The 144179-nt window shown below is 42.6% G+C and overlaps 1 protein-coding gene and 1 pseudogene across 3 annotated transcripts; both read right to left on the bottom strand.

The window, feature by feature from the left end:
• Positions 1-17012: 17012 nt before the first annotated feature.
• On the bottom strand, positions 17013-18666 carry LOC133376651 (keratinocyte-associated protein 3-like; annotated as a pseudogene).
• Positions 18667-22658: 3992 nt separating this feature from the next.
• Positions 22659-142647, bottom strand: LOC133385043 (transducin-like enhancer protein 1). 3 transcript variants are annotated; one of them, XM_061627252.1, is made up of 20 exons: positions 141177-142647; positions 139932-140032; positions 137693-137756; positions 137264-137308; positions 112540-112602; positions 108004-108108; positions 95789-95993; positions 95011-95027; positions 64287-64403; positions 60432-60485; positions 59406-59558; positions 54106-54250; positions 52089-52276; positions 49327-49403; positions 45414-45663; positions 42950-43197; positions 25229-25376; positions 24319-24469; positions 23573-23649; positions 22659-23296 (listed from the first exon to the last, which is right to left on the bottom strand). In XM_061627252.1, the coding sequence occupies exons 1-20, from the start codon at positions 141198-141200 to the stop codon at positions 23189-23191; spliced, it is 2340 nt and encodes a 779-aa protein (XP_061483236.1). In that variant the 5' UTR covers positions 141201-142647; the 3' UTR covers positions 22659-23188. The 3 variants fall into 3 exon arrangements, with proteins under 3 accessions (XP_061483236.1, XP_061483246.1, XP_061483255.1); XM_061627262.1 differs by having other exon boundaries at positions 108034-108108; XM_061627271.1 differs by lacking the exon at positions 141177-142647 and adding an exon at positions 140658-140962.
• Between the last annotated feature and the right edge of the window lie 1532 nt (positions 142648-144179).

The following is a 144179-nucleotide window of genomic DNA, read 5'->3' as shown; positions in this document are numbered from 1 at the left end:
AACATTCCAAAATGGAAATGAGAAATCTGACACATTTCTAGGAAAAAATATGATTAATCCTACTAGGGTGGCTAATTTCACATACTCGAATTTTGACTCATGGTTGTTCATTGGCCCACATGGGAACTATCACAGCAGTCTAGAAGTATTCCTGTAATATACAGCAGTGGTGCAGCCATTTCTAGAGTAAGAGGTTTTTATGCTGCATCAAAAGGTTGCTATTTACAGACTAAGGATTATATCAAACATTCAGCATAGTCAGAATAGATCCACTGAAATTAACAGGCATGACTAACATCAATTTCAGCAGGTCTACTCTAAGTAAAACTTAGTTGGCTACAACCTTAAGACTCAAATGTATGCTACTGTTTTCCCATTTAAAAAAAGAAATTACAAAGCAGCCTGGATGTGGTGGGAGTCTTGAGTCGAAGGACAGCACATAGCTCCCTGCCTCATTTTGCTGACAAACATGAAAAAGCAACTGGAGGTGGTGGTGTGATTTTGAGCTGAAAAAAGACCAAAGGAGAAGGATTAAGCATCTTCCTTCTATCTGCTCTTTGTCCACAGATTCTCAGCCCATCTGAGACAGCCAAGGCAGACATGAGAGGGATGAGTGGTGAGTAAACAAGCCAACAACAACCACCCCACCTTCTTTGGTCCTCACTACTACCATAAAGTGGATAACTGTGTTCCCTAATTGCCTCCACTAAAAACGACCTCTGGAACTTACAAGTCTTGGTATTGGGGTGTTGCAGTAAGGCAACTAGGTACAAGGGCCTCATGTAAAGTTAAAACAAGCACACATTTAGTTTTTACTAATGGTTTTTGAAAGGCATAAGTTTAAAGAAAAGTGCTAATTTTAAAACAGTTTGAACAATTAACTCTAAGTGCAGATGAAAATAACAAAGGAAAACATCTATCTAAAGCTAGTCTACTTTGTTTCCCCACGTAAGCAAATACTTAGCAATAAGCAGTTTCCAGACCTCTTGGCTCAGCATCTGGATTCTGGGTCCACTGCAACCCTCTCCATCCTAGATTCTTCTTTCAGGTATTTTGTCTTTGTCTAACAGCTCTGTAACTCCAAATCTAATTTCAAGCTTTATTGTATTCATGATTTCCATTTCTCTTCCCAAAATCGTGGCCAATCAGAAGGACAACAGAGGTTCTGTTTGAGTTTCTTTGCCACGGTTTCTTTGTTTCTCTCAGCTGCTTGCACCCCCGCTTTAATGTTTAAGGTTAATTTCCCCCTTAAATGTCCGTTTCATGGACTGAATGTTTTATCAGAACAGCCTCTAAAATAGAAAGCAACCATTTTACACCCCAAAACAAAATACAAAATGGCTGAAAAAGTTTCATCCTTTCATACTGTCCATGCTGTTTTGGGGTAAACAACAATGATTACTTATATTTTTGTGGACAAACATATTTTTACATTGCAATCCCATACCTACTTTCAGAAAATAAGACTAATTGAACTCAGCGGGACTTACTTCTGTGTAGACATGTAAGATTCCACTGTGTGCCTCCCCCTGTTCAATTGTTGGTACTCATGGATACTGACTGAGGGAAGGACTGAGCTTTTGAGAATGTGTCCAGCTAGCCCTGCCCCTAGACATTGACACAGATGCAGGTCACACATTCCCAGGCCATGCATGATCAGCATCAGTTTGAAGTGGGGCCTACAGGTGTACATACATAGGGATCCCTCCACAGAGACACAAATCCTGCCCCTTCAGACTTACACCAATCACATGTCAGCATCTCTGCTACACAGCACCACAAACATTCTTGAAAATATACCTGTTTCAGCTAGCCTCTTCCCTTCCTGCTATTACATGTCATTCATCTGCACATTAGTTAGTCCATTGTTAATGGGACAAATACATTAGTGACTAGTTATGTCCCATGTAAACTCTGATCAAAGAGTTCTATTTCCAGAAAATAATGTTTTTCATTAGAGTGAAGAGGACTCAGTTCCTTGACACACACCATTTTGAATTACTTTGGTAGCTCTCACATTTAGGCATTTAATAATGTGCCAAAGCCTTCTACCAATTAGAAAACCTTTGTATTTCTTTTATACTTGCAAAAAAACATGCTATTTTTGATTACTAGTTTATTTTTGCCCCTTTGTTAAGGTCTTGTTCTCACTACAAACCTGTTGTTGTTGTTGTTATGTGCCTTCAAGTCAATTTCAACTTATGGCGACCCTATGAATCAGCGGTCTCCAATAGCATCTGTTGTAAACCACTCTGTTCAGATCTTGTAAGTTCAGTTCTGTGGCTTCCTTTATGGAATCAACCCATCTCTTGTTTGGTCTTCCTCTTTTTCTACTTCCTTCTGTTATCCCCATCATCGTCTTCTCATTGTGTCCAAAGTATGATAACCAAACTTCTATCCACCTGAAAATGTTTTACACTTAGTATAATTCAGAGATGATAATGATGATGATCATTATTATTATTGTTTATTTCTATCCCACCTTTTGGGCAAAAGGCCCTTAAGGCGGCTTACAAAAAATAAACACAAATATGATAAATGATAGAGTATACTTGGTAACTCACTAGGCAGAGCAATCCAAATGGTGGGAAGCTGGCAGAGGGGGGGCCAGTGGAAGAAGAGCTGTTGGAAAGCTCCATGGTATGCACTTCCCACTTGGAAGCTGTGATGTTCCTATATTAATGTATATATGGTAAGTGTTGTTGTTTTAGAAGATACATGGTAAGTGGAGTGAAAGAGGGGGAGTGAATGGGCAGTAGAATGCGAGATGATTGGCTGAGTGTTTTAAAATGGCTGAATGTATAAAAGGAAGAGTGAGAGTGGAATCTGGGGGGGAGAAGAGAACTGAGTGGATTGCTTGGTGGGGTTTGAGAGAGTTGTTTGCCAGGAGAGAGTGAAGAAGGAGGGGGGTGGAGTTCGGATTAGTATTGAGTAAAACCATATGCTTATGTGCCTTAAGAAGAAATCTTGTTAATCTTGTTAGCTTTGTTATCTTTAATAAATACTTAATTTGGTTTACCAAAGGCCTGATCCTTGGCTGGAGTTTCACAGACCAGAAGGGAGGGTAAGGTAATGACCAAGGCTGAAGGGGAACTGTAACAAATGGTGGCAGCGGTGAAGAGAATAACAATACCAGTATTCAGAGTCTCTGGGAATACTAGTATTGGGACGTTACTGGTGGTTGCCTAGCAGGGGGATCTGTTGAGATCTGTGCTAGAGCGGATAGGTAAACCATAAGAGAGTGCGGTCCGGACTGGTGGAGTCCCTGGTGGTGCCTAGAGACAGGCAGTAACCACGCGCAGGTAGGAACCTGACAGGGAGAGCCAGGGAAGGATGCATCACAGAAGCCACTGGCCCAGCTGAGTGCCAGCTTTGTCAGGAGCTACGCACACAAGTGAGAAGGAAGAAGCCAGCTCCCATGAATTGGCCTTCCGGAGAGTAAGCATTCCCTGTAGATGCCCTTTACAATTTTTTTTTACTCCGCTGGCCTTTTGCCTGGTGGAGCTTTAAGCTAGATTGAGACCCAGGGGAGGGCTCTGAATGCGAGGAGGATCTTGCATAAGTCCACCCCCACAGCTCCTCCCCCACCATGCCCATGGAATGCCCTGCTTTTGAGGCTACAGCTGGCTTCTGCCAGGTCTTTATCCACCGGGCTGGCCATCCCTGGTGGACTCCTGGCAGCACCAGCAAGGTCTTGGCAGTGCCACATCTCAGCCATGGTGGGGGGAGGACTTCTGCTGGTGGAGTCAGATGGCACCAGGAGCTGGCCAGCTCAGCCGGGGGTCTGCTGCTTCCAACTCCTCCTAGCCCAGCAGAAATATGAGTTGGATTGCGCACTAAGATGGGAACAGACCATCTTCCAGAGACCAACAAGCATTTTATGTGTCCACTAATATAAACATAAAAGGGGCAGGGGAATTATTGAGATAAACATTCATTTACTCTTCCTTTAATTTAATGTAAAAAAAAAAAAAAGTTGGCTCACAGAATCCAACCCTAGTTCTTCTGTCAATCAGCCAACAACTTCGTAATCATTCTGAAATCAATGCTTTTATTTTATCATACAGTACAGATCATGACAGGGAGAAGAGAAGGCAGCCTCTCAGCTATGATAATGCCATGCTGTTTACAACCATGTATATTTGAAAAACATAACAAAAGGACAGGGATACTTGTGACTATCCTTTCAAGAAGTTTTATGCTCAAGTCCCCAAACTGTTCTCTGCCATTTCCAAGATACAAGACACACTCTCTGTCTCTAACACTTAAAAGCTTTCCAAAGCAGGATTGCTACCAGCCTAGCTAGGATAATAATTTGTACCTTCCTGCAACCACACATAATACATCCTTTATTCAGTAAATAGCAAAGCCATTTCACACCAAGCCAAAGGTCAGATTTTGCTGTATTAATAGCTGCTCTGGGAGGGTCAGTGTTGTGCTATCCTACATTTTTTCCAGGGCCTGGAGATGCAATTTCCTACAATCTGCAGGCAATTTCCCACCAATTTTCCTGGGGAGCTAATAGGCTGTGACAGGAGATGGAGCTAGCAAGCAGCAGGCGGCTTCAGAAAAGATAAATTGCATCTCTGCCACCTAACTGGGCAATCTAGATCGACAAGAGTTTATAGCTTTGTAGTGTTATTGGGCCCCATGCTAACACCAAATCATTCAAGCTGCTATCTGAATTTCATATTCTTCTTCCATCTGAATTTGCTATCACCACATATCACCCCCAGTTGCAAAATAGATTGTATACGATTAGTGGCTTAACTGCCTTACAAATAGCTTCCTAGGCATTGTTCAGATTCAAAACAGGAAAATGTGTATATTTGCATCTAGATATCACTGTCATGTTTTCCTTTGGTATAAATTTTCAGAAGAGGCAGCAAGTCATCCCAGAGGATTTACAACCATAGAAGTTAATTTTACTGAAGTTTTAGTGGTAAACGTCATAACTTTGAAAGACTCACTACACAAATCCATACCCATTTAGTAGGCTTGTGTATAGATGGTTGGACAGAAATGTGGGAGAGCACAGAATATGATTGCTTCCAGACAACCTGGTCTTTTGTTTTATTCAGAATTCAGATTGTCTGGGTGTAGATTTTCATTTATGAATACATAGGGGGTATTCACATGTTACTCTGTACCCAGGTAGAAGCCCCCTGTACCTGAGTTCAGCTGCTCTTGAGAAAGAGTCTACACGTTGTGATTTCAAAAATTCAGGTACCCTGAAAAAAGAGGTCTTTTGTTCACGTGTTGATTCTCCCTGCATGCTGTCCATGTGGAGCTGATTGTGAGCAATTAGTTTTCCTCCTCCGGGGACAGCCTGAAGCTTTGTTCTAGCAGCAGCAACAGCTACTGCTGCCAATCAGAAATGAGCTCAAGGAAACGTCAATTGCTGGAAGAAAGAGGAATAAAGCTAAAATGGAGGCAAGGGCAAGAAAGAGGGAAAGGAGACCAACCTGAAGCAGAGCATCTGTGTGCTGGCAACGAATGAGTTTGAAGGAAGGAAAGAAGCAAAAAACAGGGGCATGGGGGGGAAGCTTTGAAGGATTCACTGCAATTCTTAAAAAGTCTACTCAGACGTAAGTCCCATTGAGTTCAGTGCTTCTGTGTGCTGGTAATGATTGAGTGTGAGGGAAGGAAGGAGAAAAAAATGGGGAAGAGGAGAAAGCTTTGGAGAATTGACATTTGAATTTTAAAAATGTCTACTCAGAAGTATATCCCACAGAGTTCAATGCGGCTTACTACCAGGTAAGTAGAGCAGAGCTTCTGTGTGCTAGCAATGAGCTTGAAGGGAAGAAAGGAGGAAAATGTCTACTCAGAAGTAAATCTCACTGACGGAAATCACACTGACAAAACTCCCTGAAAATGTCGAGGAACACTGGATTGAACTGAAGACTTCCATTATTGCAGCATGTGAACAAACTATTGGATACCAAACTAAGAAACATCAGGACTGGTTTGATGAGAATGATAGTGAGATTGAACATATCATCGACAAGAAAAGGAAGGCCTTCCAGATATGGCAAAAAGACATTAACTGTGCTGCTAAGAAAAAAATCTATCCCAGTGCAAAGGCTGAGGTCCAAAGAAGAACTAGGGAACTTAAGAATGCCTGGTGGATAAAGAAAGCTCAAGAAATCCAGCACTTTGCAGATGCTCACGATGCACGGGGCTTTTTCTATGGACCAACAAATTAAGGTACAAATCCTTTCTGTTCAATCGATGGTACCAAACTTCTTAAAGATAGTCTATTGCGCTGCACTGGAAAGAGGATTATTATGACCTCCTTAATCATAACTCTGTTGTGGTTGATGAGGTCTTGGAAATTCTGCAACAACAAACTAGAGATGAGCTTGCAGCATCCCCTAATTTGAATGAAGTCAGTAAAGCCACTTTCAAATGAAGAACAACAAAGCTAGTGGACCTCATGGGATTCCTGCTGAAGTCTTTAAAGAAGGTGGGCCTGAATTTACACAACAACTTCATAAGCTAATCGAAAAAATCTGGATGAGGGAGGAGATCCAGGAAGACTTTAAAAAAAGTAAAGGTGTCCCCACACTTATAGTGTGAGTCGTTTGCGACTCTTAGGGTGATGTCTTGCGACGTTTACTAGGCAGACGGTATACAGTAATATCTTGCATTAACGTACTCAATGGGACCAGAGTGAGTGTGTAAACCAAAAATGTCCTTAAAGTGAAGCACTACCTTTTAAAACTTTTTTTCCCTCTCCTTCATGCGGAGCCTCAAAGCCCCGCGCTAAAGCCTCTGCTGCTGCGCTGCCACGCCTCTCAGCTGATCATGAGTGCGCCTCCCAGCTGATTTGCGGTGGCACGATTGCATCTATTTCCACCCACACATGCTAAAGCCTCTGCTGCTGTGCTGCCCACCTCTCCCTAACCCTAACCTTGTAAGTGGTTTGCTAGCTGTGTTTCTGGAAAAATACAGGCATATGGAGCATGTACATTATAGCGAGGCGACGTTAAGTGAAGCGACGTTAAGCGGGGTATGCCTGTATATGGGAATGGGATTGCCAGTTCCTTCCCTGGCCTTTCTTTACCCCCCAGCATATGCCGGGTACTCATTTTACCGACCACGGATGGATGGAAGGCTGAGTGGACCTCGACCACTTTTACCAGAGATTCGACTTCCTCCCTTTGGAATTGAACTCCGGCCGTGAGCAGAGCTTCGGCTGCGTTACTGCCGCTTACCACTCTGTGCCACGGAGGAAGACTTTAGGGATGCCATAATTATCACCCTTTTAAAGAAGGGTGATAGAACAGATTGTGGGAACTATCAAGTCATGGGAGGCAACAGGCTGAAACTGAACCCCGACAAGACTGAGGTACTGCTTGTGGGAGACAAGAGAAGATTAGGAGATATTGACCTGGTGCTGAATGGGGTTAGTTTGCCCCTGAAGGACCAGGTTCGCAGCCTCGGGGTCATTCTTGACTCCCAGCTGTCCATGGAAGCTCAGGTATCAGCAGTGAGCTGGGCAGCTTGGTATCAATTGCATCTGATACAGAGGTTGCGACCCTATCTTCCGGCTCATCTGCTCCCGCGGGTAGTGCATGCACTGGTCTCCTCTCGCTTAGACTACTGCAATGCGCTCTACGTGGGGCTACCCTTGAAGACGGTCCGGAAATTACAGCTGGTACAGAACGCGGCGGCACGGTTGATTACGAATAGCTGCCGGTGGGATCACATCACCCCGGTACTTGAAGATCTACACTGGTTACCAGTTGTTTACCGAACCCAATTCAAGGTGTTGGTACTAACCTTTAAAGCCCTACACGGTTTTGGTCCAGTGTATCTAAAGGAGCGCCTCCAGCATCACCAAGTATGTCGCCTGACGAGATCAGCCTCCCAAGACCTTCTCTCGGTCCCACCAGTTAAAACAGCTAGACTGGTGCGGACCAGAGAGAGGGCATTCTCGGTTGTGGCCCCCACCCTCTGGAACTCTCTGCCATACGATCTACGCCATGTCCCTTCCTTGGTAGGTTTCCGTAAAGGACTAAAAACATGGCTATTTCAGCGGGCATATAGAACCCCTAGTTAATTTTAGTTTAATAGTGTACAGATGGGGGTAACCTGAATATGTTATAATTGTATTTATATGTGTATTTTATAACTGTATTTTAAAATTAATTATGTATGCCGCCTAGAGTGGCTGTTCACTCAGCCAGATAGGCGGCCTAAAAATAAAATTTTATTATTATTATTATTATCATCATCTCTCTTCTTGCTACCACAGGTAAAGTCCTTGCAAGGATCCTCACAAATCTCCTCCTGCCGATCTCAAAAGATGTCCTCCCTGAATCTCAAAATGGATTCTGCCCTTCCAGGGGGACAGTGGACATGATCTTCACTGCATGACAGCTTCAAGAAAAATGCAGGGAGCAAAACCGACCTCTGTATATGGTGTTTATTGATCTAAGGCCTTTGATACTGTGAGTCAAACCGCTCTCTGGACCATCCTTCTGAAAACTAGATGCCCTGATAAATATGTGAATATTTTGTGACTCCTTCATGACAACATGACAGTAACAATTTTGGATAACAATGGCTTTCAGAGTGATCCATTCAGGGTCAGATCAGGCGTAAAACAGGGATGTGTCATTGCTCCTACCTTATTTGCTATCTTCATTGCTATGATTCTACACCTTATTGAGGGGAAACTGCCTACTGGCATGGAAATCATATATCAAACAGATGGAAAAATTTTTAATCTTAGTAAACTGAAAGCAAAAAGTAAGGTAATGTCAACCTCTGTCATAGAACTTCAATATGCCAATGATAATGTAGTCTCCGCACATTCAGAGAAAGATCTTCAAACTATCCTAAATGTCTTTGCAGAAGCCTATAGAAATCTTGGGCTCTCACTCAATATTAAAAAAACCAAAGTGCTTCATCAACAGGTGCAAACTAGTCCCTCTGTAGCACTATCAATTCAGCTTAATGGTGTGATGCTGGAGAACGTTGATCACTTCCCCTATCTTGGCAGTCATCTCTCTGTAAAAGCTGCATTCTCCCGAATGAAGTGTAGAGTGTTCGAGGATCGGGATATTCGCAGGGAGACCAAAATGCTTATTTACAAAGACATTGTACTACCGATCTTACTGTACACCTGCGAAACATGGACCATCTATAAACACCACTCCCAACTTCTTGAAAGATTCCACCAACGCTGCCTCCGGAAAATTCTGCAAATTACTTGGGAAGACAGACGGACTAATGTTAGCGTTTTGGAAGAAGCAAAGACTACCAGTGTGGAAACAATGATCCTTCAACATCAACTTTGCTGGACCAGCCATGTTGTTTGAATGCCTGATCACCATCTTCCAAAGCAGCTACTTTACTCCCAACTTAAGGACGGAAAACAGAACATCGGTGGACAGCAAAAGAGGTTTAAAGATGTTCTTAAAGCGAATCTAAAAAAATGTAACATGAGCATCAAGAACTGGGAGGTCTTGGCCCTTGAATGTCCCAAATGGAGATCAGGTGTTATCAAAGGTGCTGTGTGTCAGATTCAGGGCTGGGCAGTAATGAAGCAGCCGGCAGTTAGCTGAGCAGTAAATCAATCAAGGCCAGGCAGATAACGCAGGCCGGCCGGCAGAAGAAAAGCTTGACAAACTAACCAGTAGCAGTGTCCAAGAGCGTTGTCCAGGTAGGGAAGCAGAGTTCAGAAAGCCAGGGGTCCAGTCTGAAGGTCTAGAGGCTAGCAACTGCATTACACGCAAGGGGTCACAACCGACGTTGTAGTCAGCAGTATGCTGCAGCCATGAACTGCCTTTTATAACAGACTCCCTAAGGCAGGTGCCCATGATTAGTCTCCCAGCTGCTCAGAGCTGCTTGTTCTTAAACGACCCAAACTCTTTCTTTGTTGCTGTGCTACTCGCTGGTGTCTCCTTTCTGCAGGGGGGAGGGGAGCCTCTTGTTCATGCCCAGAATCTGATTGAGGGGCTTCAGCCAGGTCCTGGACATTCTCCAGCTGGGGAAGATCCAGAGTTGTGTCCTCAGGGGTTCCACTAGTTCCTTCTCCTGGGTCTGCCAACTCTGCCTCTTCCTCCGAGTCCTCTGAAGGGGCCATGACACCGTGGACTTCAAAGAAGCACAAATACAGGGCAAATGGGACAAATAAGCCAAGCGGAAGGCACATCAAACAAATCCTCATTGCGACCATCTTCCATCTGGAAACCTATGTCCTCACTGTGGGAGGCTGTGTGGATCCAGAATTGGCCTCCACAGTCACTGTTAAAGACCTTACTTTGGAAGACAATCTTACTCGGCCATGAGTAGTCGCCAATGAAATGACTCCCAGGTAAATGGAGTGCCTAAAAATGCGAGAGAGACTTGTCAGCAAACTAGAGCTACGAGTGAACTGTTTAAATTGTTGACTCTTTTTTAAGAAAGAGTTTTTTTACAAACTTAAATGGAGTTCAAGTCTCTTGTGGGCTCAGATAAGTGAAAACTGCTATTTTGAGAGAAGGGCAGAAGGAGGCAGTAACCAGAAAGCTAGTGAAGAGAGAGAAGGGGGGCAGAGATTCTGAGGGCTCGCACTGTAATTCTAAAAATGTCTACTCAGAAGTAAGTCTCACTTAGTTCAATGGGGCTTACTCACAGGTAAGTGGAGTTAGGATTGCCTAAAAAAGCACAAGTTCTGTCAGAGAAGCTAGACCTAGGCAAGGACTGTTTACATTGTTAATTTTTACAAAATTAAGTTTGATTACATTCATAGTACAATCCTAATCCCAAAACTAAAGTAAATCCCATTCAGTTTGGTGGGAATTAATCCCAGATAAGAAGGATTAGAATTCTAGCCCCTTACAAGAAACAGTTGGGGGGGGCAGAGAAGGGGGGGAGTTTGCCTATGTGCCTGCTCACAGTACAGTCCTAGCCATGTTTACTCAGAAGTGAGTTCCACTGAGTTCAGTGGAACTTACTCCCAGGTAAGTGGGGTTGGGATAGGATTGCAGCATCACTTTGAGGAAAATGTAGGAAGAGGTGAAAGAACAGAGAGGTAATGAAGAGAGAAAAGGCTGGAGGGGATACCTAAGACTCTGAAGCAGAACTTGTGTGGCCCCTGCATACATCTACTCTTCAGGATAGTGCCACAATAGATTCCAAAAAGTCTGCTATAAACTTTCTCCAAACCCCCTGTAGCATGTAATGAATAGTAGCTGCAGTCACAACTGCAATAATAAAATAACTTAATGGCTAGGTAACGCATTGCTCAGAAATGATAGTTATCAATAAATAATAGAAACTTTGGGTAATAGTTATCTCTTGTATCTTAACAACATAATCCCAAGCAAGTTTATCAAAAGTAACTTTCACAGTTCAATGGAGCTTACTCTCAAGTAATTGTGCATAGGATTGTAGCCTTAATCTTATTTAATGCCTTATTTCCTTTACATCTCAACTTTCCTGCAAAGAGCTCAGTGTGGCATATGTAGTCCTGCACCTCCCCAATATATCCTCAGAATAACCCTATGAGGTAGTTTAGGCAGAGAAGGTGGCTAGCCCAAAAGTCACCCAATGAGTTTCATGGCTGAATAGGATTTGAATCCAGGTCTCTCTGGCCTAGCCCAGTACTCTTATCACTACAGCACACTGGCTTTTGCAGAACCTGTACACTACAGCACCTCTATAAATCCAATATAAATTACCCACTATACTTTTCTTCCTTGGTCTTTTAAAACCTATTGAAATCAATGGTAATGTAAATTCTGTTGTGTGCTTTATATTTCCTCCTAAAGGTCAAGAGAGAGAAATATAGCCAGGACTCATCCAATAATTTGATGACATAGGTCAGCAATGATACATGGGGGGGGGGCAGAATGGCATTGGCACAGAGATAGCAAGGTTGGGTGGTGCTTTGGTGGAATGCAGCACAAGCCTGCAGGTGTGTGTCCACCTGCTGCAGGATGGTGGTGCCACCAGCCCTGAACTTGCAGGCACCTTGCCCCATCCCCACTCAGTGAGTGGCAATGCTGCCATTACTGGAATTGCACTGCTGTTGCAGAGTCTGGGATCTACCCTGTGTTTTACTAGAACCTCAAGAGCCACAAACTACAGCCCGCTGCAAAAGACATATGTCTAGTATGAAAGCACATGGCGTCTCTGAGAAGTTGCTGAGCACAGGGTTATCAGAACTGAGATGAGCTCACAGTCTTCCCACACATAGATCAATTCCTACTTTGTATGTTTTAATTATATGTGTTTTTATCTGGAAGCCGCTGCAAGTTCCAGTGTTGGAAGGATGGCGGGATATAAATAAAGAATAATAATAATAATACTTTCGACAAGTATTCTTAATTTCAGTTGTCAAATTTCCAAATGGGTGTGTATCCTTTTGTTGCTATTGTTAAACTACTGGAAGCCAGAAGCGCTTGCCAATTGACTATAAATCTCCCAGGGATCTACCAATAGATTACAGTCTATCTTCTGGCCATCCCTGCACTAAATCATTTGTATGGTCACAGGCCTACCTTGCAGGGTTGTTGTAGCATGGTTCAAAGGAGTGCTTGCAAGAATAAACCACAATAGCAGAGGTAAGACTCTTCAAAACATTGCCAAAGAAGGCATTCTCAAAAAAGCAATGTCACCTTTCTACTGTGTATCCAGAAATTGAGAAGAAAAAATTGTGGATTTGGTCATCTCTGTGCAGCTCTTACCTTCTGTGTCAAGTGTCAGGCAATGAAAAATGCAACATTTTAATAGCTATAATTATGATAATTACAGGTTGGTATTTTCTTTTAAAAAGTTGGTGTTTTGATTTTAAAAACTTAAGAAACTGCAGGAAAAATGAAACGAGTAAACTGCATTCCTGTTTCTGCCAAAACTCTTTCTATTGAATGTACCCCTTGACAGGAAACAGTTTCAGGAAGTATAACAGACCCAGCATGCCTTGCCTTGTTGCTAGTAAAAGGGAATTGCTTCAATGGCGCATGTAATAAGTGTTATTAAAGCCATTTTCTTTCCCTGGCAGCAAATGTGTATATAATGGAGACTGTACACTCATTAAATGTTACATATGAATAACTGTACGAGTGTACAGCCCAGCTACTTGTGTACCTAGGTACATAGACTGTACACTCATTGAATGTAACATGTGAACAGGGCCATAGAGTCCTGATATCTAAATGTTATATACCAGAGATCACCAACTTTATGGCACTTATGGACACATTTGGAAATTGAAAAACTTTTGTGGGAACCATCACAGTGTAGCTGCCATAGGGATGTGGCTAGTCACAAAATGGCTGTCATGGGGACCTTGATAGTTACAAAGGACAAGTACCTTGCCCAAGAAACCTCTAGTCAGAGGTGAGGTCTGAGCCCTTGAACATATACACAAAAGCACACCTTTGATCCTTCAGCTTTCTGCTGCAAAGTTCTGAATACCCATTTCAAATAAAGCAAAATTGTGGCCAAGAAAATGAATAAAAGACATAGCCAGGAACTGTGCTTCGGAACACAAGAATATTCACTTTTTTTTCCTGACCAACAGAACACCCCAAAGTCAAACTAATTAATTTCCCTAAATCAGCTCTAAATGAACTCACTGCCCCAATCTCTCTTTTCATGATGACTCCATCTCTCTCTCTCTCTCTCTCTCACACACACACACACAAATCACACCCTAGCTATCTATCCACAAGTATGTACCAAATTCATCCAACACACACACACATCACACCCTTCTCCTCTCTCTCATGGCCCCATCTGCCCCCCTGGTTCTGCTTTCCCCTTCTCTTGCTCCCCCTCCTCCCAGCCACCCTTTCTGCCTTTTCCCATCCCATATTCCCTACTTTTCTTCCTTCAGTCTGAGCATGCACAGGTACAGTTCAGCCACCACCTGTGCTTCTCTCTGCCACTTCCAACCAGCCCATAGGCCTGCTGCCATCCAGTCAGAAAGGAAGTGTTGGGGTGCAACAAAGACCTAGCAAGGAACTGTAGAACTGTACAGAAAGGCTATTTTAATCATGGTGCAAATGGGAGTAACTCACCTGGCAGGCATCATGGTGATCCAGCTATATACCATGGGGCCAAAGTATGACTCCAAAAGAGTTAAGAAGTCCCTAGTGTCCAAGTATGCTAAGGGGACAATGGGAAGTTGTCCTTGATGTCTTCCCGCCCCGCCCCCCCACCCAGGGTGGCCATTTACGTTTTTCCACAATAGAGAAAATTGTTCAGTAATTCTCTCCATAAGAACAATTCATAACAGGATTTTAATCTGCAACTCTACAACACTTAAAAGCGAGAAAATCCACAGTGGGACTTACTTTCAAGTAATCTTCCCCACCCCTAAAAAACAAGAAATCACTATCCTAAAAGTTAGTAGAACTATGAAGATCCTTCCCCATCATCTTCAAACAAGGGCAAATGAGGTAAAATAAGCATTTCCAATGAAGTAAAATGTTTCCCAGCGGGGGAGAAAATATGAAAAGTACCATAAATTCAATCTTAAAGAGCTTAATTACTACACTAATGAAAAATGTAAAGTTACCGTTTAAGTGTCAAAACAGCCTTTCATTCCAGTTCTTCAATTTTAAACCACGCGCCACTTAATATACAGTTTCATATTTAGTATTTTTAATGAAGTGCTGCTCTTTCAAAGAATGGAAAAAGTTAGTTACTTGTACTCAGACACCAATAAGAGGCAATATATAATTACTATTTAAAAATGTAAGTAAAAAAAAAAAAGCTGAGCAGCTGCAGCAGCAAAACAGCTTCTAAGAATCCTGACTTGGAAACTGAATTGAAGTAAAATAATCATGGGTAATGGAAATGCACACCTGGGCCCATTTTCAAGTAGATTCATCTGCAGTTTAGAGATCTTCAAATCAGCAAGTTTTGGAGCACGCAAACCAAAACCTAGAGAGCTTCGGCTATGGAGCGATATATAATCACAATAAATAAATATATGGTGGTTCTGCTCCTACTTGCATGGCCAATCTCAAAGAATAGCTCTGGGGGACTATGCATCTATGCCCTAGTGCTATTTTATCATCAATGCTGTGTAACATCTATATGAAGTTGTTGGGAGCAGTTGTCAGGAGGCTAGAGGCATAGCATCATCAGCACGCTGATTACACCTAGCTCTATTTCCCCATCAAATCTGAGTCAGGAGAGGGCATGCACAAGCTGAGCTAGTCCCTGGATGCAGTAGTCAGCTGGATGAGGGCCAATAGACAAACTGAATCTGCTAAGACAGACCCACTGTCTGTGGGTGAATCATTTCCAGGTTTGAGAACTGGGGACTTTGTCTGTTCTAGAGGAGGTTGCACTCCCTCTGAAGGGATGTGTACATCATTTAGGAGTGCTCTTGGAACCATCTTTGTCCATGGAGGCCCAGGTGGCCTCCATGGTGACGCATGCCTATCACCAGCTTTGGCTGGTGGATCAACTGCACCCTTTCATGGACAAGGATAGCATGGCAACTGTGACTGATGCACTGGTAACCTCATGTTTAGACTACTATAATGTGCACTATGTGTGACTTCCCCATTATGGCTGGTCCAGAGGCTGCAGCTGGTGCAGAGTGCATGGCCTGGGTGGAGAGTGGTGCCCCTTATATATCACACCAGTGCTAAGGATTCTGCACTGGCTACCTATTAGCAGGTTGAAGGTCTTGTTACTGACATATAAAGCCCTAAACAACCCTGCAGATTATCTGAAAGATCAACTTCCCCTCCATTGCCCAGTAAGAGATAAAGAAATGGAACCCACTTAGTTTTACCATGGCCTAGTTATTATAGATGGAGGTGGGCTTTTTTACTACTGGTGCTGGTGTTATAGAATTTACTATCTGCTGAAATATAAGCGTTCCCATCTGAATAACAATAATAATGTCATTCTGCCAGCTTTTGAAGATGCACCTGTTTACACAGATATTTCCTTGATGTCTTGACCTGTTTTAATGGGATTGTTTTATTGCCTATTTTAATCATGGACATTTGTATTTTAATGTTTTAATGAAATTGTTTTATTGTGGATTTTAATTAGGGGTGTTTTTTTAGTTATCCTGTACTTCCAAGATGGCATATAATTGATTTTTTGTTTTGTAAACCCCTTAGACGTTTTCTGGGTATTAAAAAGGTAAAGGTGTCCCCGCACTTGTAGTGTGAGTCGTTTCCGACTCTTAGGGTGATGTCTTGCGACGTTTACTAGGCAGACCGTATATATGGGGTGGGATTGCCAGTTCCTTTCCTGGCCTTCCTTCCCTGGATGGAAGGCTGAGTGGACCTCAATGCCTTTTACCGGAGATTCGACTTCCTCCTTCCATTGGAATCGAACTCCGGCCATGAGCAGAGCTTCGGCTGTGTTACCGCTGCTTATATAAATTAAGAAACCATAACACAGGTGCACATGTACAAAGACCCTCCATATGATCAAGCCAGGGGTACATTTAGTCCAGCATCTGGCTCTCACAGTGCCTGTGGGAAGCTCACAGGATCTGAGTGCAAGAGCACTCTCCTCACTTGTGCTCTCCAGAAGGTAATATTCAAAGGCATATGGCCTCTGATGCTGTCCTGGCCCAGCCCGTTGGAATCAGATTCAGACTCGCTGGTGTATCTTTCTCCAGTTTAATTAATTAAAAACTCCAGTCTAGAACTCTTCATGGATCAGCTTACAGGTCACACAAGATTCTGCAGCTCTACACAGCATAACTAGGTATAAGATGTTGTCACAGCAACGAGACACCCCTCCTTACAACCCTTACGTAGGTTTGGATGGGCTCTTTCTACTGGTGTGAGGAAAGCATCGCAAAACAGGAGTATGTGTGCATGTGAGCTTCAAGGTGGGAAAATGGGGGCCAGCTGCACCTGCTGTCTCAGTTGTCTGCATGTCTGGGGTGATGGGGCGGTGGCACTTCACCGAGATCCTCCTCCTTTGAAGGAGGTGTGTGTGCTGGCAGCGCCTTGGGAGGAGAGGGGTTGGATGGGAGGAGAAGGGACAGGCTCCTGGTCAGCCACCATTCCTTCTGTTATAACTGGAGCTCAGGGAGAGGAGCCGTCACTGTCAAAAGTACAGAAGCCTCCTGCCTCAGCACTTCTTGGTTGCAAGTTGCTAGGACCCTCCCCTGGGTCCCACTCTGTATCTTCATCCTTCTCTTCTTCAGCATTCCAGGGCCGCTCCATGGGGCCCACGACAGATTCTGGACATAGTACATAGTTATAAAAGTTAGTAGCCATTGAAAGGCATACATTTGTTTAGGCTTCTTTTAAAGCTACCTGAGTTTGCAGCCATTTCTACATCTTGTATAAGGAACTCCATAGTTGAACTGAGTGTTGTATAAAGTATTTCCTTTTGTGTGTCCTGAATCTTCCAACATTGAGCTTTGTTGGAGAACACTGGGTTCTAATACTAATAGAGGGGGAGAAAAACTTATCTCTGTCCACTTTCTCCAAACCATGAATAATTTTATACATCATTATTATGTCCCACCCCTTACTCACCTTTTTTTTTTCTAAACTAAAAAGCTCCAAATGTTGTAACCTTTCATCATAGGAGATCATGGGTCACAGCCCTTGAATGGATGAGTTCTACGTGCATATATCTGTAGGCACATAAGAGCCCTTTACATGGCCATGGAATGTGCTGCCTGACATGGGTGTGACCAGCACACAGATTGGTAGCAGTGGTCCAGGGCTATACAGTCGTCGTCGCCGCCGCCGCCGCCGCCGTCTTATTATTATTATTATTATTACAACAACACTTGTATACCGTCCCATAGCCAAAGCTCTCTGGGCAGTTTACAACAATTAAAAACATTAAAAACAAATATACAAATTTAAAAACACATTTTTAAAAAAAATTGGGGGGGGGAGATTCCTGCCTGGCCAGCTCTGCACCTTGAACACAAGCCCATCTGTCCGTTCAAGAACATGAAGGACAGTCTAGCAGCAAAAGTGAGTAGCTCTCTTCCCTCCACCCTCAAAGGCAGCACTCTTCCTCGTCCATTTCAACCAGAGGCTGGTGGCGAGGCTCCCCTTCAGAGCCTTCCTCTGCAGCCACCTCCTGTAGGGCAGCTGCCTGAAGCAGGGCCACTTTGTAGGAGGCTGAAGAGGGGCCAAGTCCAGAGAGAGAGGGAGGCTGTGCAACTCCAGGCAGACGAACCAGCTTCCACTGCTGCCATCAACAAGGAAGGAAGCCAGAGGACCAGTGCTGTGTCATAGATGTGGGTAGTGTCAAAAGGGCACTCGTTTGTATCACAGTGCGCGCATCAGCTGGAAGGGCAGAACTGTTGCAACCGGTAAAGAGATGACGGCCACCGTTGACAACAGTGAGGGAGATGTCAAGTGGCAGCCCCACGCAGCAGGCTCCTGAGATCAGGACATTTGCCAGGGAGATAACAACCAGGATCCAAGGCAGGTAATGGTGGGAGAAGCTCCGGGACACCAGGATTGCCAGGACGCCAGCAGCAATGCTCAAGGGCCAAGAAGCCACCACAACAACATTAGCCACATTGTACTCCGAGGTGATGGTGTGCGTGGGCCGGGCCACATGGAGCAGGAGGGAGCCGTGGATGATGGCCCCCAGCACTAAGGTCAAGTGGCCCAGGACCACCAGCGAGATGCCGCTGGAAGCTAGCCGCTGGGCTCCGCAGCCCGCCTCTGCAGGGAGGGAGGCTAGTGAGGACTGCCGCGCCATGGGAGGCAAGGAAAGCCCGAGGGCGGGACACCAAGCCCCCAAGAGGAGGAGGGGTTCCCCAAGGTGGCACTAGACCAAGGCGCGAAGGAAGGCCGGGACTGAAGAGGCTTGGGAATCCCCCCCCCGCGGTGGCTGCCCTTCCTCAACCCGCGACCTCTCAGAGCTTGGAGTTGCTCTTCAGGGGCCCATCGAGGTAAGGGTAATATATGGTCCTCCCGATGTCATTGGACTCCAAGTCCTATATCCCCATGGCTAATGGTTAGGGAGTTGCAGCTCAGTAATATTTGCAGGGCTCCAGGTTAGCCATCCCTGGTATATAGTAGAGTCTCAATTTATTTCAGTGGAAGAGACACTTTTCTTGTATATTCCTTGCTATACACGTATGAAGCTGTCTGTTCTATTAGAGCAAGTGGAAGTCCTTTCAGTCTAGGAGCCAGGGGAAATTTTGGAATGAGGGCAACTAATTAACATTTCTTCTGATTACACACCCAGACAGTGCACTGGCAGCACCTAACTTTTCTTGAATAGAAGCAAGTGACATTATAGAGAAATATGCATTTGAAATGGACAAGTAAAATCTTAATGTGCAATTTCTTCAGTAATACATTTGCAAATACCAATCTGACATTAAGGTTACTGTCATATTAAGCAGAAATACATGGCTTATTCATTAGGAGTAAGTAATTGAATGACAGCACTAATATAGAATTTATAAATGTTAAAATAGTGCATTAATTTTAAACCTAGTTTTGCAGTGAATACTTGGGCCAATAGATAAGCTGGATAATTCAGAAAAATTAAGGGGAAGCTTGGAAGTTATCCAAAATATCTTGATGCAGTTAACCACAAAATAAGAGTTATTAGCTTATCATAATTGCAGCCAATTTTTAAAGTAACAGAGTACTCCACTGTGGATTGCTGCAAGGAAGTGGAACAAAGCGTGTGAAATGAACAGATGGATTTGATTTTAAACAAATTAAGCCTACTCCCTGGGATGTAACAAGTGATTTTGTAGTTTTCCATGTTATGGGTTAACTTCCCACTGTGACCTTCTCAGGCTGCTTGCTAATTTTTTTCCCTTGTCATTAAGCACAATCCTTGAAGGAGTATGCGGGCTTATTATTTCCAGTCTCAAAGCTCCCATCTTCAGCCTCTATATCTAAAAGGGCTGCTTCATAAAAAGATCAAGCTAATGTGTAACCAAATAAACGTGCCTGTGTTCATCTTCATATAAGAAGTCACATAATTTCCTATGCAGGAGTTCTATGTAGGTAATCCATCTTGTGTGAACTGGCCCTGGGAGCACACTGAAACCTCAAACACACAGTTAATTCAGTAATTAAGTTGTGAAATGATCTATTAACTTCAGTCATAGTTTATTCTTGACAAAAACACTGAGACATAGATTATCATACCCCTGTTTAGGAAGGGCAACATGGATGTGCAAGCAGTTTACATATTTATATCTCCCAAATGAATTTGGAACTGGGATGCGATACTTGCCTTTCGTCATGTTGGAATACCAGCAGCATAAGTCAGAGCTGCATGCACAGCACCCATTTCCAGCTAGGGAATCATACATGTATGGTTATCCACACTGATCATAAGAAGGGAGAACGCACAGAGGTAGGAAACCTTTCTCAGTCTCAGGGCCACATTCACTCATGAACAACTTTTTTTTGGGGGGTGCATACCAATAGGGGGTGTGGCTAGACACATACTTCATCCTCCACCCAACCTAAAGAGGTATTATCACAGTTCGACACATTCCAGTTTTTTGAGACAACTCCTCAAGGCAACTAACAACAGTCAGTAAAGATATACAAGTAAAGTAATAAAAATCACAGCAATAAATGCTACCAGGAAGTCAGAAACAGCCACAGATTAAAAGCAGCATCTACAAAAAAAAACCCCTACAATAAAACAGTTTCCAGCCCTCTGAAAGATGAGCAGCGTTAAGAGCCAGGCAGACCTCAGAGGAGACTCTTCCAAATTCTGAACTCTTGCACCCACCTACCACTCAGCAAATAGTGGAGACCTATGTGAACTGGATCATAATGCCTGAGCAGATTTGTAGAGGGGAAGGCATTCCTTTATACACTCTGGCCCCAGACTCTTGAGGGCTTAACAGGTCAAGACCAGTACTTTAAATTACACCTGGAAACAGGTATCCAGCATACATCTACACATGATGAAAAACATAACACTACCAGCAGCCTTTACACTACAAGAAAAATGGGGAAAGTATGAGTCTTAAGCTGAAAATTATTGAGAAGCACCGGCTTCCTGGAGTCAACTATTACTGGTTGCTGTAAATCTGCTTCACGAGGGTCAGACAGCTTAAACACAAACTCATCTGAGAACCTGACAGACAGAAGAGCCCTAACAGATCCCTCCACAGTGTTGGTGACAAAATATCGATAGCCATATCATTGTATACTATGTTAAGCCTCATAACAGTATCTTTCCAAGGGTCCAATCCATCAAAATAAAGTGGTGCTGAAATTTAAGAGTAAGAATGTCTGGAATCCTGTGACAATTCGGAATGTCACAACCAAAAACTCCAATGCTGCAACTGAATTATGAATTATGCAAATTGAACACTCTATATATTTATTTAATATGCCTAAGCAGAAGTAGTAAGCATGGTCACTTACCAGCAGTTAGATCAGTTCCTGATTCCTGGAAAAAATGGGGTTGAGTATCAATGCCTGTTCCAACATTTATTTATCCTGAGAGTCACACTTACAAAACACTGATACTTTTCTGAGTATTCAAATACACTGGTTTGCAAGACCTTCCTGAAAAGCAAAAATGTTTAAAGTACCATCAAGTCCAAGAACAGTAGGGCGATGGAAGAGAATAATCCCAGTGTATTAAAACGTTAGAAATACTATAAGATATGATACGTGACAGACCATGTGAATGGTTCGAAAGCATAATACTGAAGCCTTATGCCCCAGAAGCTGCATGCTAAATGCACATGAATGTTATAACCACATCTGCTCAATCACCCATTTCCAAAAAATGCACGCCTGATATGTGTCAATAGGTACATAATAGTACTAATTTTAAAGGCGATTAAACTAGGCTACCAAGAATAGTTAACATTTTACATATCAAATGCAAAGTTAAATATATTAGGGCTATTACCATTCCATACTGCGATAAAATGGATTCAGTAGAATGAGCATATAAATTGAAAAGAAAACGAATGTCTCTTCAGGCACTAGATGCAACAAAGGAAATTTGTTCCCAAATGGGAAGCTTTGTCTGTAGTTAAGTCAATGGTGCACTCACAGGTGTGTTGCTTTGGGTACCAGGGGACACTCCTTTGCATCAATATAGATAAGTTGATCAATTTACCAACAAGCAAATCAGGAGGCAGCAAATGCCTAAGAAAACTAACCATAACAGTCTAAGGAATTTCTTCACATGCTAATAGTGCTGGCCTGTGCATTAGAAGTACTGCTTTCATAAAAGCATAAACTATACTGCACTTAAACTATACTGTAATTCTGCTTGAAACCATTGAATCTACTTCTCTCCTTGAAATCACTGTTTGCTTTGCAGCAATGGAATGACCCAGAAGGAGCAGCACAAAAGACTGCTCTTGTTTTTGCTGCAACGTAGAAAACAACTACCATAGGATATGAAACATAGACATGTTTACCATAGGATTTAAATCCTTAAAACATTCATTTATGAACATTGCTATATAAACTATTCTTCAAAATTTAAAATTGCATATTTTCTAAAATGTAAAATTTTGCATTTTTTCTAAAATTCTTGTGTTTCCATTTTCTGTAGTAAAAAGTAATTTTAAATGCAAATGTTTGAAGAAAACTACCTATGTATAGTAAGATAAGCCTCAGAAATAAACACAGAAAGACCTTATCAAATATTGCAAAATTGTACTATACCTTATTAAACGTTTTACAATACAAGACATTTTTTAAAAGATCACTTAAGAGGCATTGGGGAGGCAGAGAAAAAAAGAGACTGTTTATTGATACTAAAGCCTTTACTGTAATAAACCAAATATATTTACAATTTATACAAATGTTTGATCTTCAACAAAAAATACAAAAACCCATATCCCAAGAGGCAAAACCAGGAAACAAGTTTATCCAAGATACCACTGCTCTACACAAGACAGAATGCAGGTGGAATTGCAAGTGCTGAAACATAATCCCACATATTCAAGCAATGAGCATGATTTTTATGAGGTCATAAAGGAAGAAAAAACCCAAAGGCTGCAACAATCTTCAGCAGAGTCTGCTTTTAAAATCCATCAAAACTATGCTACATTAATCCATCTTGCCTTTTTGCTTCACATTCATCCAGTAGGTGGATGTCAAAAAGTTACCTTCTGTTTAATACATGTTGAATAGCATTGTGTGAAGATGTGAAAACCAAGTTCTTCTTTTTTTTGTTTTATTTTAAAAAGGTAGTCTTTCTATGTCTACACATTAAGAATGTTTTGGCCCAGTTCAACTCTTCACGTCTCCAATACAATTTCTCAGTAGATAACTTCATAGACAGTAGCTTTCTTGTCTCCAGATCCAGTAACTATGTATTTATCGTCCACGGAGATATCACAGCTAAGTACAGAAGATGACTCTTTGGACTAAAAGAGAAAGAACACAGCTATAGTGTAAGTGGGTGGGGATATCCCTCTTGTTTACTCTTTCCCACAGCATATCAAATTCTGGGTTAAAATGTCACTTGGGTTAAGATAGAGCAACGTTTTGTGAGAACCGAATAGGATAATCCTGTGTCCACTTCCCTGAGCTCCTTGGTGAAAGTGAGGTGTATGAACGTGACTAAGAGTAGTATTTCACCTCACCCTCCATCAGCAGTCCCAGTATCCAAATCCCTATCATGAATAAACTGTCCTTCTTACCTGGAATATGCTTGCACCATATGGTGTCCTCCAGGCATTTAGGAGATTGTCTTTTCCAGTACTTACAAACCATTTGCCTGAAATATGACCATCAATGAAAACATAGTAAAATAACCTGCACCAACAGACAGATTTATATATTCTTTCATATTCCTTTGTATCTATTAGAACTTTTATCATACACCTAAAATGCTCTCCAGGTTAACAGCTTTGGGGGAACAGAATGTGAAAGACTGCCCAAAATCACTCTACAGAAAACCACTATGGTTGCCTGTCTACACCATCTAACACCCTTTCATTTTGACAAGCGTTTGGTACATGGTTAGCTAACATAGAGTGCCACAGATCAGCCCCAAGACATCCCCAAGCTCTCCCTTAAACCAGGACAAATCCACTTTTATTGATTTATATAAATGATTTAACTACAAAGACATACCTAACTCCGTGAGCAATGGGCCCCATTCAAAACTCTTGATACTCCACATGCTATAGATTCCCAACATAAGCATACCATGTGCCACCAGCTGCATAGGAATGCTGCTTTGATGCTATTGCCAATTTATAGACTTTAGCTACCTCTCACTACTTTCCCAAGGAACAGGGTGTTGCCTTTATTTTCCAGTTGTTAAATCAAAATGAAATGAAAGAATTCAAGTGCCTTGCCTTTTTGCCCTAAGACATTGAGCTCAGGTGGGATTTGGCGTAAAAAATACGGGTGGTTTCTAGCAACTCATTTTCCAACTTACCACAGTAAGCAAACTTGAGTGATAGCACACAGCTCTCATGAAGATGAAGCTGATATTTGTCTGGTTTATTTACATGTAGCACTTCCACGTTACTGCTTTCCATTCCCACAGCCAGCCATTCACCAGTGGGACAATAGCCAAGGGAAAAGATCTGAGAGTGAGTGAGAGAGAGAGAAGCCAAGTAAGTTACCTTTCTTGCAGCAATTAGCAAGCAGGGAAGGAAACAGAGAAAATAAACTTAGGCTGCAATCCAATACATGTGTACTCAGAAGTAAGCTCCATTGAGTTAAATGGGGCTTACTCCCAGGCGAGCATGTATTGTATTGCAGCCTTAGGCTGCAACCGTAAGCCACTTACCTGAGAGTAAACCACATTAAATTCAATATGACCTCTAAGCAGACATAGTTGGGATTGTGCTATAAGGCATTTTGCATCTCTTTCAAAACAAGGAATGAGAATTTGAGGTCAAATGGCAGCATTAGAAAGTATTAAATAAGGATGATAATTTCAGAATGTGTGAAGCAGTGACACACTTACTTCTCACCTCCCAATGTTCTGGGACATTCCCATTTCCTTTGCTATCACTGCTCCATTCCAAGGAAAAATGCAAAATTACATTCCTAGATGGACTTAATGATTTTAGATGCTACTTTAGCAGAAGGTTTTAAGATTACCCTAATGGATGCTTCATTAACAGTTGTGGCTTTGCTCCTCCGTAAATGCTTTGCCTGAAAGCAGCCTGAGGCTATACCAATAGCCTACATGAATAATAAAAGTAGATGTAGTGCTAATAATTTTACTATTATTAATATTTTGACTATATCCCAAAGTTAATAGCCAGTATAAGATGGAAGTTGCTAAGTATTGTATTCATGAGTGCTGTAAAGATGCTGCAAGAAATACTAGACACCTGGGATGTGAAGTCATGCTGCTGTAGCTGCCTCCCTTCTCTCAAGTCCCAGGATCTTACAGTGTTGTCCAGACCTCCCGTCCAGAGCTTGGTACCATCATTAGAAATGTCAATACAGCTGGCTCCATCTGTGTGGCCCTGGAATTGCCTGATAAAACAAACCAGATTGAATAATGATTTCCTGCCAGAACTCAAGGTAAACACTGTTGTGTTGTTAGTTTTGGACTCTGTATGTGTGTCATCTCCTCCACATTGGCTGATGTGTGGTAAGCAGCAAAGCTGCCCTCTCCCCTGACATAAAATACACATACTGTACACAAAGCTGTTTTGCAGGTGCCAAAGCACATGGAATGTACTACAAATCAGCTAAATAAGAACTAACCACACATTAGCACAGATCTGTAAGAGGTAAGATGGCTATTTGAGAAGTTATAATGTAATTCACTATGATGACACCTGGAAATAAAAGAAAAGCTTAACAGATTACTACGCTTAACTCAAAGGACAAAGGACAAATTGCCTCAACAGAGGTAGCCAGTTATTTATAGGCTTTGTTTAAGCTGTGAATCAAGAACATAAAAAATACTTAAAAGATTCAGCTACATAAACACATGCAGGAAGGAATCCAAAAACCTAAGCTTTCTACTTGCATTGGCTGAGCCTGCAAAACAATGCCCTTGGTAGCGAACAGGTCATGAGCTGTCATCATTATTCAACAATGTTTTACATTTTAAATCTCAGCGTTTAGAAATCCCTGTTCTCAGTAACAAAGAGTCAGCTCCAGCCTTCCTTAATCCCTAAACCGGAGTGTTCCAAGGCGCCTGCCTTTTTCCATCAGCAATTAGCTTTTGCTTCTTGCCTTAATAGCAGAAGAGGAAGGGGAAGAATGACTACCAGGGGACATGCTATGAATCAACATGGCACGTCTGGAGTCATTGGTCTGAAAATTCAAGAAGTTATCAGTTCGTGCACTCTTTTTATTTTCTCCTACTTTTAGTAACACCAGCAAGGGCAAGACGTGAACCACAACAAATTGGCAACCAATACCTATTGCTCAGGAAACCTGGCAAGACCTCAGCTGTTCCAGTCATGAGCCATCTAACAAGAGGGTAGGCAGAAGCCCTTTATTGTAGAAACCTGCAATCAGAACTGGAATTATTTTGCCTCCTCTGCTCAGATAAGTGGCAGGTGAGCCAGTTTAAGGCAAGCTTTCTCTCTGTCTAATACAGACATGTGATTACTTATACAGCCCTATATACTTGAAGGAGCACCACCTTAAACCCCATTATCAACCTTAACATGTGTTAGGATCTTCAGAGGAGGCTCTTAAAATTCCTCATCAGATGAAATACAGTATGTTACATGTGACATGAAAGAGGGCCTTTTCTATGGTGGTGCCTTGTCTGTGGAACGTCCTCACCTCAGAGGTGCACTGACACTCTCTGAAGAGAGAAGCTGGTTCCCTTTCTTGGCAGTGGCACCTCTAGCTAAAGCTCATTATGTGGTAATGCAGCGAAGAGGCTTTTCTGTGGTGGTGCTCTAGCTTTAGAGCTCCCTCTCCTCTTGAGATATGACTGGCATTGTCTCTACTGAGATTTTAGCACCAAAAGAAGATTTAGCTATTCACCCAGGTTTGAGGTTTAGAGCCATGATGGATGTGGATTTTTACTGCATGGTTGCAACTTATTTGCTTTGTTGTTTACCTGATTGTATTGGAGGGATGGGAAACCTGTGGCTCTTCACAAATTGGTGCACTACAACTCCCATTCCTTCCAATCATTGGCCACACTGGCAAGGGCTGATGGGTATCAGAATCCAACAATATGTGGAGGGCAACAGGTGTCCCATCTCGGTTGTATTGCATACATGAAGTTGTATTTTAAATTGTAATTCTCTCTGGAATTGCATTTGCAATGAAGAATAGGTAAAAAATGTTAAAGAAATATTCCTTTTGATGTCATTGGCTTCCAGTTGTTTTCCAGGCCCAATTCAAGGTGTTGGTCTTAACCTTTAAATCCCTATACGGTCTCGGCCCAGTTTACCTGAAGGAGCACCTCCAGTACCACCAACTAAGTCGCCCGACCAGATCAGCCACACAGGGCCTTCTCTCCGTCCCACCAACGAAAACAGCTAGGTTGGTGGGGACTAGAGAGAGGGCATTCTCAGTGGCGGCCCCCACTCTCTGGAACTCCCTCCCGTTCGATCTTCGCCATGCCCCTTCCCTAGATACATTTCGCCGAGCCTTAAAAACATGGTTCTTTGGACAGGCCTTTGGGGTCCCCGGGGTGGGCTAATTTCTTTATATTGTTTTAAAATTGTCTATTGATGGCCCTGTACTGCCGCTTTTTAAAATGGTTATTGTTGACTGCATTGTATTTTATTATGTATTGTATTATTATGTATTGTTGAATTTAATGTACGTCGCCTAGAGTGGTTTCGGCCAGATAGGCGACACAAAAATTAAATTTATTATTATTATTATTATTATTATTATTATTAAATGAAAATGTATTTATGTGCTCACGCTTTTGCTGGTTGTTATATTGTAGCTTCAGGCTAGAAGTATGAGATCTCCTCTGCAGTTGTAAAGATTGTTGCTTTAACCACAGTGTTTTAGCTGCTCCCATGGATATATAGATTAGATCTGATTCTTTATGTTTAACTTTTATATATACCCCCACCTGGAGATTGGTAACAATGAAGGGCAGGCTAGATTTTTCAAAATACATACATAGATACATATATTTAAAAATCCAGCTGTTCCATATCCAGAGCCGACAATCCAGCCATTACTTTGGCTGATTGTGCAAGAAAGCTCCTCAACAGAATTCATACATCCATGCTTATTTGTCTCTTGCATGAAGTGAGCCATCATCTATGCCACTAACTTGGCACAGTACTTAGTTGCTTCCTCCTACACAGTGTGTGTATGTGTGTGTGTGTGTGTGTATGTGTGTGTGTGTATGTGTGTGTGTGTGTCATGCATGGCACTGTGCCAGGCCCAGGATGTGACTCAGGAACCAGACCAACGGTTGTAGTTAATTCGTGTTTTATTACGGTAATGTCCAAACAAAGACTGCGTTTTCTCATGAAGCAATACAGGGATACAGGTCCTGCGGCATTGGGAGAAAGTTGACAGAGCAAGGGACTTCTTCCCGCCTGTTCTTTAAGAAGGGGCCAAACGGGCGCGCAATCTTTCGCTCCTCCTTAACTGCCCCTCAGGTACTGCCCGCCTTCCCCCCCTTCTCTCCTGTCTTTTCAGCTGTCTGCGTGTGCGCGGTGAGGGGGGAAGCATCACCCCCTCCTCTTCTGAAGTTTCCGATTCCAGGATGGGGGATAGGGGAGGGGCTGATGGTAAACTGCCTCCCCGCTTTTTGGCTGTGAGCAGCCCTCCCTCTTTCCCCTCTTGCTCTGAGCCTGAAAGAGGGGGAGGCGTGAGAATGTCCAGGGAGGGCTCAGGCTCCCCGTTGCTAAGCGACCTTATCACTGGCAGTTCCTCTGTTTCGTCTTCGCTCCAAAGGGGGGAAGTTCCTCCCCCTTCCCTCTGCCATCCATCCGAATACTCTTCTCCCAACTCTCCGGGATCCAGCTCCCCGGGATTGGGACCCCAGCTCTGCCTTCCGACACCATCCCCCCTCCCAGGCTGTGCCCCCCTCCCCTTGTCTGGCTTGGGACGGTGGGGAAAACGTTGATGGAAAAGTTTTACCAATTCTGGAGCATGCACATCAGCTGCATCTTCCCATGATCTGTCAGCCACCCCATAGCCTTTCCAGTGAATCAAGTACTGCAGCTTGTGGCGTCTGATCCTGGAATCTAAGATCTCCTCAACTTCAAACTCAAGCTGCTCATTTACCAGGAGTGGAGCTCCGGGAGGTTCCTCTGGCCATAACTCACTGAGAGGGGCGGCTTTCGTTAAGAGGGATCGATGGAACACAGGATGTATTTTAAACGTGTCAGGCAGCTTCAGTCGGTACGCCACGGGATTGATTTGAGTTTCTATTTCGAAAGGACCCACCCTCTTGTCTTGTAATTTTCTACATTTGCCCGGGATCTGGAGGAAGCGGGTGGACAGCCATACCTGGTCTCCCGGTTGAAGGGGGGGGCCCTCCTTCCTGTGCAGGTCAGCAACTCGCTTGTACTCCGTTTTGGCTTCGTTTAACTGCTGTTTCAGTGTCTGTTGCGCCGCTTGCAATTCCTTAAGGAAGTTCTCAGCTGCCGGTACCAGCATTCCTTCTGAGCTGCTTGGAAAGACTTTAGGATGGAATCCATAATTAGCGAAGAACGGGGTTTGTTGAGTGCTGGAGTGCAGAGAATTGTTGTAGGCGAACTCTGCAAAATGCAAATATGATACCCAGTCAGTCTGTTGATAGGACACATAACTTCGTAAATATCTTTCCAAAACGGCGTTCAAGCATTCCGTCTGCCCATCTGTCTGGGGGTGATGGGCGGAGGAGAGTTTTAATTCCGTCTGCAACTGTTTCCACATTGCTCTCCAAAATTTGGCTGTGAACTGAGTTCCTCGGTCTGAGACTACGCTGTTTGGCAATCCATGCAGCCGGTAGACTTCTTTGATGAATAACTTGGCCGTTTCTTTAGCCTCTAAGGCCCCTGCACAAGGAAGAAAGTGTGCCATTTTGGTAAGTAGATCCACCACTACTAAGATGGCTGTCATTCCTTGGGACTTGGGTAGATCAGTTATAAAATCCATGGAGAGGTCCTTCCAGGGTTCGTGTGGGACAGGCAACGGTTGTAACAGTCCTGCTGGTGTCCCTGTTTGTGTTTTTGTCCGCAGACAGACAGAGCAGGACTTTACATAACTCTCAATATCCCGACGCATTTTAGGCCACCAGAAGTCCTTGGCCACGTTCTGAATGGTCTTGTAAATCCCAAAGTGTCCCGCTGTGATGGAATCATGACACTGGCATAGGATTCTGAGCCTTAATTCCCCTTCTGGTACATATCTGGCGGTTTTGAACCATAACAGTCCATTTCTCCAGTGAAAGGTTACTTCTGAGTCTTGACCTTGTCCCGTCTCCTGCTGATATTTTAGCATGTCTGCATCTTCTTGTTGTGCCTTTTTGAGTTCCTCTTCCCATGAAGGCTGGCATACTCCCAACGTTAATTTCTCTGGCGGGATTACGTACTGAGGCTGGTCCTCGGATTCACTTTCTTTGTATTGTGGCTGTCTGGATAAGGCATCCGCTCTCTGGTTTTTGGCTTGGACATGGTAAGTAATCTGGAAGTTAAACCTAGTGAAGAACTGGGACCATCTTATCTGTCTCTGGTTCAGCTTTCTGGCGGTTTGGAGGCTTTCAAGATTCTTGTGGTCGGAGCGTACTTCAATTCGATGAGAGGTCCCCTCTAGGTATTGTCTCCAGTTTTCAAAAGAGTCCTTGATGGCCAGCAGCTCCTTCTCACAAACTGTGTAGTTCTTCTCTGCAGGCTTTAACTTCCGAGAGAAGTACGCACAGGGGTGCAGCTCCTTCCCTTCTTGGTCTAATTGTAGCAGGACCCCCCCGATGGCAAAATCTGAAGCATCTGCTTCCACTACGAAAGGGCGGTTCGGATCAGCAAAGCGCAGAATGGGCTCAGTAGCAAACCTTCTCTTCAGCTCCTCAAAGGCCTCAGTGGCGTTCTCTGTCCGTTGAAACTTCTTCTTCCCCCTTAAACAGTCAGTCAGAGGAGCTGTTAATTTGGAAAACCCTGGAATGAACGTTCTGTAATAATTGGCAAACCCCAAAAACCGTTGTACATCCTTTTTGGTGACAGGTTGGCCCCAGCCCAATATGCAGCTTACTTTCCCTGGGTCCATCTCCACGCCTTCCACTGAGATTCGATATCCAAGGAAGTCTAGAGACTTGAGATCAAATCCACATTTCTCTAATTTAGCATACAGGTGATTTTCTCTCAGTCTCTTCAACACCGTCTTCACATGCTGGTCGTGGTCTTCCTGGTTCTTTGAGAACACCAGGATACCATCTAAGTAACAGATTACATACGTGTCCAACAAGTCTCTAAACACGTCATTCATGAATTTTTGAAAAATTCCTGGACTTCCACAAAGCCTGAACGGCATGACCAGGTATTCATACTGTCCGTAAGCGGTCAAGAATCCTGTTTTCCATTCATCTCCCTCCTTCATTCTGATCAGATTGTACGCTCCTCTCAAATCCAACTTCGTGAAGATTTTTGCAGAGCGCAGTCGGTCCAGCAACTGTGAGATCAGGGGCAGCAGGTAGCTGTTGGGGATGGTGATCTGGTTCAATGCGCGATAGTCGTTACAGGGTCTGAGTTCCCCCCCTTCTTTTTCACAAACAATAGTGGCGCTCCAGCAGGGGATTGTGAGGGGCGTATGAATCCTCGCCTCAGGTTTTTATCCAGGAATTCCTTCAGGGCCTCCTTCTCATTCTCTGTGAGAGAGTAGATTCTCCCTGATGGGATGCTGGCTCCTGGCACTAGGTCAATCGTACAGTCGTAAGGGCGGTGGGGGGGGTAAAGTCTCTGCCTCTTTTTCATCAAACACATCTTTAAATTCTTCATACTTTGGCGGCAGGGTCACTTGCTTGATCTCTTGCACTGCCCCCGCTAGGGTGTTCTTGATTCCTTCAGGTTGACAGTTCTCCTGGCAATACTGTGAGGTGAACCACACCACTGCCTCCTTCCAACTTATTTTGGGTTCATGCTTTGCTAGCCAGGGCATTCCCAGAATCATCTCAAAGTTCAAGAGATCTGACACATATAGCGAAATGAACTCTTCGTGCCCAGGGATTTGAAGTTTCACTTCCTCCGTGGCTTGTGTCACCCCTCCTGACTTCAGGGGTCTCCCATCGATAGTCTCCACAGCTAGGGGAGCGTCCAGTTTCCACCGGGAAATTCCATGACGCTTGACTAACTTTGCATCAATAAAATTTGTGGAGGCTCCACTGTCAATTAAGGCAGTGGAATTAAACACCACTCCTCTGGAAGTTGTAATCCGAATAGGCAAGACCAACACCCCCTTTGAGGGAGGTTGGGTCATTGGGGGGCCTTTATACAACGCTGCCCCCAGTCCACCGGCCTGCACGTGGACTGGGTGTTCTAGTTTCCCGACGGCTCGGCTTTCCCCCCTTTCAGTCCACAGTCTCTGGCCACATGGCCCGGCTTTGAACAATAAAAGCATAAACGTTCCCGGCATCGTCTTTCCTTTTCTTCTTCCGACAGTCTTGGCCTAGCCCCTCCCTGTCCCTCAGTTGCATTACCTGCCATCCCTGCAGTGGGAAGGGTCTTGTTGCGGGATGCCGAGGCTGAGTATCTCGGGATCTCCTGCTTCCTTTCCAGGCGCCTTCCTTCCATCCGGTGATCTATCTGTAGGCATAGCCGGATGAGCCCTGGTAGGTCAGCGGGTGGGGGAGGTCCTGGCCAACTCATCCAGGATTTCAGCATTTAATCCACTCCGGTACATAAACATCAGGGCGGCGTCATTGTAACCAGTTTCCTGGGACAGAATTTTAAAAGCGTTAGTGTACTCGGAAACAGTCCCTTTAGCTTGCTTCAGAGCGCCTAGTTGCCGCGCTACTGTTTCAGCCCTTTGCGGGTCTTGAAACATCTTGGTCATCTCCTGTATAAATCCTCTGTACCTTCCTAAGACAGTATCCTTTCTCACGAGATACGGAGTCACCCATTTTGCAGCTTCTCCCTCCAGGAGGCTAATCACGAAAGCTACTTTAGCCCCATTGTCTGGGAATTCCGTGTGCCTGACATCCAGATATAACTCACATTGAGCCACAAAGGTTGCCAACTGATCACTTTGTCCCGCGTATTTTGGGGGCAATCCAATGGGAACCTTTACTACGGCAGCTGGAGGGGCTGTTCGCATCTGGTCTATCGTGGCCTTCAAGGTTTGATTATCCGTCTTCAGCGCCTTGACTGCTGCTAGCAGGGCTTGAACATCCGTCTGCAAATCAGCTGCCTTAGTCCTCAAGAGTTCCACTTCTTCCGTCTCAGAAGTGGGGTTCGTCCCCCCCACTGCTCCCTTTGACATCTTGTCCCAGTCAAGTGAAGAGAGCGTTGAGGGTGATTTAGGTGGCTCTGTCAAGCTGTCAGGCCCAGGATGTGACTCAGGAACCAGACCAACGGCTGTAGTTAATTCGTGTTTTATTACGGTAATGTCCAAACAAAGACTGCATTTTCTCATGAAGCAATACAGGGATACAGGTCCTGCGGCATTGGGAGAAAGTTGACAGAGCAAGGGACTTCTTCCCGCCTGTTCTTTAAGAAAGGGCCAAACGGGCGCGCAATCTTTTGCTCCTCCTTAACTGCCCCTCAGGTACTGCCCGCCTTCCCCCCCTTCTCTCCTGTCTTTTCAGCTGTCTGTGTGTGCGCGGTGAGGGGGGAAGCATCACCCCCTCCTCTTCTGAAGTTTCCGATTCCAGGATGGGGGATAGGGGAGGGGCTGATGGTAAACTGCCTCCCCGCTTTTCGGCTGTGAGCAGCCCTCCCTCTTCCCCCTCTTGCTCTGAGCCTGAAAGAGGGGGAGGTGTGAGAATGTCCAGGGAGGGCTCAGGCTCCCCGTTGCTAAGCGACCTTATCACTGGCAGTTCCTCTGTTTCGTCTTCGCTCCAAAGGGGGGAAGTTCCTCCCCCTTCCCTCTGCCATCCATCCGAATACTCTTCTCCCAACTCTCCGGGATCCAGCTCCCCGGGATTGGGACCCCAGCTCTGCCTTCCAACACACTGGCACATCAAGATTGAGCTGGGCTAAGACAGGGGGTTCAAGCAGAAAGAACTACAAAGCCACCATTGGATGCCATTTCAGACATTGCTTTTATCGACTTATATCTTAAAATTCAAATCTGCAAGTGTCACATGTCTGACCATGCAAATGTGAGTCCTGAATAGGTTTCTTTTCCCAACTCTTTTCTCTATTCACAAAAGAAATATTTATAAAGTGTTTGCCCAATGTGATGATTTATCCTTCCAGTAAACAAGTCTCATTGTTTGACGACAATGTTGCCTTATTGAAAAGGTCTAGCCCACTATACAATTAGCACATGAAAGAAATAAGCCCCAAAACCATTTGGTGCAAAATTATGGACTGAGGTCAGCAATGCTAAAGAACGCAAATGTAGATATCAAGCCAAATGTGCTGCTCTTTAGCACAAAGTACAGGACAGAACACTTCTCATGTGGCACTCCCACCAGACTCCATGGATTACACACTATCTCAATAGGGTTATAAGTGTGCTCTGCAAAGCTGTGACTGCATTAAACACAAGCAGCAATTGGAGGCGGGCACAGAATCATTATCCATATAGTATAAACATTCTTTTTTTTTAGAAAAACAACAGTGAAATAACAGTATAAATGTGTGATGAAGAGAATGATTAATTACATTTTTAGATGCCAGATATTCAGTTCATCACAATTTCCTGGAAGTCAAGACTTACGGTTTTAGTGCCCTGAAAAGCCCTGTTTCCCTTCTGTAGAGAGATTTCTGACCCCACTTATCCCATTGTGGTTCTTGGACCACTGGGCCTCTAAAGAAGTGAATTGATTAGGCCTTTGGTTTGCTTCCATGAGTTATAATTTAATAAAGCCTCTCTTCTGTATGGAATCAAGCTCTGCCTAAAAGTGAAACTAAATACAAGGGATGAAATAGGGAAGTTGAGGTTAGCTCCAGCAGCAGAAGCATTTCACTTATGGATGTTGTAAAGAAAAAGATGAACTGATATGTGTTTTAGAAAGGTTAGAAATGCATTTTAGGACAGCAGGTGTTTTCCACTTTGACACATGGATTGGCGGAGTCAGAACGTGCCTAGTGACCACCCTAAGGGGTGGGAGGAATGCTAAATATGGGAATAAAGGTGTATCTTTGATGACGTGTAATCATTTTATAAAACTATGCATTGCTGATTTTCAGAGTTGGTTCTTGCGAGCCTCTCTCCCAATGAGCCATTGGTATATGTATTTTTCAATAAACTCTGTCCTTTGTTGCACAATAAATTGACGGGAAAGCTTTTCCTTCCACCCTTCTCTATTGCTAGCCAAAACAGAACAAAATTAAGTAAAGTGGAGCATGCAATTTTATTTATTTTTATTTATTTTATTACATTTTTAGACCGCCCTATAGCAATAAGCTCCCAGGGCGGTGTACAGCATAATAAAACAGGTTAAAATACAAGTGGATGTAAATACAATACACAATAAAACATAATTAAAATTTTTCAATTTTAAATTCAAATTTTAAATTTTTTTTAAAATGCCTGGGTGAAGAGGTAGGTCTTTACCTGGCGCCGAAAAGATAACAAAGAAGGCGCCAGGCGTATCTCATCAGGGAGGGCGTTCCATAGTTCGGGGGCCACCACTGAGAAGGCCCTAGCTCTAGTTATCATTCTCCGTGCCTCCCTATGTGTTGGGACACGGAGAAGGGCCTTCGATGTCGAGCGCAGCGACCGGGTAGGTACATAGCGGGAGAGGCGTTCCGCCAGGTATTGCGGTCCGATGCCGTTAAGGGCTTTATAGGTAAGAACCAACACTTTGAATCTGGCCCGGAAACATATTGGTAGCCAGTGCAGCTGGGCCAGGACAGGTGTTATATGATCAAATTTTTTTGTCCCAGTAAGAACTCTGGCCGCAGCATTCTGCACCAGCTGAAGTTTCCGAACCGTCTTCAGAGGTAACCCTACGTAGAGTGCATTACAGTAGTCCAATCTAGAGGTTACCAGAGCATGGATAACTGTGGCAAGGTTCTCCTTATCCAGATAGGGTCGTAGTTGGGCTACCAGCCGAAGCTGGTAGAACGCATTCCGTGCCACCGAGGCTACTTGAGCCTCCAGTGACAGGAGCGGATCTAATAAGACCCCCAAACTACGGACCTGCTCCTTTAGGGGGAGTGTAACCCCATCTAGGGCAGGTCGGACATCAACCATCTGGGCAGAGAGCCCCCCCACCAACAGCATCTCAGTCTTGTCAGGATTGAGTCTCAGTTTATTAGCTCTCATCCAGTCCATTATCGCGGCCAGGCAGTGGTTTAGTACATTAACAGCCTCACCTGAAGAAGATGAAAAGGAGAAGTAGAGCTGCGTATCATCAGCATATTGCTGGAAACGCACTCCAAATCTCCTAATGACCTCACCCAGCGGCTTCATATAGATATTAAAGAGCATGGGGGACAGAACTGAACCCTGTAGGACCCCATATTGGAGTACCCAGGGACTCGAGTAATGCTCCCCAAGCACCACCTTCTGGAGACGATTCTTGAGGTAGGAGCACAGCCACTGCCAAGCAGTGCCTCCAACTCCCAAGTCCGCAAGTCGCCCCAGAAGGATACCATGGTCGATGGTATCAAAAGCCGCTGAGAGATCAAGGAGAACCAACAGAGTTACACTCCCTCTGTCTTTCTCCTGACAGAGGTCATCATACAGGGCAACCAAGGCTGTTTCTGTACCAAACCCCGGCCGAAAGCCCGATTGACATGGATCCAGATAATCAGTTTCATCCAAGAGCGCCTGGACCTGGTGAGCGACCACACGGTCTAAAACCTTGCCCAGGAACGGAACATTTGCTACCGGTCTATAGTTGTCAAGATTTTCAGGGTCCAAGGAGGGTTTCTTTAGGAGCAGTCTCACCACCGCCTGTTTCAGGCATGCAAAACTGCTTGAGTTGTATAAAAAATGATACGGGTGGCAGAATTTGGATTTACTTGAATTGTGGACTACTTTGGAACAAAATTTTTATATTTCCTTTAAGTACAATGTTCACACAGCCCTGTTTGTAATTAAGATGAGTCATTCAGACTGTAAGTGTCCAGAAACGCTAAGTGGCCAAACTTTGATGCTTTAAATAGCTACTCATTAGTACCAAGACAGGTGCAAATGTCAGCTGTGCTTGCTGAGATTTATTGTGGGCTGCTGCCAATTGTGTTGCAATGTATGAAAAGTTGGTCTTGTGGTCCACCAAACAGTTATATTACAAAGCTATTTTGGGCTGTTAAAAGTGACTGCCTTGCCAAGACATTCACATCAAGGTGTACCAACACATTTATTCTTTAATCTTGAAGGCTTGAAAGGAAATTACTTATGTGGACATTATGTTAATCACACTTCCTACCTTCCAAACCTGTAAGTGTTATGAGTCTATCTGCAAAAAGAAAAGTCACTGAACCTGGGGAGGGGAGGGGAGGGGAGTATCTGGTCAGCTGCCAAAAATGCACCAGGAAAAGAAGAACACACAATATTAATGAGCTAATTTCTAATGTTTATTGATCCTTTGGTTAAGTGAAAGATTTAAGAGCTGTCTTGTGCATTTGTAACTTGGTTTCCAATAGCTTAGGGATAACCCAAAATTAGTATAACCAATTTAGTATTTTTTTAAAAAATGGCTACTATAACACAAGATATTTGATGCCAAGAGACTGAAGCTGCAAACCACCAAGTTTATGCTAGTTGGCTTCCACCTACAGCAAAAATGCTCAAGCCTTTTCAAAGACATCCAACTGGACAACGTAAGACTTATATCCTTGAACACACAACAGAGCAACTGGCATAGAGCTTCTGAAGGAATTCTGAAATGGAGTAGAAATGACAGCGCTGAAAGATGGCTTGGGCTCAGCTTTTAGCAGATGCCACCAGCATACAGCTAATTGGAGTTACATGCACTTCTTAAAGTAGATCAGAGCTGTATTAAAGTATAGCTCCCAACATGTATAATTTTATTAACTCAAGGAAGGATCCATTTCTTATGGCCAAAGAGAAATCTTTAAGACAATACTCTAATGTATGTTTCCTATCTTATTTAGATGAATTTAAAAAGAGGTCATTTTAAATTCTCAACATATCCTATGAAAAAAGGAGATTGGATAGCCAAACAGTACAATGGGAATGTTTCAGGAGTACAAAGCAGGAATGAAGCTAACTGGCAGTGCTGAAGCAGATAAGTGTTTTGTGTTGTCCTTAGGAATATAGAACAGGATACATATGCCATGGAGGAGAAAAAAAGAAAGGATAGGGGTAGTGAAGCAGTAGATGGAAATAGGTAGATAGGGTTAAGCATACCAGATTAAGAAAGTGGCAGAGGACTTAAAAGAGGTCAGATGGGTCATGGCAGAGGAACCCAACCTGAAGAAACTCACTAGAAGATGAAGAGGTGCTGAAGTATGGTAGAAGTATGGATGCAGAATGTAAATTGGTTTGTGACAACTACCACATGATCACAAATACCCCCCTTTTTAGGGAAGGTGATTGAGAGGGTTGGTGCATGTACTGTTGGATGAAACAGATTATCTTGATCAGAGCTTGGAAAAGTTACTTTTTTGAGCTACAACTCCATCAGCCTAATCCAGTGGCCATGCTGGCTGGGGCTGATGGGAGTTATAGTTCAAAAAAGTAACTTTTCAAAGCTCTGATCTTGACCCATTTGTCTGCGTTCAGGCCTGCCTATGGGACTGAATCGGCCTTGGTCACCCTGATGGATGACCTTTAATGGGAAAAGGTCAGGGGGAGTGTGACCCTGTTACTCTTACTTTGTCTCTTCGTGGCTTTTGATACCACTGACCATGGTATTCTTCTGGGCCGACTTGGTGAGATGGGTATTGGAGGCACTGTTTTACAGTGGTTACGATCCTATCTCCAAGGTCATTTTTATTGGGTGATTGTCTTTCGGCCCCGTGGCAATTTTGCTGTAGGGTGCCGCAGGGTACCATATTGTGTCCCATGCTGTTTAACATCTATGTGAAGCCCTTGGAGCGGTCATCAGGAGATTTGGGTGAGGTATCAGCAGTACTCTGACAATACCCAGCTCTATTTCTGTGTAACATCTGACGTGGGAGAGGCCGTGCAAGCCCTGGACCGCTGTCTGGATGAGGGCCAACAAACCGAGTCTGAATCCTAGCAAGATGGAGGTGCTGTGGGTTGGTGGTTCCTGAGTTCAGATAATTGGTCAGTTGCCTGCTTTGGATGGGGTCATACTCCCTCTGAAAGAGCAGGTCAGTAGTCTGGGGGTGCTCCTGGATCCATCTTTGTTGCTAGAGGCCCAGATGACCTCAGTGCCTCCTACCAGCTTTGGCTGGTAAGAAAGCTGCGGCCATTTATGGACCGGGATAGCCTGATCACTGTTGTCCACGCACTGGTAACCTCTAGGCTTGATTACTGTAATGAGCTCTATGTTGGGCTCTCCTTGAGGTTGGTCTGGAAGTTGAAGCTGGTGCAAAATGTGGCAGTGAGACTGCTCACTGGGGCAGGATATCACCAGGATATTACCCCACTGCTGAAAGAATTGTGCTGGCTACCTATTAGTTACCAGGCTAAGTTCAAGGTTCTAGTTTTGGTGCACAAAGTCCTATACAGCTTAGGATCAGGGCACCTGAAAGACTGTCTTACCCCTTATATACTCTGTTGATCACTATACTCTGTAGGTGAAGGCCTCCTGCAGATGCCATCTTATCAGGAGGTCCATTCCGCACAACATAGGAAACGCACATTTAATGTAGTGACAGCTACCCTTTGGAATTCCCTCCCCTTAAATATTAGACAGGCGCCATCTCTTTTTGGCGCACACTGAAGACCTTCCTCTTTCAACAAGCTTTTTAAGTAGAGACCTTATCCCAGTCTGCATCTGTGTTGGAATTGTTTTAAGATGTTTTTAAATCTTTTAAAAAAAATGTTTTTAAAGATATTTTGTTTTAATATGTTTTTAAGGATGCTTTGTGTTAATATGATTTTAAGGATGTTTTGTTGTGATATATTTTAACATCATAGAATCATAGAATAGTAGAGTTGGAAGGGGCCTATAAGGCCATCAAGTCCAACCCCCTGCTCAATGCAGGAATCCAAATCAAAGCATTCCTGACAGATGGCTGTCCAGCTGCCTCTTGAATGCCTCCAGTGTCGGAGAGCCCACTACCTCTCTAGATAATTGGTTCCATTGTCACATGGCTCTAACAGTTAGGAAGCTTTTCCTGATGTCCAGTCGAAACCTGGCTTTCTGCAACCTGAGCCCATTATTCTGTGACCTGCACTCTGGGACAATCAAGAAGAGATCCCGGCCCTCTATGTGACAACCTTTCATGTACTTGAAGAGTGCTATCATATCTCCCCTCAGTCTTCACTTCTCCAGGCTAAACATGGACAGTTCTTTCAGTCTCTCCTCATAGGGCTTTGTTTCCAGTCCCCTGATCATCTTTGTTGCCCTCCTCTGAACCTGTTCCAGTTTGTCTGCATCCTTCTTGAAATGCGGAGACCAGAACTGGCTTAACCAGATGATGAATAGTGGGGAACTAATACTTCACGCGATTTGGAAACTATACTTCTGTTAATGCAGCCTAATATAGCATTTGCCTTTTTTGCAGCCACATCACACTGTTGGTTCATATTCAGCTTGTGATCAACGACAATTCCAAGATCGTTCTCACATGTCGTACTGCTGAGCCAAGTATCCCCCATCTTATAACTGTGCATTTGGTTTCTTTTTCCTAGGTGTAGAACTTTGCATTTATCCCTGTTGAATTTCATTCTGTTGTTTTCAGCCCAATGCTCCAGCCCATCAAGGTCCCTTTGAATTTTCTTTCTGTCTTCAGTGGTATTAGCTATCCCCCCCCAACATTTGTATGTTTTTATGATCTTGTAGTGTATTCTTAGTGCTTTTGTTTGCCACCTTGGGCTCCTACTTGGAGGAAGGGTGGGATATAAATCTAATAAATAAATAAATGGATAAGCACTTCATGATTTACATATAAAAACAGGGATTAATTATGCAAAAAAAGCACCACAATTTCACTATAACATTGTCAGCTGTCCCTGATGGAAGCAAATCCAATGGGAAATTCTTCAGTCTCATTATTTGCAGACATACCAAAGGAATTTTGTTTTTCTTTATACTTTTCCCCTGATGCATGCTATGCCAAAAGCAATTGAGGGTAACCAGGTAACCTGAAAATGAGCTATTAATATTCTGGCCACTCAGCATTTTCAGAAGGGCTTGCGGAGCACACCTGCTGTGTTTTGAGGAAGCAAAGATGGCTAGCAGCCAGTGCATTTTTTTTGAAGGCAGGGATATGTTTACTTACATGTAGTCACAAATCAACATTGTCTGAACCGGGCCTAAATCAGTGACATTTGGCAACATGATAGCCATTTCAAAATCCTGCATGAAGTTGCACCCTGCATGTGGCCAGTCATGCAGCACCACATGCATGATTAAGCTTTTTGCATGCTACTGCAAACATTTGTGAGCATTATATGCTGCTGTCCAAAAAATGTTATTCCTTTGCATAATGAGAGGCTGGACATGGCCAGCTAGCCACAATCCTACCTAATTATTGTTTGCAAGTCAGCTACACCTGAAAGCTCCAAAAGACTGGAAGAACGTATTTTGGAAAGGGAGTGGATGGAAGGGGCAGGACATTGCACACTTAGCACTAAAACAAATTTGAAGTCAAGAGTAATCTAAATTCTGCACCAAGTAAATCTCAGTTCTGTATAAATTGGCCACCAGCTTGGACGGCTTTAAAAGAAGATTAGACAAATTCATGGAGGACAGGGCTATCAATGGCTACTAGCCGTGATGGCTGTGCTGTGCCACCCTAGTCAGAGGCAGCATGCTTCTGAAAACCAGTTGCCGGAAGCCTCAGGAGGGGAGAGTGTTCTTGCACTCGGGTCCTGCTTGCAGGCTTCCCCCAGGCACCTGGTTGGCCACTGTGAGAACAGGATGCTGGACTAGATGGGCCACTGGCCTGATCCAGCAGGCTCTTCTTATGTTCTTATGTTCTTAAATTATGGATATGAAAAAACATTGCATGATTTATTCTACCATTTTTGCTAGTTTGCATAATTATTTTGATAGGCATGGGAGAGTCAACCATACTCCTCAACCGCTGGGAATCTTGTTCAGTCATCTGTCTGGCTTCTGAGATTTCAGAGTGCATTATCCAAACTTTCAAGCATACCTTCACAACTATGAAACTTATTCTTTAAACAAATGAAAACTAAGATTCTCAGGAAGCTGAATTCTGTACCCACATCCAAATTGTACAGTTTTCTGGAGCTCTCATGGAATTGCAGCATCCACACAACCCTGCAAAGGGCAGCCTGAAGATTTGTGTATTCTTCAGATATGTTTCCAGACAAGATAGCAGCTGAGGGAGAAGGCGGTCAACTGAATCCACATGAAAAATAGCAAAGCACATGTACAAATTGCCAAACTAGGTTCAGAGAAAACAGGAAAGGTGAGATTTGCAATTGGAAATTTCCTGGCCTGCTAATTGCCATACACAGGGCTCCTCAAGCATGGCCCCCAGATTACTGGAGGTAATTATAATTTTAAGTCTGGTGACCTCTATGGACCCAGTGAGATGGTAGAACCACTTCATCCAGGTCTTCCCTCATTTATGAAGCATAAATGCAAGACACACCATGCTGGCTCGTCTCTTTGGCTATGCTATCCCGCTGCAGCCAAAATGGGCACAGGGTTGTGTTTGGAGAAGCTCTTGCACAGTTCCTGGGACAGGACAGAAGGCACCTGACTGCCTCAGGACAATTCCAATGCACCAATACCTCCTTGAATGGCTATGAAAATAGTTAGTATCCAAATCCAGACAAAGTTTATTGATTTCCTGGGCAAAATCAGACAGATTTGCCCCAGTGGCAACCCTACTCTGAACTATTAATTTAGGCAATCTAGAACTTTCATCATGAAGGTTTAATACTATTATATATACAAAAAAGAAATTGGCTGAAGAGCAGCAACTAACCTGACCAATGTTTGATTGTGCAGATCCCACACTGCGATGTTCCCGTCGCTACAGCAGGAGAAGCAGACCTTGGAATCTGGGCTGATTGCGAGAGCATAGCAGGCGGGAGCGGAGGAAGTCAGCTCTGCTTTTATACGCGGAGTTGGAGCTGCCAGGTCCCAAATGGATAATGTGCTGGCTTCCCCACCAACAATCAGGGTGCATCCGTCGGGGAGCAATTTACAAGATCGAATGTAGTTGTCTCTGTTCTGTAGAGGTACAAACATCAGTAACATTAACACATTCTCAGCAATAGCCAATGACATCTTTCATGCTGTATCCAGACTTTAAACTCTGTTGGCCTGATATGGACAATCATTCAAGGTTTCATTAACCATGGGTGATGATGATGATAATGATGATGAAGATACAACTTTAAAAACAGTTTAAAACAAATTACAATCACAAGCAGAGAGTCTTCCAGGGTAAAGGGGTACATCTCTGGCATATGACAAAAGCTATATAGTGAACATGTCAGATGCATCTGTGGCCAGGAGGTTAAATTCCACAACTGAGGGGCAACCACAGATAATGTTCTCTCCCAGCCAATCAGCCCCTGAGCTTCTGAGGGTGGAAGAACTATCAAGAGGGCCCCCTCTGATGATCACAACACCCGAGTGCAGCTGTAGGGAAGGAAGTGGTCTTTCAGATATTTGGGACCTAAGCTGTTCATGGCTTTAAACATTAGCATGAGCACAAAAATGAACTGGCAACCAACACAGCTGTTTTAAAACAGGGGCTATGTGAGTTCTAAATGGAACCCCAGGCAGTAATATGGCCACTGCATTTGGACCAGTTGAAGTTTCCTAGTCATCTCCAAGGGCAGCACCACGTACAGTATATTGCAATAATCTAATCTGGAAGTTACAGGAAGTGGAGTATGGAACTGTGAATGAGTATCAGGACTGAGCGCTCCTCCTTTTGCCCTTCCACCTTACAGTGGCTTTGGCATGAAGAAATTGTTCTGTATTAAGTCAAAGCTCCCTGTTATGTCCAAGTCAAGGAACTCGGACTTGTTATCAGTTAACCCAAACCAGGAAAATGAGCCAGGATCACATCATGGCTTATTTTCTTGGTTTGTGAGTTGACATTAAGCCACAGTTCAGTCTGGGAGCTGCAGTGTAATACAACCTGGATCTTTGTGCTGAAGTCGGTGCACAATAGGAGGAGGGAAGGGGTGAGAAAGGAGTACTTGGCACCAACTTATAAATGAGGGCTTATGAAGCTCTGAACTGAGCCTATAAATTCCAAAGAACACAAGTCACTGCCAGTCCTGACTTCTACTGTTCATATCTAAGCAGAGTCTGCAGTGAAGAAAATTCAGTGAAGTTCTCACTTGGAAGTATAGCTCTCTACATCATTTTCAATGTGATGGAGGACAATTCTTCTATCTTACTGCTGACTAAGTTTAGCAAAGAGAACCAGAGCCAAGATAAGTTTCTGATTTTTAAGAAGTTGCAATGCACTGCTAAAGAAATAATTTTGACAATATCAGTGTGCCTTCGCTGGCCAAGGAGGCTCTCTTTAATAACTAATATCCAAGGTTTTTGAGTCTGGGACATCAGCAAAAGTGGGCGCAGCAAGTTATATAACATTTATTTTATTTATTTATTTATTTAAAACATTTATAGCCCACTCTATTTTCCCAGAAACTCAGAGCGACGAACAGCCTAATGAAACATATAAATAAAATACACAACTACAACAATAAAAATTACAATCTCCATACTTAAAATTGCCAAATATAACAATCAAATATTAAGAAATTCTATTATTCATTCAAATTAAACGCAACCCGGAATAAAAACGTCTTGACCAGGCGGCGAAATGTCAGAAGCGAAGAGGCAGACCGAACCTCCAGAGGTAAAAAATTCCAGAGTCTAGGAGCGATAATGGAAAACGCCTTATCTCTAGTCCCTGATAAATGAACTAGTGAAACTGAAGGAATCGTAAGAAGGAAGTCATTAGAGGATCTCAAGGGACAGGGGGGTTCATAAGCAGACAACCGATCAGACAGATAGACAGGGCCTAAGCCGTGGAGGGCTTTAAAGGACAACACCAGCACTTTGAATTGGGTCCGGAAGCAAATCGGTAACCAATGGAGTTGCTGTAACAGGGGAGTCGTGTGGGCACGAAAACTAGCCCCGGTCAGCATCCTAGCTGTCGCACAGTAGGCTAGTTTCTGCACACACTCACACACCCCATCTATCCTCCACCCAGGGAAGCAAGAGACATTGTCAAGAGTTTTTTGCTGCTGTGTTGTTTAGTTTTGATTATTTATTATTTTAAACATTTATTTTTTCTTTCTTGGTGGTCTTTTTTGACCAAAAAGTGATTGATACATTAGCTAATTATTTAGCTAAATTCATCAGGTCCTAGATTTTAATACTGGATTCCACTTTACATAACAGTCATATTCACTTACCAGACAATCCAGCTGAGAAACAGGACTTTTGTTGCCAGGCTGGCTGATGTCCCAGACTTTGACACATCCCTTCCCACCAGTGTACACATGCCTTGTTGGGTTGCTGATGGTGACTGCACACACCACTTCCCCATGGTTCAAGGTATTGATCTGGCGAGCATGCCGAGGTATTCCTGGTCCAATGAGAGCATCTGGAGGGAAAGGAACTGGCTGCATCTGACCATCTGCAGTAACGTGAAATGAGTATGCTCTGTTTTGGATGAAAAGAAGAAGGCGGGGAGGGGGGAGCCACAGGTCACAAAGTTGGCCTATTTCAGTTACTAAATCATGACTATGGGCCAGGTCATATATTATAAGCAGCAATATGGTAAATGTTGTGGGGCACTCAGGACAGGATACTCTTGTTTCTTGTTTAAAGAAGGTTACGCACTAGTGCAGCGGGGGTGACATGGTTTCTTCCCATGCCCCTGCCATCAGGCCTGGGTGGGGGACACTGGCATGGAAAGTGACCATGCGGACATACTGTAGTTCTGACGCAATGTTGCATTTGCCCTGTGAATTCAGGTGAAATTTTAGTTTTAGTCTCTCCCCTCCGAGTTCACATCTACCAATTCCTGAATGTAAAACTGAGTGCAAAACTGGGGAAATGTCCTCATGTTCTTCATGTCCAGTGAAGGACATGGGTATTTCTTATAATTAGATTGCTAGAAGAGTGGCTTCACATGAAAGCAAGTTCTTAAATACTACATACCACGGACCTACACCCCCCTCCACACACACAGTACTTGGCTATTCAGGGATTCACAGCTAATGCCAAAGCTAGCTGGTTTATCTTGAGGCATGGATATTTGATGGAGAAATCAATGCATTTACTTCACCAGAAGCCCCAAGGCACACCGCATATGAACCAAGGGAAGTAAAGAAGGAAATAAAGTGCTCTCTTCATCCATCTTGCACTTTCACTTACTGCTAGTTTCCCATTTGCTAGATTCTCTGTAGGGTTTAAAATATTGATTATGTAATTTAGTCAGTCTGCTCTCCTTTTTTAAAAACAGAAGAAACTCAGCCAGGGACCTATCAGCCTCAACATATAAACAAAATTAGTTTCCCTCTCAACATTCATGCCTGAAGACTTTTTAACCAGCTGGTCAAGTAAGACACATTGGCCCCATTGAAGCCTAACAATCTCAGTCTTATTATTATCTTTAATTATTATCCGTGGTCTATTAGACAGAGAGTGTTGTACCACCCTCCTCCATTTCTCTTGGGTGCCTTAATTCTAAGCTGGATCTGATTCTGGTTAGTTATTGGAGATTAAACCATAGCTTCCATGGGAAATTGGCTAAATAAATCTCATTAGAAATACCGAAGCTGGGCATACAAAGGGGAGCGAGAGGAGGGGGCAAGAATGGAGTACATAAACACAACCTCATTCTCAGTCTATGGTGTGTGGGATCACACTTATAAACTATGGTTTATTGGACCAAGGTTGTTATCTGAAGATTAACACGACCACATGCCATTTTCACCATCCAGATACACACATCCTAGAATGCTGTGGGATCACACTTATTACTACTTTGTGTGAAATTCAAGAAGGCAACAGCTGAACAAGCCAGTAGATACACTTAGACAGAAGGACAGAAACAAGACTATAGCCCATATGTGCAAAGGCTAAGTTCATTAGTAACCATGAATGGATGCCAATTGCAAAAAAACATACTAAGCAAGGTTGGGCAGTTTCAAAGTTTTCAGATTTGCTTACTAAATACGAATAAAATAAATATGCTAAATTAGACAACTCTCTAGGGCATCAAAACATTTTCTAATGCAAACTGAACAGTTCTAAAGAAAATCACCCCAAAGGAAAACTAGACATATTCCAATTGCTTTTCCCCAAGAAAACCCACCTCATTGCAGAAGAGGACACCTAACTTTTTAGGTAAGTTTACAATTGCCCAAAGTCACTACCAGACTCATCCTCAGCATGCTTATTTGAAAGTTTGACCATGCACAAATATGCACAGGATTGCTATAGAAAATGACAAGGAGTAGCAAGGGGAGTATTATAGAAGTTTATTTTCCAAAAGCAACTTATAGTATGTTTGGATGTTAATAGCATGCATAAATTCCACAGCAGGATCCCCATTCTTCTAATATTTGCACACATCATTAACATCCACAGCACTCTTAGGATTTTAAAGACCCGGAGCCTTTAACAAGGGCTAGATTATTTTTTAAATAGTTGTGGGCCTTGGATTCTGTTAGCACGTTGTCAGGTGGTGAAGAAACAGGAAACAGGTTGTCCAGAGGGAATTCTTTCAATAGCAGCAGAATGGAAAACAAGAGTGTGTTCCTAAGAGGCTGATTAATTTTTTAAAAAACAGCAGCCAATTCTATCCTAATTGTTGTCTGCCTGTACAGAAATGCCATTTTGCTGAAAAGACAGAACTAGTACACAAGGTTTTGAAATAAACCCAAACAAAAAGCAATGCACAACTTGCTTCAGGTATGAAATAATAGAGCACTAGCCAGCTGAGACATGAAGGGAGTTGCAGTTATTTGTTTGGGAGAGGAATGGAAATCTCCCCCCTTCTAAGAAGAGGATACACAGTAAGGACACTGCATCCCATTTACAAAATAAATTCAATGTGACATCTCGATTTGTGTGCCTGAAAGAAACGAGCTTTTCAGACTGAAGCTGAAAACTCTCCTGCTGTCAATATGAGTCTGTGGCAGACGGTGCATTATCTGTACTCTTACACCAGAAATTTTCAATAGACTTATCTATCACAGATAAGGATATGCCATCAGAAAGTTGCTATGGGTAACAGAAGGCATCCCATTGCCTTGGGGTGATCAGGCGTAGTGTCAGTCTTGTTTCAAAGGCAAATAATGAAAGGAGATCAGCTCAGCACCTAGGATTTTCAAAGTTTATCTTGTCTATTTATATAGTTCACACAAGCTTTGTCCAGCAAAGAAAAAGTGTGTGTGTGCGCTTGTGTGCGTAAGAAGAGAACAACATGTTATGGAGGATTAAAAAAAAAAACAGTGCTAAGAAACATGGCCAAAGAACATGGCCACTGGGAAAAGACATGGAGCCGTTCAGGACATGGAAGCCCTTCGCTCCTGATTACTGTTGGTTCTGTTTTTTGACATCTGACATTTAGCAAGCATATAGTTTAAATAAACAAAATACATTCTCCAAACAACCACACAAGTCAGAAAACTGCTGTTTAAAATAATGGAGAGAGAGAGACAGAGAGAGACAGAGAGAACTCTCACGAGGACATCACAATCCATACATGTGCCAGATGTAACGCTGCACTGTAACGCACAATGGCATGGAATGCACAGTCCTGACATTGCCATGTGTTACGCAAGTAAGGAAAATAATTGCCCGTTTTATTTATTTATTTATTATTTAATTTATATCCCGCCCTTCCTCCCAGCAGGAGCCCAGGGGGGCAATTTCAATGCTTCCTAAAAATTAAATAAATCTTCAGATCATGCTAAAATTAGAAGTGGGAATTTCTCCCACTATCTCACAGGAGAGGTTTTTAGCTTAAATGCAAATCAAAACAAGAACATATTTTATTTATTCCCTCAGAGTACTAAATTCCACTCCTCCACAGCCTTCTGGTAAGGCAAAGTTCTACGAATGGAGGAGCACATCTTGCCAATAGCGTCTAACTGTTGCCAACTAAATGGCATGTATTAGTAATAAAAAGAGGATAAAATGCTATTGATGCTAGTGGTGAATGTATTTTGAACATCCTTATCAGTAGATTACTATAACTTTTCTGGAAAAGTCCATATATCTTCCCCTTTGGGACTGTAATCTGTCAACAAAAGGTAAACAATATGTGCTCTGGCTGATTTAAACTTAGCTATGCTGTCAGACCTTACTTACGGTTTTCCTCCAGGGATTCCAGCTAGATTTGGAGGGATTCCGGGTACTCTCATATGAGGAGGAGGATCAAATCCAACCTGAAAATGAACAAATAGATATTTCAAAACTTACTGATTGTTTAGAAAAAAATACTGTCCCCACCACAGCTGGCCCACTGGCCACAACAGAACAGAAATACGGACACTTGTACCAAGTAGCATTCAGAAAATATTTGCATTCCGTAGGCACTGAGCACACTCAGTCCTCATTGGGCTGTTCTGGGCATCTCCTGCCTCCCCCTTTTTATGTATTTTTGCATACCTGCTGATACTTCTCCCTTGTGCATGGCTGGTGCCATTTTGGCTACATAAGCAATGGCTCTTGCAGCATAAACATCAAAACAGAGGCAATGATTTTATATCTCATGTAAATTCAGCAATGAAATGGCTTGTTTCAGAGTTAACTGAACCTGTAGGCCAGTTTATCATTTGCCCAGGCACATAGGTGCTAAATTATATCTCTGTATGCCCCTTTTTGTGGTAGACAGATCATGCATATTAGATGTACATGCATACATCTGATGATGATGATAATCTACATGAATGTGGTGGGAGGACATACAGAAGCATGAAGACTCACTCTCCAACCCAAATGCGGGTACAGCCTGTATGTTGGGAGGAGGGGGCAATGATGCCACATGTGTGACTAAATAGTTTTCAGACATAATCATCCAGAAACCTCCTTTGCATAATCTCTATTGAGAAAAAAATAGGAATGAATTTGATCTATGCAATGAATAGTTTCATTGTGTAAAGGTTTCCAGTAGCTTGTGCCCAACTGTTTAATCTGAGATACATTTCCTCTCTACAGTAAAGATAATGTCTAACCCTTTAAGAGTAGGGAACATATACTCAGAAACTAATGGTATCTGTGGTGCAGTCAGGCAGTTAGAGCAGACATTAGACACATATTCTGAGCTTGTCATAAAAATAAAGAAATTTTGGAAACAGATAGTCAATCACATAGAACAGATGACAGGTTATCAACTCCCATTATAACCAGTGGTGGTCTCTGTTGGTCTTATAAAAAGAATCATGTTGAAGGAAGAGCAAGAAATAATGATCTTTTAACGGCCAGCAAAATCTGTATCAGTTAAAACTGGAAAAAGAGGAAGGCACCAAGGATCCTTCAATGGTTACTGAAAATCTGGGATATTCTTTGACATCTTCATGAGAAAGCTTACCTATTTTGTGAAAATAAGAGAAGGAAGACAAGAGGATGATAGATTTGTGGGGAAATGGAATATGCATATTATGTTTTGGGACTTGAAATACAGGCTCATATAGAACCATATAAGCTATTAGAAACAGTCTATTAGAAGACAGTAATTAATGAAGCCTTGATCAAATTTACTGTATTGATTTTGTTTCCAATAAATATCAACAATTTTGAATTCATAATTCCTTTGTATTGATATTGACAATATGGATAAAACACTTATTTTTGTTATAAATAGAATAATTTAATAACAGAAGATAACATGCACTGCAAAAAAAATGTCTTCCATATATAGCTATAGCTAGACATTCAAAGGTTAGAGACAAAAGTGGAAAGCCTGTTTTTTAAGCCCTTGGACAAACCACATATTACTCTCATTTGGACCTAATGAGAGTGATCTGTAGTGAGTCCCAGACTTTTGTGATTCCCCTTCCCAATCTGGTGTAGCATGGGGAATTTGGAAGATTTCGCTTTTTTAGACATGCACAGCTTCCATGTTGCCCAAACCTAGACACACAGTGGGTAATCTTAACTATGGTTAGTTGAAACATGCCAACTTCAAGCCATAGTTTATGGAAGTTGGTTTGTTTCACCTAACTACAATCAAGAATAACTACAACTTAAGGTTTGGATGGTGACTGTGGATGCAGACACTTTCAAGTTCTTTTTCATGGCTGTGCCAGAGGAGGACAGATGAGAGCACTTAAGCTCAAGATTTGCACAGGCTCACTAATAACACTAAATTGCAATTACATGTTACATCTGAATGTAGCCACAATTTTACATGCATTTCAGTCTACTAAACTGACCCACATATATAAAGGAACCTGGAAAATTATGTCTAAAAAAGTCAAAAGAAGTTGTGATGGATAAGATATTTTTCATTTATTTAGGATGCTAAGCACTTCTATGATATATCACTGACATCACAGAGTAGTGGACACATAGTGACCAATCTGTAAGGAAGGGAACCTTTTATTTCAAGGATGGGAAGCTGTGGTCCTCCAGATGTTGTTGGACAACAACCCTCATCATCCCTGACCATTGTCCATGCTGGCTGGAGCTGATGGGAGTTGAACAACATCTGGAGGGCGACAGGTTTCTCATCCCTGCTCTAACAATATAAACGCAGAAACTGAAAGATGAAGAAAAACCTGTATGCTACAAAATGAATGCCAGATGCTCACTAAGCATATATATCTGCTTCCTCAAGAGAAGAAACAAGCGCTCAGCAGGCCAATGAAACAATTTTATAATTTCAAGCTACCTTCTAATGAAGCAAAGCAACAAAGGCTGCTTTAAAAAAATACACAACATGCATAAATATGAGATTGACACCCTTTGTTTTCAAATAAGGGGAAAAGTAGTTTAGGCTTCTTCTGCCATGTAGTATCATGAGCTGCAGAGCACAGCAATAAAGTCTCTGGAGCTTGACAATGCTAAATGAAGCACACAGGTTTCTTTCTGTGACCCTTAACCCCACCGAGTTTAGACTGCAAGCCTACCATAGGGGATCGCCCATAGGCAACCACAGCAGCTGCAGCTGCAGCAGCACTCATTTGGGGGGACATGTTGTGTAGACTGGCATAGGCTGCCCCTGGGCTGGTCAGCTCTCCATTTATGGCGTGTGGTACCATTCCAAATGGACCAGGGTATGGTCCAGGTACAGCCAGAGGAGTTCTCAAGCCGGCAGCTGCAATACAATGGAATAACATATTTATGCTCAGTACAAGTTTCTTTGCTCCTCTTCACAAAAAACAAAGAGCACCCTGGAATTCCAGATGGATGTTTCTTCCACAAAACCAAACTATTCTGTCCACCCCACTAGATATTGTCCAAACTGAGCTTAACATTACCTTCCAACTGCAACTCTGTGTAGCCTTGCGTCTACATATACATGGACCCCAGAAGTATGGGGGCAGGGGGGGGGCTACAGCTCTCCCTCACAAAATTGGCCAGAAAAGTGCTGTCTAAGTGTCGTCCCCAGCAATGATCAGGGGAAGAGACTGCTGCTGTAGTAGAGGCTGATTGACAGATAAAGCCGTGTCCTCTGTAGCTGAATTATATTGCGTTCTGTAATTTTTATTTCAATCAATTACTAGTTCTCAGTTTTTTATTATTCAAATGTACATATGATTGTGATAAACTGATTTCAACAATATCAAATGTGATAGCTTTTATCATTTGCCCGTGAAAGAAGCAGATGGAAAGATGCAGGTAAAAAGTATACAATGTTCATCACATCCAGACCACCGTGAGCTCTCCCTCTCCCCTCAGTCCATTAAAAAAAATGTCTGGAGGTCTCTGTACATATTTTTCCTCTGCACTTTTTTCATGACTGGGCAAGATTTATACATTTGATGCTACACTGACTACAATTCGTGTTTTACTGGCAGGTCCACAGGGATCCATCAGCAGAGGGGCTTTGCAGCCACTTCAGTGGAAGTCCTAGTGTGGTTTCAAACCCCTAGCATGGTTACACACACAGCACTGCACTGGGGCAGGGGAGGGGCTATTTATGCCCTTCTCCGCCCCCTGGCCTCTTTCCAGCCTTGCACAGCAACTACCCTCCCTCAGGGCAGTACAAGTTTTACTGATTGCCATATAGAGCCAAGTAGGAATTTTTAGCTTGTTGGCCTTCATTTGCTGACAAGTATTTTGCCTACCCTGTACTGTTCTTACAGTTTGGCTGATTGGCTTGTTTTATTCAGCTAATTTGTTTAATTTGGATTTGGCTGATTGGTTATCCTTGCCAAATAGTTTAATATTGTAACTATGTTAATTTGGTCACTTTGTGTGGATTTGTATGGGAATTTCACAAGAGAAGGCTTAGAGAGCACCCTTGGGTGCTCTTTAAGGTGAAATGTGGGATCTGAGATTTGTCTTCTGGGTTGGTGAGGCCTGTTGGCAGGATAAGGTTCACCTTTAGGGCTAGCCTGTAACACCCACTCAAGAGTTGTGAGGCTCTGGGAGGGGATGGAGCAGGAAAGCGTCCCTAACCACCCTGTGGGCTTGGGGCTGGGGGAAGGGGAGTGGACTTGGACCACCCCCCTTTCCCATGGCAGGGTGATCTCTCCCAACTGGTTAAGAGTTCTGGCCCACACTTTATCTCTGCAGATTTTGCATAATCAATCACTTAATTTGCTTTATAAAGGTGGCCCTTGTTTTACTCACACTTCACCTTGTCTCACCTCTTCATTTCCCCACTGTGGCTGCAATTAATACGCAAACACCCAAGGTGTTATTCTGCATTTGTCATGATGTACATTTCAACAAATATTAGCTGTCTCAATCTCAAATATGGGATAGTAGAACCAGAAAGAACTAGCACTCAGAATAATGATCAGAAAGTATAGTGGTGTTATTATTTCAGAAGGTAACAGAATACGTGGAGAAGAAACACATCTAAAACGAACAGGTGCACACAGAAAGGGAGCCTTTAACACATCATTCATCTTGACAACTATGCTGAACAATATGAGTAATAATGAATCAAACAACAATTAAAGACCTTTATGTTACCTGCTTGGTTGACCAGAGGGTCCATTGTTGGAGGTTTGCCAAGGCCTGGACGAAGCCCTGGAGTAGCGCTTGTCCCTGGGGTTGGCACATCACTTCGTGGAGTTGGTGTGCTGGACTTTAGAACTGGTGTGCTGGCTTTTTCATGCTGGTATCAATAAACATACAGTAATTGAAAGAATATTGTTTTTAATCCAGGCCATATCACACAATTTATCACAATAGCAGCTGAGATACTGAGCATTTACTACGTACTCCTCCAGACCTATTTTCCTAAAATTCCAGGCGACTAATAGCAACATTGTATGTAAAAGTGAGAGCTCCCTATTTCTTCCAAAAAGGGAAGACATGTAAATACTTTAATTGTATTCTTTATTGGCAAGAGTTGTATTCATTACAGTAACATTTCTGTACAGTAACATTTTATCATCTATTTTAATTTAAATACGGTTATTGCAATTACTCCCATACAAAAAGTGGGGAACAATGAGCTCTGTGGGCCATGCTGACAAAACAGGATTGGGATAACTGAAAAATTAAAGTTATATGCATTATTCTGTACATATGTACACACACAGAGAGATGAGAACCATCTACTCTGATATATGTACACCATTTAAACACAACGATAAATAAACCACACATGGATGAATTCACATTCACATGAGTGCATGTACACACAAGTCTTCTTTATGTGTTCAATATGTGTGGGCTCAAACTGTATTAAGAGGTGTGTGCTAAAGGTCTGAAGGAGGATTCTTCTGTCAGGAACCTTGATTGCACAGGGTTCCCAATCGTGGGGAAGATTCTAAGTTGAAATCTCTCTTCGGACCTTCAGACTAAGTGCAACAGTCAGGAGAGGAGCCAGCAAATGTGGGGACACTAGGAGAAGAGCATGCACACATCCCTCCCTCCCTCCCCCCTTTAAACCACACACATTCTTTTGAATGCCTGAAGAGCTTTTCTGATCCAGTCTTATAATACCATACAGACACTTGTTCCTGCATACAAGTGTTCACTCAAGCATATACATACACAGAAACATATAAACACATAACACTATGTTTTTAACCTTTTTTCTTTTTAAAGCTTTTAAAAAGTGTTTTTAAAGATGTTTTATTTTAATGTATTTTAAAGTCTGTTTTTATGATTTTTTAAAGTTTTTTTTAGTGATTTTGTTTGCTGCCCTGGGCTCCTGCTGGGAGGAAGGGTGGGATGTAAATCAAATAATAAATAAATACACAGATGTATACATCCACTTGATCACACACACAAGCTTTCGTCCCATGTTGGCAAGTAACCATGAACAGGAGCAGAGTTGAAGCCGTTTACACATACCTTCATGGGAGGCTGCTGTGATCCTGATTTAGTACTTTACCGAAAAAAACAGACTCTAAATTTAAAGGACTATATAGTATCTGAGTGCATGTGGCAACACGGGTGGGGGTGCTTTGTAATGTTAGATGGACTTCACATCAAGTGTTAGCCTCTGGCTGACATGATCAGGAAAAACATCACCAGGAGAGGGAGATAGATTCAAATGATGGCGTCAAAGTGGTACATACCAAGTGTCAAATGGAAAAGGAGACTAGTTCTCAGCAGCATGGATTGATTTTAAAGCAAGACATTTTAAATAATGATTTAAACGTTGAGAAAAAAAGATCAGTTGAAATAATTGATACAAATCAAGATTTCCATTTTGAAATACACATTTCCTATAAGCTAGCTGGTTGCAAAAACAATAAAAACATATTGGTTTGCAACTATACAGAGGTTTGGGGCCAAGGACTGGTATATAAACAAACCATAAGAGGGATAAAAAACTATAGCATAACATTTATAAAACCTAGGAGTATAATCCCACATCTTTGATCATGGAACTCACATGTACTACAGAATCATATCTGGTTAGCTTCAAGGATATGAAAACAAGCTTAAAGCTGAAATCCTATGCATGCTTGTTGGAAAACAAGTCCTGCCTACTGTGTGGCAATGAGGGCCCACTTCTCTGCCTCCATCGCATCCTCAAGTAGGGGTCCAGTGGAGCTTTTCGATATTGTCAGGGGTCTGTTGACATCAATTCCAGGAAATTGAGTTTTCAACCCTTCAGAGGCCCACTGTGAATTGTTTGCAAGATACTTTGAGGGTAAAGTTGCTTGCCTTCATAGCACTCTTGATGCCCCATCCACAACTACTGTAGTCCCCAATGAGGTATCCAGTGCAACATCTACTGCACCTTCTTGGGAATGGTTTCAGTTGATACGGCCTGATGATGTAGACAAGGTGCTTGCGATGATGTGGCCAGCAATGTGTCCTCTCAACCCTTGCCCTTCTTGGCTTATTAAAGCCTGCCTAGGGGGTTTAACCAAGTGGATCTAGGATGTGGTCAACACATCATTGCGGAAGTGATTCCAGCCGCCATGAAACAAGCGGTGATCCGACGACTCCTGAAAAAGTCAACCCTGGACCCATTGGTCCAAGACAATTACCAACCAGTTGCAAATACCTCCTTCTTAGGGAAGGTGATTGAGAGGGTTGTGGCACAGCAATTGCAAGTACTCTTGGATGAAACAGATTATCTTGACCGATTCCAGTCTGGGTTCAGGCCTGCCTATGGGACTGAATCAGCCTTGGTTGCTCTGATGGCTGACCTTTATTGGGAGAAGGACAGGGGGAGTGCGACCCTGTTATTCTTACTTGATCTCTCAGTGGCATTTGATACCATTGACCATGGTATCCTTCTGGGCCGAGTTGGTGAGATGGGTATTGGAGGCACTGTTTTACAGTGGTTCCGATCCTATCTCCAAGGTTGTTTTTAGAGAATAGCATTGGGTGATTGTCTTTCGGCCCCCTGGCAGTTTTGTGGTGGGCTGCCGCAGGATACCATCTTATCCCCCATGCTGTTTAACATCTATATGAAGCCCTTGCGAGCAGTCATCAGGAGATTTGGGGTGAGGTGTCAGCAGTATGCTAACAATACTCAGCTCTATTTCTGTGTAACATCTGAATTCGGAGAGGCCGTGCAAGCCCTGGACCGCTGCCTGGACTCGGTGGTGGGCTGGATAAGGGCCAACAAACTGAATCTGAATCCTAGCAAGATGGAGGCGCTGTGGGTTGGTGGTTCCTGAGTTCAGATAATTGGCCAGTTGCCTGCTTTGGATGAGGTCGTACTCCCTCTCAAAGAGCAGGTCCGTAGTCTGGGGGTGCTCCTGGATCCGTCTTTATCACTAGAGGCCCAGGTGACCTCAGTGTCTATGAGTGCCTTTTACCAGCTTCGGCTGGTAAGACAGCTGCGGCCGTTTCTGGACCGGGATAGCCTGACCACTGTTGTCCATGCACTGGTAACCTCTAGGCTTGATTATTGTAATGTGCTCTATGTTGGGCTCCCCTTGCAGTTGGTCCAGAAGCTGCAGCTGGTGCAAAATGTGGCAGCGAGACTGCTCACTGGGGCAGGGTATCACCAACATGTCACCCCATTGCAAAAAGAATTAAACTGGCTACCCATTTGCTACGGGGCCAAGTTCAAAGTTCTAGTTTTGGTGTACAAAGCCCTATACAGCTTGGGACCAGGATACCTGAAAGACTGTCTTATCCCTTATATACCCAGTTGATCACTGTGGTCTGCAGGAGAATTGTTCCGCACAACATAGGAAATGGACTTTTAGTGTGGCTGCACCTACCCTGTGGAATTCCCTCCCCTTAAATATTAGACAGGCACTGTGTTATGTTTTCAGTGCCTGCTGAAGACCTCCTCTTTCAACAAGCCTTTCAAGTTGAGATCTTATCCCAGTCTGCGTCTGTGTTGGAATTGCTTTTTAATATGTTTATTAAACCTTTTTAAAAACAATATATTTTTAACCTTTTTTTAAAAAAAGATGTCTTGAAAGCTTTCTAAAAATGTTTTTAAAGATGTTTTGTTTGAATGTATTTTAAATTCTGTTTTTATGATGTTTGAAAGTGTTTTTAGTGCTTTTGTTTGCCGCCCCGGGCTCCTGCTGGAAAGAAGGGTGGGCTATAAATCAAATAATAAATAAATAAGTAGACATTCATATGACTGGGCTGTATGCATCCAGAACTTTCAAGGAGCAAGAAATAATAATGGAGAAAATACTATTTCTTCATGAAGTAAGAAATAGATGCAGCTTTGGCTGGTAGAGAGTCAAAATATTTATACATTTGAGGACTGAACACAGTTCTCAGTTCAAGTAACTGGAGAGCACAAAATAGGAGCAGAACACCACGCATATGTCTACGGATGATATTAATCAGGGCCGGTTCCAAAGGGTGGCCAGGTGGGGCACTGGCCCGAGCGCCCCGGAGGCTACAGGAGCCCCTGAGGGGCCCCTCTGCTCCCCTTCTGCGATTCGCAGCAGGCTCACTGCCACGGATAGAAGGGCGAGAGCTTCAGGGCTCCGCCACTCGCTTCCTTAACTTACCTTGTTCTGCAGTTGTGCACACAGCGGTGCCCTTAAGAAAGATGGCGGCTGAGGTTTTCCTAAGGTGCTGAAGCCTCTGCCGTCATCTTGGCTGATGGCATGCATGTGTGCTGTGAGCTCGCATCCCTGCCATGAACCAAGATGGTGGCAGAGGCTTCAGCTCCTTAGGGAAACCTCAGCCACCATCTTTCTTAAGGGCACCGCTGCATGTGCAACCGCAGAACAAGGTAAGTTAAGGAAGGGAATGGCGGGATCCTGAAGCTCTCGCCATGCATGAGTCACGGAAGGGGAGTGCTGGGGCCTGGGACAGGCTTTTGCCCAAGGGCTCCAGCGTGTCTGGGGCTGGTCCTGGGCACGTGCACATGTGTATTAATGATACAAAATCACATCCTTTGGTTCCTAGTGCCTGAAATGTGTGTCTAATGTAAAATATTGAATACTGTCTCAAATTAATCCAAAGTTTCCAGAGATGAATGGTGTTTGACAATTCATTGAGAGCTACAGCCTAGAAAATTATATTTTGGCTTTAAACAAATTAATTTGACAGCATTGCAATCCACATCTCTGTGACCTCAAAGGGCAAAATGCCTACTTGAGAGAGCTAGATTTAAACAAGTAATTGATTAGAAAGCATTTCTTTTATTACTTGCAAGGTCACATTATACATTTTCTTGGGCTCCTGCTGGGAGGAAGGGCGGGATATAAATCAAATAATAAATAAAAATAAATAAATAGGTAGTGGTAGTGATTCATTCCCCCAATCCCATAACTCTGCCTAAGTCTTAAGATGGTCTATTCACACATGAAGTCATAATACATAATCCCTATTCATCAAAATGTATGACAATGGACAGGGACAATACTCACCAAACCTATTTCTTTGGATTTCATGGAAGTTGAACTTCCGGATGAGGCGGTGGATGCTGGGCTACTAGAGGCATCTTTCTTCATGAGGCGATTTTTGTCTATGCCATTCTCACGTGGTGAATGAGCTGGACTTGCTCGTGGTGATGAAGGGTCCTGAATGGATTGGGAAAGGGGGGGGGACAGCAGCAAGCACTGACTTAGTATAGCAGATGAAGTAAAACAGGTTTGGAATCTCAAGTGCCTCAAGTTAAAGATTAAAATGGAGATCTTGGGACTGCTGGATTTAAATTCTCTCTGTTCCCCTGGGAGGGCCCAGGATTAGGCCTGTTGTCTATATTTGGCATAGACAAATTCCCCCAATTATTGTGTGTGGATGGATAGGTGGGGACGCCAGGAGGAGAAAAGGCAAACACATTGTTCCCCATCTCCTTTCTTGGCTAGTGCAATCTGGTAGACCTTTGGAAGTGGTGGATCATCTGCAGCTTCACTCCCCCTATACCCCACTTAGGACTGTGTTCTTAGTCTACCGCCATGGGCTTGTTAAGGAATTTCAGACAGGAAGACGTGCTTCTTCTATAGTTTACTGTAGGGGAAGGGAACCTGCAGTCTTACATATATTGTTGTACTATAGCTCCCGTCATCCTTACTCACTGGCCGTGTTATCTAGTGCTGATGAGAACTGGACTCCAGCAACATCTAGAGGGCTCCTGTTCCCCATCAATGGTTTATTTTAGTGTTAATTCTGTGCATTTCCCCATTCCTTTGCATTATCCAGCCCAGAAAACTATCACTAGTGTATGCCCTATCTGCATACACACAGATGGCTTCTGCATCCTACAGTACATGAAAAACTAGTACTACATATCCTCCCTTCCTCCTGTCAGAGTACCCCAGTCCAAAGGATAATTACCAGCAGGGTGGACAAACACAGATATTCAACAAGAGATATGCGACAATAATCTACAAGTTTCAGGAACCTAGACCCTCCCCCAAAATTTATATTAATCCCAATGCAAAGCAAGTTACCTCATTGGACACATCCACAACTAAGTTGTCATCACTTTTGTCCCCATCACTGTCCTGGATTTAAAAACAATGTTGATTTTGGTAAGTACTCTTTGGTAAGTACAATTTGTCTGTTTACTCGAGATGGTTTTTAAAAATACAGATGAGATACATTGCACGTGCAAGGACAATGATGATTTTTATCCAGCTCTTCCTCCTGAAAGGAGGATCCCAGGATGGCAAACACAATAAAAACAATACATTTGTCCTAGGCTATGGTCTGAAGGCACATGAGGCTAGCTCTCTGCTGAAGCTAAGCAGGGTCAGGTCTGGTCAGTGCCTGAATGAGAGGCTGTCTGAGAACCATATGTAAGCTGCCTTGGGTTTCTATGATGACAAGAAAGGGGGGTATAAATGGAATTATTAATAATAATTTTTTTAAACATTTAAAACTGTTAATTTCAGCTTTACCAAAAATAATGTCTTTCAGCCATCAGATTCCTGGTGAACAGGAATGTTTTACATTCCACCTAAACATTGATAATTGGGGGAAGGGGAGAGAGAGATGCGTCTCACCAGGGCAGGCATTCCGTAAGTAGCAAAACTGCTACCAAAAAGGCCAAGTCATGGGTGAGGGCCAGCAGGGCAGCATCCACTAGTGTGAAGCTACGTTACTGCAGAACAAATGAAACTCTTCACCTTGGCCTTGCAGCATCCACTAGTGCGAAGCTACGTTACTGCAGAACAAATGAAACTCTTTACCTTGGCCTTTGACCCCTGAGATGTATATTTTTAGGACCCACCCTATTTTTTGTGATGTTGTGGATTTTAATTTGTTTTTGGTGATACATTTTAAACTGTTGTAACCTGCTCTGGGACCTCAGGGTGAAGGTTATAAGATTAAAATAACAACAGCTATGATTGTCAGAGGAGGCTGTGTTGGTAGTTCCGCCACTCTCAGAAATGCACTTAACAGTGGCCCAGAAGAGGGCTTTTTCTGTGGTAGCCCCTAAATTGTGGGATTTCACACACACACACACACACACACACACACAGATGTAGCATCTTCATTGCATAGTTGCCGCTGTACGCTGAAGACTCACCTCATCACCCTGCCTTTTGACAGTTAAGATATTTTTGTGAGACCCACTTTTTTTAACTTAAACTTAAAGTTCTGTTTAACTTAAACTGTGTTGCTTTTGTTTGGAATTGTTTTACTTGTTTTTGTAATAAACTGTTTTACTTATTTTTAATTGCATGATGCTACTGTTGCAATCTGCCCTGGGATCTTACGGTGAAGGGCATGTAAGAAATCTTACTAATAAACAAAATAAATAAAATGGGAAGGACCCATTTTTTATTCTGAGGGGCACAGTCTGGGAAGAGAGTATGTGGGAGAGTCCCAAGGGGTGGACAAAGAATCCAAGAGGGCCACATTCAGACCACAGAATTCCTACCCCCTTAAGGGCCAATTTCTTCCCTATGGCCCTCCCTGGAGCATGTTCTCCCAACAACTGAATTGCTGTGGGTGTCTGCACAAGGCCGGGCTCTTCAACAGCACCTACCCCTGTGGAATGCCTTTCTAAAGGAAAGCCCTGCTGGCACCTGGTAAAAACTAGGCTTTTGGTACTGAATGATGGTTACTTTCTGGCATTTTGGTATTCTTTGTTGTTGCTGATCTTTTTAATGACACAGTATCTATTGCTTTTTTTCCTCCTGGTGTTTTTATGACTGCTGTTCTTTTGTTGGCTTTATTAGTTATCTTGTTTTATTATTTATTTACATAACTTCCATATACATTTTAGCCACTTTGTTTTTTTTATGAGAAAAGTAGGAACACAACACTTTAAAATAAATAAATAGATAACCTGGTAAAAATAGAACATCAGCTTCCATACAGAATGGGCTTGCTTTGTCCTATTTCACCCTAACAATAAAAACTGTTCTGACAAATGTATAAAATGATCCTAACACTCAATTGCCCGTTACAGAGTTCCTTCATTTTGCTTTTCACCCATAGATTATAACACTCTGCTGTTCCTAAATCAGTGCATCTTATAAATGGTCCCAGGTGGTCTGCAATCCATACAACATACACGGCCAGCCATGCTTAGGTTTGGCTGTAGAACCACAGTGTGTGCCTTATCTATGTTGGACTGCCTTCCAAGTAGATTCCGACTTATGGGCGACCCTGTGAATCGGGTTTTCATGGTAAGTGGTATTCATAGGGGTTTACCACTGCCTTCCTTTGAGGCTGAGAGGCAGCAACTGGCCCAAGGTCACCCAGTGAGCTTCATGGCTGGGTGGGGATTCAAACCCTGGTCTCCCAGGTCATTGTCCAGCACCTTAACCACTACACCACACTGATATCTTATTCTGTTGGTAGCATGATAATTCATTGTAATAGAAGCAAGAACAAGAAAAGAACATGAACAAGAAAAAGTCACTTTAAGCCCAGTTGGGACATAATGGCAGCCCCAGTGAAAGTACTGTAGGAATGATGAGAGCCACTATCATACTGACAACCTGGCAGAATCCAGATGATGGGATTTCTTATGAGGACTGGAAGATGTTGAGGGAATGAAGGGAGAAATCTAGAAATCATAAATAATAAGGTTAAGTTATTGACATTCCCTTATGTAAAGCCACTGGGAGAGATCATCAGGAGATTTGGGTTGCAGTGTCACCAATACGCGGATGACACTCAGCTCTATCTCTCATTTAAATCTTCACCGGAGAAGGCTGTGGAGACCATGTCCAAGTGCCTGGAATCCGTGAGTGGATGGATGGGCAGGAACAGGTTGAAGTTGAACCCTGATAAGACCGAGGTACTACTTGTGGGAGACAAGGGAGGGTTAGGAGATGTTGACCTGGTGTTTGGTGGGGTGAAGTTGCCCCTACAGGACCAGGTCCGCAGCCTCGGGGTTGTTCTTGATTCCAAGCTGTCCATGGAGGCTCAGATTTCGGCTATGAGCCGGGCAGCTTGGTATCAATTACACCTTATACGTAGGCTGCAACCCTACCTCCCTGTTCAACAGCTCCCGCTCGTGGTGCATGCCCTGGTCACCTCTCGATTGGACTACTGTAATGCGCTCTACGTGGGGTTACCCTTGAAAACGACCCGGAAATTACAACTTATACAGAATGCAGCGGCGCGCTTACTTACCAACAGCCGCCGACGGGACCACATCACGCCAGTATTATTTAACCTACACTGGCTGCCAGTTGTTTTCCGGGCCCGATTCAAGGTGTTGGTTTTAACCTTTAAAACCCTGTACGGTTTCGGCCCAGCTTACCTGAAAGAGCGCCTCCACCGCCACCAATTATGCCGCCCAACTAGATCAGCCACACAAGGCCTTCTCTCAATCCCGCCAACCAAAACAGCTAGGTTGGTGGGTACTAGGGGGAGGCCCTTTTCTGTGGTGGCCCCCACTCTCTGGAACTCCCTCCCATGTGATCTTCGACATGCCCCTTCCCTAGATGTATTCCGCAAGGCCCTGAAGACGTGGCTATTCCAGCAAGCCTTTGAGGTCATTGGGTAAATCACCATGACCCTGTCATTTATCGTATGTTGTTAATATAATTGCTTTTATATGTATTGATGACTGTCCAGTATTTTACCTATTGTTATTAATGTGATTACATCTGTTATTATTGTATTTTATCTCTTTTAATGTACGTCGCCTAGAGTGGCTAATTGCCAGATAGGCGACAAACAAATTAAATATTATTATTATTATTATTATACAAAGCATAAGCAAGGCTGTTAAGGGTTACTCTTTCATGTACATGAGCACATGGAGCCTAGCTGTGCAATTCCTCCACACATGCATAGTATCTGAAGATAAGTTAATCATCTTTGACAGATTTACTTACATAGTGGCTCGAGTCCTTGTCATCCACCTTTCTTTTTTTCATGTCGTTGGAATAGTCAGGTCCATTTCTTCGTTTATCTGTGCTCCGCAGGCTGTCTGGGACTAAGAGTGAATTACTCTGCAAACATAAGCACAAGGTCATCAACATTTGCCTTGAGGATCCCCTTGTACACATTTCCCAAGCTAGAAATAGACACAAGATACTCTTGCAGTCATTTCCAGATAGCATATTACCATTCAAAGTGCATTAATTGCCTTTTTCCACAGTACTTTCCAAACAGTTTTAATGCAAAACTTAAAAGCATTAAAATCAGTTTCTGATTCCCACAAGGCAGCTGTTTTAGAAAGTCCAATAGAGTTTTGTGCAAGTCACCTTAGTCAAAAAGCTTGTTGTTATATTGGTGCTTTTTCAACTGATTTTTATTGGAAGAAATTCATGGTGGGGACAGGTCTATTTACTCATGAAAAATATTTTAGTCAATCATTTGTGCTTCTGAAAAATAGTTAAGAGTCTGTATTAATCTTGTGTTAATTTACACTCTGCCTTAAAGTTTGCTTTACTGATTGTTAATATGTTACTGCTCCTTTAAGTAAAAGCCAAGTGGAACCCTGTGGAAAAATGCAGACACCAGTCATTGAATGTGAGTTCTGAGGACATGTAGTACTCTCTTTTTATATCTCAGTTGAACTGCTGGAGTGGCTCTAAACTGGGCATCACCAACCTTTTTGGTGCACATTTGCAAACTGAAAAAAGTCATAGGCACCACATACACACCACAGCCTATTCTACTGGCTGCAACATAATGTTTCTTTCAAGCCTAATTTGAGCAGAGGAGAGGAGACCCTGTAGGCACCAGGAAAGGCCTCTGTAGGCGTATGTTTCCCTGTGGGCACCATGTTGACAACCCCTGCTCTAGATCAAGAAATGTTTGATATTATTATTTCCATTTCTCTGTATTGGAGAGTGACATTTACGTAGCTACTTATAAGTGTCAGGAATTGCAGTGGAGGCTAGTCTATTAGGGCAAATGGGGCACTGCCTCACCATCTTCAGTCTGTCCTCAGCCAGCCCCCACTGCCTGGCTTCTTATTTATAACCAATCTAGAGGGTAGAAATGTCCGTCAGCTGCTTCCTCCTCCTAAGTCTCAGTATTGCCCATTGTACAACTCATTGCCTATCAGACCATAAGAGAATTTGTAACAGATTGTTGTGCTGTACATTGCTTGGAAAAGTTTTGTATTGGTAGCCTTTAAGTTATCATAGGTAAATAAATAATAATAAATAAATATAAGCATTAATGTGGGTGTGTCTGTCTATCTGTAGCCATACTCAGAGAAGACCCACTGAAATTCATGGACCTGTCCCATTATTTCAGGGGATCTGCTCTGAATATGACTAATGTTGGATATCACACATAAGAACTAAACTGAAGAAACACAAAACAACACAGAGCAAAATGACCTTGCTGCCTTAACTAATAAAACAAGCAAATGATTGGTCCCAGCCAATTTACTGCTTACCCCCTTTTTAAAATAACTTTCAACATAAAATTCCTAATGTGAAAGGAAGGCCAAAATACAAGCGCAAGAACTAATTGTGTCCACAATCTACAGGCTACTTTCTTTTTGATAATGCTAAGTACAAACTGTTGACCCAAAGGGGAAAAGAGGCATTTTAGATATTTCTGGGTCACATGATAATTTGACATGCCTCCAGTTCTCATCTTCCCTCCATCAAAAGCATTAAACATGTCACAATGGGCTCTTTTAAGTTCAGGATTAGCATATGCAAGAAGGGCAATTTGTTCAATGGTGTGTTAATGCCATGAACAATGCTGAATGAAAGGTTGGGGGGAGTGAAAGAAGGGGGCTCTTTTCACAGAGTCCTGATAAGGCTCATTTCTGAAAGTCATCTTTACAAGAAAGCATAATGCCAACACACTTTTTAAAAAATGTATACAAAATAATCTGCCAGCACCACCACGCTACTTCAAAGAAAACAGTTATGCATATTCACAGTCTCTTATACTTGGAAAACAAAACAAAAAGATAATACTATTATTCAACTAAAAACCTTCTCCCCCCTCAAAAAAACAGGACAACCACCCCTAGGAGCTTTGCAGTCCTCATATACAAATTCTTAACCACAAGGAAACAAGACAAACAAGGGCACCTAAAGCAATCTGAACTTTCTTTAGCATTCCAGGAATTACACTATAAAAGAAAGCTTCAACCCCTTTTATTTCTGACTATTCAAGCTCAATGCACACTGCAGATCTTATATAAAGCATATGGGAGGGCCTAATGAAATCAAGTAAAAAGCAGCTCATAGTTATGTCTTTATTGCAGTGTTCTCTGACTGAAAAGGTAGGTTTGTTGGATCACTGAACTCGTTAGCTTGAAATATAGGAGTTGGGTGTGTTTTTGTGTTTTTTAACTCCATAGCTGAATCAAGAATACTAGGCGGTATGAGAGTTTTGGGAACCAACATTAAATTCCTATTTTGATACTAAAAGTCAGACACCTACACATGTACTTTATAGAATGTTGGCAGCAGGTGTCTGTGTGTAAGAACCAGGTTTATAAAGATCCATGGCCCAAGAAGGAGAGGCTCTCATTCTAAATAAGTGCAGACAAGGCTTTAAACGTTAAAGAACCCTCCTACAGTGATTTGCAAAACCAAAGTACTGTGATAAAAAAAAGCAGAAACAAAGATTAGGGAACAGATTCCATCAATATTCACTTTCCAAGGCGAAGACAGTATCTTGATATATTCCTCTTTGTCTTCACTATTCCATCTTTACCACTGTCAGCACCCCTAAGGTTTCCTTCTCTGTTAGACTATTCTACCAGTTCCTCTTTGCAGCTCCTTACGCTTCAAACCTTTCTTCCAAAATTCCTGCATGCCACCACCTCTGGCTTCCTTAACCTCCAGATCTAGTCTGTGGCTGAAATGTCCTTATCCCAAACTGAAACAAAGCCCAAGTATGTTGAGGTGCATGTGCATCCCTTTCCCCTCACCACCCTCCCTCTGTTGTCATCCTCCTCCCTGGCTAAAATTAGACTGCAAGATCTTGAGGGAAGGACTTGCCTTATGCTTATGCGACTCCAAAATTTCATGCATCCCAAAGAGGATTGTTAATTACTATTACTACAATGACAAAGCAAACTGGATTTTAACAAACCACACCTTACATATAAATTTGGAAGAATCGCCCATGCAAGCAGCAACAATCATATGATGTGTTCTGGAAGAAAGTTAGTCCCCGAAAGTAATTCAGATGTAAATGTAGTCCTTTGCTACTGTGCTGGTTAATGTCAAGAAATAAAGCATGCAAGTTACACCGACTGTGCCACACCTACTGAAATTGTTTGGTCTGGCTTAACATCCCAGTTGGTAAGAACTTTGGTATCTGAATAATTCATCAGGACATTGGCAACATTCAGACATAATGCTCAACCATGGATAAATGTTATGGGAATGAGCCACAATCAGCCTTGGGCTTGCACTTGCTTTCCCTTCCTTCTCCTCCTAGGGTTTGTAGGTTATAAGAAACTCGGGGGGGGGGGTAACACATCCATGGTTTGAAGTTGGCTTGTTTGGAAATATATCCATAAACAGTTCTATAATTGTAATACTAAAGGGGTGATTTATGCCATTTTGTGCCCCATTTTGTGTCAGAATGACTACAAGATCTAGTAAGACCCACATCTGTGAACACAGCTGTTGTATAAGGTACCAAAGGATGCAATCCCCCATCATTTAGCATTTTCTACAATGTAGACATGATCAGGAAGATTTAAAATGTTGCTCTCTGGAGAAGATAAACACCAAAGGACAACAGCTGCATCGGAAATTCGTACAAAAAGAACTGCATTGGACATATACAGTGAACAAAGATAACCAAAAGGTCTAAATGAAGAATTACATTGAACAATTATGCAATGAACTGAACAAAATCTCGTCTGCATGAGAACTATATATCTGTGTGAGTGGCCATTGTATTTCGGAGACAAGTGTATTCTTTGTACTGAATATATGCTGAAACAAGAATAGAGGGTTAGTAGTTGTAGAATCAAGTGTGGTGGGTGCTCATGTGATGGTTCAGTGTATATATATATATATATAACATTATATTTTCGGTAGTGGTTGGTATTAGGTTACATATGGTAAGTATTAGTAAAGGGAGGGGGACTGAGTGAAATCGAATGTGGCTGAATGCTGTGTGTTGATTGGCTGAGAGAATGGTGATGGTTGTTTCATAGCTGAGAAAATGATAGTTGACAGATAGGGCACAGACATGAGACTTGAAACTGGGAAGAGGCAAGGTGGAACAGAGATTAGTGTGGGTAGTGAGGCAGGATTGTACTTACAGTATTTGAGGAACTTAATGAGTGTATCTTATATGAAGTGAAGAGCAATAACCTGTAACCACATACCTGAAAACTGAGTTAAAAGTATTCTTGTTAATTCATGTCTTCTGTTAAAATAGATCTGTTTGTTTTCACACACACATGCCTGGTCCCTCCCTACACTAAAAGGGAATTAAATACATTTATATATGGTGGCAGCAAGTACCTGAAGGAGTAAAACAGTTAACAGGTTACAGGGGATCAACCCAGGGCTATGGACTTTGAAAGACACAAAGTTGTACAGGACAGTTGAAGCTCGCCTGGATACCTGGACCTATATATAGCAAACAGGGGAAAATGGGGAAAACAGGAGAAATTCCCTAACACAGCATTGTTATGGTTGGTGTGAAGGTTAAAGAGTGCCCATGTCTGCAAATGGCAAAGTGATAGCCGGTGAGAGCGGGACAGCCCACTCTCAGGCACTGCCCTTTAAGGATGACACTGCACATTTGGTAATCGCAACTCAGTGTTAACGCCTGAACTATTTAAGGCCTGTGTTAATCAGATCTGAAGTCACCTAACATTATGGTGGATGGTTGCAGACATGTATAATCAGAGAGCTGGAGGATGTCCTAATATATATATATGGGGAATGCCCTAAGGTGTTGTGTTAGTTACTGAAGATAGCTACATTTTATACTGCTGCATCAAAATTGAAATATTGGAATCTGTTATTATTTGCAGATTGGGCACTAGTAGAAAAATACCACCCTTTTAAATCACCATATACACACATGTACATATATGTTTACCATGTGTGCACAGTAAACTTTTGGATATGATTGGTGAGTTTCCGAACATTTTGATCAGATAAGGTTTTTGGTTTTATTATAAATTATTAGATATATTATATTAACTATGCACTCCTCTGTACTGGATCCACCCTAAGCTCCTTCTGGGACGAAGCACAGCATGGAAGTTTAATAAATAAAATAAAATCTATTGCAAGTCAGCTCACTATATCATCTATATAGATCAGTCAAGTAGCTAACTTTGGTGACAAACTGTTGTTACATATTCCCTGACTGATGAAGAAGACCACTTAGGGCTCAAAATGAATTTGGACTCTAGTATAAATCCATTCAATGCTTGTCAAATCATCTTGATGTTTAGGTATAATTTTGGACAGTTGAGATAATATATCATTGTGTTTTAGAAATTTCATTTATATATATGTGTATATATATATATATATATATATAAAATGCAGCCCATTCATGTAATGCTAAGCCATTATTTAGCACTTTGCCCAAATATGACAATGGATTGAATTTAAAACACTGCATCACCTACAAAAAACAGCTCTCTTAATTGCAAGTTCTGAGTCAAGGCAAGCTTCTTTCTACTTAATCTGGAATGAATCCAGGTTTCTCAGTTTAACTCTGAATCAGGCTTTGGAGCCCACCTAGGGTGGCCATGTGTCCTACTTTACAGAGGACAGTCTTTCTATCCAAAGGGCTATCTGGCTCAAGTCCAGTTTAAAGATAAAGAACCATAGGATGGGAAAGTGCAGTGTCACCTGATCACAATCTTCTCATCGTGAGGTGTACTGTAGTTCTATTTATTTTTTAACACTTATTTCTAAATTTGCATCTATACATATATGTTAGCATATGAGAACATGTGGTCCCTTTTGTCTGTCTGTCTGTCTGTCTCTCTTGCAATGTGTAAACTACTACCCAAAGCCCCACAAATGACACTAGGTTCACATTGAGCCTAGAATGCCAGCCAAGATCCTGCTGTCACTGGAGCAGTTTCTGCTGACTTTGGAGTCATTCAAAGTGTGGCAACAGCCCAGGCTACAATACGAGGGGCCCATCAGGACACACAGGGAGCCAAAATGCATCCTTTCTGACATTTTCAGACATCTGGTGGATACAAAGAAAAGAATGTGGAAAGCCCTCAACACACCTCCTAATCAAGCATAAAGCCATCTCACAAGCAACTCTAAAGTTCAGCATACCTTCCATTTGGTGAAGTAACTGGCCCTTCTTAAAAATTACAACATTCGTGCTGGAATTTGGCCTTGGAGAGAATATGGAACTTGATCAGACCAGGACTCTGCAAACTACCTTTCAGAGGAAAAGCTGTAGTTCAGTGGCAGAGCACATGCTTTATATGCACAGAGTCCCAGGTTCAATCTCTAGTAACTCCATGTAGGGCTAAGAAAGACTTCTGCCTGAACAGGGACCAGATGGTCTGAACATATAAAACCGATTCTGGCCCGCTTGCACTGGCTGCCTTCATGTTTCCGAGCTCGATTCAAGGTGCTGGTTTTGACCTATAAAGCCTTACACGGCATGGGACCACAATACCTGATGGAACGCCTCTCCCGATACGAACCCACCCGTACACTACGTTCAAGATCAAAGGCCCTCCTCTGGGTGCCTACTCCAAGGAAAGCTTGGAGGGTGGCAACAAGGGAGAGCGCCTTCTCAGTGGTGGCCCCCAAATTATGGAATGACGAGGTGCGCCTGGCACCAACACTGTTATCTTTTCGGCGCCAGGTCAAGACTTTCCTCTTCTCCCAGGCATTTTAGCATGTGTTTTAAATTGTTTTAGATTTTTAAATTGTTTTTAAAATATGTGTTTTAAATTGTGTATTTGTTTTAATGTTTTTGGTTGCTGTAAACCACCCAGAGAGCTTCAGCTACGGGGTGGTATACAAGTGTAATAAATAAATAAATAAATAAATAAAATAAACCTCTGGAGAGTCGCTGCAAGTCAAAGCTGGCAATTCAGAGTTAGATGGGCCAATTGTCTGACTCGGTATAAGGCCGCTTCCTATGTGCCATCTCACACCATCTCACAATGACTTGTCAACTGATACAGTTCTGATTTTTTTCATTGACTCATAAAACAAACTCTCAAAATGGCTGGCTCTTCCTATTGATCAAGGCTCTTAGGAAACTTTTGAAAGCACATTAATTTTTAATACTATGTATTGCAATCTGTAATACGAAGAACTGTTTAAAATCAATTTGGTTTCGATTACAAGACCATTCTCATAATCAACATTTATGCCAGCATGTCTATTGCAATGTCGTTATGGCAATGCTGCTATAATTCCATATGTAAGGCAACACTGTGCTAAAAAGGCAAAAAAATTAAGACTGGAAGTTTCATTCAAATCATAGAAGTGTACTAATAGACATGATCAGGGACAAGGCTTCCTCTGAGGTGGTGCTTCACTTATGGAACTTGCTGCCTAGAAATATTTGCTTGCCACTTGTTGATCTGTCAGGTGCCAAGTTTTAAAAAGTCTTTTATTCTCCCAGACCATTTGATGAGTATTTATGATCATTGCTTCTCTTTTATCTGGATTTTATACTTTGGTGTTTGCAGTGTGTATCTGGATTTTGATTAAGTGGAGAAGGTCCATAGGTCAGTGGCAGAGAACTTGCTTTGCATGCGGAGAGTCCCAAGTGCAATGCCCAGCATCTCCAGATAGGACTGGGAGGGCTCCTGGGAGAGAACTGCTACCAGTCAGTGGAAAGGATACTGAGCTAGATGGACCAATGGTCTGATTTTACTATTTGTGATTTTACCACTTGTAAGCCGCCTTGGATGAGTGATAGGAAAGGCAGGATATGAAGGCTTTAAATAAGCATAGTGTGATAATTGGCAACAATTCTTGTGGCAAACACATACCTGGATGACCACTTGATTTACATGTCTGTATGCAACTGCCCCCAGGGGCAGGACTGAGCTCTCCATGAATTTCCATAAATTACTCCCAACTGCAGATTCCAAGCAATTTTCAAGGGGCTCACTGTGTGCATGGCAGTGACTGCAAAACATCAGCTGGCTATAAGCACACAGTAGACATGTAACAATTTTGAGTGGCTGCCATGCTCTTGAAATTCTACCCTAATTTTATGGGGAAGCAGCTTTTTCAATGGTTTCTAATTCTAGTGTTAAAGCCTGAGAATGCTACAAAGACAGCAATTTTTTAAAATAGAGGTTTAGATACTCTGAAGAGTTTTGGTCAGAGGCAGGGTATGAGGAGAATAATAAAATGGAACCAGTTTTGTAGAAGTAGATGAGAGATGCTGATTTTGTACAAAAACCTGAGGTACCAAGAAGGCAAAATCCTAACACCACCTAATTCTAACTTTTGAGCTTAGGTTGTTTGATTTTACTTAGTCTTGCCAGAGTTATGGACACACAATGTGTCATTATGCTCAACAGGAAGTGACAACATTCTGTGACATTAACCAAAGGCTAACAATGCAAAAGAGTTTATGAAAAACAGACTATAAATCAGCATACACAGCAGTGGTTTGTAAACATCCTGAGCATAATATAGGGTGGGGAGATTTAATAGTTAGCTAGTTATAGAAAAATATATATATACCAGAACAAACACACCCAAATATCATTTCTGAAAGCTTTAGTAGTAAGGTGCGTTCATGAATAAAGGAAGTGTGTTTGTGAAAAGGTTTTCTGATTCTGTTGTCTTTTTATACATATACATAATGGTATGGACCTTATCTTGTAGGCGGAGCAGCAAGTATCTTCAGTTCCACTCAAGTTGCTAATGGTTTGCAACACACTGAAGCGACTAATGACAGTAAACAAAAGAAAACTTAATGCTGTATTTTAATATTGTTGCAACCCGCCTGGGACCTTTGGGTGGAGGGCAGATAATAAATGCTAACAACAGCAACACAGAAAAAACTGTTTCACATAGGAACTTTGTGGGTCTCCTGACAGAATTGTTTGCAAATTCTAAGACTTCACAGAGAAGATTCTCCAAGTTAGCCACCATTCACTGTGGTATAGTTGCTGAAGCAGTGGTCAGGTAGGAATGAGCCAACAGTTCAAACTTGTCTCAAAATCTGGGTGGGGCAAAATTGTCTAAAGTGTGTCTGGAGGAGGATGAAGCCACCAGAGTACATATGGGGAAATGTTGTCCCCCAGGTAGGTTGGTGGCCAACCCCCATGCCTTGAAATATCACTTTGCCTGGCATTTTAGGGGGAAAGTGTTGGCTAGCAAAATAAAGTCAACTGTGGGTCAGTTTTTCCCACCTCCAATCGCCAAAATGGCTTTAGCCCTAAGTCGGGGCTCCGCCATGACACAAAACTTAAGAATGGGAGTGATAGTCATGCATATGTTATTTATTTCACAAAAGTATATACTGCTTGATCTGAGAAAACCTCTAGCCTCATTCTTTTTGTTGTTGTTGTTGATCTGTTTCCTGCTCTGTGCTCCTTCAGGAGGAAAGGTGAGATATAAATTTAATAATATTATTATCAGTATTAAGTTTACAAATAACAAACAATAAAAGCAATTTCTCCACATAGTGGGTGACTTTCCATAATAGCGCTGCACTTCCACAGGAAATAATTTTGCAATACAAAAGACCCATACATTTGTGTCAAGTCATGGAATCCAGACCACAATGAAGGTTTTTTGTGTGCTTTTTTAAATCAGCAGCTACACTACAGCAGTAATCATGAATATAGTTCAGTTGGATTTTGGTATTTTATTTATTCTGGCATGTTATGTTAGCTGCTTGTTTGGAAGGAAAAGCAGGGGATAAACATGTAAATGAAATAAACAGTCTATTGTCTGTGCTTCCAAAGCAATAAAAGCATCCCAAACTTTTAACATTTTCATCAGTGTGTTGTTTAATTCTGCTGTAACTTTGGTAGAAAAGAGTTCTTCTTATTGTTGTGTTGTTTGTTACCCTCAGGTCTCTAAGTGACTTACAACTTGATTAAAAACAAAATCATCATAAAACAAACAGCTTCCCCCATACAGCCACAGAAAGCTTTGGCAGCGCACAAATACAAACATCAACTAAGTCTATCACATGCCTGGGAAAAAAAGATAAGTTTTTACCTGGCGCCAAAAAGATGTCAATGAAGGCACCAGGCAGACCTCCCTGGGGAGTACATTCCACAGATGGGGAGCCTCAACTGAAAAGGCCTTCTTCCTTGTCATCACCCTCTGAGCCTCCCTCAGAGGGAGGACTTGGAAAAGGGCCGCAGAAGAAAATCAAAGGGTCTGGGTAGGTCTATATCAGGAGAGGCATTCCAGAAGATTTTGGGATCCTGAGCCATAAAGAGCTTTATAGGTCAAAACCAGCACTTTGAATTGCACTTTGAAGCATACAGGCAGCCAGTATAATTAGAACAGAAATGGTGTTATATGATCTGTTTGCCTTGAACCAACAACTGGGCAACTCTGAACTAATAACATAGTTGCAGCACTGAGGGACTGGAGAAGACCTGCCCTTGTACTTGAGCATCTGGGTACTTGTTTGCTCACTCCTTTTGGTTGTTGTCTCTTGAGACAGCTGAAGTCCCTGGCAAGTGCTGCAAGAACTGGGACCCCCAGCTTGACCCTGAATCCAGAGAGAGGCTGCAGCCAATCTTGCAGCCTCTTGCACCAGCTTCTGGCTGAGAGAGGGGTCATGAAAGCTCAGCTGCCCTTGGAGGACACCAAAGGGGGTCTTCCCTTGGGGAGCTCCAAGGGCGCAGACTACCCCCTTCTTTTTTAAAAAACAACAACAACAATCTAGTGGAGATTGGTAGCGGGGAAGGTGTAAGGCGATTGTGTAGTTCCTGTGCAGGGTGAGAGCCTATGCAGTGAACTGAATGATAGGAGAAAGTTGCCAGATGCCTTCAGAGTGAGAGTCTGTAACTGGCAGAAGGCTGGCCCTCTCTGGGTGTGAGACGGGGGGGAGTAGATATGGCCTGTGTTAAAGATATTGAGTGGGTCTGACGGTTTCCAATTCTCTCACAGGCCTACTGGGATAATTGGTTCAGGTATATTTTGTTGGGTCCATATCAGGTGTTTAGGATGAGTCTTAGTAAGGGGGGACATGGGTGATGCCAACCCAATTTCAGTGATCATGGGTGGAGGTATAGACATGGGGAGGTGGTGAGCTACCATAGAAGTCAAAGGCAAGGCTATTTATGCCTTGTTCCTCGCTTCCACACCTCCCACGGATGGGTTCCTTGTTGCTTATCTGCTGTGCCCAGTGGCCTGTGTGTGCTGTTGTTTAATGCCAGATTGGTACACAATAAGACCACATTCATTGATGATTTGATCATGGATGAAGGTGCCAATTTGGTGTTCATTACTGAGACCTGGGTGGGTAAATTGGAAGGAGTTTATCATACCCAGCTTTGCCCACCTGACTACTTGGTGCAACACCAGCAGAGGCTGCAGAGACAGGGGAAAGAGGTTGCTGTGGTCTACAGAACTTCCATCTCTGTCACCAGGAAACCACTTTGTCTTGGAGCTGGCTGTGAGGGCCTGCACCTGGTGTCAGGCCGAGGAGACAGTAAACTAGGGTTGCTGCTGTTGTACCATCCACCCTGCTGCATGGCAGCTTCTCTGACGGAGTTGGCGGAGGCCATCTCGGCTGTGGTATTGGAGGCGCCCAGAACGATAATTCTGGATGACTTCAGTGTCCATACTGAGGCTGCCTCTAGTGTTTTGGCTCAGGATTTCATGGCCTCCATGACGACCATGGAGCTGTCTCATGTTGTCACCAGCCCAACACATAGGGCAGGGCACACCCTCACCTTAGTTTTTTCTCCAGATGGAGGAAGGGGTGGTCTGGAGATGGAGGATAGATGTCACCCCATTGTCATGGTCAGACCACTTCCTGGTGAAGTTTAGACTTTTGGTCCCTATCCTCCCCTGCAGCGATGGTGGACTGATTAAGATGGTCTGCCCCCAGAGACTAATGGAATCCACTGGATTCCTGAATGCCCGGGGGAGGGTGTTCCCAGTAGATAGAGCAGGTGACCCTGTTGAAACCCTAGTCATACTGTGGGAAAACAAGGCACGTCAGGCTCCTGACATGGTTGCTCCCAAGCACCCTCTCCAGCATTGTGGAGCCCAGTTTGCACCTTGGTACACCAGTGAGCTAAGGGCAATGAAGCAGGCTGGATGATGACTAGTGTGCACGTGGTAAAAGATGTGCTGAGGCTGACTGGGCATGAGTAAAACATCATAGCCACACCTACTGTATGGCAGTGAAGGTGGCAAAGAAGGCCCACTTCTATGCCATTGTATCCTCAAGTACTCATCCAGTGGAACTTTTCCATATTGCCATGGGTCTGTTGATATCAGCCTCAGGAAACTGAGTTTTAGACCCTTCAGAGGCCCACTATTAATTGTTTGCAAGGCACTTTGAGGGTAAAGTTGCTCACCTCCATAGCAATCATGATGCCCCATCCACATCTAGTGTAGTCCCCAATAAGGTGTCCAGTACAACTGTTGCCAATTCTTGGTATCAGTTTCAATCGATGCAGCTTGATGTTGTGGACAAGGTGCTTGCAACAATGTGGCCAGCAACATGGCCCCTCAACCCTTGCCCTTCTTGGCTTATTAAAGCTTGCCAAGGGGGTTTAACCAAGTGGCTCCGGGGTATGGTCAATGCATTGTTGCAGGAGGGAGTGGTTCCACTTCCCCTGAAAGAGGCAGTGATCTGACAACTCCTGAAAAAGCCCATCCTGGACCTATGTGCCTGTGACAACTACCGCCTGGTCGCAAGTTTCCCCTTTTAAGGAAGGTGATTGAGAGGGTTGTGGCACAGCAATTGCAAGTACTTTTGGATGAAACATATTATCTTGACCCATTTCAGTCCGAGTTCAGGCCTGGTTATGGAATTGAATTGGCCTTGGTCACCCTGATGGATGACCTTTATTGGGAGGACAGGGGGAGTATGAACCTGTTACTCTTACTTGATCTCTCAGTGGCATTTGATACCATTGACCATGGTATCCTTCTGGGCTGACTTGGTGAGATGAGTATAGGAGGCACTGTTTTACAGTGGTTCCGATCCTACCTCCAGGGTCCTTTTCAGAGAATAGCATTGGGTGATTGTTTCTCAGCCCACTGGCAGTTGTGCTGTGGGGTGCTGCAGGATACCATCTTGTTCTCCATGCTGTTTAATATCTATATGAAACCCTCGAGAGCGGTTATCAGGAAATTTGAGGTTACATGTCAGCAGTACACTGACGATAGCGAGATCTATTTCTCTGTAACATCTGAATTGGGAGAGGCCATGCAAGCCCTGGACCAATTCCTGGACTCGGTGGTGGGCTGGATGAGGACCAATAAACCGAATCTAAATCCTAGCAAGACACAGGTGCTGTGGGTTGGTGGTTCCTGAGTTTGAATAATTGGTCAATTGCCCGCTTTGGATGGGGTCATACTCCCTCTGAAAGAGCAGGTCCATACTCTGGGGATGCTCCTAGGGGTGCTTTGTCGCTAAAAGCCCAGGTGACCGTGCTGGCTAGGAGTGCCTTTTACCAACTTTGGCCATTTCTGGACCATGATAGCCTGACCACTGTTGTCCATGCACTGGTAACCTCCAGGTTGGATTACTGTAATGTGCTCTATGTGGGGCTGCCCTTGAGGTTTGTCTGGAAGCTGCAACTGATGCAAAATGTGGTGGTGAGACTGCTCACTGGGGCAGGGTATCGCCAACATGTCACCCCACTGCTGAAAGAATTGCACTGGCTGCCCATTAGCTACTGGGCTAAGTTCAAGGTTCTGGGTTTGGTGTACAAAGCCCTATACAGCTTGGGACCAGGATACCTGAAAGACTGTCTTACCCTGATATGCCCAGTAGATCACTGAGCTCTGCAGGTGAGGGCCTCCTGCAGATACCATCTTATCAAGAGGTCCATTCCACACAACATAGGAAGCGGAGTTTTAGCATTATGGCACCTACCCTTTGGAATTCCCTCCCCTTAGATATTAGACAGGCACCAGCTCTGTTATCTTTCTGGTGCCTACTGAAGACCTTCCTCTTTCCACAAGCCTTTTAAGTAGAGACCTTATCCCAGTTTGTGTCTGTGTTGGAATTGTTTTTTGAGACGTTTAAAAGCTTTAAAAAAATGTTTTTAAACATGTTTTGTTTGAATATGGTTTTAAAGATGTTTTGTTTTTATATGTCAATGTCTGTTTTTATATTTTAGTGTTTTTGTTTGCCGCCCTGGGCTCCTACTGGAAGGAAAGGTGGAATAATAATAACAATAATAATAATAACAATAACAACAACAACAACAACAACAACAATAATAATAATAATAAAATCACCACCAGCAGCACATTACAACCGTCTGCAATGTGGATGTGATACTTGCACCACTAACATGCAATGTCCTATAAATATAGGTGATGGCAGAAAGTCTTAAAACTAAGCTCCATGACATCACAGCTTAGAACCAAAATTACTATTTATTTTATGTATTTATTTAAAATATTTCTATCCTGCCCTTCTACCCTCTAATAGGGCACTCAGGGCGGCTTACAAAAAATAAAATGAAACACGTATATAATAGAATTGTAGATAATAAAATCACAAAAACATTAAAATAAATTAAAATACAATTAAAATACAATACACACACACACACACACACATATATATACATATATATTTAGGGAGTGGTACTAAAGCGGACTACAAGGGTAAAATTTAACATAGAAGGCATAAAATCAGTGTCAGGCTCTACCTTCAGTCCCACCCAAAGGCCGTCTGGAACAAGATTGTTTTCAGAATTCTCTGGAAAACCATCAGGGAGGGAACAGAGTGGACTTCTTGGGGTAGGGTGTTCTAAAGCTTGGGGGCCACAGCTGAAGAAGCTCTCTCCCGAGTGCCTGTCAGTCTAACATCTTTCACTCCAGGCACACAGAGGAGACCAGAGGCAGATGATCTTAAATAATGGGCAGGTACATATGGGCATAAGTGGTCCCTCAGGTACATTGGTCCAAGGCCGTTTAGGGCTTTAAAGGTCAGAACCAGCACTTTGAATTGGGCCTGGAAGCAAATTGGGAGCCAGTGGAGTTGATAAAGCACAGGAGTGATATGCTCCCTGCGCCATGCTCCAGTTAACATTCTGGCTGCTGCAGTTTGAACCAACCGTAATTTCCAGACCGTTTTCAAAGGCAGCCCCACATAGAGTGTGTTACAGTAATCAAGCCTCGATGTCACCAATGCATGTGTCACTGTGGCCAAGTCAACTGCCTCCAGGAACAGACGCCGCTGGTAGACCAGTTTGAGTTGGCCAAAAGCACTCCTGGCTACTGCAGCCACCTGATACTCAAGCAGCAGGGCAGGATCCAGGAAGACTCCCAAACTGCGGACCTTCTCCTTCAAGGGGAGTGCAACCCCATCCAGAACGGGTTGAAACCCCGTCCCTGGTGCAGTTTTCCCCTTGACCAGCTGTACTTCTGTCTTGTCTGAATTAAGTTTCAGTTTGTTAGCCCACAACCAGCCCTTCACAGGCTCCAGGCACTGCTACGAAGTCAAAGCACAATGTCTAGCTTACTAACAGTAGAAGCATAGCCACTTATAGTTACAACTATTTTATAGATGAAACACAACAAAACCAATATAAAAATGGAGGGAGGAGTTGAGCTCCAGCAGGTGACTGTTTCAGAAACTCTTAATTACCCCTACAGTAGGGATAGCAAAACCCCACTCCCCCCCCCCCCATATTGCCATTTGGGGACCTAACAGCTGCCATTTTGGCAGCAGTGGCTAAATTTTTTAAAAAATGCTGGAGTGGACAAAATAGCACTATAGTTTCATTGAATTCTGTAACTTTATTATATGGCTGTCAGCTAATTGTTGTTGCCGTGCTAAGGGAAACATGAAACCAGTTTGTTTCATCTTAATTTCAACAGACTAGACACTTAATTGAGAATAATCCCTGCTTTCATGTTCAGAACCAAATTTATTAGGGATTAAGAACATAAAGTCTACATTATTTATCCAGTTTGGCCTAAATGATTAAATCAATTTTATGAGTAATTTCACCCCCACTCTAATTTTTTTGGTGCTATTATATTCAAAGATTCCTTCTGCTGTGATTCAAGTTGAGCTACTCACCATAGCTGCTTCTTGGCTTGGGGCCTATTGTGCTGAATGGAAATTACCATTATTTTCACAGAATCGTGCACCCTAAGATATTCCTACTACAAAAAGACAGAGTATATCAGCATTCTTCTGTCTTGCAAGGAGCTCAGAGGAGCACATTAGCCCCATTTGAACCTGTCAGGTATGTTAAGGGGAGAAAGCATGCAATAAAGTTGCCCAGAGCTCCTCGGGAAGTATAACTGATTGAACACAGGATTTCCACACCCAAACCAAGCATTCCAACCACTGTATCATGCTGGCACTCAAGCAACCTAAGGTCCCATGTAGGTCTTTTGCCAAGAATTTCTTTAAAAACTGAAATAGTAAGAAGAACTACAAGAAAAATGTACTCAAGAGAATGCATTCCCAGGGCATTGCACTATGTTCAAAGTGACTTTTTTTTAGCTATTGCTCTGTATCCATATTCCCCTTGGGATCCTTGCTGGCTTGAAGACCCCACAAAAAGATTCTGCAGTATGGAAAGGAGTTAAACTTTGAACACATGGACATAAATGTGCACATCCACATCCATACATAACTATAATTAAACTAAAGATAAAACAAATAGCAGAAAACACATGCAGTTGAATGAATGCAAAGATGGCAAAAATGTTAGCAGCCTGAATAGCCAAATTACCAATATTTGCTTTTGTTTTGAAATCCGAGCTCCTCTTTTCTCTACAAATCTTTTGTAAGATTTAAATTCATTCCATTGCTGTTAGTATTTGATTATTTATAAGTGATAAATGAAGAAATGTTAATAAATGTACACAATGTTGCATCTTCAATAGTCATTCTCCAACTTACTTGCAAGTTCTTTGCACTTTATAATTTTAAAAACAGCAATAAAATGGCTATTTTGCTTGTTCACACAGAACAGCATACATGGAATCGTCCCCAACACTTGGGGCTATTCATACAATTTGATGCACATTTAAACATCTGTAGTATTATGTTGAACCTACTTATTTGGGGAAAGCTACCATATTAGGCCTATCAGTGACTGTCTCTAACCTACCATTATCTCACAGGAAAAAGAGGGCCAGACCAGTGCTTTGAACAAATATATACAGTGCATAGAAAACTCTGCTGCTATCAGATTTTTTTTACCTAACTCTGTTCCTAACACCAACACCACCTTGCATGCCACACACAATGTGAGTAAGAACACTTTCTCCAATGACAAGAAACATTCAGACAAGACTACAAATTTCAGATGTCGCCAATGGAAAAGTAATACATGTGTTTTACAACAGTCAAGCCTATGCAGTCTCTAAAACAGGGGTTCCCAAAGTGTGATCCATGGACCCCGTGTTCTGCAAGCTTCGAGCAAGTGGTCCATGTCTGTGGATTTGTGGCTGAAGATGGGAGAAGCACAACCATCACTTTCAATATTCATATTTACTTTTAATTGCTTTTTTATTTCTTATATTGTATTTTATTGAATTACAATTTGAAATCTATGGAATACAATAACACACAATATATAAGAAATAACAGATGCAATAAGAATACAATTAAAAATCACATAGCACCAAAAAATTGCTATAACAAGCAAAAATAAATAAATCACTGAGTAGTCCAGCAAGTCCCTCATCAATTTTCATGTGGTCTGGGGGCAGGGGGAGTTTGGGAACCACTGCTCTAAAATACAATGCTCATCATTAGCAATAAAGAGCTAACTAAGGGAAATCACAAACATTTCTTATATACAGTTCAAATGTTTGGATGAAGCCTGAAGTCCACCTTAAAACAGAGAATTTTAAGGGGTGCAGGGGTGTAGTCATCTGGGGTCTCGGGGTCCCTGCAGGGTTCCTATGTCTCCAGCATCCTATGAGTCAATCAGCATGAAACGGAAATGTGTTACACCTGAGAAGAATCTTCTAACATGCTTCCTTGTCTTTCCTGCTGATTGGAGACAATCAGAGTGAAAGGAGGTGAGTCAGCCATTGAGAAGACTCTTTTCAGTAGCTAACTCTCTCCCTTCCATGTTTATTGGCTCCATCTGTTGTGAGAGAAGACATTAACAAGGATCTCATTCTCAACCTATCAGCAAAAAAGGGGGTGTGGCCATGACTATCATGAAGGGACCCTGCATTTCTGAATTTGCCACTACACTACTGGTGGGGAAGAATTACTACTTATGATTAATGACACAAGAAGCCACCATATTAAAAGTGTCTTCATCTCCAAGCTATTCAATTCAATGACTGACTTAAAAGAACTCTTATGCTTTAATATACAAGGGTATTATCAGATTAAATAGAATTCTAGTCAACACAACATTTTCAAGCTGAAGTTCTGGTTTGTTTGGTTTTTTTTAAATCACAACCAAGAATTATGATGAAGCCATCACCACTGCATGAAATATCAGGAAGTTCCCACTAACAGGCAGACATTAAAGGTAGTAAAAACTGTGAGTGAATGACCAGCATCCTTTTCTATGGGACTACAACAGCCTTAAAAGTTCATCCAATACAAACAAATAATTCCAAAGATGTTAAGGCCCTACCTATTTGGAAGGACAGCATTGTTTAGTTAACAAGCTAGCCATATGATTGATATGTTCATGACCATTTTGTTGAACAAGAGAAACTTGACATTCAACAATGTGTACAATTTGTCATTTCTTTTATATGTAATCTGCTCATCCTAAAACAACATTAGTAGATACGCAGGATTGCATTTATAAAAAGCTTATAAAGTATCCCTGAAATATACCAGCATGAATATATACCACTACAATAGGGTTTGCTCCATTCATCATATATCACGAGCATAGCCCTCATGATGGTGCCATAGACTTTGAGATGCCCATTTAGGCCCAAATGTACACAGAACAGCTATGATGGTTGCCCCCCATGTAGTAAGCCGTTTGCGTACATTCATCTATTTCCTACAGACTGAGAATGTATTTAGTGGCACAGCAAATTATTTGCAGAGGGTGGGAATTTACAGTTGAGTCAGGAAAATTCCCCTAGTGAAAGATCTACTGCCACAGGGAACAATACAGAGCAGCCTCCATAATGGCAGCCATCTTCAATGGATTTCAGTTTGTGTTGTCCAAGGCAGCCCCATTCTTAACTCTCTGCCTACATTCTTGGAAAGATACGCTGTTCAGAACTAAAATTGGCAACAGAGTGATATTCTGAAGCGTATTACTTTATTGGCAGCACCATTAGGTAACTCCAGTATACATTTCCTTGGGGCAGGGTGGCTAGCCAGACATAGCTCCCATCACTCCTGTTAGCTCTGCAGGCTGGGGATGATGCCACCTGGAGCCCAACAACATCTATAGGGACAGTGGCTAGCTGCCTGTGTCTTAGGGCTATTTCCCATCTCTATACGCAGGGCAGCAGTGGCGGAACTTCTCCTGCTTATGTGTGGAGCTGTGCAAATGAGGGTCTGGTTTCCCCCTTCTTCACTTTAAGGACAAGGACTCTGAAATGCTTCATGATTAGATGGTTCAAAAATGCAAAGTCCAAAGCCTGGCAGTTCAAATAAATTGACGTTTTCAAAATCTCCAACACACGTGACTTTAGGACACTAAGGAAGAGTGGAGTGATTTCCTGGAGGACGAGGGCTTAAGGGGAGGGGCACAGGCAGACGTTTCCAATTCATTCTCCCAGAGAAAGGTTAAGAACTTGCCAGTGTGAATCATATTCACTTATCTTCCATTCTGTCTGCTTAGCAGGTCTGACTGTGGTTGTTTTAGATGAAGAGAAGAATGGCCCTACATCCGGAGGCTCTCCATGCTACCCAGCAAGTCTGGCCTATCATGCAAATGATAGTTGGGGTAGGTGGGACTACTCCCATGAGTTGCAAAGGGGAGGGTGATTAGATCATGAAGCTGGGGTGCTTGTGTGCAGAATATTATCTGCAGTAATAAAAGCTAACCCACCCCAAAAGCCTGCCTGAAGAGCCAGGTCTTCAAGGCCCGGCAGAAGCTCATCAAAAGAGGGTCATGACGGAGATCACTTGGAAGGGAGTTCCATAGAGTGGGGGCCACAATTGAAAAAGCCCTCTCCCTAGTTCTCACCAGTCTAGCTGTTTTAACTGGTGGGATGGAGAGAAGGTCTTTTGAGGCTTATCTTGTTGGGCAGCATTGCTGATAATGCTGGAGGCGCTCCTTCAGATAGACTGGGCCGAAACTGTGTAGGGATTTAAAGGTCAAAACCAACACCTTGAATTGGGCCTGGCAAGCAACTGGTAACCAGTGCAACTCCTTCAGCACTGGAGTGATGTGATCTTGCCGGCAGTTGCCTTTAATCAGGCACGCCGCCGCATTCTGTACCAGTTGCAGCTTCCGGATTGTTTTCAAGGGTAGCCCCATGTAGAGCGCATTACAGTATTCTAGGCGAGAGGAGACCAGGGCATGCACCACCAATGGGAGTAGATGATTGAGAAGGTAGGGGCGCAGCCTCCGTATCAGATGGAGTTGATACAGCGGCGACCGGCTCACAGCCAAGACCTGAGCTTCCATGGACAGCTGGGAGTAGAGAATGACCCCCAGGCTGCGGACCTGGTCTCTCAGGGGCAATTGTTCACCATTGAGCACCAGGTCCAAATCCCCCAGGCTTCCCTTGTCTTCCAGTTAGTCTTAGAACCTGGTGGTCTGCCCAGGTGAGCAGGACAAACCAGAATTGACTAGTGGGGGGGGGAGAGCACTTGAAAGGAGTAGAGAGGATTAGCAGCAAAATTAATGGGAGAGTAGAACAAAGTGGTTTAGTCTTGATTCAACCACAAAGCATACAGCATCTGGCACAGCACATTACCATTACTATAACAGGCAGAAAAAGCATCTATCAAGATTCTCAGCCATTTTCAAGTGGTCTGTGGGAGAAAACACTCGGAAACCTAGAGTTCTAGGTTTAAAAAAGAGAGAAAGTAAAGAGAGAAAGTGCTAGAAAACTCTAGTGCCTATAGAACCTATCCCTCTTGCCATTTGAATCTGGAGGTAAACTTTGAACTCCAAACTTTTGAACTATTGTAAAGTTTATCTAAGTCCAGGGATGACTAATGTGGTGCTCTCCACCTGCTGTTAGACTACAACTCCCCACTATTATTGAACACTGACCAAGTGTGCTAGAAAAGGCACTATAGTCCAATAGTGCTAGAGGACACAACTTTGGCTGCCCCTTAATCTAGACCAACTATGTTCTTGAAAGCTTTTTCTTGACAGTTTTGCTTGCAGGTTTGAAGTTCTGTAATATAATTTTTAGATATAGCTCTGCAGAAGAGAAGAACAGATCACTTCTGGAGGCTTCATGACTTGGTTCCTTCTTGTTTTGTTCCTGTTTGGTTCTGCACTCATGTTGCTCAACAGTACAGGACATGTTACCCACCCACTCACAATACATAAATGACTGAAGGGTCAGACTCCTTGCCCAAAGTTCCAACTATCAGACTATCATTCATAGCTAGGGTTAGTCTAAGGATAGCTACATAGCTACTTTCCCTCAAATTTCATCTTCCTATTAGATAAGCTACTCAATGAGCTGGGAGGGCAGATTTGCTATCCAGCCATTTTTCTCTGCAACCACGTATGCCTTGAGGAGGAGCAACCATCACCAGAAAGTGAGGTCTCAGGTGGAATTGGACATGAGAACATAGAAAGCTGCCTTATACTGAGTCAGACCATTGGTCTGGCTAGTTCAGTACTGACTGGTAGGGACTCTCCAGTGTTTCAGATGGGAGACACTTCTAGCCCTGCATGGAGACGCAGGTGTTTGGAACCTTGGACCTTCTGCATGCAAGGCAGGTCCTCAACCACTGTGCTATGGCCCTTCCCAAAGGTTACAGTGCACAAAGCCATTGGTCTTAAAAGGTGGGTAGTGTCCTGAGCTGGGCTGTAGTTACTTTCTTTATACAAACCAGGAGCTCTATACTGGGAAACATTCATTTGAATAAAGCACTTTGATCCCAATAAAATCAACACGATTCAAGTTTGTCACTACTAACTTTTCACATTGTTTTCAGTAAGACTGAAGAGAACTTTGTCTGGCTACAACCCAGAGTGTCTCTAATAATCACCTCCAGATGTAAGAACTGTCCTGGATTTAGTGGAATCTTCTTTTCCAATTAAGAAAGCCTTCCATAGCAGAAATTCTACCATGCTATTTTCCACTAGCGACAGGGCTTTGACAAGGAGGTCATCTACATGCAAACACACTGCTCTCTCAGGAAAACAACCAGAATGTCAAACATACTAGGTGAAGTGAAGACTCCAAATGTCAAGGCACAACAATGATAATGTTGCCCATTGACACAGAACCTGTAACATTCCTTGTGACTTGGTCTTACTATATTTAAATAGACATGCATGAGATCGATTGATACCATGCAATTGTAATACATGACTATGTAAAACAAGATCTGCATGTGGAATGAAGTGAGCCTGATTTAAATCTAAATTCAAAGGTCTTTTGAATCTAGGAGTTTTGATTTCCTGTTTCTTTTGGGAACAAGAAGCAAGATAGAATATACCCCTCTGCCCTGCTGAATGCCTACCACCTGCTCTAGCACACGGAATGGTGGCAGTTGGTAAGCAACTTCCATTCCTCTTCTCTGAATTTCTTGATGTAGGAGATATTACAAAATGCTCCCTATGCTTTTTTCCCCAAGCTCAGTGGCATAATTTGGTATTATAGTGCCTAATACACAACCATCTTAAGAGATATACTTCCATTCCACAGAGACGTTTGTCAGCCTCCTTCCCAAGTGGGAGGTTGGCAAAAAAACAAGATGGTCTTTTTGTTGGTAGGCTGGCAATTATAGTTGTTGCTAAAGTAGGGCTGTTTGCTGTCCACTCATGAACTTTTCTTCATTTGGACAGGCACACTCATGGAAAGATTTTTTTTAAAAAAGTGTGCTGTTCTTGGGATTGATGTTTGAAGCTGAGGGAGGGTTTAAGACTGGCTGAAGGGAGACTCTTTTCTGCTAGTTCCACTAGAAGCTTATCAAGCCGCCACCCCAAATAGGAGGGCCCTAGATAAGGAGGTCTAGTGTCCCAACATCTGAGCCAGGGAAGCCTTGGCCAACACATCTCTTGGCATGACTCAAGCTGAAAGTCCCACTACATCCAAGCTGGCATCTACCATATAGACAAAAGAGAGGTGATGAATAGAATTAATCTTTTTATCCATGAATTTGATCTCTAAGCTCATCCAGTGCTGGCAAAGATGACACTCATGCCTGAAGCCTTAAGGGCTATAGCAGAGGCATCAAGATTTCTCTTCAATGTGTTTTCCAACTTACATTCAAGGTGGTATTTACTATCAACAGCACTAAGACAGTCTGTATCCATAGCCATAACCACAGTAACTACCCTGGGAGAAGAAAACAAGCTTGCTCTCATTAAAGAAGGGAAGCTTGAGAGCAGCTTTATTTACATTAAAAGACTTAGACTCCTGAACACTTATTTTGAGTACCTATTCAAAGGCAGCACTAACATTTCAAGAGGTTCTTGGTATATGGTTGACTTGATGTAGGATCTGGTGCTGTTGTAGTCAACCTTGTTTTGATCACTTTGGTCTGCATTCTGTTTAAAGAGGAAATAATCAGATCTGGCAACTATTCTTCCTCCATAGAAGAATCAGAGGCTAGTGCTGCCTGATGATTCAATGATTCTATCCAACAGAAAAGGTGCTAGTTTATGCCAGGAGAAGGATAGATCACTTAGAGCTGACTTCCCCAGGCATATGCCCTCAGGTTTTACTAGACTACAACCCCCCATCATCCCCAATCAGCATGGCCAATGGTCAGGGATGATGATCTAAGTTGAAGTCCAAAAAGCTGTAGACTTAAGGCTGCGAAAGGCCAAGTAAAAAAGTACACTCTTTTTCCTGTAAGGATGGAGGGGCAATGTGGTCTCCCTCTTCCATCTCTGAGGCACCAGCATAAGATATATCTTCTAGGCCAAACTCTAAATTTATGTATTTAATGGATTTATGTACTGCATTTCAAGAAAAAAAAATCTCCCCAAAGTGCTTTACAAGCCACATAATCAAACATACATAAATACAATGTAAAACCATGAAATATTACAAAAATCTCAGAACAGTATTGGAAAACATTACTAAAAGCGAAAAGACCAACACATATCCAGTGTAAAATGATCAAAATCAGGCAAACAATAGGCAGATTCTCATCTCGGATCAAAGTTGTTGCTAAGGCAGTGGGTCTTTGAAGGGAGGGTGTCAGCCATTGTTTGGTGTTGGGGCTGCTGGTGTATGTTATCCTAAGCAGACTGTGAGCCAGGCACACATTGGGATCTGAGACTGTTTGGGGAATCAGTTTAAAAAATCCATATTTCATCTCTGGCGGTGTCAGCAGCCTGTGGGGTTCTATTCAAGTATCACACTAAACATAGGTTAGCATAACAAGAATGAGCTGCATCAAGTCTTCGGCTCACACTTCCTCCTCTTATCTCTTTTTCTAATTCAGCTACAAGAAGTTTGGTAGCAACTATTTTTACATCACTTTTTCTGTTGCCTAAACCAATGGTTTGTTTCAAACAAACGATCACTAAACTGGCTTGCCTAAACAAATCATTGTTAATAGTAACCAGCGTTTAGGGTTTAGGTACAAAGCTTTGTGGTTAACAGGAAAATGGAACTGAAAGTTCCAGACTCATCCTTGTGACTGTTTCAGAGAAGAGATGGGGATGCTCAAGCACAAGGCTCACTGCAGCTCATTCTCATCATGTTAAATTATGGCTTGACATGATGTGCAGTAACTGGCTCTGTTGGGAGAAGAGATGTCTGCTCTATTAAGGTTTTTTTTTTTCAATACTCCCAGGACTGTACTTCCCAGTCAGATAGGAAAAATTACTCAAGCAATTTGACAATCTAGGTCCTGGAATTGTTCTTACTCACTATTAGAATATTTACTGGCAAAAAACCCTCCTCTCTTTTTCAGCAACCTCTCCAAAGGTGTGATGCAGGAAGAGAAGCGGCATACTTCCAGCAGAATAAAATAGCAGCCATGGTGAAGATAACGCTCACTCGCTTTGTGCCTTGAAGCAATTTTCAAGTGCCATGGCCAACTTGAAAGAACCACAGTTCATGTGTACCTCTTAAATGGAAGCCAGAATTAGCAGGGAAGAGTTTACTGGGGATTACCCTCATAATTTACAATTTACCACCTTCTGCATGGCGAATGGGTCTTCTTCCTACCAGTCTACTTCTTGTTTTGGGTGATGTATTTTCAACCAGATGACTGAGCTGAGCATTCTAAGCACAAGCCTAAACAAAATTATTCTTCCATTCTAAGATTATAGTTAAAAATAACAGTGATGTGTGTGAGGCTTTTGCTGAAATTGTCTTAAAACAACATGGAAATATTAGTTAGCATGGAATTCAAATAAGCCTACTAACTTGGGTTACGTTTTTCACAGCATATAAAATGAACTCTTTATTAGAGAATATTGAGTACATTTCTTTACATTCTTCAGTTACAATCAAAATCCTTTATTTTTTGCTCACACTTGTAAGCATAATCCTTGTTTCATTCATTTGTGGGTTTTTTTTTTACTTCTGAAGCAAATTGATATTACATGTCCATTCCAATACACTTATAAAAATGTGTTTGATATATCCAGTCGAATCCAAACAATGTCCTTCCATACGCATAGGCAGCAGGCATTTTCAACTCAAAAAGGAGTTATTTCACACCTTGAGCTAGAGTTCTGTAGAAGAGAAGAAACTAAATCCAAAATATATTTTTCTGCCTTCACAAAATTGTGGAAAGATGAAGCTTCTAAATAACCAACTTATAGCACAGTGCAAGCTCTTCCACCAGAACTTCTGTAAGCAAATATTTCTATTCACAATTTGCATGATCGAACCTACTGTACGTATAGGCACACACAAATGCAGAGATGGAGATAATACTCTGAATACCTCAGTGCCTACTCCTCAAATGACAGTCAACATGTACTGTAGCTATTTTCTTTGGTGGATATAGAACGGAAAGGTGGATTTCTATAGCTCTTGACACTTCATTAAAAGTACCTTTGTTATACACTAGTTAATTTGTTTAAGGAGTTTGGAAATAGGGATATATCCACTCCCTCCTGCCAAATGAAGCCCCATTTACCTGCACAGCATGGATAAGCGGGGCATAGTTGCGAGGAGGGAGCGATGCTGCCGCGGCCATCTTCATTAAGGGCAACGTCGTGTGTCGCAGCACTATGCGTGCGTGACGTGCAGCAGGGAGGGGAGGGGCCATGGGCCATTTAAGGCCAGGCCGCCCCTCCTACCTCCTCTTTCAACGAGCGACGAGAGGACGATGAGGGACATAGCAGAGAAAGCTGCAGGACAGTTGGCGTTGGTTGGGCCTATTAGGCCTAATTGGTTACCCCCAGAGGGGGTTTTGGGAGCCCCAACAGCTGTGGGTGGTAGCGTTGCGGCATGGCTGCGACTGGGGCAGGCCTCGTAAAGGGGCCTGACCAGTGGGCCTCGTAGTGGGGCCTAGCAGTGGCACGTCCGATACCCCCCCACCTAGCAGTTGTGGAGAGGTTGATTGAGGCTTTTTATTGAGCAGCGCAGTTCAGGAGGCAACGGCAGGCATGTGTGGACATGCAGTTCAGGAGGCAACAATGGCCTTGGTTACTTAAGGGCATGGCCCTCAGTTGCAACAAAAGGGCATGGCCCTCAGTTGCAACGAAAGGGCATGGCCCTCAGTTTGGCAGGCATGCATGGCATGCAGTTAATAAGGCAACATCGGCCTTGGGTACGTCTGCTTTGGTCAGACATACTCCCACGAAGGGTTTGGCGTGGTGTCTGGAGCCCGATAGGGATGGACCAAGCGCGAAAGAAGGTCAACTGGCAAATTCGGTTGGCTATTCTGGGGCATGGGGGTTGGCTATTTCACACCCTGCATTCAGCATTGGATGGGTGAACTGTACAGGGCCGATGGCGTTCATCTGTCTGACGCAGGTAATGTCTTTTTGGCAGACCTGCAGAGGTGTCTGCGAGAGGTGCTTCTCGGCAGTGGGTAAAAGGGGACTAAATAGAGATTTGTCCCCTTTTTGTGGTGGGAAGGTGCAGAAAGGGAAATAGGTAAGGACAGTTCGGTGGCCCCCTTAGGCACCTTTGGGGGTGATTGGCGGTTCCAGAGGCCTGTCTGTCAGAGCTTTGCGGCTTGAGGGCAGGATATGGGCTGCTTTTGGGGCCAACTTAACTCATCCACCCGAGGGTTGTGCAGCCCCGGGGGGTGGTGACCTGAGAAGGCCCCCCTACTCACCTACTGGGTGTGGCTGGCGGAAGGGGTAAGCATGGGGCTTGCCCTTGTCCCAAGCAGGGGCTGGTCGCCCGTGAGCTGTATGGCAAGATGCTTGCTTATAGATAGTTCCGCACCTAGGTTTCCCTCTGCAGGTCACTTTAAAAGGTGTTTTTGTATAGTTTAATAAAGTGGGCCTTGTTCAACCCAAGCTGATGTGTCCTTGTCTTATTTCGCCCCTTCACTCGCAAATGAAGCCCCACTTACCTGCGCAGCATGGATAAGTGGGGCATAGTTGTGAGGAGGGAGCGATGCTGCCGCGGCCATCTTCGTTAAGGGCAATGTCGTGTGTCGCAGCATTATGTGTGCGTGACGTGCAGCAGGGAGGGGAGGGGCCATGGGCCTATTTAAGGCCAGGCCACCCCTCCTACCTCCTCTTTCAGCGAGCAACGCCCACCCTGCCCTTCCTCTCTTATAGTGTGTTCAATGGTCGCTTCGGGACCGAGTAGGAATTTTTACCCTGCCCACCCTTGTTTGGCGGGCAGGTTTTTTGCCTACTCCACACTGTGAGAGTGGGATGGAATCGGGTTAGGGGGCGTTGTGATTAATAGGTGAATTTGGCTAATTTGGCTATTTTGTTATGGTTGAAGTTTAATTGCCCTAGGAGGGCAGTTTATAATTGGGGCACTGGTGTGGGAAGGTGCGGAAAGGGAAATAGGTAAGGACAGCTCAGTGGCCCCCTTAGGCACCTTTGGAGGTGATTGGCGGTTCCAGAGGCCTGTCTGTCAGAGCTTTGTGGCTTGAGGGCAGGATATGGGCTGCTTTTGGGGCCAACTTAACTCATCCACCCGAGGGTTGTGCGGCCCCGGGGGGTGGTGACCTGAGAAGGCCCCCCTACTCACCTACTGGGTGTGGCTGGCGGAAGGGGTAAGCAGATGGGGCTTGCCCTTGTCCCAAACAGGGGCTGGTCACCCGTGAGCTGAATGGCAAGATGCTTGCTTATAGATAGTTCCGCACCTAGGTTTCCCTCTGCAGGTCACTTTAAAAGGTGTTTTTGTATAGTTTAATAAAGTGGCCCTTGTTCAACCCAAGCTGATGTGTCCTTGTCTTATTTCGCCCCTTCACTCGCAACTGTAAACAGTGTCAACCTTTAATTTCTGACTTTGCTTGGGCTCCTGAGTGTGACTTCTGTGAAAGAAAGGGTTCCTTCCCAGAACAGAAGGCTTTTGATCTAGAGAAGGATCCCACTGGCAAAAGGAGGGAAGGCAATCCCCCCCCATTCTGAAGTCCCCCAATCCTCTGAAGCAGTTTTTCAAGGGGCACAAATAGACAGCAGGGGGAATGCTGAAATTGGTGCAAGTCACACCCCTTCTGCTGGTGGAACTGAGGATTCAATCTATGATGGTTTATAGGACACTCCTATGAAGGTTAAAAAGTGGTCCATCCCTTCATGTACTGTGATGTACTTTAATGATGGGACATTAAAGTCAGGAGAAGCTAATGTAAGTGGAAAAGGGAACAAAAGGACTGAGGTTAGTTAGATCCTAGACTTCCATGACACACTGTCCACAAATAAAAGTAAGCAAATCATAGCTAGCAGTTAAAGCTGGAGAGGAGTTCTTGCATCACTACTGTGTATGACCAGCTGAACCATATAAGTATGCTAGAGGAATGTGCAGTGTACATTGATGGTGATATACAAAATAAAAATAATGACAGAGATTTTTGAAATATTCAGTGGTATATAAATGCTTTTAAAGAAATAAAATACATAAATAAAAATACTATATTATGGGATAAACTGATAACTTACTAGGGGGACTGAGAAACGCATTCATGTCACATCTTACAAACCAATAAGCAGCTCCCTGTGAAACATTGGGGAGAGGGGGGAGTTTCTGGAATACATTCTGCTCATGCAACCAGGCTTTCCTAACCCCCTTACACACCTGTCTCGGACACTCAACAAAATCGTGATCCAACCCTATTGTTACTGTAGACAACCTATCTTTACTTCCAACTTTTCTTCTAACTTAGTCCAAAGCCTTGAAGCAAGGTACATAAATCTTTAGCTTGCCTCAATAGCATATTGGTAGGTGAAAGCAACCCAGTTACATTTCTTAGAAAATGTAATGAACTAAAGGTGACCTCACAGCTTTTACAGATATCATCAAGATTTCAAGAGTCCTGAAGAAAAGTCAAAAGCAACCTCAATAGAATTTGCATTCCTAAAAACCTGATGCACTTTTGAAGTTCCTGCACTACAGTATGGGATAAACTGATAAAATACGAGGGGGAGTGAGAAATGCATTCATGTCACATCTTACAAACCAATTTCTAAAATGAGAACACCCTGGAAAATTCAAACGGCATCCCAGTACCACATTAAAAGCACATAAAATGCTATTTAATGGTACTAATTGTACTACTGCCGCAAGCATGTTGTCCAAATTGGGAGTATGTGGGGCCAAAGAATCATGTTGACTTCAGACATCAACCAAAAAAAAGTTTGATGAATTATGTGAATATGTACCAGGCAACATGAAAAGTTTAATATACTAGATGATATGTTACTGTTTTAGAAGAAGTGTTTTTAAAAATCAACAAAACTCTTTTTAAAATCCTGAATATTACAGCCAAAGCATGACAGGAGACCAAAAAATAAGCAAAAATACAAAGCTAGTTTTTAACATTAACAATACACTCTGAGTACAGAAGAACGAAATCAATTTAGATGGGGAATGTCCTATATGCTAATCAAAAATGGAAAGGCAGATTAGATGGCAAATGTTTGATATGCTAATCAGGTATTTAAGATATGGGCATACAAAGACAAAGTTAGGAAAACTACAGAACCTTGATGGCTGCTAATGTGCAAATTTTTAATCTCACTTGTTTTCACAGGTACAGACATATGTGATACAATTAATGTAGGCTTGAGCAGCTACTATCAAAAACCGGATTAGTTTGCAGGGATTTTATCATAGCAGCTGCCAATGGTCAACATAAATACTATTTTAATTTTAACTCTTCCAACAAAGCACTGCAGTATTCATACCATAGATGCATGCCCATTATCTGAACCAGGAGAGAAGTAGCAAGTAAGCCTACAGGAAAGAAAATGTGAATATCTGATATCAACTATTGTAGTAATTGAAAAACGTTAATGTTAGCAGGAATATTGGTACTTACTGTGCTCGCATCTCTGTCTGTTCCCGTAGTAATCAAGAAATGCACAGACATGCCCGTTCAGACACAGAGGCAAGAACAGAAATAAAAAAGGGGGGAAAAATTAGAACACAAGCCGCGAACAGTTTTAAAATGGCTTTTATTTATATAAGTCATTGCACATTCCTAATACAGTGATTTCCTGAAAATTACATTTTGTAAACATGATTTACAGTTTAACCATACACAAAGCTTAGTTCTTTCCATGACAGAATAAATTACTTTTATTTCTTCAAAAATCATTCAAGTGCAATTTTGTCCAATATTTAAAGGTGTTCTAAACAAACCTACAAAAACAGATGTTCTAGAACTTTCATTTCAACACATTCACCTTGAAATTTGATTCTTCATTTGCCCACCCTCCCCAAACCTCTTTCCATTAAAGTTTACTTTCTTTAATAAAAAAGAGAAAATTACCCACTTATTCTGTTTTAACAATTTTCCACAATCTTGTGCGGGCCACTGAGGTTCCAACTAAGCATCTGTCAGGGTGTCAAAATGTCCTGCATTTCATAAGAGCAGGAAATCCTTAATGATCTCCCAGCTTAAAATACTGAAAAACTTCCAAGCTGAATTTTGCTTCAGTGATATAAATGCAGAATGCCATTCTTAACGTTTAGCAACCAGTTTGCTCTTGGCTTTTGCTCTACATAGCTCAATTTCTTTAGAGATGCCTGAAATTTCCAGCAATGTGCCAATATGCACTTGATAATGTCCTAATCAGGCTTTCCATGCCTCTCACCTCTGTGGTGGTCTGCATCGTGGTGCTTCTTGTCATCTTTTATTGCCAAGTGAGACTGCCCACCCAGAGCACTTGAGAGGGCAAGAAGGCCAGCGCTGCTCCCAAGGGGAGGAATTCCAGGAGGCTGAAGTCCTGACGGGTGTGGGGTTAGAGGCACTGGAGGTCCATGGCCGTGCGAGAGGTGCTGAGCCTGCAACTGCTGTTGCTGTTATTTGTGGGGGTATTTCCAGGTAGAAACAGTGGCACATAGCAGGACCATTTGAAGGGAGGAAAGAAAAGAAGGAGAACTGGTTAGCCAGCTGAACTCACTGACACTTCCGGTTTTCAAAGCCCAACCTGCTCCAGCTAATCACCCCGTACCAGATTTCACAACTGCTAGAATATTTTGTCAGATATTGATCCTCTTTTGTATTACAGAACTGATGTAATTTAATCTACAGCCCGACTAATAGGAGATTTGCACAGTCTAGACTCTTAAAAAGACATCGGCCCTCTCTCCAAATCCACCCCTGTATTAACAGAATTAGTGCAGGCAGAACTACACAGTTTGCCCACATCCCCATCCCCAAAAAGCTCATTTCTACTACTACTCAGAGAGAAACCCCTAGGACCTATTCCCAGGTAAGTGTATATATGATTGTTAAACCTTGTGGCATTGTCAGCTTGAAGCCCAATTCAAATCCTCTCCAGTTTCTAAAATGTAATCAAATTGCTTATATTCATAAGTTGTTGCAGTAGTCATGATTTCATCCAAAGGGCATCTCTCAGAAGCTGAAAAAACTACCATGTCTTGTGTTTGACGTATCCTGTCCATGACACAACCATACCAATTTCCATCTACCACCTCCATTACAGGTTAGTAGTGATGAATTGATTAAAAAGAGGGAAATTGTTACTATATATCTAAACAGAAGCATTTAAGAGGGACATAAATCTAGAAGAATATAGAAAAAAACAGAATTTCCCCTCTCCTGCACATATCTTAGATCAAGAATCTCAAATGAACAGGCCTAGTTTTCAATTTTATTAAACCTGGCCACCTATCATTAAAACTTTGAAAACATGACAGCTAGGAAATCTAAGACACAGAAATTGAGGAGAATAAAGTTTAAAAACATTGCTCAATCACAGACACATTAGGTATCTTAGAGCAGGTCATGATCTCAGCTACAGTACTCACCATTAAAAAGCTTAACCAAGCCCACAGGGTTATAGAGGGAAAATACTTTAAGCACTTTCATATTATGACTGATATAAAAATGATATTTATAACAATATTTCTAAATAGGAATCCTAAATGTGCTGTGTGTATTCTAACATGGCACAGCATATTAAATACTATCTATACTAGAATACTAAGAATATTAAAAGTACCCATGCTAGACTTTTTAAAATGTTTTCATCTTACCTACCACCCTAATTCCTATATTTCCTATCTTTTTGTGCCAATACTGATTCATGCATAAGCACCTCATATGCCAATTGCCCAAACAGTCCATTTTAAAATTGAAAAGTCTCTTCAAGCTAAGGGTGTCACATACCTTTACAAAGAGACCAGGTATGCTCCATATGATGTGATTAAAACTGACCAGAGAATGACTGAATGACCAAACAAAGGGCCATAGTTCAGTGGTAATGCATCCGCTCGGCATGCAGAAGGTTCCAGGTTTAATCCCAGGAATCTCCACGTATGGCTGGGAAAAACTCCCGCTTGAAACCCCAGAGAACTGCTGCCAGTCAGTGTAGACAACATGAAGCTAGGTGGACTAATGGCCACATGCACAAATATTAAACATCCAGGAGAATTAATATTTTACCAGAAATATTCTTCATCACATACATGAGGAAGAATGTAGACTGGTTTTCCCTACCACTACACAGAGTAACCTTTTCTGTACAGCCTTTTATGCTTTATATTTTGAGGCCAAGTGCAAAACTACTAGGGTGCAAAAGCATAAATTCATGCCATAAAAAGGAAAATAATATGCAGCAACACAGATGCCAACATGCATTCCCTCCGATATGAACAATGGATGAATCCTGTGGAAAGGTTCTAGGTCACACAGGTGTGCCCATACATGCACAATCCTGTAGATTTCCTTACACATCTGCACAGATTGTTCTGTTTTAGTTGCATGCTGCAGCAGGATCCAACATCAACTTAAAGGCATACAGAGCCAGCTTCCAGCTATGTTTTCCCCACCCCACACAGTGGAAGCTATCATACTATCAGAAAGCGAAGCATCTGAAAAATTAAACGGTACCTGAAAAACTGTACCAATTGTTCAACTGAAATCCATTTAAGAGGCATTGGTATATGCCAACCAAGTTCTACTATAATCAAAACTGGAGAATGTGGTGCAAGAAACTATTTTTACCACTGAAATGGCTCAAAACGGGCTGAATATACAAGCAGTTATGGGGATAAAAGAAACAAAACAAGGCCTTCCATTTTTTCTTTTTCCAACCCCAATGTCTCTTTATACTTTGAGTATACAGTAGGGCCCCACTCATACGGCGGGTTACATTCCAGACCCCTGCCTAAAAGCGAAACCCGCTGAAAAGCAGAACTCATTCAATAGAATGGCGCCCGATGCCCGAAAAACGCTGTAAAAGCGGAACAAGCACGATATGAGTTGGGCCTTACTCTAATTGAAAGCCGCTGTATTAGCGGAACGCCATAAAGCAGGCTGCCGAAAAGTGGGGCCCTACTGTACTGAGAGAATGGCTGTGTTTCCGTGGAATGCTAAACCATAGCTCAGTTCTATGTACACAACATGGAATAAGCCCAAGGTCCTTCTCCCTCTGCTGCTGCCTTCACCAATGTTTAGCTTCACTTTCCCTTAATGTTGATTTGTCCTTGCAGGCAAACCAGATGACTGTTGGTCACAAGCTGGTCAGTTTCAAAACAAGTTCAACTTCAAGCCATGGCTTCGTGAACCATCCCTTGTTCATGCTCAAGGACAAGTCTACATTAGGGGAAAGTGAAGCTAAACACTGCTAAGTCCTCTTTGCCACACCGGAGGAAGAGAGGGAACTGTAGAAGCCTGAGACGTCACTTAGGCTTGTTCCAGGCCAGCTCACATGCATAGCACTAAACCATAGTTTAGCATCACCTGTGAGTAAATGTCTCTACTTTGGCAATCAGAATTCTCTTTTTATTAAGAAAAAACTTGTGTAAGAACATAGGGAACTGCCTTGTTTCTCATATGACCAGCTGGCTCAGCATCGCCCACTCTAGCTAGCAGCAGCTCTCCAGCTTTTCCCCATCACCTATTATTTGATCATTTTCCATGGACCTTCTGCATGCAAAGCATGTGCTCTGCGCAAAGTCTCTCTTCTCCCCCCACCCCACAACCCTTCAGGTAAAATGTGTAGCATTCCATCTGAAAAACTAGGTAATTTTTTCTTATTACCAAGGATGTTTAATAGGTAGCACTCTTCTTCTCTCATTTAGTCTTCAAATTTCACATTGAGCCTATGGCAAATGCGACATTGCAAGTTCATCATTAAAAGAGAAAAACAGAAAGATGCCAGTAATGAAATGGGGAGTGGAATGATGCCTTTAATGAGGCACACGCTTGTCAAGAAGTGAAGCGCAACCATAGATATGGAATACATAACTTCCTTGTATGATATATGTGTATGTGTGTGTGTGTTTTGGGTATGCCAGTCTATACACAGCTTTATACTCAGGCTGCAACATTTAAATGCAATTAATCTGACTGATTGATAGACTAAAAGATGGCAGATTTTTATGAAAAAAGTCATCATCTGCAGATGCCACCTTCTTAAGAGGCATTCCTCCCTTTTTCACACTAAAAAGAAGGGAATGTCTCTGTGATGAAGCCTGCTACGATGCATGCATCAATGAATCTAAAAGCAAAAATATGTTCGTTTTACAACTTTTTTTTTTTTTACACAAAGCCAAAAATCATTCAAATGAGACTCCTATGGTTATTGACCATATTTTTTTAATCAGGCCACAGATTTAATTTATATAAAACTAGAGAAGCAGTTGCAAGCGCATTTGGAGGAAGCAGATTATCTGGATCCATTTCAATCAGGCTTCAGGCCTGGACACAGGACTGAAACGGCCTTGGTCGCCTTGGTGGATGATATGATGAGGGCATTGGATAGGGGCGAATGTACTTTCCCTGTCCTCCTGGATCTCTCAGTGGCTTTTGATACTGTTGACCACGGTATTCTGGAACGCCTGGAGAGGTTAGGTATAGGGTGCACTGTACTGCAGTGGTTCCATTCCTTCCTCTCTGGTAGGTACCAGAGAGTGGCACTGGAGGATGAGGTTTCGGATCCTTGGCCTCTCATCTGTGGGGTGCCACAGGGTTCCATCCTCTCTCCGATGCTGTTTAACACCTATATAAAACCACTGGGGGCTATCATCAGGAGATTTGGGCTGCAATGTCACCAGTATGCGGATGACACGCAGTTCTATCTCTCATTTAAATCTTCACCGAGGTTGGCTGTAGAAACCCTGTCCAAGTATCTGGAGTCGGTGAGTGGCTGGATGGGAAGGAATAAGCTGAAGCTAAACCCGGACAAAACCGAGGTACTATTCGTGGGAGACAAGGGAAGGTTGGGGGATGTTGACCTGGTGCTCAATGAGGTACAACTGCCCTTGAAAGACCAGGTCCGCAGCCTGGGGGTCATTCTTGACTCCCAGCTGTCCATGGAGGCTCAAGTCTCGGCTGTGAGCCGGGCGGCGCTGCATCTGATACGGAGGCTGCGTCCCTACCTTCCCAGCCATCTGCTCCCACTAGTGGTACATGCCCTCGTCTCCTCTCGCCATACTGTAATGTGCTCTGTGTGGGGTTACCCTTGAAAACGGTCCAGAAGTTGCAACTGGTACAGAATGTGGAGGCTCACCTGATTAAAGGCAGCTGCCAGCAAGATCACATTACTCTAGTGTTAAAGGAGTTACACTGGTTACCAGTTATTTTCCGGGCCCAATTCAAGGTGTTGGTTTTGACCTTTAAAACCCTGCATGGTTTTGGTCCAGTCTATCTGAAGGAGCGCCTCCAGCATCATCAGCGATGCCGCTCAACAAGATCAGCCTCAAAAGACCTTCTCTCCATCCCACCAGTTAAAACAGCTAGACTGGTGAGGACTAGGGAAAGCACTTTCTCAATTGTGGCCCCCACCTTGTGGAATTCCCTCCCAAATGATCTCCGCCATGCCCCCTCTTTCATGAGCTTCCGCCGGGCCTTGAAGACCTGGCTCTTCAGGCAGGCTTTTGGGGTGGGTTAGGTTTTACTTACTGTTGATTTTAATGTTCTAATGTAATTATATGTTTTTATTGTGTACGTCGCCCAGAGTGGCTGGACAACCAGCCAGATGGGAGACTAATAAATCTAATAAATAAATAAATAGAGACTTGTCAAGTTTGAATGAGGATGTAATAAATTGGATGGCAAGGAAACAGAGGTGACCGATTGTCCCACACATTTCACATCCTCCTACCCATCACTAAGGTCGCTGTTGCAGGTAAAGCACCAGGTGGGGCACATGTTTGCTTTTTTCAGACACTGCCCAACTCCATAGGCTTTCATGGCCAGGCAAGGAGCAAAGGCAGCCCAAGTACACTAGGCTGTGTATGAATAACATCTTCCTTTAAATGTTCAAGTGTAATGCTGATTTAGTCATGTTACCTTTAAGTTACATTTCAGAGATCACCAGATACTGCTACTATTAATGAAATACAGTTTGACCCATGACATGCTTCAAAGCCTAACCTACTAAAACCAAACAGGGATCAAGTAACTTGGACTGTTAATGTGTCTGTCTCTGTGGCTGTTGCCTCTGACAAGACAGCAGACTCTGAAGTGTCTCAATATACCAGTTCATTTGGCTGGAAATTATGAAATGGTAACCAAGTTAAACATCCATAACTTAATGTTTGCTATTCATTGTGTTGGAACCAGAATGTTTTCTAGAGTAGGCCAGGGCCAAAATCTTCAGGGGATTTTTTTCTTAAAATTATATTCTGCAGGAAAAGGGTAGGAAAGCTGAGGAAGGAAATCAGCACTTTCATGTATATACTGTAAAGTATGCTTAGCAGACTGGATTTAGAAAATTTACAACTAATACATTTGAACTTTCATTTCTGGGAAAAAGTGTTTGAACGGGGAAAAGGAACACAGTACCATATGTTTGAAAACAAATTAGGAAAAAGCTTGGGAATAAAGGTGGAATGGAAACTCTGGGGTAAGATGCATGCCTGGATAAACTTCTCATGTGTCTGAACTCCAGTCCAAAAACCTGTCTGGTAAAGTACCTCAAAAAAATTTCTTTAAAAAGAAAAAAACTGGCTGGGCACCTGTTCCTGCACTGACATTAACCCATCTTCAGGCAGCTTTGTATGTGATACTGTAAATGTAATTTTACATTTAAAGGGGGAGAAGAGGTAAGAGGGTGGGGTTTTTTTTAGAAATACACAATTTTCAGGGTGGGCTTTTTGTTTTGTTTTTTGCATGCTTCAGAAACTTGGTCCCCCAAAAGACATTTTATTCAATATCTTCTCCTGAGTCTCAGCCAATCAAGGATTTGCTTTATACACTAAGCATTTAGCCCTCCATATATCACCTAACAGAAACCTGAAGCTATTCTATTTGGCCATTCCCTCAATCCTGAAAAAACCCCACAACCCCTAATATAGCATTTGATACTAAACACAAAGTGCAGCAGATCCCCAAAATCATGCAAGGCAAGCAACTAAACTATTCTCTTTGCCCCCATATTTCTATTTTACAACAAAAACAGGCATCCTAGTTATTTATAGGCTTTCTAAAGATTAACTACATGCTCATAATAAACCCTCAAGAGGTTAACCTCATCCTCTTAAGCTTCACACACTACAATCTCAAAGATAGCTGGCAACCACAGCCGAGGAGAGGAATAATAATCCAGCATTTTGCTAATCCTTTAGTCAATCACCTCATGCAATGATGGAAAATCCTTTCGAGGCCGACAACTCAATCTGCCTCACAAGTGCTGTCAATCCAAGAGATACATTTCACAGAACCATTAGCAGCACACCTTAAAAGGGAGGAAGGGGAGGAAGAAAAGCCAACAACTCTCAAGTATTAAATTCTTTCTAAACACGCTAAACTAAAAACACTCTGACAGGCTGCCTATTTCTTGTGAATGCTGCATGCTACATTCTTATGCATTTTGAATGCATCTTAGGTGCGTTTCTACAGTTCCTCCAAAGAAACAAGTTCTACCAATCTGTACCAATCTTGTAGGGTGATTTTGTACGCTACCACTGTAGTCTAATTGCAACTACCATTCAGATTTCCTGGAATGCACAACTTTTAATTTTCCAGCCTGTTGCTTAACTATCTTCTTATAATCCCTTCAAATTCTACCAAGATAATCCATTTAAAAACCCTTCATGCCATAATCTAGATTCTCTTCACTCCAATGCAAAAAAAAAAAACCACAACGCTTAAACAATGAGAAACAAGGCACCATTATTAAACATTTAAAAAATAAAAATAAAAGTGGTTAGTTTGCCAGTTCAGGACACCACAATGAGATTTAGTTAACTGGGGAGATAAATTGTTTATTTAAACTTGAACAAACAAAACTGTTTACATAAAGAGTGGGATGCACACATTTTGCCCCATCCACATTTTCTCATTGTTGGCATTCGCCCCCCTCCACTATTTTTCCACAGCCCTATCAGATTGTCTAACCCACAGTATTACCCTTCAGACATTCGTTATGAGTTTGTGAAGGGGCAAGCAGAATGTGCAGTGCAACTCCTGCCCCAGGGCTTGTGCCCAAGGGCAGCCAAGTCGGACCCTGGCTGAGGGGCCCCAAGGGGCCCCTTGATAGTGTAGGGGAGGAGTAGCACTCCCCTTCCGCGATTCACGGCAGAGTAGCTGCCGCAGATCGCAGGGAGAGGTTCCAAGCTGCCGCCCATTCACTGGCTCCACCTACCTGTCTCTCCTGTCTTTTGTGGCTGTGCGTGCTGTGTGTGCAGGGCTCCCGTTAGCCAAGATGGTGGCCGAGGTTTCCCTAGAGTGCTGATGCCCCTGCCACCATCTTGGTTTATGGCAGGGAAGAGCGTGCATAGTATGCATGCGTGCCATCAGCCAAGATGGCATCGGAGTCTTCAGCCCCTTAGGGAAACCTTGGTCACCATCTTGGTTAATGGCAGCCCTGCGCACACAACACATGCAGCAGAAAAGGCAGGAGAGACAGGTAGGTGGGGGGGTGCGTGCATGTGTGCCAGGGCCCCAGCATGCTTAGCGCTGGCCCTGTCCTGCCCTCTTGATGACACTGTGTGCATCAGAAACCCTCCTGACCCAATGCTTGATCAACATTACCTGGGGAGGGGGCTTTCTTGCACATGGGGTTTCTAAAACTATGACTGGAATCCCAGTCAATCAGGGTTCCCATCTCCATTTTGGAAACCCTACACACAAGTATGGTAGCTACCTTCCAACGAATGCTGAACATGCATTGGCCGGGGAGAGTGCCCAATGCACACACCTTCATGTGGAGGGGGGCTGGACTTGCATTGTATCTTCTTGCTTGTTCCTTCACACATTTAAAAATGAATGCCTGAAGAGGACTGATACATTGTACCATTTGGATAGGACCAATACGAAGAGACAGTTGTCTGGTTACAGGGCCTCTTTCACACAGTCCCTTTTGTTTCTTCTCCCCAGTATCTATTTAATATGTTTAATATGTTTTTAATAATGTTTTTAACCCTTTTTTAAAGTTGTTTTTTTAAAATGTTTTTAATGCTGTTTTGTTAATGTATTTTAAGATCTGTTTTTATGATGTTTTAAAGTGTTTTAGTGCTTTGTTTGCTGCCCTGGGCTCCTGCTGGGAGGAAGGGCGGGATACAAAATAAATAAATAAATAAATAAATATTTGGGGGGGGCACAACAATTGTACTTGCTTGCCTCTCTGCCCCAGCATGATTTTTTATTTCACAAATTTGTTTCCCACTAAACACTCCCCCACCTATCTCTTGCTGCTCAATTCATGTTTCTAAGTTGAAACACAAATTCAGTCTCGCCTCTAGTAGGTCATTCCCAATTAAGGAGGTGAAAACAGAATTTAGAAACAATTATTTGGAATCATTATCCCATGTCAGGAAGCACAGCCTTTTTGTTTTGCTTCAAGTCAACATCCACTTTAAGTCAAGAAGCATAAAGAATACAGATTCTACCTAAAACTCTTTACTCAACACCCATGAGGAATATACTAACTCCCCCCCCCCCGCCCCAATGTATTCTTCTTCTTCCCCTCTGCAGCTCCTACTTTCATGGAACAGAAATCTCTTTAGCGCTGTTAAGCCACTGGCGACTTGATTGTGTTTCTAAATGTTGGAGAATGCACCAGCCCATTTGCATTTTAAAAAGAAGTCTTTCATGATCATTCACGCTCACAATAGATGTCTAAACCGTTAAATTACTATTTCTTTTATTAGCTTGAAAGACACTGCAGTTTAAGAGCATGGCCCCCACTATTGTTCTTTACACTAAGTTGGGTCTCTGAACAATACTGACAGCTGCTCTCAAACTGGGCCACATTTACTTTCAGTGCAGCTGCTGCTTGTAGGAACAGACAGGCTCCTGATGCCTCCTCCCCTCTGGGGAGACAGGCTGACAGAGTGCATGTTCAATGAAGAGGAGCAAAGGTCCACTGAATTGTCAGCCCAATTTTATGCTACTCCAATTTTCCAGAGTGCACACAATCCCTTTCAAACGAATCAAGCATATGTCAGAGCATGAAACTTATTGTGCAGCATAGGATAATTATTGATGTATACAAATGTGGCAAAGGGAGAGACGATCTCTTATTGGACCAACTTGGTGGAAACACAAAAAAAGAAAAGGAAAAGAAGTAGTGAGGTTTCCAGTGCACACAACTATTCTTCAGGCTATAATAGAATTGTCAGATCAGCTATACAAGAAGCTGAGATTGGGGAAAAGGGTAGACTGTGTTAGTTTTCACTACACAAATAGGGATGCATGTTGTATTTATGAACACTCAATGAAAATTGGAGTATCTTTCCATTGGCACTGACATATTAATACCTCGAGGCTACAATCCTATGCATACTTACGAGGGAATAAGCCCCACTGAAATCAGTGGAACTTACTTCCAAGTAAAAATGCACAGGATTGCACTACAACATGAGACAAAACTGCATCTACACAAGCTTTTTTAATGAAAAAATGAAAAAATGTTTCAAGGTTAGATTAAAACAGTGTTAGCATATTAAACTAATGAATAGTAGCTCGAATCATTTAAAATATATATACAGTCAAGAAATTGTATGCTAGAGCTGCAAAGCAAGGACTCAGTGCAGTGTGCAACTTGCATTCAGTTGAACAGAGCCTGTAAAAGAATGAGTTTGGGAGTATTATTCTCACTTGGGTCAGAGCTGTATATTCTCATGGAAGAGAGGCACTTTGTAGCAAAAACAAGCCCAGATAGACATACCACAAAAGCTTCATGGTCCAATGTCAAAAGGTTTCAATTACTATTTTCAGAAATAAGATATTTTCACTGTTCTGTGTCTGCTAAAGGGCTCAGAAAGCATATCTGAAACCTCTTTTTAAAATATGCCTGGTAACCAGAGGTGTTTGTTAAATCGACTAACGCACACATACAGAGTGAGAGAGAGACTAACTACATGAATTTTTGAGCTGAACTTTCAAATTAAGACTTTATTAGACAACCAAGAGTTGTGAAGACAGCAGACAAATAGAGACTTAATTATTTTTTTAAGTAGTTGATTGGATGGGAGAAGGGGAAGAAACAAGGATTCGGTTCAAAAGGGGGGGTATGTTTATGCACTGCTAATCTGTCAAGTGTAATGAAGCAGCTTGGAGAAAATTTAAGCTGAAAATCCACTGACACTCCCCTTTGCAGGGAGGAATACCTATTAAAAGGAAATGAAGGTCACCCTCCCAGTTTATTTCACCTAATTGACTGCCAATAGCTTACCACAGGGAAAGCTTCAGCAGATCTACAATTGAGAAACTGATAAAAGGAGAGTTTTCAAGCTGAGGCTCATTCTTTTAATCCTCCCTCATTCTCTTATGTTTTTTTTCCATCTCCAGTTGGGATGTAATTTTAAGCACAGATGGATTAACTGGTTCCATTGTGTGTAGACGTCACTGGACTATGGCACTGTTAATCCATACAGCAGCATGTCTAATTATCATTACAAAGTGTCTGAGGGAACTATAAAGACCAGCAGGGCATCTTCTCACAAGCAATTAACATAAATTGATAAATGAATAATTTGGATCTGCTCAAGGAACTTGCATATGAATAAAATCAGACCACTTCTTGTTTCACCTCCTTTTGCTTACTGTGGAAGGCAGTATGGCAGCAGGAGATGGGAAATGAGCATACAGCTCATAAACTTCAATAATGCAAAACCAATTACTCCTAATCCTCAAATCTCTGGGTCAGGGGGCATGTCTGCTGTGGTGGTCCCCACAACACCTGCAGAAAGCTCCACAGGCATAGACCTGCCACTGGTGGTATTGTTGGCAGTTGCTCGCATTAGACCCCTGAAAAGGAGTATTCCATGGGTGGGGCAGAGGTGGAGCTTGGATCCACTGGATTCCTCTAAGGGACCCCAAGATCAGAGTCATCAACTACATAAGCTTAGAGCTGGTTTAGTTAACTCCCTTCTCAACTGTTTTCAACAGAAGATATTTTACAAAATGGATTGTCTTCCACAACAAAAAAGGAAAAAATGTCACCCCCTCCTCACCTCCTGCCTTGATCCGTTCAAGTCCACAGTGCTTCAAAGATGGTAGACAATCCATTATACCCACCCTACTAAGATTGCTCAGTTAGTTACTTGTAACTAACACTCAAAAGCATATGCTACAAATGGACCTCTGCATATTGGATTCAGATTCAGAAGAGCAAGCAACCTTTGCAAGACAGAGCAGTAGCACAAAGAAAGAAAGAAAGAAAGAAAGAAAGAAAGAAAGAAAGAAAGAAAGAAAGAAAGAAAGAAAGAAAGAAAGAAAGAAAGAAAAAGACATCTAAGCAGGCAATACTATGTTTTCAGGAATTCTACCAATTTAATACATGCCAACAAATAATGCTTATGAACTAGCATTAAATAACAGAATTACATATCAAACATTAATACATCAAAACCACCAATGCAATAAGAAAGGAAAGCTGGTTATACACACTGTAGGAGGTAGACCTGGCAGGCCACGTACCCCGATGATGGCATTCAGCTCAGCCATGGTCACTTGTTTGGCACGTTCTACTGCTTGAGCAACTTGTTGCTGATGCTGGAAAGATAAACACATAATTTCCATTATTAGAACCAACCTTAAGAACATAAGAACATAAGAAGAGCCTGCTGGATCAGGCCAGTGGCCCATCTAGTCCAGCATCCTGTTCTCACAGTGGCCAACCAGGTGCCTGGGGGAAGCCCGCAAGCAGGACCCGAGTGCAAGAACACTCTCCCCTCCTGAGGCTTCCGGCAACTGGTTTTCAGAAGCATGCTGCCTCTGACTAGGGTGGCAGAGCACAGCCATCACAACTAGTAGCCATTGATAGCCCTGTCCTCCATGAATTGGTCTAATCTTCTTTTAAAGCCATCCAAGCTGGTGGCCATTACTGCATCTTGTGGGAGCAAATTCCAAGGTTTAACTATGCGCTGAGTAAAGAAGTACTTCCTTTTGTCTGTCCTGAATCTTCCAACATTCAGCTTCTTTGAATGTCCACGAGTTCTAGTGTTATGAGAGAGGAAGAAGAACTTTTCTCTATCCACTTTCTCAATGCCATGCATAATTTTATACACTTCTATCATGTCTCCTCTGACCCGCCTTTTCTCTAAACTAAAAAGCCCCAAATGCTGCAACCTTTCCTTGTAAGGGAGTCGCTCCATCCCCTTGATCATTCTGGTTGCCCTCTTCTGAACCTTTTCCAACTCTAGAATATCCTTTTTGAGATGAGGCGACCAGAACTGTACACAGTATTCCAAATGCGGCCGCACCATAGATTTATACAACGGCATTATGATATCGGCTGTTTTATTTTCAATACCTTTCCTCATTATCGCTAGCATGGAATTTGCCTTTTTCACAGCTGCCGCACACTGGGTCGACATTTTCATCATGCTGTCCACTACAACCCCGAGGTCTCTCTCCTGGTCGGTCACCGCCAGTTCAGACCCCATGAGCGTATATGTGAAATTAAGATTTTTTGCTCCAATATGCATAATTTTACACTTGTTTATATTGAATTGCATTTGCCATTTTTCTGCCCATTCACTCAGTTTGGAGAGGTCTTTTTGGAGCTCTTCGCAATCCCTTTTTGTTTTAACAACCCTGAACAATTTAGTGTCGTCAGCAAACTTGGCCACTTCACTGCTCACTCCTAATTCTAGGTCATTAATGAACAAGTTGAAAAGTACAGGTCCCAATACCGATCCTTGAGGGACTCCACTTTCTACAGCCCTCCATTGGGAGAACTGTCCATTTATTCCTACTCTCTGCTTTCTGCTTCTTAACCAATTCCTTATCCACAAGAGGACCTCTCCTCTTATTCCATGACTGCTAAGCTTCCTCAGAAGCCTTTGGTGAGGTACCTTGTCAAATGCTTTTTGAAAGTCTAAGTACACTATGTCCACTGGATCACCTCTATCTATATGCTTGTTGACACTCTCAAAGAATTCTAATAGGTTACTGAGACAGGACTTTCCCTTGCAGAAGCCATGCTGGCTCTGCTTCAGCAAGGCTTGTTCTTCTATGTGCTTAGTTAATCTAGCTTTAATCATACTTTCTACCAGTTTTCCAGGGACAGAAGTTAAGCTAACTGGCCTGTAATTTCCGGGATCCCCTCTGGATCCCTTTTTGAAGATTGGCGTTACATTTGCCACTTTCCAGTCCTCAGGCACGGAGGAGGACCCAAGGGACAAGTTACATATTTTAGTTAGCAGATCAGCAATTTCACATTTGAGTTCTTTGAGAACTCTCGGGTGGATGCCATCCGGGCCCGGTGATTTGTCAGTTTTTATATTGTCCATTAAGCTTAGAACTTCCTCTCTCGTTACCACTATTTGTCTCAGTTCCTCAGAATCCCTTCCTGCAAATGTTAGTTCAGGTTCAGGGATCTGCCCTATATCTTCCACTGTGAAGACAGATGCAAAGAATTTATTTAGCTTCTCTGCAATCTCCTTATCGTTCTTTAGTACACCTTTGACTTCCTTATCATCCAAGGGTCCAATCGTCTCCCTAGATGGTCTCCTGCTTTGAATGTATTTATAGAATTTTCTGTTGTTGGTTTTTATGTTCTTAGCAATGTGCTCCTCAAATTCTTTTTTAGCATCCCTTATTGTCTTCTTGCATTTCTTTTGCCAGAGTTTGTGTTCTTTTTTATTTTCTTCATTTGGACAAGACTTCCATTTTTTGAAGGAAGACTTTTTGCCTCTAAGAGCTTCCTTGACTTTGCTCGTTAACCATGCTGGCATCTTCTTGGCCCTGGCGGTACCTTTTCTGATCTGCGGTATGCACTCCAGTTGAGCTTCTAATATAGTGTTTTTAAACAACTTCCAAGCATTTTCGAGTGATGTGACCCTCTGGACTTTGTTTTTCAGCTTTCTTTTTACCAATCCCCTCATTTTTGTGAAGTTTCCTCTTTTGAAGTCAAATGTGACCGTGTTGGATTTTCTTGGCAATTGGCCAGTTACATGTATGTTTAATTTAATAGCACTGTGGTCACTGCTCCCAATCGGTTCAACAACACTTACATCTCGCACCAGGTCCCGGTCCCCACTGAGGATTAAGTCCAGGGTTGCCGTCCCTCTGGTCGGTTCCATGACCAACTGGTCTAGGGAATAGTCATTTAGAATATCTAGAAACTTTGCTTCTTTGTCATGACTGGAACACATATGCAGCCAGTCTATGTCTGGGTAGTTGAAGTCACCCATTACTACCACATTTCCTAGTTTGGATGCTTCCTCAAATTCATATCTCATCTCCAGGTCTCCCTGAGCATTTTGATCAGGGGGACGATAGATCGTTCCCAGTATTAAGTCCCTCCTGGGGCATGGTATCACCACCCACAACGATTCTGTGGAGGAGTCTGCCTCTTTTGGGGTTTCGAGCTTGCTGGATTCAATGCCTTCTTTCACGTATAGAGCGACTCCGCCACCAATACGTCCTTCCCTGTCCTTCCGATATAGTTTATATCCAGGGATAACCGTATCCCACTGGTTTTCTCCATTCCACCAGGTCTCCGTTATGCTCACTATATCAATGCTCTCCTCTAAGACCAAGCACTCCAGTTCTCCCATCTTGGTTCGGAGGCTCCTAGCATTAGCGTACAGGCACTTGTAAGCAGTGTCTCTCTTCAAGTGGCTTTGGCACTTGTGGTTAGGCCTGTGGTAATTTTGCTCTTCTGAATTTATATCCTGTGCCCCTGCTCTCACAATGCCTACTTCTAGGCCTACCCCTTTTAAAATTTCATCATTTCTTTGGTTTTTATCCCAGGGGGGAGGTTTATTCCAAACCGGACCTTTCTCAGCTCCTGTCGGGTGCTAAATGTGCTAAATAGAAAAACGGCATTTTATCAAGGGGCAGAATATTTCCAAGCTGTCCTGCAAACTAGCATATATACTGTAGGCATTCTGTGTGGCAAAACAGAAAATATGGGATTTGACTTTCAATGGGCACAAGCCCTTCAGTTTTCAGGGAGTTTCTTATTACAATTCTTTAATAGGTGAACGTGACCATTTTCATATTGGTACAGACACATATATCCTCTGTTCACTATAAATCAATAAGCTGTCAAGTTTCAACAATCAACAAATGGTCAAGAGACCACATTCACATGTCATGATAAGTCTGGGTCCCTGGTTTTCCAGGAACAAGCAGAGTGTTAAGTGCATACTGCCTCATCGTTTCTTGCTTCACAAGCCTGGAAGCTGCAATGAAGCTTGGATTCTTAAGCCAACAACAAACCATGTTTAATGCTGTCAAGCCATCCTGGCTTGTTAGGGCACAACAAACCAGCATCCTGGGTTCAGATGTCACAGAAAGGCATGCTTACTTGCAGCTTCTTGGTTTGTTTCTCCCATTCACATGAGGAAGTGGGAGCGAAAAGGCATTATGTATCAGCATGTTGCTTATTCCCAAAAAACCACAATAAGCTAGCAACCCAGTCATCATGACAAACACCACCAATGAGAGTTAGTATCTTACAACTGACTTTGATGAACTATTCCAAGATGCTACATCTGTAATTGCACACATGATAACAACATGGTTTCAGGACTATTTGATAACAATGAGGTCCAATTCTACAAGCTGCTGATCCAGCAACGTATGCGTTTAGGAACAGCAGCAACAATTGAGGTGCTACCTCAATGGCACAACCTGTGACACTATATTGGTATCCAAAGCACAATGTAGGTAAAAATGATTATATCCCTACCCATCAATGATGTATGTAAACATAATAGGATTGGGCTTCTATGGTGTCAGCTATATCAGATGGCATAAGCCAACATGCAAGTTTTCCACAGCAATTCAACAAACATCCCAGTAACACAGCCCTATCTTTTTTTCATCTCCACCATAGTTATGCATCGATACGGTATTAAGATTCTCACTATATAGTTATATTAGACTTTTGTACGAAAAGTTACTGTGTTAGCTAATTTACAAAGATGCAACATAATTTTACTTTTTAAACAGCTGAACAATTATACTTACTTCTTGAGACAAAAATGGAATGACTTGTGCACAGATTGTATTCAATCTCTTGGCAATTTCTGTCTATAGAGGAAAAGTAAATATTTAGATTAAAACATGACATTATATATTATTTATTTACAAAAATCATATGAAGTACAAATATTAGAAAAATTTAAACTATCCCAACATTACACAGAGGGTCCACAATGTATGTGGTTAATCAGGAGAGGAGTCAGTCTGTTGAAGGACATCTGTTAACATCTCCAGTACTTCATCTTTACATATATTAGAGCACAAATCAGTTCTTCAAAAGTAGCTCCTTAGCAAGTAAAAAAAGGTAAAGGTGTCCCCGCACGTAGTGAGAGTTGTTTCCAACTCTTAGGGTGACGTCTTGCGACGTTTACTAGACAGACAGTATATATGGGGTGGGATTGCCAGTTCCTTCCCCGGCCTTTCTTTACCCCCCAGCATATGCCGGGTACTCATTTTACTGACCACGGATGGATGGAAGGCTGAGTGGACCTTGACCCCTTTTACCGGAGATTCGACTTCCTCCCGTTGGAATCGAACTCCAGCCATCAGCAGAGCTTCGGCTGCGTTACCGCTGCTTACCACTCTGCGCCACGCAAGTAAAGCATTGGTTAAAATCCAGCATTAGCTAAATCCTTTTAGACTGACAAATCTATTGTTTTCAAGTTACAAGACTATGCAGAATATGATACGAAACCATTTGCCACAATAGCATCTTCACAATGCTACAGTGGTGGCTGAAGCAGCCATCTGATCAAAGTCTACATAATTTAAGGGAAAGAAAACAACATTTTAGTAGCAAGCATCCTTACTGATGAAACACTACATTTTATGTCACCAAGGTTTTTTATGCAAGTATACTAGACATGCATTTCCACTAAGCTCTTATCCATAAGAGGGGTTTACATTATTTGTCAATTGCCATCGTGACCTGGAAGACACTAAATCAGACTTGATTTAGATTAATGTAAAAAGCTAGGTTAGGGGAAGGGTTAGGGGAAGGGATTCTCAGTGATGAGAATCTACTCTGCATGCAGAAGATCCCAGATTCAATCCCCAGCATCGCCAGGAAGGACGGGGAGTGTACCGTTTGACACACTGAAAAGCCACTGCCAATCAGTGTAGGCAGTACTAAACTAGATGGACCAACAGTCTGATTCAGTATAAAAGCTGCTTCCTATTTTCCCATGGTATTATGGCTAAACAGTACCAGTATTATTTATTTATTTAGGCTAGTGTGAGGCTAGGCTGTACACAGATTCTCAATCCAGGGAAGTTGCTAGTCCAGTATGCCTCAACTCTGGTTCATGAAGGCAAAGCAAGCCTGGGCAGGATACAGATGACTCTTTGGGAACAGGGCAGAGAGAACTGCAATGCAGAGGGGATCTGCAGGGAAGCAGAAACCCAGTTCACCTGGAATTCTGAGTTACATAAATGGGTTTAAAAATGCCCCTTGGTGAAAAGCTACCTAAAACAGAGAACTTTTTTCTGGGCTTTTTCACCTCTATCTGAACCAAGTCTAAATATTTAACACGGGTGCTATCTAGCTCTTTCTAAAGCTAATGAAAACCTTGAGCTGAGTACATTCTTAAGTCACCATGTTTGAAGGGAACAGATTCTCCACATACCAAAACAGCCTCTCAGCTATCCCCTTAGCATACATTCTACATCTTGTTTCATTTTTTAAATAAATAAATAAATAAAAATTAGCGTCAACGATCTTATTTCCACAACTGTGACTTTCTAGTAACGAGGGATGGCTCAAACAGTGGGGGTGTATTCTGCCAGCTTTTAACATCTTCCAAGCAAAGGAGAGCACAGAGCCAGCAAGTGTTACTCCAAAAAAGCCTGGGCAACGTGGGGAAATTAATCCAATTTGTGCCACCAAAACTCTGCAGTCCACTCTGGGCTTACACAGAGGCCTATCACGACTAGGCTTTATAGCAAGGGTGGGGAACCTGTGGTCCTCTAGATGTTGCTGGATTCCAATGCCCATCAGCCACTGCCAGTATGGCCAATTGTCAGAAATCATGGGAGTTTTAGTCCAGCAACATCTGACAGGCCACAGATAAGCCATCCCTGAAAGGTCAAGCATCATACCTGGCTACACCTCACCTTTCCTCTTTGGTTCTGAAGCCTCAGGATACCAGCAATATCAAGGTTCCTCAGTGTACTGGAGGCCTCTACTAAGGAGGAACAGGCAGAGTATAACTGGTAGATACTAGGGGCATTTTATACCCACCCAAAGCCACCAAAAGAAGAAGATACTCCTGCCGCCAACTGGAAGCCATGGTTCAGCCTGAATTCTGGTGGGGTGAAATGCTACCCCATTTTTAGTGACATATCTGACATGCTATTCACATACTTATTATTCTTGTGCCAGCATCGAACTGAAATGATACAACAATGTCATCTGCAGTGACATTTAATACCAATTAGCATATTTAATAGGAAACATTCACGTATCCTATCCTCTACCTACAATCTGAAGGACACTAGAAACCAACCCGGCTCCACAGATAACCTGAGGCCAGTATTCAACAAATCCAAACCAGTCAGCCAATCAAAATATAAACCATATTTCAGAGATGCACACTGTACAATATATATGCTACTAAATCTTTGGAAGGCTTGTCACAGTCTATAAAGTTCATGTAGTATTCATGACTTCTGAGCTGTCACCAGTTTGACACAGTTTGTCATTCAAATTCTGATCTGCAAATACAGAGGACAGTTAAAATAATGAGGGATAAAAGAAACAAGGCCTTGCAGATAGCAGATACATCAACACTAATTGCCCACGTTCTCTTTGGCTCACTAGCAAAGCAGACAGCAGAGGTTGGTGCCTCACATGAAAGCCCTTGTGTTTGCATGGCAGCTTTCCGTGGAGCAGCTCAAGTGCCCTTAATTGTTTATGTTCTTAATGCAGGACCTCTTGAATGCATTCATTTTTAATAGCAGGCTTGAGTGTGGGTCCTATCAAAGAGTACACAGCAACTCCAGTCATTAGTCCTCGCTATCGCAATGATGGCCTTTTGATTTATTTGCAAATGACAGGTTTGTCAGGCCCCAGACTCAAGTGCTGCCCTCCTTTCTGAAGCAGCAGGAAAATTAACATGAAGGAATTCAGCTGTGTTTTGCAAGATGTAGTTGAGACTTCAATTGTTTTGTCATTTGTAGGTCTCTGTCTGTTTTTTTTCTTGTTAACTTAAAGTGTTTTGACCTAAAATATAGCCAACTGCAAGTACCACCACTTGTCATTTTGTCAAAAATTCATTCTTGAAATGAGGACTTCCTTCCACAGTCCCCCCTAAATAAACTTGAAACAGCTTTAAATAATGTTCAAACACTGTTAATGAATTTGCACACATTCTGCAGCAGGAAACAAAGGCATTTAGCCAGATTAGTAATTATTAGAATGTGTGGTTCTCTTTTTTAAAAACAAACACTTTCCTAAATTCGTTAAGTTTCTGTAGGTCACTGTTTTTCCATTAGGGGTAGATTTAAAAGATGTGTGAAGTAAAGATGTTTCCAAGTTCCAAGTGGAATCTGCACTATGCCTGCACAACATAACATTGTATGTAAAATCCTATGTACAAATTGTGGCATTTTCTCCAAGTATTTGCAGCACTCTGGAATTATAGTTATGCACTATGAACTGCACGCCCCTGCCTGGGCCTTGTGTGTGCTGTCATCTAAGTGTGCAACTACCAGGAATGTGGGAAGACATTTGGTCAACAGTCGTAGAAAGGGAGAAAGTGTCACTTGGCACTTTTTCTTTATTCTATTTCACACACAAAGCACAAGCAAGTGCTATCACTGGGCCACCTTTGTCCCTTGCCTGACAAGTTGCAGTAGTAAGAAATCAGAGGGGGGGGGGTTCATGGGCTCTGCTGGGTGGTTTTTTGCAACTGCTGCTAGGTACCAGCACATACAAAGCTTTTTTCATCCCTTCACTTAACAACTGACCCTCAAGACAACGTCAGCAGAATGAGCTAACAGAGCCCCAAGGTGGCATTGTACACCTTCCAACAGGTGGAAAAGGCTATTTTTGAATGCTCCCCTGTGTAATACAATCCCCCTCAAAAAAAATAGTACATGTGAAAGAGAGAAGTTCTAAACAGGGGTGAGGAATCCTTTTCAGCCCATGGGCCACCTTCCAAGGGTTGCATGTTAGCGGCGGGTGGGACCAGATCAGAGCTTGGTAAAGTTACTTTTTTGAACTACAACTCCCATCAGCCCAATCCAGTGGCCATGCTGGCTGGGGCTGATGGGAGTTGTAGTTCAAAAAAGTAACTTTTCCAAGCTCTGGACCAGATGCAACAGCGGGCAGAGTAGTGGATGTGACCCTTGCTTCAGCAGAGTTGGATACATTCCAGGCATGCAAAAATATTGGGGGTTTCTACAAATCCTTGTCCATCCTAATTCCAGGCAAAGATGAGGCATTATTACCTTTCAAGGATTATTCCAACTAGGCAAATGTACTCGAAGGAGGGCATGGCTTGTGGGAGAATCCCAAGAGCCTAACAGGGTTAGGTTATTTGGGCCCCAGACCAGAAGATCACCATCCCTCTTCCCCAACCCTCTGCTTGTTGTCCTAACGTTCAAAGAGAAAACAAACATGTTTAGTATTCAAAACTAGTAAAATAGCGTGCAGCACATTCAATTGCCTTATTCTGCTGCATGCAGGACCAAGCATGATCGTGTGTGTGAAGGGGATTAGTGAGTTCTGATTCTTGTTTGACAACGGTTCTCATCAAAGAACTTTAATTCTTGAAAAATGAGTCACAGATGTTCTTATTAACCAATAATCCCTCTAGCACATTAGCAACAACTAACAATAAATCCCAAACAGCTGAGAAGTCTCTTCCTAGATTCCCCTGTTCTTTTTATGCCAGAATCTAGAATCTTTTCTCTCGTGACAAGCAGCTTCTTCTCATCAACATACACTCCAATCTCCTCCACAATCTCACCATCATGAGCTCTCAAAGGTGGAAGAAAGTTTCCCTGCCTATGTTCAGAGACACACCCAACGTTTGCAGAGTCAAGCCTTGGCGTGATAAAAAGGTCCTAAGGAGGCAGGTTGCACTTTCCCAAACCTAGGAGATATACTGCCTGAGCAGGAAATGGGAGGGGTGCAGAGAAAACTGGATTCTCTCACTGTCATAAAATGAGACTCAGTTATGGTGGCTAAACAGATTACCATTAAAAGCTCTTTTACCTTCAGCTGATTTTCCTGACATAAGCAGCAAAGTACGTTTTTAAAAGATGGGAAGGGGCACAGGAAACAAGAGAACTTATTCTCTCACCCATAAGTTGTATTTGGGTAAGAGAACCTAGCCCATCCCTGAACTTCACCCCTTAATTTATTTTCTATCTCTTCTCGGGTGGTAAAAGCTAGGGTGAAGTTTAAAAAGAGTTTAACTGAAATCACCTTGTGAGACTTATTTTGTTTTTAACTAGATCCATTAACATGGTCGGCTGAGGAGTCATTTTATTTTGCTGTTTAACAACTGGGAGCCAAAATCATTGATGATTTCCTGGAAATGACATCTACCAACAGATCGTGATCTACCTTTCACCTACCCCTGCCTTAAAATCATCAAACACTCTCACCACTGGCTAGTTGTCTTCAAAAGAGTGCAGAAGCAAAGTGTATGCATTATGGAGTACGTATGCACGCATCTTATATTTGAAAGAACATGAATAAAGTTATGAAATTTCTAACACATTTTAAGAATAAAACCTTTGTTGCCAACATCTGCCAGCCTGTTCTCGTGAATCTGACTGGATGCTTCTTTTCTCCTCCTTGAACACAGCACATTGTTAGCGATTCCTCAACTACTTCGGACTGAACTTTGGATCAGCATGCTTGTTAGCTATTTGTAGGCAACACCGTGAGTGCGCATTTTGCAAACATTTTACACATATCCCTTTGGGCTGTTTTTCACACCCACTGGCAAAGATGTGACAAAGTCTATGCAAAAGGGTAGTTATCAGGGGAGTGGGAACATATCCCGACTGCTGAGGCAAGCAAGCAAATGCTCCCTCAAGCTGGGAAGAACATCCCACTGAAAGTGATACAGGCTGCTTTCACACATGGGGCTAATAGTGCTAGTTTAACGGATTAAAAATCTACCGCTTCGTTCTGGATTTCAAAAATCCCTTTCACACTGCAGTACCAATTTAGCGGCATTTCACACAATGGTCTTTCACACAGCACTCTCACCGTTAGAAGACTGCTTTTTTCCCCTCCTTTTCTATTCAAAAGCTCTGCTTGTTCCTTCTGCATGGAGAGGTTGAAAGAGGCGCGAGCACAATCAGCTGAGAGGCGCGGTAGCTCAGCAGCAGCACAGGCTGCTCTCAGGAGCAGCTGGGATCAGCTGAGAGGCACGGCGGTGGCAGCGCACGAAGGCTGCATGCTGGGATGGCTGTTGGTAAGGGCAGGAATGCACTGCATGCTGGGATGGCCGTCATGTGAGCAGCGGCAGCTAGCGCAAAACTCCCGCGATCTTCCGGGTTCCCAGCCTGCTATCGGAATTTTTCTGGTATGATTTATTGCGGAAATTTGCGCTAAACTTCCACTACATTCCACCAGAATTCCAGAGCTACCCATTATGTTGTGTGAAAGCTCAAATTTTATGCACAATTTAACAGGAAATAAATCATCAAAATAACGGAATAAAGTGCAGTGTGAAAGCACCCATGGTACAAAGAATCTACATCTTTATCCAGACAAATACAGATGCCTCTCGTCCACACTAAGTCACTGTTTAATAGAATACACTTCCCAACATGAGGGAGCACAAGTGCCTGCTGCAAAAGTTCCTCTTTCCCCTACCCAAGAGCCAGCAGAATAGGAAAACAATGGCTGTGAACAGATGCAAAAAAGTGTGTATATGTTGTGTTTCTGTACCTTGTGGAAAGGCAAGAGGGCTTTGCAAGCCATATTACATCTCCCAAAATGGCAGCTTCCACAGCAAAGAAACATGAATATTCAGTACAGCAGAAATACACATTATTCTGATATGAATTTTGGTTAAAAGGGACACATTTTTATTATACAGCCACAAGAGTGGCTGTATACTATAGCCAGCAGGGATTTTTCACATTCTGCAATATTAAATTGAAAATACCCCCCATGCCATTCTGATGCTTCCCATAAGCTCATTTCAAAACAAAACCTTACAAAACTTATAGTCCTGAACTCAGAAACACTGGCTTAACAACCCTCTACATTTTCATGGTGATAACACAAAACAGTCAGAGAGGACACAGAGTTCAAAGTCTAAAAAGAGGGGGGAAACCCCTGAGCCCTTTTGGACTTTTTTCTCTGAGAGTTCTCATGATCTGTTGAAATTCATTAAAAATCAGCCATGTTCACAGAGTACCTGTAATCCTAATACTGACCTTGCCCCATACTCTGCCCTTCATTTTCTGCAGTTTAAACATTAAAAAAATGCCTGGCTGATTTTTAATTGATTTAATAAATTTTGGCTGAAACCCTATGATAACATTGGGCTTGCTCAGTAAGAACCAACTGTCAAGAGTTCTAAAAGCCAGCCTCACAGCTGCTGGGCTTGCCTAATCAGGGGGCCACACCAGACTTGATTTCACTTAAGACAGTCATGGCTTTCCTCAGAGAATCCTGGGAAGTGTAGTTTGTGAAGGGTGTTGACAGCAGACTCATGTTCCACTGAGAGAAATTCAGTGGTCAGACTGGTTTAACAGTCAGCCACTCCGACTGAAGTCTGTGAGGGGAACAGGATGTCTCCTAGCAACTCTCAGCACCCTTCACTAACTACACTTCCCACGATTCTTTGAGAGAAGCCATGACTGTCCAAAGTGAAATAAAGGCCTGGTGTGGATGTGGCCAGTGGCAGCTTTGGTTTAAATTTGGGTGGGAGGCTACATGTGCCTGCTGTAGAATAAAAAGGTGTGGGAAAGGCTGAAAAGCAATGATACTGTTCACACTGTTTTCCTTTTGGAAAGGGGCTTCTCCTCTGCCCAGTGCCCACCCACCCAATCCCCACACAGCCATGAAGCACACTGGGTGCCCTTGGGCCAGTCACTGCCTCTCAACCTCAGAGGTTAAAACCAAATACCATTTACCATGAAAACCCTATTCATAGGGTCAACATAAGTTGGGATTGACTTGAAGGCAGTCCATTTTCATTTTCAAACATGATTGCACAGAAATAAATCCCACTGAACTCAAAAAGTATGCAAATGATCAAACCCACCCTCCCTTCTCCTTCCTCCTATCCCTCCTCTTGCCCCTTCCCTCCCCCTTCATTTGCCCCTCCCTACCCATCCCCATCCCCTTCGCTTTCCAATCCCCTCCTTCCCCTTCCCCCTCCTCCTGCTCCCCCCTTCCTCATCCCCATGGTCAGTTTTACCTATCTTAAGCATGATTGCACAGAAGTAAATGCCATTGAACTATAAACATGCAAATGATCAAAGCTGCCTTCCCCTCCCCCTTCCTTTGTCCCCCTCCAATACACTCCCTCCCCTTCCCCTTTCCCCTCCCCCTCCTCCTCCCCCATGGTCAGTTTTTCCTATCCTAACCATGATTGCATAGGAGTAAATCCAATTAAAATCAATAAGCATGCAAATGATCAGACCTGCTTTCCCCCTCCTTCCCCTCTCCTCTCCCTTCCTCCTCTCCTGCCCACTCCAGCCCTCCCTCCCTCCCTATCAGTTCTACCTATCCTAAACCTGATTGCACAGGAGTAAATCGCACTGAAATCAATAAACATGCAAATGATCAATCCTGTCCTTCTCCTCCCCTCCCCCTCCTGCCTGCTCCCATCCCAGTCGTCCCCTCTGCATTTCCTCTCCCCCCTCCTCCTCCCCCTGCTCCCCTCCCCATCCCCTGTGGTCAGTTTCACCTATCCGAAGCATGATTTCAGGAGAGTAAATCCCACTGAACTCAATAAGCATACAAATGATCAATCCACTCTCAGCAAACTTGCACAGGATCCCATTTCTTACCTCCCGGATTAAAAAGCAGGGAAATTCACTAATAGGCAAAAAACCTTGCAGTTTAAGAACATACCTATACACACAGATATTTGTATCAAACTTTAAAAAGCAGGGAAATTGGTCAGCTATAGTGAATGCACCAGGGGAGCAGGAGACCTGACCGCCTCTCTGAGATATTGGACTGCCCTACAAATTTCTAAAAATGCAAGCACAATTTGGGTTAGTCTTTCACAGTCCAAACCACTTTCTGTGTAGCTTGGAAGAATTTGGTAACGTGCCTCTGAGCATATGGTGAGTGGTGGCAACACCTGCAACCAGCCCAAATAATAGAAAGAAGACATGTGCTGTGCTGATCTTGTTTTAGCAGGGAGGAAGCAACATTATTAAGACAGTTGATATAGTTCAGATGGTCACTTTAAATATGTCTGATTTACTTTGCAATTTTAGTGAAGTTTCCTATAGGAAATCATTTTCTTTTGTTTCTGTTTCTGTGAAGATATGAACTACAGCAACATTTTTCAAAATTTATACTAAACAATCTCCAAACATAATTGTGGATTTATTTATTTATTTATTACATTTGTACACCGCCCCATAGCCAAAGCTCTCTAGGCAATTTACAACAAATAATAGCACTGACTTCTGCAGATTAGCCTCCAGTGGACCTCAGGAGTGTCTCAATTTGCACAAGATAAAACAGTGGGAGATGAAATATATTCTATCGAAATTCTAGATGTGCTCTATGTTTTTAATTGACCGTGAACACCTTGCCTTAAATAAAGTGGTTTAAACATAGCAGGCTGAAAACATGCATCCTCTTTTTCCCCACAGCTAAGAGTCATTGCTGAAGTAGCAACATATTGTAATCAGTCTGATTTTACATCAAACTGCAGTTTCAGATTCAACTGTGAATGCACCCAAAATAAAAATAAAGCATAACCTCCAATTTGAAACACAAAAGGCTGTCTTCACCATCATATGACATTGACCAATAAAAAGCTTTGAAATTAATAAAAATAAATTTGACACAGAATTCTAGGATGAATAATGAGGGAAATAATTTTTTTTAGTTTAGATTCTGTGTCGAAACAGTAGTAACACAGGAAAGAAGCAAAGTAAGAACACCAACAAACATACAAAAATATAATTCTCCATCTTTGGAGATGGCAGGTGTTGCCACCACTCACCATATGCTCAGAGGCACATGTTACCAAATTCTTCCAAGCTACACAGCAAGTGGAATGGACTGTGAAAGACCAACCCAAATTGTGTTTGCATTTTGACAAATTTGTGGGGCAGTACAGTATCTCAGAGAGGAGGTCAGGTGTCCTGCTGCCCTGGTGCATTCACTATAGCGGCCCAATTTCCCTGCTTTTTAAAGTTTGGTAGAAATATCTGTGGGCTATAGGTATGTTCTTAAACCGCAAGGGTTTTTTGCCTATTAGTGCATTATTAATATAGCTTTATAGGTCTCTTAAGGTAATGACCTGGTTCATATGGAACAAAAGGCCATGGTTCAGTGCAAGGCCGGCACCAGTGTGCCCCGGGCCCCGGCACTCCCTTTCGGCAAATCGTGGCAGGATTGGTACCGCGGATCGCAAGGCGGGGGATCCCAAGCCACCACCCATTCCCCCGCTCTACTTACCTTTCTCTGTGCTGTTTTTTCGGCAGTGTGCTACATGCTCGCATTGCTGCCATCAACCAAGATGGTGGCAGAGGCTTCAGCCCCTTAGGGAAACCTCGGCCGCCATCTTGATTGATGGCAAACCTGCGCGCGCAGTGTCCGCAGCCGCAAAAAACAGCAGAGAGAAAGGTATGTGAACCTGGGGGATGGAGGGCGGCTCTGAAGCTCCTGCCCTGCTATCTGCGGCAGGATTGCTGCTGCAGATTGCGGAAGGGGAGCGCAGGGGCCTCCAGGGGCCCCTGTAGTCCCAGGGGCACTCAGCCAGTGCCCCACCTGGCTGTCCTTTAGAACCGGGCCTGGTTCAGTGCTATGTGAATGAGCTTCCATGAACCAAAATAAGTGTTAGACTTGGATGTGCTGTGCTCCACTCTTATGCAGCTAGGAGGAGGACTTCTGCAGGTTCACTGGTGTTATGTATGAGCCAGAAATCCTAGGTTACAGCAAACAGTTATTAAACAAGCCAGCTTTATAACCCATGGTTTAAAGTTGGCTTTTTTTATAACTTGTTTCTTATAAACTAGGATTCCTAGTTTGTATGTAATGCTAAGCTGAGATTCTTTCAAAGCAAATCTGAACTTGGTAGAAGTTGTCCTCCCAATATTTTTAAGCAATGTCCAGAGAGGTCAATCTAGTTGTGGAATTGATTGTGCGACATTCTTGTCATGGAACCTAAATGGCAAATTTGAATCTGCATAGGATTAGTAGTGCTAAGATAGGGTCATTCCATATCAAAGTGTTCACCTGACCCCGCTTTACATTAACACATAAGGAATGGGGTGTGTGTGCTGAGCCAGGCAGCATCATGGGGGTGGCACACGACTATGTAATGCCCTGAATATATGTGGGAGTAAATTTTACATGTTACCTGAGTGGCAGCAACCACAGAAGTGACACACAAGTCAAGCATAACTCACACTTCCTGTTACCTCTGCATCTTTCAAGTTAAAGCTGCCTCAGAAGTTTATAACCTTTCCTTTCACATCAGCAAAAGCACCAGATGCAAAAAAATTAAAAAAGAGAGAGGATTTTAATAACATCTGGTCTAATTATTTTTATTTTACTATGCTGAACAACTATTATGTCTTACTCATTTTATTAGATCAATCTACTGGATCCGTTTGTTAGGTCTTACTCGTGGAGATATGGCACATCAGCTGGCTTCTCCTGCTCAACTGAACATTTTATCTGGCTGACCACAACTAGACTTCAGAACATCCTTTTTAAAAAAAAAAAAGTTGGCCCTTGCCGGAAGGTTAAACCTAATCTGCTCATCCAGGAAGTGTAGCCCTTTAATCTCTGCAAGAATCTTTACAAGTAAACAAATCTAGATGCTAAACAATGGGTTGTATTAAATTAGTCTTATTCAGAGTAGACCCACTGAAATGAATGAACCTTAGTCATGACTATTATCTTCAGTGGGTCTACTCTGTGTAGAATTACCATTGAATACCACGTAACGTATATGCCCAGAACCAGAGCTTGGAAAAGTTACTTTTTTGAACTACAACTCCCATCAGCCCAATCCAGTGGCCTTGCTGGCTGGGGCTGATGGGAGTTGTAGTTCAAAAAAGTAACTTTTCCAAGCTCTGCCCAGAACAGAAGCTCTATGCATGTGTTACTCATATCAGGACATGGCAGAGGTCATATGGAGCAGGCTCATGTTTTACCATCTGACATCTTTTTTTTTAAAGTGTTGTGCACTGTTGTCTGTATATAGAGAGCACAAAAGGGCTAAGAGCGCAGCTCCACTCTAGGCTAGGGATGGAATCAGCAGCTGCTGAGATTTGCTGCTGATCTACTCCATGCCCACCCTTCTGCCACCATAGAGGAGAAGGCAGGGAAGAACCCCCCCCCCAAGGCAAACAATAGAGTAGAGGCCTCAGCAACAGCCTCCCTGTGGTCAGAATTAAGCTGATTTTTTCACCCATCCCAGGCTGCAACCCTGATGCTTGCCCCATGGTGTGGCGCCTCCTCTTCCTCCTCCACGGTCTGCTCAGGGAGGCTGTTGCTGAGGCCTCCGCTCTTTCATTCAGCTGGGGGGGGGGGCTTCTCTGCTGCTTTCGCAGGATAAAGGAGTTCACTCTTTACTAATACATATAAAAGCAGTCATTTTTAAAATACAAGATGACCCCCTAAGGTACTGTGAAAAGAAATCATCATTTAAAAAGGACAGTATGATCACCTAATTGAAATTGAAATGATATATTTAGGCTTGCCACAGAACAAGCAACCAACTGGATTTAATGTTCTACTTGTGCTGTAGAAGGCCCAGCAAAATGGAGATGAAAACGCCATCTGAATGAACAAAATGTTCTTCTTGCCATTTATACTGTGTAACAGTAATCCCCCAGGGAATAAAGGTCAAGGCTGCACTTTTGGTCATTACTGAATCATTTGAGATGATCTGTGGTGAGGAAAATCGAAGGCTGCAAGTATGCAGCAAATGGCTTGACCTCAGACCAATTTTAGTCTCCATCTGTCTAACAGACATGAGGATAAAAGCTCTTTATAGGGTGTTCTTCGTGAAAAAAAATCTGTGTTGCAAGCCAAGAATCAGTTAAAGGGAAAGGAACCTTTTGTAACAGTGAAACACACTTAGACTGTTATTCTTTATTATCCAAAATACTCCTAAGTCTCTTTTCCTAACTTTTTTTTAAAAAAATGGTTGAGACACAATGATTTGGCTCTAAAGATCCCACTACACAAGTGGAGAGCATTTCCTCTTGCTGGGTTGCGGGAGGGAGGGGGAGAAGAAGAAATGGCAGGTTCCCAGGTATACAGGCTCCAATAAAGACTGGCTCTGGAAGGCAAGGGAGAGGCTTTGAGGTGGCATAGGAGGCAGTGGTAACCTCCTCACACAGATGGGACTCTTTTACAGCATGTCCTTTTGATCGAAGCCATTGTGTTTTACAGGTTTTTCATGCTCAGAAGAAAATATCTTCAAGTCAAAGGGAAGCAGAACTCGTGCACAACCAAAAGGTTGCATCCACAGTAAAATGCTCATCATGCTGTTAATACCTGTAGAATATATACTTGTCAGTAACTGTAAGCAAATTTGTTTCATAGTTGCAAAGTGAGAAATTAAGCATTCGGGCATTTGAAGTCACTGGACCCCAAATATTCTTCTGTAAGCAACCATTATTTAGCTCCCCCCTCCCTCTGCTACACATACATTATTAACCACCTTTTTCAAAAAACACACTAAAATGTGCTCGTCTCTTGTTTTGGCAGTGACAGCAACACATTAAAAGGCAATGTGCCATTTAAAAAAGTTGAAGCCCCCCACAGTATATCAATGTCAAACAACAGCATGTCAAACTAAGATTCAATTCAGGTAAGTGCCACTGCCAAATGTTCCTGTTCCCAGACGTGCTTTAAGATTATTTTTATTGCTTAAAATTTAATTTGTTCCAACTCACATCTCCATGACAACATTGGCTAGCCCTGCAAATCATTTGGGTAATTGGATATCTTATCTCTCTATTGCTCTCAAATCGAATGATTCTGCTAGAATTGTAACAGCCAATCAAGTTTACAGGCCTCCTGAGTAATAGACTTAGAAAAGTAGCCACATTCATCTCCTATTTACAGCCATATTAACCATTACACAAAAAAGCCGTAGAAGGTGGACTTCTACTACATTTCAGATTATCAGTGCTGTCACCATTAATATTGTCATCAAGAGAAAGGGGTGGGAAAATTTACTCCAAAGAGATTAAACTCAAACTTGTAAACGGGAATCCATCTCAAATGAGCATTGATCAGGTGCAGTGTAGATATAGTTGCAACAATAGCACATCACTTCAAACTTCCCCAGTCTTCCTACAGTCAATGTAATAACTATGCATTCACTTAATATGATGGCTGTATAGCAAATCATTACCACCACCACCAAGTTTAGAGTTTCAGATTACCATTTGACTAATGTGTATCTATGCTGTCTGGAAAGCATTACTGCAAGTGAATTCCAAACTCAAAAAAGAGAAAACAGCTGTATTATGCTCTTCTTGCCTATCTCAATAGGTCATTCACAGTCTGGTTACTTTAAATCCAGAGTAATTTGATTTAAGCAGATTTAATTCTCCTAACTGGATAGTGGACAGGACTGTTAATTCTTCACCTTTTCATTTCTTTTCTATGACCTCTGTGTTCTTTGAAAGAATTAATTCACACACGATTATTATCCAACAAGAAGTTTCACTTCCACACCGGATACGGTGAGTAAAGTCATACGTCTTGAATACAGACATTCATATGCCTGTTTTGCTGTGTGTACTGGCCAACTGGAGATCCCCAACATTTGTTTTCTGTGGTTTTTCTTGTGCACACATTTCTGCATTTGTCACATAATTTACATATACAGAGCATATATTATTCTCTATCCAGAAGCAACACACCCGCTCCCCTATACTTTTTCCAAGGAAGCTTACAAGTGCAATTTACCATATATTCAGTACTGGTATTCAAGACTAATTATTTTATTTCAAGTATTCATATATGTTTCATTTTAAAAGATTGCAAAAAGGTTTATAAAAAACAAAATTAATAAAGTATATAAAAACATCAAAACCCATGAAAAAGATTCCACTCACTCAACACCTTCATGAATTCCACATCTCTTAGTTCAAGCAACCTACACCACCACCACATGTTCACCCCTACAAGATACTTCTTCACCCTCAGCAATTATTGATCCCAACAGTCCCCTAGATCAGGGGTTGCCAGCCCTTTTGGACCAGAGGGCACATTTCAATTCTGAGAAAGTGCTGGGGGCATCAGTCACAAAATGGTTACCATGGGGGCATGACATAACACAAAATGGCTGCCACTGGGAATGTGGCATAACACAAAATTAGACAGCAGTCATGGTGAAGCTTCACTCATTACTGTATTCCCCTAGTAGAAATGTCTTGACCTGTTGAGTTTCTGCCTGCCATAAAGCTGTTAAAAGCACAAAGACCCTGTTTTCCCCCCAATGCCAACCTTAAGCCAAAGCCTAGACTACTATCGTGTACCCACATACCTGGAAGTAAACCCCATTAAACACAAAGATACTTCTAAATAGACATGCATACCATCATACTGTAAGTTAACTATGCAGTGAATTCAAAGCAAGAGACATTCCTAAGCCTCTTTGCAATGTTTTCACATTTGCCTTTTGCAGGGAGAGGGATTAACATTCACCCACACTTACTATGTAGGAGTATTTGCAGAAAATAATTTCTGGATACTACCTGATCTCAGGTAAACCCAGCACAGGAAAGATGCATCATAGGGAAAAGGGAAGGGCAGACTGTGGAGATTGCAAGGACTAGAAAATAAGACAGAGGCAGAAAAAGTGCACTAAAAAGAATGGCAAAGCAACAGCTCTGTAGTACCCCAGGAATTCCTAATGCCTGCTGTCCAAACAACTCATTTATCAATCACAGGTCTGACTTCATTCATTCGCTAACAACAGTGATAGATAAAGAGCAGCCAGGCAGGCTCATTTCACGTAAATCTCTTAGAAGGGTACCTGCACATTTTGCTTCATAACTTTCTTTCTAGGAGGATTAGAGACTTACTTTTCAAAAAAATGAAAGCTCAGATTCTGGGCTACCTGCTGGATGCATCACTGAAGGCTTTTGTGGGCACCATGGCATCGACAGGCAATGGGTTGGCAACCCTGGTCTTAGATACATATACAAAAGACCACAATGCAATATTACCAGCCTTAATGCTATGAGGCTGAAACCAACTTTAATCTATGACTCCAATAAAAATTTCACCCATCCACCCAAACACTCATTCACATTGTAGTTATCATTTATGGGTGAGGAATGAAGCTTTCACCCTAGTTATCAACTATAGTTCCCATCTCCACCTGAAAAGTGGTCACACCAACACCCCCCTCCAACTGTTACATATTCTTAACCACACTTAGCCAAAAGACAGCCGGGGGAGGGCTCTCTCTCATAACACTCCAAAGACATGCCTTGGCAATGTTACAGGTGTTGTTGGGCCATTAATCTGGGATCTTAGCCCAGATACTCCTGGCCCATCAGCTTATCCACCATACCACCATAGGTCATATTATATTTATTAAGAATTTTCTTTAATTTGTTTTTATTTCCTTCTAACTTCAGTGTTTACAATTTGCACTTCCAGCCATATGTATGAATACCTATAAACTAAGGAGAATACTTCATGCATCTGATCAACTGTACAGAAGCCTATGAAAACTCATGTTATAATGTTAGTCTTGAAGGTATCACAATACTCTTAATGGGAGCAATACAAGAAGTGATAATGGAATTCTTCAACTAAATTTCCAAAATACTTCCTTCCATTGATACATTAATATTTCAAGTAATTTATCTAAGTTTCAGTACATAATTGAACTGCTTTCACTGAATACTGAAATTAGGGTAATGTAATGCAATATGAAGGCTCTGCCTTATGTCTCATCTGCAAAGGTCATTTCACATACTCAGGGCTGGCACCAGACATGCCAGGGCCCTTGGGCACTAGCTTGCCCTGGGCCCTGGCATGCACGTGCACATACACGTGTGCGCGCGCCCAGGGCCAGCCCCAGACACACTGGAGCCCTTCGGCAAAAGCCTGCCCCAGGCCCCAGCACTCCCCTTCCATGATTCGCGCATGGCAAGAGCTTCGGGACTCAGCCATTCCCTTGCTTAACTTACCTTGTTCTGCAGTTGTGTACGCAGCAGTGCCCTTAAGAAAGATGGCGGCTGAGGTTTCCCTAAGGAGCTGAAGCCTCTGCTGCCATCTTGGTTCATGGCAGGGATGCGAGCATGCAGCACGCATGCATGCCATCAGCCAAGATGGCAGCAGAGGCTTCAGCCCCTTAGGAAAACCTCAGCTGTCATCTTTCTTAAGGGCACCGCTGTGTGCACAACCGCAGAACAAGGTAAATTAAGCAAGGGAATGGCAGAGCCCTGAAGCTCTTGCCGTGCGATCCGTGGCAGCGATCCTGAAGTGAATCGCGGAAGAGCAGAAGGCCCCCTCTGGGGCTCCTGTAGCCTCAGGGGCCCTTGGGCCAGTGCCCCACCTGGCTGCCCCTTGGAACTGGCCCTGCACATACCCCTTTACTGTTCAGTAACGAAACAAGCACAGATATGTGATATTACCCTAAGGCTGCAATCCTATGCACAGTCGTTGGAAGTAAAAGTCACTGAAGTCAGTGGAACTTACTTTTGAGTAAACATAGATATGACTGGGCTGCATGTTACAGGTGTATGCATGGATGGATAAGAAGAGCAATGTCAATACATGGTTAAGTCTGGGAATCTATTCACACTATCACTGTGGTTTGCTTTTTAAAAGATGTGTAGCATTTTGCTTTTATCAATGTGAAACTGGTTACCACAAACATAAACTGGTGACAGTGCTCCTGCAAACCCATTCACACAACCAGCTTATTCCAGGCACTTTCAATCCAAGCCAAATAAGCTCCAGAAGTCCTTGTAATTAATAGCTGGGAGGGGTATGTTGCACCCCCCCATTTTTTAGGCTTAGCTGAATGCCATCTTGATCAGGCAGCAAACAAAGACCCCTTGTACTAAACTGAAAGCTACCTTTCTGTTTTCACTCACTAATCCATAGAAGCCTTTCACATGGCACAAAACAGAGGTTGCAGCATTTTGTTCCCTAAATCAATTTTCTTCTCAGCCATCCACTAGATGTTCCAGCACAGAGAAAGAACAGTCCTTCCCTTCTAATTCAAAAATCCATACTGCCATTGCCCTTGCAAACTGCTAAACAAGCAGTATTGGCAATTCACTTGTGTTCAGTAATATATTTACTGCAAATCCCAATGGCTTGCCTCCTAATGCAGTTTTCTATTGTGTCTCTTCTTGTCAATACACTGACTGGTCACCTTACTCCATAAGCTGCTTTGACCGACTGTTTACTCAAGATATCAAAGGCTGAAAACAGAACAAAAAAATTGCTTGATTTTCTGTCCAATAATTTCTGAAAGCTTTGCTACATAAGAACTGCTACTTAGCCAAAGGTTTCTGTCACCACTCCAGAACCATGGCCCATGGCAGTTCAGCCATGCCCTAATTTTTATCATTTACAATCAGTTTTAATTGTTTAAGAGTGCCCTGATTAATCAAAGTAAGACTGCTGATAAGAACTCCTTATACACACCCCAGCCAAACTTATCGCTGCACTTTAACCTGAAGTCACAAAAGGCATATCCAACTGTGACACATTTGAGATAAAAGGCTGTCCCTAGATCCAACTCAAACATTTGGAAAGGGCCTATGGTACAGTCCTCTCCTGTGAAGGCACCCTCAGAATACATATAATGAATTGTTTGATCAAAAGCATTCCCTTTCCAAGCTCTTGGGGGTGGGGGAGTTTACCCATGATCCTGTTAAGGACTGAACAGCTGAAAAGCAGTTGGGCAGGATTTCAATTTGCAGAGAAATGGCAGCTGAAGGTGAAGTCTTAAACCTTGCCCTCGTTTCTCCCTTCCTCTGCATCACCTCTCTCCACTACCAGAGCTCCCAGATGTGTTCCCTTACCCCCAAGGCCTGGGTCTGTGGCCAAATGTCTAAGCTTAGATATGTTCTTTGATACTTCACTATTAAAAATGTGCTCATCTAATGCCATAACAGACTTAAGACATTCAAGAGTAATGCAGAAAACAATTCATGTCAAAATACAGCAGTCAAAAAGAAAAATAATATTTAATTCTAACGTAACAATAGTCAGCTTTTCACTGAGGTAATAAACTGGGGTTTGCATGCAGAAAACTAGATGTAATGACTCAGTGACATCTAGCTCACTATGACAGAGTATTCGGTCAGGAGAGTCTCTCCCCCCCCTTTGTTTAAATTGGTGCAGCCCACATTGAGGTTTATCACCTCAATGAGAACTAGGTGAACACTACCATGGTTCTTAAAAGAGCTGTGGAGAATCAAGTGTGTCCCTTAAATTGCCACTCTGTTTTACCCACTAATGTAGCCACTCACTACTGATTATTTAATGAAACCTGGAAGAGACATGGGTCTTGAATTCAGAGAACTTTGAGTGGTTTCTTAAATGAAGGAGAAGGTCAGTGCTGTGAGCAATATGCACTGTTTTTGAAGTTGTAATTATTTGGAAGTGAGAAGGCAGCAAGCCAAATAGAAAAGGGCAGAGTGACAAGCTTGCCTGAAGGCAGGTCAGAAAGATCATAGCAATCTACCCAAAGCAGACAAAGGCCCACCTGTCAGCTTTAGGATGGCAGGGACTCAAACGCTGTAGTAGTTTATATAGTCTGTCAGTGGGTTCAGCAGTGATCAATCTTTCTTTGGCTGACTGCCAATGAACAAAAGCTAAACTTACACCTAAACAATTTGGGTTTTAACACATGAGAAGGTTTACCTTCTGGTTTATTCTGAAGGCCAACAGACATGATTGGCGAGAGTAACACAGAGAGAATGCTTCCCATGCAGCTACTAATATCGAAGAAAACTCTGCATCTTGGCACCAGATTTACCACAGTAACCACTGCTAATCCCAACTGCTATAATGAGCAACTCTTTTAAAAATGAAATATTGACATAAAAGTCATACATTTTATAGCTTGTTTCCTAGAAGGAGCTACATCAGGTTTAGATGGAGTACTAGCTTAGTATTTCCAAGTGCTAGCTAGGAGAAAACCTAACTGGTTAATATATGCAGCAACCCAGTAGATATATATACCCAGTCGATCACTACACTCTGCAGGTTGAGGGCCTACTGCAGATTCCATCTTATCAGGAGGTCCATTCCTCACAACATAGGAAGCAGGCCTTTAATGTTGTGGCACTTTGGAATTCCCTCTCCCTAAATATTAGACAGGCACCATCTCTGTTATCTTTTTGGCACCTCTTGAAGATCTTCCTCTTTAAACAAGCCTTTTAAGTAGAGACCTTTCCCAGTCTGCATTTGTGCTGGAATTGGTCTTTAACATGTTTTTTAAACATGTTTTGTTGTAATATGTTTTAAAGTCTTTTGCTTTCAAGATGTTTTAAAATGCTTTTAGTATTTTTGTTTGCCGCCCTAGGCTCCTTCTGGGAGGAAGTGCAGAATATAAATTTAATAAATAATAAAATAAATAAATATGAAGAAGTGTGCTGATAACAGAGAAACACTGAAATTCAGCTACATAGTCTAATATTTTGCTTAACATAGCCAAAACATGCACTCCTCTGGGAAAACATACTCTTGCTATATTTGTACCAGATGAAAGAACATCACTATTGGTTAAGTAAAAACAATGCCTTTTTCCCCCTCAGCTTTTTTCTGGAAATGATAGTGAGATCCTAAGATCAGAAGGTTGGTGCCAGAAAACACACACACACACACAAGCAGAAGAGATGGAGGAATTTTTTGTTGATTCCTCCTTTCCCAGAAAAAATCTACTCCCGCAAGTTGGGAGAATCCTTCAAAACACCAAGGGAGGTGGTACAGGGAAGTATAGGGGAAATCAGCAAGAATCACCTCTCTCCTCCCCCCATCCCCACGTTTCTGCCACTGGAAGCATCTTATTGATCCATGGAATGGCAACTCGGAATCCGAGCCTATATATGTATATATAAGCCCCAGCAGAAATTTTTTTATATGGTACTACACCTTCACTAGGGATGTTATCAGAGGACTTTGATAATGGAAATGATCTCCTGCACACCACAGTAATTATAATTAGTGCTGTGCTTGGTAAACAAAATGAAAGTCAATATAATTTAGAGGTATAGCTCCACCATGAACTACTGGCAGGGGGCAGGATGGGGAGTGAACCACCCTCCTAGCCTATATAAAAGACAGCCCAAATTTCAAGCAGAAAGAAGATAAAGTCACACTTTGCTAAGAAACTTTATTCACTGGATGATGCCCATTTCACCATAAAACAAAAGCTAAGTAAAGTGGGAATGGAAGACCCATAATTGTATTGATTATAGGGGCTGAGTTAAGCACACATTGTCCGTTTTGACTTTACTGGGCAAAACATGCCAGAATGAATTGCCTCCTCAAGACTACTTAAAATAGACTGAGGTAGCATTCCTATACACACTTACTGAGAAGTAAGTCCACTGAAATCAATGAGAATTATGTCCAAGTGAACAGGTATGATTGCACTGTAAGAGACCCTGACTACCCTATCTGAAGCAGTTTACTACACGTTTGTAAAAACAGGAGCTAGCTACATACCATGTGTCTATGAAAAACTGCAATAGTACCTCTTGAATTGGGACGGCACGGGAGGACCATTAAAGAAACACACAGTACAGGTGAAATGGCAGCTATATCAGCATCCTTGGTAACTTGTATGAGGAGGAGGTATAACAGGTCTCAGGAACAAGACTCAGGAACAGGATTCAGGCCACTAGTCTCCACAGTGTTTATGAAATCCATAACAAGAGGTGGAATCCCTACTGCTGCAGCTGTGGTCCAACAGACATGACTGCTAGAGTAAGAGAGGATGCGATTTACACAGATTCTTCCTTCCAGCTACAGCTCCCTGAATCCCCTTAAAATCTGTTCCAGGAGACTGGGGGCCCTCTGGTATAGTGTGGAGGGGGCGTAGGGGGCATCAGAGAAAATGCCCTCCCCTTCTCTTCCATTAGTGGAGGCATTCACTGAAACAAAGCCATTCTGCAAACAGAATGACGACAATCAAATACATTCTAACACTAACAATGCTGAAGAGCAACTAGAGATGTATGCAATAAATAACTTTTCTCCTTGAATTGACAATCTGGATAATTGACCATCCATTTTGCAAAGACGCTGCAGTGTTTTACCATGTTAAAGTTTTGTTGATGGGGAACAGGTGGGGGAGGAAGGAAAGATATCTCTAAAGGACTTCACACAAAAACCACATTGGATATGAGCCCCACTAACAGAGTTTGGTGAAAAAGTTTCCCCATCACTGAATTTTTCAGGGGGAAAAAAAGATGTTGTCAGACGTGACAACTTTTGTGTCCCCTGATGATGCCTTGCTAAGCATTTGGTTATAAGCCATAAAGCAGGAATAATTGCAGCCTGTCAGGAGTCTAGCTAATGCCCAGTTTCCCCCTAGAGAGAATTCCTGTCAAACGTAATGAGAGCTCTGAAGGCCCTCTCTACAACATAATGAGCACTTAGGCCATGCTGGTGATCAGCCAGCAAAAAGCATCAATTTGAGCCTTGCTACACCCTGGGGGCTACACATCACCAGTTTTAATAAGAATTATGATTACTCTCCAGCAAATGCCTAAGAACATAGTGTCCATGTTTTATGATGAGGAAGCTTCCTATCTGCTTTTTAATTTTTTAAAATGACTTGGACAGGCTTCAGAAGTACAACTTCTCATTTGTGAGAGCACATCACTTAGTTGAGGAGAGGATTTATTTCATTCTGTAGAACTGAAATATTGGTTTCTATGTTATATTCTATACAACAGTAGATAAACCAAGAACGTAACAATTTGCAAGCAATTTGTAGGCAATTCATACTGTAGCCTATAATATAGCCTCTACCACAGGTAGTACCGTACTGCCTATAAGAGTCATACTAAAATAGAAGAAAACAAAGCTATTATAGTAAATACACACATTAAGGCTAAAGCAGAAGCCTCAGCTTCAGGGCTCTTTAATTTTGTGGGTTTAATCTTTAAAAAGTGAACTCTGTTTTCAGTTCACTGCTCCAAATTACACATTTTCTTCAACTACGCCAGATGATATTTTAATGTCAGTCACAATGTTAAAGTACTAACAATTAAGCTCACAAAACCCATGATTTGTAACAAGCTGGCTGCAGTCAGACCTCAGTTTAATAAAATGTGTCAGCAAATAGCAGCTTAGACATTTTGTTTTTCCAAGACAAACTTTAGTATCTGTATCAACACAAGACTAGTAGTTTCAGAAGATGTATAGGCAAAAGAAGTAACTGCAGAGAAGGAGTGTTGTTTCATTATCCTAAAATTCAACAATACATACAAATAATAGAAGTTGCCATAGCATTTATGTGAATGAATAGCATGAATGAAAATATACATTACCAAATGCACTTTCTCTAGCTGAAAAGTATCTACCTTTGACATAGTGATAATTTTATATTACCAAATACAACATTCTTAAATCCAATGGATTTTATACACACACCAAAAAAAATCAAAGAGTTCAGAGTTACAAAAGCAGAATTCAGCACTGAAACACACTTGCTTAATAGAAGTCTTTGAATATATTGAAGATGTGAAGCCTGAACTAATCAATTTCTTTGCTGTGCCCTAGCCGGTCAGCCATGCTCTTTAATTTAATGAAACAAGAGTTTTAGATGAAATATCACATATACATCAAGAAAGAATTGTATTGTTGCACTCTGAAATGTGTCCAACTGTGCAACTTCATCTAATGATAATTTTTAAAGAGGCCATCGATTTCTGCAAGACTTATTGTACCAGCATCTTGATGAAAAAGTGGATGTCAGCATATCTACAGAATACTTACACCCTGCCATTAATGCTTTCTTTGGCAGACAATAACTACTCAATTGAAGGTCCTTTGGGCTGAGCAATCATTTAGCTTTTCTTCTCTTATGAGGTCCTTAGTGCCTTGTTCCAGTTCAATACTCTTTTTATTCACCATTATAGTGGCCATAAGTGTGAATTTTATGGGAACTAGCAAACTCAGTCATAACCAAGAGCTTTCCAACTCACTAATCTTTTCATGCTTTTAAATTGCTAGGATTTGAGCAGCCATCAACATATGCTGCATGGACATAAGAGAGTGGTTAGGCAGATCCAAGGTTATAACAAGGAATTTTCTCTTCGAAATCCATTTCCTCAAAAGCATTTATCTTTGCTTAAAAACAGGATAGCACCATAGCGATGATAACTGTTTCTTATTTATTCCCATTCTGGCCAACTGGTAATTTATAGGAAAGCTGTAAGATTTACTTACACCATTACCCTCACCCATGCTTGAGTTCATTTATGATATGGCAATTTTAATAAAAATGGAATATTTTGCATCAAAGCACTCTAGCAAATTTGTAATTATATGGATTTTGTATCAATGTCTTACCTGTTTGTGCATTTCAATATTTAATCCATATGACATTTCATAGTACTATAAATAAAAGGGGAGAAAAATCTGTTAAAAACAAACACAAAGAAACAACACTGTGACACACAAGATGGAACAGGCTTCTTCTATCACTCCAGAGGGTAATGGATGGAAATTGCAGGAAAGCAGGGTTTGGCTCAACATTAGGAGAAACTTCCTTATAGCAAGAGCTGTTCAACAATGGAACTCTCTATCTCTGGAAGTAATGGACTCTCCTTTGCTGGAAGAATTTAAACAGATGGTGCTGTCAGGAATGCCACAGTTGCATTCTGCACTGCAGATCCTTCACTGGGCATGGGGATTGACTAGATGACCTCCAAGATCCATTCCAACTCTTATGATTTCTCTGTTTTAACAAAACAAATAAGCAGCCAAGATTGTATTTACCATCACATAGTGCCTTTGCATTTCTGTCTTTTCACTTGCCAGCTTCTCACATTCCAATTTAAGGCTAGGAAGATTAGGAAAAAAAAGATATTCTTAAGTATGTCAGTTCAAGCATTTGCCTCTATTTGCATTCTGAAAAGAAAGTTGTTTGGGACGCTGTCATAAGATATCACAGTGTAAATACAGAGAAACTTTAGCATAATTCCTTAAGGTAGAAGACCATGCTCATATATGCAGAGTACATAATATCTACTCAGATCAAATTACACACATTAATTTGGATGATATATAGAAGTCATGCTTCAATAGGGTACTGTGATTGTTAGAGGGTGCAGTAAAGTATAATTCCAGAATTCTTGCCAGTGTAATATTCAGAAAAGTAGTACCTACACCCCAAAGATAAAACACAAGAGTTAAGAATAATTATAGCTTCATTCTTTTTTAGATGTTCTTTCTAAGCAATCACTTTAAAATAACTTATCTTTTCAGCACCAGGTCAAGACTTTCCTCTTCTCCCAAGCATTTTAGCATGTGTTTTTTAATTTTTTTTAAAAAAAATGTGTTTTTTAATTGTTTTTGCGTTTTAAAATTTGTATATTTGTTTTTAATGTTTTTAATTGCTGTAAACCTCCCAGAGAGCTTTGGCTATGGGGCAGTATATAACTGTAATAAATAAATAAATAAGATGTATAGTATAAGATGTACATTTCCACCTAGTATTAGATTATAAAGTTGCCTATTAAAAATAATTAGCAAGTAAAAATTTGAATTTGTACCACTGCTTAGCACCTAAATGGTAGTTAGGTACCTGTCCTTCCCAAAACTAACATCCGTTAAAACCCATGTATGGTCTTCTCGTATATGGAGAACCACAGTGTGATTTGAATGATGTCATTAAGAGATCACTGTATCACATGTATGCTTAACTAGGTTTTATTCATACATTAGCAGTTTCAGGTTTCAGCTGATAGCAAAACCACCATAGGATTCTGTGTACTTAGGAGTGATTCTCAGTGAACTCAATGAGACTTACCTCTGAGTAAACATGCATAGGATCAGGCTGCTCAGCTGTAATCCAATGAACATTTACTTGTAAATAAGTCCCAGTAAACACAGTGGGGTTTCCTCTGAAGTAAACATACACATGATTGGGCTGTAATGTTTCAAATATGTTTATGTGGATTTAGACCCAATGGAAATTTATTTCTAATACTCCCACATTTGGGATTACAAAGAAGTGTGTTTGCTCAAAATAGAGGTCTGTAGGCCATAAAGTCAAATCCTTTAGAAAATACAAGAAACTGTGTTGGGGGGATTCTTTTTTTTAAAAAGAGGTATTTGCAGTGGTGTGCTGAAATACCTGATCAGCTCATATTATCTTAAAACTGCTGTTTGAGAATACTCCTTATCTGAACATGTTTGCTCTTTGGAGTTAAAACTATGTACACATTGTGCTCAAGCTAAATCACACTTGATATCTCTCTGTGTGTTGTTACAAACTAAGATAATACACTAACAGCCCAAGTCTACAACATGTCTGCTTGAAAACATCCGACTGACTTTATTAGGGTTTGCTCACAATATACTTATGAGTGCAATAAGCAAATTCCACTTATTATGTATGCATGTACCACCTGACTGCAATTCTGTGTATATATTATTGGAAGGAAGTCACACTGCACATAATGGGACTGACATACACAGGATCAAGTTGTTAGTGGCCAAGGTAGGTGTTCAAACATCATTTTGTAAAGGCAGAAAAAAGTGAGTCCTTTACTTGCAGTGGTTGCAAGTTCCTAGTATTGCAAGACCTCTGTTTTCCCAAACAATAAAGTTTAAATCGATGTTTAAATCATTAAGTAGTTAAGGCAGGAATATGACGACAAGAACACTGACTGACCAAATGTCAACTCAGTCTCTTTCAAAAGTTTCCAGAGCAAATATTGACAGTTCCTGTGTACTTCTGAAAGTACATTCTGGAGGTGGGTAGGATAAGTTCACCTGAAATACAGAACTTATTCAAATATTTAAAAATCTAGCCATTGTTTTAAAGTGAGTGACAGGCCTTAAACTGACTCCACACGCCACCACCTGGGCACAACCACAAAGTACATTTTGAACAAGCAAAACACACCCCACCACAGAAGCATGCCACGGAACAACCTGAAATCCCCAAAGCAGAAGAGGCTTATAGAGCACAGGAAAGCAACTGTCAATGAACTGACCAGGCCGCACCCACCTGTGATACTGAGCTTGGAGAAACTGGAACTCTTCTTTGATTCGGTCTAGAGACTCTGGGATAGTGAATTTAAAGGGCTGCCCTGCTGCCTGGTGTGGTGTCTACAGCAGGAGAAGAAGGAAGAAAGAAAAAAGAATAAATTGTTTAGATAAGAGGCAGTGTCATCTCTACAATGACAACTATTGTATTGGCCTTTGATACCCGAGGCATATATTTTTAGGACCCATCCTATTTTGTAACTTTAAGTTGGTTTTAATGCTGTAGTTTAAAATTGTTGTAACCTGCCCTGGGACCTTTGAGTGAAAGGCAGGTAGTAAATGTCAATAATAACATGATCCTGGTAACTTTGGTTAACCTTCCAGAACACAACCCAAGCAGATAGTGGCCACTAGCCAGTCATGGCACGTAGCATTTAAAAAAGCAGAATAGGCATTAAACCACGGGTTGGGAACCTGAGGCCTTCCAGATGTTGCTGGACTCCAACTCCCACCATCAGCCCTAAGCAACATGGCCACCAGTGGTGGTGGAGTAGAAGATCAACAACATCTGGAGGACCACAGATTAGCTACCCTACTCCCATTCTCTTGGGAGACTCAAAAGTATTCCTCAACAACTCTCTCTTTTGACCTACTCTTCTTCCTTTTCATTGAAATGGAAATGGACTGCCTTCAAGTCGATTCCGACTTACTGCGATCCTTTTCATTAAGGTTTTGGAAAATAATTCACCTTAGGGAATCCTCCCAGTCAAGATGCTGACTCAAAAACACCACTTCAAGAAACATCAGGGGCGTTCTGGGGGAAGCACCGGCTGTCCTTGTAGCCACAGTTGATGCCCTTCGGCTACAAAACGGAGAGGACCAGAAACAGCCAACCCCTCCCCGCCATTGAAGGCTGGTAGACAAACAAGTCCAAGAGTAAACAAAGGAGTAGACGCTCCCCGAGCAGGAGGAGAGGCAAGGGAAAGGGGAGGCTTTTCAGACAGCCTCAGCTAGCGGGGTGGGGAACACGAACACAAGAAGTTTCCTAGGCCTCCACCGGGTGCAGGGGACGCCCCACACGCGATTCCAAAGGCTCTTTCGGCAGGACGCGGAGAGCTTTGCAGAGGACAAACAGAACCCGCCAGTTCCCCTCCCGATAAGCAAAGATTGCACAAACTTTGCCCGAGCAGAGAAGGTACCCACATCACACGCGCGGGGGGGGGGGGTCGGTTGGGGAGAAAGAGGGGGGGGAAAGAGGGCTACTTACGGGATGCCGGCTCTGAGGAAACATGATTCTGGCTGCTACTGCTGCCGCGGCTTTGCTCCTTTGCAGTTCAATTTTCGCCTCGATCCCCGAACTTTAAATCCCGAGGGGGGGGGGAAACACACGCACACAAGCAAAAGGCAGCCGGCGGGAGTTAAGCAGAATCCGGGAGCCCCCTACTCAGCCTCCCGGCTCAACTGCAGGATCATCCTCCCGCCGCGGCCTCTCTCCAGCCCGAGCCCAGCCAAGTCCTTTGTTGCGAGCTATTGAGAGGGAGGAAAGAAAAAGTCACCGGGGAAGACCTGGCCGGGCAAGGGGGCCGTAGGAGGAGATGTCCGGGCTGCGATGGGTCTTTCCTTGTCGTGGTCGTTGCTGTAGCTGCCGCCGCCGGTACTACACCTTTGACTTATTCGCACCCACCCACCCCCTCAGCAGATAATCTCCTCTTCCTCGACCGGCTTAAAACTTGCAAGATGCACTTGTAAGACGAACACGGCTCCAAACAGAAGCGGCTCCTCCAATTTATCTCTCCTTTTTAAACTCGATTCAAGGAGGAAATCCAGCTAAGGCAGTGCCCAGTCCGACGAAGAGGCTCGATCGCCACAGGAAAGGAGTCCCACTACAAAAGGCCACGCTGTTCCCGGCGCCGGGAGAAAGATTCAAGGCCAGGTCACGCACGGGACACGGGGAAGGAAATGGGGGGGGAGAGGAAGGGGGTGTTGGATCGTGTACACAAAGCAGACCGACTTAAGACAGAGGAAAATCCACTCCTCCTCCTCCTCCTTCTCGCCCGGAGAGTTGCAAAAGGAAAAACCACCCCCACCACCGACACTTCAGCCTCTCTTCCCCCTCCCCGAACCCAGCCGCCGCAGACGGGGCAAAAATAAAGGGAAGGTTCCTCCTTGCAGAAACCCCAATACTGTTTCCGTAGGCCCGCAGGACATCGGACACCACAAAGCAATCTCCGCACTACAGCCCCACAAGGAAAACATGCAGCAGGAACAGCAGCATCCCAGCTAGTCTTCTTCCGGCCTCTTTTCTCTCGTTCACCGTCTTTCTTTCTCTCACTTTGCCTTGCTCAATCCCGGGCCAAAGTTCTTTCTGGGATCCCTCGAGGAAACATCCAGGCAGGCGTGCGGAGAAGACGATCTCCTCTCCTTCTCGTCCTCCCCAAATAATCACAAGGGTTTTTCTTCCATGAAGACCAGATCGGGGCGTACTAAGAAAACTCCGCGGGACATACAACACACCGCGGCGGCGGGATCTCAATAAACGGGACACAATGTATCCGCCCGCACTGGTTACATTAACACGCGGTTTCACACTCCTCGAGCTAACCAGCCTCTTGGCCCCGCCCCGAGAGATGAGGAGGAGGGGCATGAGGCCAATCGTCTGCTTAGGAACCAACGTGGGGCCGTGACATCAAGCCTATGGGAAGGGATTCTGGTAGGCATCTCCTCTCCTTCTCACTCTCACTCCCTCCGCCTTTGCTAGGAAACCTTCCTAGCTGAGCTGCAGGACCCCTCTGAGCGAGCCAATGGGAGGCAGTGGAACACTCAGACAGGCAGGGAAAATGGGAAGGTCGGGGAGAAGGAGAGTGGAGAGGCTGAGCTGTCAATCAAAGTAACGTGGGGTTTGAGAGAGGGAGAGAGATGGCTACGCTAGGCTCTCTCTTTTTATTATTATTATTCCTTTACCTTGCCCCGCTCTCTCCAGAAATCTGTGAAAATAACACAGAGAGATAAATAATGCATCCCTGCTACAGGACAGGCAGTAGCTAGAGTCAGATAGATGCTGGCCTGTTTAAGCTAATGGAGGAACGAGGGCCCTGATGTTGCCTTTGAGGACGGTGTGTTCATAGCGATCTGTATCAAAGTTTCCCCAGAACAACTCCTCTCCAGGGCTTCAGAAAAATGTAGCCTCCTTTCACAACAGTTTCATCTTTAATTTGTCATAAGGCCGTATCTGCGTGTGTGAACTGAAGTACCAATGTGGCCATAAAAACTAATGAGCCACTTTTTTGGTACCATAAATATATTTAGCTAATATTAAGGCCATCAGCTGGTCGAACATCTTTACATGATCCACGTCCTTAGGTTTTAGGCTCATCTATTAGAAGATAAAGAAATACATCTCTACAGGGGCTGCTCCCCTCTTTGCAAGCTTCCCTACAGAGCAGAGCAATATCCTACTTTGAGAGCCCCAAAGGCCTGGTTTGACCTCTGCTGTCTCCACTATCTCTGTAGGCATACTGAAAGTTTTGTTCATGGGATAAGGAGGAATTTAGACAGTGGCCAGCCCACCAATAATGAAAAAGAGACTGGAGGACAGGCTCAAAATCTCTGTTTGGGATGAGACATTGCAGTATAAAAGAAGAAGAAAACTGAATTTAGTTACTAAATACCACACAGCATTAGGGATCCCCCTTTCTGTCTGCAGTGTTCCATACAAGTATATCAGAAGTTCCATAGATACCTCCTGTTTCCACACTTTGCCTTTTCTGAAGTCTGTTGATTTTAAGCAAGGCAGTTCAGGCTGTATATTTAAAAATATGGTCTGATAGCCCAGTTTATAACTGTTAATTTGGCCATAGTGACAGCTCCTTTTTCAAAGCTGAACCTGGCAATAAACTACATCATCAAATAGATGGAGAAGATGTCATTTGTAGAAAGAGAATGTTATGCTGTGGTTTATTTATATAAAACATTTTGGCCAAAAGGCTGCCAAAACAGTGAAAACATATTAATTTTATTTATTTATTTGTTTGATTTATATCTGCCCTTTCTCCCAGTCTTTTTCTTTAATACCAAATACAAAATAATCTTTAATACAAAAGAAATATATAATAAGTAAATCAAAGCAATACAAAATCATAAAATACCCATCAATCACACTAGATTCGAGTTAGGAACACAAGTAAACCCTACAGCAAGAAGCAAAAGCAAAAAAATCAATCAAGCCAGCCCTCTCTCACCTAGGGTGTACACTCTCTCACTCACCCAGAGG

This window comes from Rhineura floridana, chromosome 1 (genome assembly GCF_030035675.1).
Source record: "Rhineura floridana isolate rRhiFlo1 chromosome 1, rRhiFlo1.hap2, whole genome shotgun sequence".
Lineage (NCBI taxonomy): Eukaryota > Metazoa > Chordata > Lepidosauria > Squamata > Rhineuridae > Rhineura > Rhineura floridana.
This window is presented reverse-complemented; position numbering and strand designations above follow the sequence as displayed.

Excerpts from the sequence above, each read along its gene's own strand:
- LOC133385043 (XM_061627252.1), bottom strand. The coding sequence starts at position 141,200 with ATGTTTCCTCAGAGCCGGCATCCC. Across the intron at positions 24,470-25,228 it reads AGCATGACTTCACATCCCAG|ATCTTTTCCCTTGGCTATTG; the intron begins GTGTCTAGTATT and ends ACTCACTCTCAG. Across the intron at positions 23,297-23,572 it reads ATGGTGCAAGCATATTCCAG|TCCAAAGAGTCATCTTCTGT; the intron begins GTAAGAAGGACA and ends TTTCTCTTTTAG.